Source organism: Ranitomeya imitator, chromosome 4, assembly GCF_032444005.1.
Source record: "Ranitomeya imitator isolate aRanImi1 chromosome 4, aRanImi1.pri, whole genome shotgun sequence".
Classification (NCBI taxonomy): Eukaryota; Metazoa; Chordata; class Amphibia; order Anura; family Dendrobatidae; genus Ranitomeya; species Ranitomeya imitator.
Window position 1 is genome coordinate 273911650 of NC_091285.1, and position 138230 is coordinate 274049879.

General features: G+C 46.2%; 2 protein-coding genes across 2 annotated transcripts; one reads left to right on the top strand and one right to left on the bottom strand.

The window, feature by feature from the left end:
• Positions 1-29988: 29988 nt before the first annotated feature.
• On the top strand, positions 29989-31712 carry LRRC10 (leucine rich repeat containing 10). The gene has a single exon (XM_069762021.1). It carries the CDS (start codon positions 30166-30168, stop codon positions 31036-31038), a length of 873 nt encoding a protein of 290 aa, XP_069618122.1. The 5' UTR covers positions 29989-30165; the 3' UTR covers positions 31039-31712.
• An 18982-nt stretch (positions 31713-50694) lies between these two features.
• Positions 50695-120839, bottom strand: CCT2 (chaperonin containing TCP1 subunit 2). Its single transcript, XM_069764621.1, has 16 exons — positions 120707-120839; positions 119631-119705; positions 118233-118298; positions 115472-115583; positions 111594-111670; positions 99162-99274; positions 83283-83485; positions 82926-83026; positions 82720-82847; positions 81941-82044; positions 81411-81530; positions 80986-81114; positions 80784-80887; positions 78108-78207; positions 76655-76796; positions 50695-50966 (listed from the first exon to the last, which is right to left on the bottom strand). The coding sequence occupies exons 1-16, from the start codon at positions 120707-120709 to the stop codon at positions 50936-50938; spliced, it is 1608 nt and encodes a 535-aa protein (XP_069620722.1). The 5' UTR covers positions 120710-120839; the 3' UTR covers positions 50695-50935.
• Between the last annotated feature and the right edge of the window lie 17391 nt (positions 120840-138230).

Sequence of the window (138230 nt, forward strand, 5' to 3'; positions counted from 1 at the left end):
GCAGGATCGGGGCCCTCGAAGTCACTCGGACCCGGCCCACCCGGCCACCTGGGACCGCACTTTTCAGCAAGTCGCAACTCAGCACTAGACGGTGTAGAATTCTCTGTGTGGGTCGGTGTCTTGTCGCACGGGCCCAGTATCGGGGTCCTTCACTGGCATACATCTGGTGATTCAAATCTCGCAGCACGTTCATTCCGAGCGTCACTTCCATCCCTCTTCTAGGGGGGTGATCCACCAGTACTACCCCTTTCTGCCCCAGCTCTTGACCAAACATTTTTAGTTGCATCCACACGATCCCTTTGACTGACAATTGACCATTATTTGCAGCGGTCAGTCGTATCACTCGGCCATCCTCTGGAATCACTAGTCGACTGAAGTATCTCTCATATACTTCTAGAGGCATTATAGTACATTCGGATCCCGTGTCAACTAAGCACCTCATCTTCCGCCCTTCAAACTCTGCTTCTATCACTGGACTACATGCAAACAAATCTTGTTCATTCCGTCGAGGGCTTTGTGTGGGTGGGGCCGCTGCTGCTTGCCCTCTCATGGCAGCGGCCGGAAGTTTAAAGCCGGCGACGGGGTTTCTGGGGCTGTAAGCACCCGGCAGTAACGCGAGATGTGTCCCTGGCGGCCACACTTCCAGCAGGTGATTGTTCCTCGTGGGCGAGGGCTTGACTCATTCTGATAGGACGACCTGGCCATTTGCGGGGTCACCGTTCCAGGGGGTGGGGCAGGAGGTTCCCGTGAGGGGGTAGAGGCGGGATCAACTGTCAGTTGAGACAATTTCAGCTTCAACTCCTTCACCTCAGCACGCAAAGCTTGTACCACGCTTACCAGCCCCTCTCCCCCCGACCCTGATGACACACCTTCCTCCAGCTGGGCACTGTTCACTGACCCCTCGGGAACATAGGCTGATTTCTCTTCCCTTTCCACTGCAGCTCGGTAAATCTGCCAGAAAGATAACTCTGGTGCAACCCGGGCCATTTCCAACAGCTTGTCCCGGAGAAGTCTATGGGCTAAACCGGTGATGAATTGGTCCCGGAGCAAGCGGTCTACCTCCCGGAACGCCCCCATGGCCCCCGGGTCTAGTCGCTGCATCTCATTCAACATCTCTTGTAAAATATTAGAGTACTGCATCAGGGACTCACACTCTCTCTGGGGACGATTAAAGAATAGGGACCGAAGCTGGGCCACACGCGCTCGGCCCCCCAAACTCCCCTCTAACAGTTCCAAAATCTTTTCTAATGTATCCCTCTCTGATTCTGGGCGCACCATCACCATACGCCTAATATCACCCTCCAGTGCATTTAATGCCAGCTCAGCGCGTAACGCGGGGGTCAAATTACACATGCGCAGAATACTCCGGATTCTCTCAGCCCAATCTTGCAACGCCATATTGCGCCCATCATATTTCGGCATGTGCTGAAGTAAAGCTCCTACAGGCACATACCCTCCCGGAGTCGCAGCGGCTGCCAGGGGAACCCCAACCCCCGAGGAGGATGCGGATACAGCGGGGTCATTTCCACCCTCGCCTCCGTCCATGACAAACACTGGATCCTGCCGACTACGCCAAAAATGTAATGACCAGAGGTCCGAATAAGATCCAGTGAGTCACAAACCAAGACCAAGGCAGAAATCTCCAACGGTATTTACTCAAAGGCAAATTAATCAAGGTAATATGGAGAATATTAAGGCAGATGCACCCCAAAGATACACTAGCTCAGCAGCAGCTGAAATCACTGTGCCACTCCAAGGTCTCCTGAGAACTGTATACTACAACAGACTAGTAAGAAATTTACCTAACAGGCAACTAAAAACAGGAACAAGTGTAAATTGAATGTAGTGTTATTAAGGGAGCCCCTGGAATGGCACATTGAGTATAACTTACACAACTCTAATATAAGATACACCTCTAAAGTAACAATTTTACACTCTGAGCAGAGATACCCGGGTATCTATAACTATGGTACCGTATCCTGAAATGGATTTCCTCTCAGGCAGGAATCCGCACAGGCTGCAGCCAATCCTTATCTTCAGCGCCAATAAGTTACAGCAAGCTCCTCTTGTCTTGTCGGCCGATGCCGAGCCCAAACGCCGGGGACTTAGTTAGTGGTCTCACGATGTAGTCTCTGCTTCTGTAGCTCCTAGGAATGCTTCCACGACAATCCGTCCGTCTCTGTATCAGCAGTCTGCCCAGACTTGTTTCTCCACTCAATGCACAGGGAATCCACAGACTTCCAAATTCGTACTGGGTTCTTAGCAAAGTCTCCGTCTTTACTTAGATAAAGGGTTAGCTCCTCTCCAGGAAACGTTAGCAACACAAGTCTCTCACAGAGTTAAACAAAAGGTTAGCTCTTCTCCAGGGGAACGTTAGCAAAAAAAAGTCTCTCAAAAGCTTCTTTTCCTCCAAAAACACTTGCAGTAAATCCACACAGTCTCTTTTTAAGATCTCACAGCAGCTTCTCCTTTTCTTCCCGCCTTTTCTCTCTCAGCTCTCACTTCTCACTTTCACTTTACACTCGAGACACTAGACCCCACCCCGCAGCACACATTGTCTCTGGGAGGTCTGTCCTCTGCTGCAACAGGCAAAAACCACAGGGTCCTAGTGCCCTCTCAGTGGGACTACAGTTCACCCTCTTACAAATGGACAATGTTCTTATGTGGCAAATAATAGAGAAATATACCCAATGTGGCAAAGAAGAGGTTAATAAACGGCAGTCTCTCAGTATAACAGTCAGTGAATAATAGGCAGTATATGGAGAAAACACCAAACAAAAGTTCAAAATTGGTGTGAAAATGTCACTGAACCACTTCACAACTAAATATATATAGTTTTGGTAAATGGTATTATCATTTTTTTGACGAAATTCGGCAGGAGCTTGAAGAGCAACGTCACTGGGCCCGCCTCCACGCAGTAGAAACTTGCTGTGAGGTAAAAATTCAAAAATCACACCAAAATGGCGGGCGGAGTGTGTCACAGTACGGCACGTTTCTGATTGGTCGCTCGCAGCAGGTGGCAACCAATCAGACACTGGACACTGTTGATGTCACTTATCTCCGGACATTAGCTCCGGACATTATCTCCGGACATTAGCTCCGGACAGGAAGTTGGCACAAATTGCAGGAAGTAGTATTCTAGGCAATTATATATTAGATGATGTTTTATCATCACATCAACACCTATTTTCACATGTTCCTGTATAGCGTTGGGATGTGCGCATGATACCGGCTCTAAGGCTGGACTCTCTCACTTCTGGTCCAGGTGGGTGCCCCCCACCTCACCCCATTATTGGGCTGGGATGTGGGTCCCGCCGCCTCCGGAGGTGCGTGGATCCTTACAGCTGAGGCTCCGGGTATGCATGCGCCACTACTCCCACGCTGACCTATACACAATCACTTGTTTAAATGTGCTTGTATTTATGCCTGTCTATACGAGTATTGAGATGATTGTCCATCCCTACGGGGGTGGTGATATTTATGTCACATGATGCCTTAGTATTTTGTTTTATGTATTCTATTTTCTTTATTTTTTTATTTTCACTACCCTTGTTTAATTTGGTTTGGGGGCTAATATATCATGGTCATCCCCTTTGCGGTGAAATGTGATAATTATGTTATTTTTCCAAGTTCGTAGGATCCTAGTTGTGGGTGGTAATATACAGAATTTTTTACCTTATAGTAACGTAGTTATATGGCGTAGCATACATAAATTGTGCATGCATTGTATTGGCAATAGATGATTTAACTTACTTATGGCGATTCTGTTTGCCCTCTATGTAGAGCCTTGGATGATAGGCTATTGAACTTACGGCTGTTGGTTCGTTCTTTTGCAGCTGCGCATTAGCAGATGGGCGGCGTTAAGATCATTGTACCCTTTGAGTCAGGAAAACATCTTGGCCATTAAGAAAAATATAAGTATACCATCATTGATCTGGCGCTCCTGACAAAGCGCAAAGTATATGGAATATCTTTTATTATTACGATTGCTTGGTGGACTGAATCAGCTATCGCTCTTATGCCCATACAGAGTTTTGGGCGATGGGTAACTATGATAGGCTGCTTGCTTTCAGTTGCGCATTATGCTTATGGGCGTGTTAGGGTAGCGCCATGATTACTAGGCAACATAGCGGTGTGTCATTACTGATCCAGCGAGGGTAACTATGATTGGCCGTTTGCTAGTGGTTGCGCATTAGGTTTATGGGCATGCTAGGGAATCGTCATGGTTACTAGGCAATGTAGCGGTGCGTCATCATTGATTCGGCGCTCCGGATATAACGCTGACATAGGAGAGCGTCATGGTTACTAGGCAACGCAGCGGAGCGTCATCACTGATCCGGCGCTCCGGATGTAACGCTGACATTGTAATTTACACGTGGTATTGCCGGAGAATAGATGATTGGTTAATGGTATCTTAAATAGCCCTCCTTCCCCTCCTTACTACACGCCCCCAGAGGAAGAACATATCGAAACGCGCGTAGGGGTATAAGCTGGTCTCGTGTGCGTGCATAGAGGTAATTATGGTCTTCTATTTTACATCTTAGCTAGCTGAATATATGGTAGCATGGCCTGCATCTTTAGTCATTAGTGGCTCATAGAGGTTTTACTATGGCAGTAAATCTTGACGTATTATCAAGTCCATATAAGTCTTATGGGCTGGCGCTCAAGCAATTATGCCAATACATTGATACACTAATTGACTGAATGTTTTGCTTCAGGCTGACCTAGAGATTTGCCTCGAAGTAACAATAACCAGGAATAAAGTTAATTATATTTACCATACAGTATTTAAGAAGGGTTGTTGTTTAGCTTTTATGCACCGCACTTTAAACCAGACATTGGTTCGGAGGAATTTTTTCCACATTTATGAGATTGCATTATATGGATGTTTTTATTCCTTTTTGTATAAATAAAATATATATCTTTTGAACTATATATTGTCTGTGGTCTGATAATATCATCTGGCAGGCCCTGTGTGTTTATCAGCGGGTTCTTTAATGTAAGAGCAGTGAGACTATGGTACTCTCTGCCGTATGATGTTGTAATGAGTGATTCATTACTTAAATTTAAGAGGGGACTGGATACCTTTCTGGAAAAGTATAATGTAACAGGGTATATATACTAGATTCCTTGATAGGGCGTTGATCCAGGGAACTAGTCTGATTGCCGTATGTGGAGTCGAGAAGGAATTTTTTCCCCAAAGTGGAGCTTACTATTTGCCACATGGGTTTTTTTTGCCTTCCTCTGGATCAACATGTTAGGGCATGTTAGGTTAGGCTATGGGTTGAACTAGATGGACTTAAAGTCTTCCTTCAACCTTAATAACTATGTTACTATGTAAGGTGGGACATGAAGAAGCCAACTTTGGCCTGATCAGAAGCAAACCTATGCCCCAGCAGTTTGAAGTGCAGTGTGCACTGATTTATGAACCCTCGACACAAAACGGGGTCACCTTGGAAGCGGGTGGGAGCCACCAAGCGAGAATCCTTACTTGCTGTGCAGTTAGATACCTGAACACTGGTGGCAGGAGCAGGTGCAGTCTGAGAAGCCACACTTTCCATGCGAGCAGAAACGTTGTGCAGGAAAGACATGATTTTGTCCTGTTGCTCCCTCAGCTGGGAGACCTCTTGACATAACTCCATGGCTGGTTATTTCTGGGACACAGCGGGTTCCATGGCCGCAGCAATCTGTAACGAACAGAAATGGAGGCACAGATGTAGAAGTTCACATTCATATTTATTGAGGTTTAATGTGGAACCACTAGACCATGGTCCGGGGGGCTCCGAAGGGGGCATTACTGCGTGAACACAGACACCCGTAGTAAGTCCCCTCGAACAGGGACAGAATGGAATGCCTGGAGGACACGGGTGCTACCTTCAGTTAGACTCCGTACTCATGGGGGCTGTCCCAGCGGAACAGTCGGACCAGCAGGGTTAGCGGAGCTGAGCTGACCGGAAGATACCGGGTGTTCGAGTAGAAGCTGGAACCAGGAGTACTGGCGTATTCCGGAAGAGTGGCAGGCAGACTGGTGGGACTAGATGGGTCCAGTGTAGATAGTGCGGATGCAGTACAGAATATCCAGGTAACAGGTAGCAGAGGATCTGTGGAGACAGACAGTGTAAGGGAGTACTTGGCAGATACTTCGGAAACAGAAGCGCATGTAAACAGGAACCAGAAGTTAGCAACAGTGGATACTTGTTGCTCCGACGCCCTCCCTATGGTGGAGGGGCTAGAAATAGTAGCCAACCACACGCTATTGGTTAGAGACAACTTTTGGAAAATGCACACTGTCTCTTTAAGAGACTGGGAGTGAGTGCGCGTGCGACCTAAGAACTCTGCCTGGGAACCTGGTGGCCGCACACCAGAAAGCAGGAGAGGAAGGAGGGGCAGAGGCTGCATCCAGACAGCGTGGAGCTGGCACAGAGCGGGAGTCCCGACGGAGACCCCTTGGAGGTACACGAAACGGACTGGTGTAACAGTTTAGAAGCTTTGTGGTGCATTACATTTCTCCATGTGTAGCTTATTCCCACTGGTAGACTCAACTTCAGATGTTCAATGAACAATCTGTAATAAATAATTTAAGTGTGAAATATTCTCGCCAGCACATGTCCTATTTACACAGGATGACGTGTTACCAAGAACAATTATCTTTTTGTGAGGCATAAAAGACCATTTCACCTGACGAACAAGGGTTTTGCTCATTCATTGGATGAACGTCTATTTATACAGCACAATTATTGTGAACGAGGGTCCCTAAGAAGCTCTTATTCACAATAATTGTGCAGTATAAATGCACCTTTGGCAGCAGAATATCTATTGCTAATTAGATCAGCAAAGTAGTCATGGAATTAGATTGTGAACTTCTAGGAGCAGGGTGTAGATTAGTCTGTATGCTTTCATCAGCATGTATACTGTATATTATATTGTAAACTAGGAGCAGGGTGTAGATTAGTCTGTATGCTTTCATCAGCATGTATGCTGTATATTAGACTGTAAACTAGGAGCAGGGTGTAGATTAGTCAGGGGCAGCCTGTATATTGTATATTAGATTGTAAGCTCCTAGGAGCAGGTTGTATATTGTATATTAGATTGTAAGCTCCTAGGAGCAGGGTGTATATTGTATATTAGATTGTAAGCTCCTAGGAGCAGGGTGTATTTTTCTTTTCCCTTCCAAATCGACTCTCCTGGTCTTATAATACATGTAGATATACAGCAATATGCAGCAGGACAGATGTGATACAGGGAAATATCCGATCGCCACAACTGGGGTCAGGAAGAAATTCCCCCCTCTACCCCCGAGGCAGAACTCTCCGGGGGGTTTCTTCGCCTTCCTCTGGATCTTTCGGTCCAGTGGCTCTCAGCCAGTCCTCAATGCCCACACCTAGCTCTGTGATCTGTATAGAGCCTGACCTGAGAGTCATTGTGATCATAGTTTAACTTCTTAAAGGGCCGGTAATATTTTTTATTACAGTGCTGCTTATTGCTATTCCAATAAAAGAATTAAAAGAAAAAAGAAAAGTGTCATGAGAGTTTTTTGTATTCACTTCCTTGGGGCAGCATGGTGGCTCAGTGGATAGCACTGCAGCCTTGCAGCACTGGAGTCCTGGGATCTAATCCCACCTTGGACACCATCTGCAAGGGGTTTGTATGTTCTCCCCGTGTTTGCGTGGGTTTCCTCAGGGCACTCCGGTTTCCTCCCACATTCCAAAGACATACTAATAGGGAATTTAGATTGTGAGCCCCATCGGGGACAGTGATGATAATGTGTGCAAAACTGTAAAGCGCTGCGTAATATGTTAGCGCTATATAAAAATAAAGATTATTATTTATTATTATTTTTACACAGTTACAATGATGGGATAGATCAGAAACAAGAATTATAGGGGGCGCCATTTACAGAAGGCAGACCACATATATCTCCACCCATTGTGGTACCATAATGTCAACTCCTGTCCCAAGTTACACTAAAAGTGTTATAGAGGCAGTGCCCTAAAGTAGTATATGTCCTACACAACAAACTATTTGATAGAAGACTGAAGACAGGGACACAGCGCTGCAGAATACAAGAGACAAAAGTAGTGTAGGATTGGGGTGCCAAGGGCCCACCAGTAACCAACCCCAGGGCCCCACTTTTCAGCTGATAATGTGACATTATCATCAATAGCAAATTTATATAACAATAAACTGGGTAGATTGTTACATGAATAAGATGCTGCCTTTATCTGTACATAGTGATTCAAGTTTATATTACCAAGTACTGCTCATATAAGAAATCGGATGCCATGTCGCATTTGGAGAGCCCCTGATGTGCCGAAATAGTGGAATTCCCCCACAAGTGACACCATTTTGGAAAGTAGACGCCCTAAGGAACTTAAGGTACCTTCACACTAAGCGACGCTGCAGCGATACCGACAACGATGTCGATCGCTGCAGCGTCGCTGTTTGGTCGCTGGAGAGCTGTCACACAGACAGCTCTCCAGCGACCAACGATGCCGGTAACCAGGGTAAACATCGGGTTACTAAGCGCAGGGCCGCGCTTAGTAACCGGATGTTTACCATGGTTACCATCGTAAAAGTAAAAAAAACAAACACTACATACTTACCTTCAGCTGTCTGTCCCCCGGCGCTCTGCTTTCCTGCACTGACTGTGAGCACAGCGGCCGGAAAGCAGAGCGGTGACGTCACCACTGTGCTTTCCGGCTGGCCGACGCTGACACAGGATGCAGGAGGAGTGCAGAGAAGCAGAGCGCCGGGGACAGACAGCTGAAGGTAAGTATGTAGTGTTTGTTTTTTTTACTTTTACGCTGGTAACCAGGGTAAACATCGGGTTACTAAGCGCGGCCCTGCGCTTAGTAACCCGATGTTTACCCTGGTTAACAGTGAAGACATCGCTGAATCGGCGTCACACACGCCGATTCAGCGATGTCTGCAGGGAGTCCAGTGACGAAATAAAGTTCTGGACTTTCTGCAGCGACCAACGACATCACAGCAGGATCCTGATCGCTGCTGCGTGTCAAACACAACAATATCGCTAGCCAGGACGCTGCAACGTCACGGATCGCTAGCGATATCGTTGTGAAGTTGTTTAGTGTGAAGGTACCTTTATTTTACCATTTTGGAAACTAGACCCCCAAAGGAACTAATCTAGATGTGTGATGAGCACTTTGAACCTCCAAGTGCTTCACAGAAGTTTATAATGTAGAGCTGTAAAAATAAAAAATCATATTCTTTTCACAAAAATTATCTTTTTGTTCCCAATTTTTTATTTTACCAAGGGTAACAGGAGAAATTGGACCCTAAACGTTGTTGTGCAATTTGTCCTCAGTACGCTGAAACCCCATATGTGGGGAGGAACCACCGTTTGGGCACATGGCAGAGCTCGGAAGGGAAGGAGCGCCGTTTTTGAATGCAGTCTTTGATGGAATGGTCTGCAGGCGTCACATTGCATTTGCAGAGCCCCTGATGTACCTAAACAGTAGAAACCTCCCACAAGTGACCCCATACTGAAAACTAGACCCCTCAAATAACTTATCTAGATATGTTGTGAGAACTTTGAACCCCCAAGTGGTTCACTAAAGTTTATGACGCAGAGCCATGAAAATATAAAGTCATTTTTTTCCTCACAAAAATGTTTTTTTAGCCCCAAAATTTTTATTTTTACAAGGGTAACAGGAGAAATTGGACCGTAAAAGTTGTTGTTCAAATTGTACTGAGTATGCTTATACCTCATATGTAAGGGTAAACCACTGTTTGGGCACACAGCAGAGCTCGGAAGGGAAGGAGCACCGTTTTACTTTTTCAACGCAGAATTGGCTGGAATTGAGATCGGATGCCATGTCGCATTTGCAGAGCCCCTGATGTGTCTAAACAGTGGAACCCCCCCAATTCTAATTCCATCCATAACCCCAGCACACTCCTAACCCTAATCCCAACCCTAACACTAACCACACCACTAACACGAACACAACCCTAACCCCAACACATCCCTAACCCTAATCCCAACCCTAACCACACCCCTAACACTGACACATGCTGTTAAGTGATGAGTTCCTGCCTCTGCAGGGTCAGTACGATGACAGCGATACCTCATTTATATTTTTTTTATGTTTTGGTGCTTTTATACAATAAAAACTATTTTATATAAAAAATAATTATTTTTGCATCGCTTTATAGTGAGCGCTATAACTTTTTTATTTTTCTGGTGATGGAGCTATATGGTGGTTTGTTTTTTTGTGGGACAAGATGACATTTTCAGTGGACCACATTTACTTATATCCGTGTTTTTGATCGCGTTATTCCACTTTTTGTTCGGCAGTATGATAAAGCATTGTTTTTTGCCTTTTTTTTAATGGTGTTCACTGAAAGGGTTAACTAGTGGGACAGTTTTATAGGTCGGGTCGATACGGACGCGGCGATACCAAATATGTGTACTTTTATTGTTTAGACTTTTTTTTATTCAAATATTCATTTAATGATAGATTAAATATTGATTTTCTTATTATTTTTTAAAATATTTTTACAATTATTTTAAAAAAAAATTTAAATTCATTCTTAGTTTTACACTTTGTCCCACTATGGGACACTCATTTTCTGCTACAGAAGTTGTCAGCGCTGCAGCTTCTGTACACTGACACTGAGAGACTTCCTGACATGCACTGCGCATGACAGGAAGTCTCTCAGCTCTGGAGATCCGGATGTCGTCATGACAACATCGGGTCTCCATGGCAACGATCGGGACCCTGCGGTGTGCCGCGAGGTCTCCGATCCAAAGGCAGAGGGGCTGTCAGAGCTGTGTTTGATCGCAGTGTACCGGGGGTTAAAGTGCCGAGAGCGGTCCATGACCACTTCTGGCACTTAATGCCTGGTGTCAGCTGTAACAGTCAGCTGACACCCAGCCCCAATTGGCCGCACACCACCCGTGTGTGCGGCCGATCAGCTATGATGTACTAATCTCATCCATGGTCAGACAGGCCCAGCCCACATGGACGGGATAGTACGTCTGATGTCAGAAAGGGGTTAAAGACTTGCAATAATTGGGGGCCCCATTAGAGCTTTTACTTTGGAGTTCATGCTGTTCAAGTTACCACACTGCACATGATTTCTAACTCCCAGTGCCAGTGAGTTGCCCACAAGGGCAATGGGGATACTCGGTACTGGGTCCGGTCGCACTTAAAGGGGATGTCACGGTGGCTGTGACCTGGTCCGTGGCCCTGGGCACTCAATTAAAAGGGGAAAGTCTTTTAAGGGGCTTTGCAATAAAGTTTGTATTCGTGACGCCACCTGTGGTTCTCGGTCTGAGGGGGCCGACGCTGCTTAAAGGGGTCCTCTGGGGTGATGTTACTGCAGCATAGATGGTGACGCTTCCCACAGGTGGAGCGGGGCCCCCAGGGCTCCCAGTGGAGTGGGCAAGGATGGTGGGTTGCCGGTAAATAAACGGAGGACACAGGGTTGCAGTCTTTACCTGCTTTACTGATGGTAGCAGGCCACAGTCCACGGTACCGGCAACAGGTGTAGATGGAGTCCAGACAGCCTGAAGACAGGTGGAAACCCCCTTGGCAGGTCAGGTTGGGAGCCTTCCACTTTGCGCTATTAGTTCCTTGCTGCCTGTAGTGTCCTAACAAGGTCTTCGGTCTCTCCTGTCCTGGGACAGTACCTCTATTGTGGGCAGCTTGAGCAGTTTCTTTGGGGTCTCTGTATACGGTGACTCCAGGCTCTGGAGTCCTGCTGTATCTCAGGTTGCTGGGACTTGCAGTTGCCCACAACCTCAGGCTCCCGGTGCCCGGCCTGCGCTTAGAGGGGCCCAGTCACAGCCCTCCTCTAGCTCCTATCACTCCTCTGCTCTTTCCCTGTCTCTTGTCTGCACCAGACTACTTAACTCCTCCTCCAGACCAGGATGCATATCAGGGAAGTTCTCCTAAAACTGGGTTTTGAGCTCCACCTTCTGGCCTGGAGTCAGAATGTGTTGAATGTGAGATTACCTGCCAAAGGGATCCCTCCTTTCTCCAGGCATGGCATTACCCTCCCCGAGGGGAAGGCAGCACCACTGTGGTACCCGAACCCCTGGGGTGCTACACCAGCACCAGAGAATTCTCACAGAGAGTGAGCTCTGTGAGGATTCAGAAGCCAGCAGTCACATAGAGTCACTGCAGACTTTAGTTTCAAGCTTGGGCAATGGAGTGCCCCCAGACACAGGGCCACGAGTTCTCAGTACCGGGCCTCTCTGGTTCGGTTCTAAGGCTGTCACGGTGGCTAGACCCGGTCTGCGACCCTGCTAAGGGGCGTCCAATAAAGGTGGTGCAATCTGTCAGGGGTTCGTGACGCCACCTGTGATGTTCAGTCAGGGTGACCGACGCTGTTGTGGGGTCCGCTGGGGTGATGGAATGGCAGCTAGATGGTATACCTTCCCACAGGTGAAGTATGTCCCCAGGGCTTCCCAGTAAGGTGAATGGTGATGGTGTGAGGTGCAGTCAATAACGAGGACACAAGGTTGCAGTCTCTTTACCTCTTTACTGTAGACTTCAGGATCCTCAATCCAGAGCACGCTTAACAGGGCTATCTGAGACCGGCCGGTCCGATGGGGACATCCAGAGTTTCCTTCGCAGATGGAAATCGTTGCCTACCACTAGCGCCTGTGTGTTGTAGTCCTACCCTGCTGAGCATTCAGAATAGGCCTCACAACTGCTGTTCTCGTTCGTTCGTTCTCTACAGCTCTCTCTCTTTGGTTCCAGATGTTTCTAGTTCAACGTCCCCCAGGTATGTTATGGCTAGGATGCACCCGTATGACGGGAAGGCCTGGAGGTCTTCCGGGACCCTAGCGACGCCCCTCTCCCACTGTTGCCCCCTATGTCTTCGTAGGTGTAGTAAGGTAGACAGCCAACCTATAATTAACTGTCCTGCGGAGTTCGAAGTAAGGCCTAGAGTCAGTTACTCCCGCGGTGTTCCGGCCACCGGCTACGCGCCTCAGTAGGATGTTGCCTCGGTCTCACGGCACGACTCCTACTGGTACTCCTTTGTGCTTGATCTCGTTTACACTGTTCCACAATATCCTTCCCTTCGTGTCTCTCTCTTGGATACCGCCGCGGGGTGTGCAGGCGCGGTTCCGTTACGTTCTGCTCTGTTCGCTAGGCACCTGCCAGGTTCCCACGCCTGACAGGGACCCCCCTGTGTCTTCTCCCTGCAACACCCCCTGCCACGGGATGTTGCCTGAATCCAACCCTGTCAGCTTCTGACTAACTTCCTCCCCAACCCCTAGTTTTACCAGTGTGAGGAGTGGCCCAATAAATAAAGCCTTTTTCTCCCCCTAGTGGCTGGAGTGTGAAGTGTAATGTGTTCTGGTGATACCTGGTCAGGAGAATTCCTTCAGTGCCATCAGACGTACCATCACTCCCCTTAGTGGCAGAGTGTCATACTGCAACGGCCAGATCTCTGGGGCGCTGCACTCCCCCCTGTTAAATCCAGTACTCCTGGACTGGGAAGAACAACAATACATTGCAGCAAAAGACATACAAAATTTTGAAATGCTTAAAACAGGTAATTAGAATAATGCTTCCCTTTATGGGAGGTAAGAACACTTGAACGTTACAAACAAAAACAAGGTTAAATATTTTTAAATAATATTCTGACTATAAATAACTCTCAGTACCCAGCCGGGTATTCTACCAAGTGCAAACTCTGAACAATAATTTAACTTTTCCTTTAAGGGCGTATAAGCTGAACCCACTAAAGGCCTACTATAAAATACTATATAAATAACTCAACTTTTCTTTCCGTTCTAGCTTCACCAATGCAGGACCGCCTAGCTCCTTGGCTGGGCCTACTGTCATTGTACCGACCATCATTCTACGGTTCTCAGGAGGACTCTCTCTCTAACCCCTACAGGTTCACTTCAAGCTTTCCTGTCCTCTATCTTTATTAACATTATCAAACTTTACTAACTTTCAACATTATTAACGTTTCGATCTTTTCCAAAGCAACATGTCAACATTCCCTTTAAGAGGGAACCAAGTCTCTAGGAAGTAGTGCAGATTCTCTCTGTCTGCAAGTCCACTGAAAGCAAGACCTTCTGCGCCATGTCCAGAAGCATTATCTTCGCAAAGTCTTCTTTCGCTTGTAAAACCAGTAGGGAGCACCTTTAAGAAGGTGCAAACTATATACAAAACAGTTTTGAATCATTCACTGTTCATGATCCAGCAGTCTTTTAAACAATGATGAACTTGTGCAAAAATAGAAAAAGAACTATAAACAAGAGGGATCCCGGGTAAACAAAGGGACCCCTAGGAGTTAACCCTGGACGGGTTTAAAGCAGCAAACAGGAAACAGTTAAATAACTATGTACATTTGTCGGGGTTTCGAGGTTTATTTCTGCTCTGGTGGCCTCTGCCAGGGCCTAACCGGGCATGCAGTCCTCGGGGGTCTGGGAAGCCTCAAATCACGGCCTATTTCTGGCAGTGCGGGAGTCCAGTGAGCGATCCGAGGAACAGCAGCAGCGGCTGCCGCTGCTTCAGCCAGTTCTTCCTCCAAGGACTTGGCAGCAACCAGGACGGAGGTACAGCGCTGCATATCCCGAGCCCACCAGCTGTGGCCCTTCTGGTATCTGCGGTAGCTTACCGCATCTCCCGGCAGCAGGACGGGACCCTTACTGTCGCCCCGCAGGCCAGCCTCCACCACCTCCCAGGTGATATGGACCCTTATTGTCGATCCTATTTCCTGGACAAAGCCTCTTCCGCCCTGGGGCTGGTAAACGATCACCACTCCCCATTTCAGCAATGACCCATCCAGCAGCTCACCGCGGGCCTCCCGTTCCACGTCCCTGGCATACTCAGCTATGAGGTGCTTCCAATAATCCCCCCAGGGAAAGGAGCCCATGTCCCACTCGCGCGTTTCCAGGTCGAATGATGCGGACTCCGGAACTCCACCAACCGCGTCGGTAGTCGGGTCATGCGTCGGCGGAACACCGATCCCCGATCAGCCAGGGTACCGAGCTCGCTCATAGGTGGGGGCTCTGGCAGCTCCACGCCGTTCCTCAGGGGCGGCCACCTGGTCTGGTGCAGGCAGCGGGGGCTCCGCGGACAGCTCCCAGGACTCGATCTTCTCCAGCGGTGGCATGCCGGTATAATCCTCCGGTGATGGGGATCTGGACTGGGCCATCTTTCTCCGCAAGCCTCCCCGGCTTTCCAGCTCCACTCCGTCTGAGTCATAGTTTCGTTTCTTTGGTCTCCGCCCGCCATAGGAGATGAGAAGGCGGACCTCAGCCGCTGACGGGCCCGCCCTCAGGATACAACAATACTTTGACTGGTCGGCCATTATTTTTCGCGCTCTTAAGTTCTTTCACGCCCACTTCCACGCCCTTCTTCTTCTCCTGCGCTCCTCGTGGCGCTGCAATGGCGGCAGTTTTGGCGGGAATCTTGCGGCAGATAGCAATACACAGTCTTTGCAATCACAGTCCAACACGTTTCAATCACAATTCCAAGGCACACATGACCCGCTTCTCAGGCTTAAGTAGGATCCTGTTTGTGACGACAAGTTGGAGCGCCCCCAGACACAGGGCCACGAGTTCTCGGTACCTGGCCTCTCTGGTTCGGTTCTAAGGCTGTCACGGTGGCTAGACACGGTCCGCGACCCTGCTAAGGGGCGTCCAATAAAGGTGGTGCAGTCTGTCAGGGGTTCGTGACGCCACCTGTGGTGTTCAGTCAGGGTGACCGACGCTGCTGTGGGGTCCGCTGGGGTGATGGAATGGCAGCTAGATGGTATACCTTCCCACAGGTGAAGTATGTCCCCAGGGCTTCCCAGTAAGGTGGATGGTGATGGTGTGAGGTGCAGTCAATAATGAGGACACAAGGTTGCAGTCTCTTTACCTCTTTACTGTAGACTTTAGGATCCTCAATCCGGAGCACGCTTAACAGGGCTATCTGAGACCGGCCGGTCCGATGGGCACATCCAGAGTTTCCTTCGCAGATGGAAATCGTTGCCTACCACTAGCACCTGTGTGTTGTAGTCCTACCCTGCTGAGCATTCGGAATAGTCCTCACAACTGCTGTTCTCGTTCGTTCGTTCTCTACAGCTCTCTCTCTCTTTGGTTCCAGATGTTTCTAGTTCAACGTCCCCCAGGTATGTTATGGCTAGGATGCACCCGTATGACGGGAAGGCCTGGAGGTCTTCCGGGACCCTAGCGACGCCCCTCTCCCACTGTTGCCCCCTATGTCTTCGTAGGTGTAGTAAGGTAGACAGCCAACCTATAATTAACTGTCCTGTGGAGTTCGAAGTAAGGCCTAGAGTCAGTTACTCCCGCGGTGTTCCGGCCATCGGCTACGCGCCTCAGTAGGATGTTGCCTCGGTCTCACGGCACGACTCCTACTGGTACTCCTTTGTGCTTGATCTCGTTTACACTGTTCCACAATATCCTTCCCTTCATGTCTCTCTCTTGGATACCGCCGCGGGGTGTGCAGGCGCGGTTCCGTTACGTTCTGCTCTGTTCGCTAGGCACCTGCCAGGTTCCCATGCCTGACAGGGACCCCCCTGTGTCTTCTCCCTGCAACACCCCCTGCCACGGGATGTTGCCTGAATCCAACCCAGTCAGCTTCTGACTAACTTCCTCCCCAACCCCTAGTTTTACCAGTGTGAGGAGTGGCCCAATAAATAAATCCTTTTTCTCCCCCTAGTGGCCGGAGTGTGAAGTGTAACGTGTTCTGGTGATACCTTGTCAGTAGAATTCCTTCAGTGCCATCAGACGTACCATCACTCCCCTTAGTGGCAGAGTGTGATACTGCAACGACCAGATCTCTGGGGCGCTGCAGCAACAACTCTAACCAAAAACACTGTACTAAGACTGATATTACCGCTATACAGTGACCATATAATGGTAATTACACCAGTGCTCTGCAGAGCATATATGTGTATATTGTACAGGTTCTCGCTCTTTGTTGTCAATCATTTTCCTTTTTCATTTGCATTCGGTTCAGACCACAGTGACCTCTTATTTCATCTATAATTTGTCCCTGCAAAAGGTAAAACACAAACATCTTGACTTCACTTATTTTACAGGACCCTCCTTCTACCTCCTCTACACAATCCACAACTTATGAGACTGTATAATAATTCCTCTATACCTCTGTAATAATGTCCCCTTGACCTCTTATAATAACGACACTGTACCTCCCTTTAATAATAAAAATATCTCCAGTGCTTTCTTGTATTAATAACAATTACTCCTTGCTTCCCCATAATGATAACGATTCCCTCATTGTGCCTCCTTGTAAGGGAAGAGACACACTGCCGAATTTCTCGTGCGAGAATCGCATCGTAAAACATGTACTGGCTGTCGGCTCTCCTGACCTGAGCTTGACAGCTGCATAGTAATCCATAATGCTGTCTAAAAATGAACCATACGGCGCTGCTTAGTTGCTCCAGGTGAATAAGCAGCAAATATATGGACGAAATCACTCCCAATCGTCCCAGAAGTGGTTAATCAAAGAAAACTATATGTGATATTTGCGCTAAGTTCACCTATATGAAGCCATAAATAGTTTTCTTTGATAATCCATAATGCTGTCATGCTCGGGTCTGGAGAGGTGTCGGCCAGACCATGCAGTGGGATGCGATTATCGCAGGAGAAATACAGCAGTGTGTCTCTGCCCTAATAATGACCCTCAGTGCCTCTATATTGTTATAATGCTCCCGAGCAGGGGCGTACATAAATAACAGGCGCCCCATATAAAAAGTCCTATCATGTCACAGTAAAAGAAGAGCATATCTCCCAACATTTTAAGAAACAAAGAAGGAAGTGTATTGCAGCAGTTAAGGCTTCTTTTACATACAGTTACATCCATATATATTTGGACAGAGACATTTTTCTAATTTTGGTTATAGACATTACCACAATGAAGTTCAGACTTTCAGCTTTCATTTGAGGGTATCCACATTAAAATTGGATGAAGGGTTAAGGAGTTTCAGCTCCTTAACATGTGCCACCCTATTTTTAAAGGGACCAAAAGTAATTGGACAATTGACTCCAAGACTATTTCATGGACAGATGTGGGCAATCTCTTCGTTATGTCATTCTCAATTAAGTAGATAAAAGGCCTGGAGTTGATTTGAGGTGTGGTGCTTGCATTTGGAAGGTTTGCTGTGAAGTAAACACGCGGTCAAAGGAGCTCTCCATGCAGGTGAAACAAGCCATCCTTAAGCTGCGAAAACAGAAAAAACCCATCGGAGAAATTGCTACAATATTAGGAGTAGCAAAATCTACAGTTTGGTACATCCTGAGAAAGAAACAAAGCACTGGTGAACTCATCAATGCAAAAAGACCTTGTTGCCCACGGAAGACAACAGTGGTGGATGATCGCAGAATAATCTCCATGGTGAAATGAAACCCCTTCACAATAGCCAACCAAGTGAACAACACTCTCCAGGAGGTAGGTGTATCAATATCCAATTCTACCATAAAGAAAAGGCCGGAGCGAGCCATACCCCTCCCCCCATGGCGTAGGTGAAGGCCTGCATGACAATGGGTGGGAGAGGGGTAGTAACTATGCTAATTGAGAGGGGGGAAGGATTCTAGCTTGAGGGTATATGGGGGATTTGGGGGAGGGATCTGGCACTTCCCGCGGCCCCCCGAGTGCCTGTCACCGGGCTCTGGTCCTCGAGCCCCCCGCAGGCACAGGAGCCCCTCCCGGGACCCTCCAAGCCGGGCGCCGGTAAGATCAGCGGCTGGGCGGCCCTGGCCTGGGAGGAATCCAACTGCCAGATGGGGCTCAGCGGCGGTCGCGAGGCCTACACCTCGCAGTGCAGTGGGGGCAGAGCCTCGGCGCGCCGGGCAGTGCCTGGGACCTGTTGGAGCGGGAGGCCACAGCGGTGAGGCTCCTGCCGCGCGGCCTGCCTTGGCCGCATCTGTGAGCGCGGGGACTACGGCGGGCAATGTTGGGGCGGGCGGCCCGAGGCTGGACAGAGCCGGGCTGGCCCTACCTTCAGCGGCAGGGAGCTCTCCTGCATCAGGTCATCAGGACAGTGCGATGGCAGCGGCGGCTGGCACTGGGGCAGATGTGAGTTGGTGCGCTGCAGGCCCATCCACGCAGGCACCGTTCTCCTCGGGGATACAGAGTCCGGGCCCCCTACCTTCCGTGCCTGTAATGGTACAGGGCACGCAGGCCGACTTCCTGGGGCTTCGTCATTGGTTGGATTCGGGCAGGTCTGTCGAGGACGCTGCGAGTCAGGGACGTCTGGATGCCAGCACTTCGGCTGGGGGGACCACAGATCCCATGCAGCCCGGTGAGTATATGTCCGTGTCAGGTCTTTGCACACCAAATTTGTCAACCAGGGGGTTGGTAGTGTTGAGAGGGTAGCGGGTGATACGGGTTCAGCCGGGGTCCGTGAGCTTTTAGGTAATGTGCAGGATTTGTTATCCAGGCTGGAGCAGGGTATGTCCACTCAGAGACATTTAGGGGCTTGGTTGAGCCCGCAGCTGGGGCCTATTGGGTCAGTGTTGGCGCCTGCACCCGTATCGGTCTCAGTGCAGACGGAGAAAGAGAAAGAGTGTAGAGTGCATTTGGATGATAGGGCTCACGGCGAGGTTTATGTGTGTTTTGAGGGCCCTTTAGGGGCGCATCTTAAAAAGGAAGTTAAGGAAAAGATTGCGAAGGACAAATATGTTGAAATTTTTTCGTTACTCCCATTGGAGAAATTTAATCTGGATAAGAAGAAGGAGGAGAGTAAAAAGGAGGATGAGGAAAAGCGGCGGTGGCGCTTGATTCCTCAGACGTTTTGCCATTTTGGCCAGTGTGATTTGAGAAAAGGCGCCCGAGAATTGCTCGGGTTTGTTTTGCTACATGGATTCCATTAGTGAGGCTCACAGGGTTTATGGTGGTCAGGCGTGGCTCAGGTATGACGAGCAGTTCAGGCAGAGGAAAGCGATTCGGCCGGCCATTAGATGGGATCAGAAAGACATTGGGCTATGGTTGCGGGTGATGGCGCAGTACATGTTCGGCCATCCCTTTCACGGAGGGGCCGGGGGTTTCGGCCAGGGTTTTCAGTCCGGTACCGCAGGGTCCTCTAGTTCCACTGGTCAAGCAGGGGGACAAAAATTGGGTGTCTGTTGGCAGTTTAACGAAGGTCAGTGTAGATTTGGTGTCAACTGCAAGTTTAAGCACTTGTGTTCCCATTGTAGCGGCTCCACACATGGGGCGGCAAAATGCTTTAAAAAGGGTAGAGCGAAGTCGGGAAGTGGTAATACCCATGGGGGTGACACAAGTGAAGTGGGAAAAGATGGTCCCTTATCTAAGTAGATATCTAGATAGGGATAAAGTGGCGTTGCTGTTGTCAGGTTTTCAGGAGGGTTTTGTACTCCTGGCCCCTTCGTTTGCTGTTTCTTGTGTGAGGAAGAATTTGCGGTCGGCTTTGTTACACGCCGACGTGGTTTCCGAAAAGTTTCGGAAGGAGGTTGCGTTGGGTCGGATGGCGGGCCCGTTTGAGTCACCGCCTTTTGAGGATTTGGTGGTTTCCCCTTTGGGGGTTGTGCCTAAGAAGGAGGAAGGGAAATTTCGTTTGATTCAGCATGTCTTATCCTAGAGGTATGTCGGTTAACGACAGGATTGACCCTGGGCTTTGCTCGGTGGTTTATGCGTCTTTTGACACGGCGGTGGAATGGGTTCAAAAATCCGGAAAAGGGGCTCTACTAGCTAAGACAGATATAGAATCGGCTTTTCGTTTGTTGCCAGTTCATCCAGATAGCGTTCGGCTGCTGGGTTGTTTTTGGGAGGATCGTTTCTTTGTTGATAGGTGTTTGCCCATGGGGTGTTCGCTATCTTGTGGGTTGTTTGAGGCTTTTAGTTCCTTTTTGGAGTGGGTGGTTCGAGATGTTTCGGGGTGCGATTCTGTCATTCATTATCTGGATGACTTTTTGTGCGTCAGCCCGGCTGGGTCTGACCGTTGTAAAACAATTCTGAGAGCAATTGAATTGGTGGCGCATCGTTTTGGAGTTCCTTTGGCTCCGGGCAAAACGGAGGGCCCGAGCACGTGTTTATGTTTCCTCGGTATCATAATTGATACCATTCAGTGGGAGTTTAGGTTGCCCATCGAGAAAGTGGTTAGTTTGCGTGAGGAGGTGCTGCGGGCTTGTCGTTTGAGGAAGTTGTCATTAAGGGAGTTGCAATCGCTCCGTGGAAAACTAAATTTTGCTTGTCGAGTTATGCCTGTTACAGAACCCCGTTCTGTAACAATGCCCATGGGCAGAGTTTTTTCTAGGAGATTGGCCATGGCTACGGCAGGAGTTCGTGCTCCTCATCACTTTGTACGGTTGTCAGCGGACCATAAAGAGGATTTGGCGGTGTGGAGTAGGTTCTTACAGAGCTATAATGGCCGGTCGTTGTTCCTTGAGGGAGTGGTTGATAACGAGTCGTTGGATTTGTTTACGGATGCAGCCAGGGGGTGAGGTTTCGGTGCGTATTTTCGAGGACAATGGTGCGCAGCAACGTGGCCGCCATCTTGGATTTCTGCTGGCCTGGTTCGGAATATCGCACTCTTGGAAATTTTTCCTATTTTGGTGGCGGTGCATTTGTGGCAGCAGGTTTTTCGGAACAGGCGGGTTCGGTTTTACTGTGACAACATGGGGGTGGTTTGTGCAATAAACAATCTGTCGGCTTCGTCACCCCCGGTTGTGTGGGTGCTGAGATAGCTGGTCTTATTGTGTTTGAAATTGAAAGCGCAAGTAACTGTGACGCATGTTCCTAGTGCTCATAATTCCATTGCCGACTCTCTCATTCACAGTTCGATCGTTTTCGGTTACTGGCTCCGGATGCGGAGGTCGTTGGGTTGGAATGCCCTGCAGAACTTTGGCTTGTGGTGTCCGAGACGCAGAGGCGTTGATCAAGTCGTTGTTGGCTTCCAGAACGTGGGAGGCTTACCAGGCTACTTGGCTGGATTGAGTGGAATTGTTGCGGGCCGCTGGGTGTGGGTCGAGCGAGCAGGAGCAGGCTGGGGTGTCGTTGTCTTGGTTGAGTCGGGGAGCTTCAGCAGGTTGGTCTCCCGCCAAAGTGTCACGTGTCATGTCAGCTTTGGCTTTCGGCTTTAAATTGCGTGGTCAAATGGATTTAACTAAGATCTTTCTGTTGAAGCAAGCGGTAAAGGGTTTTCGGCAGCGGCAGCGGCGCATGGATACTAGACGTCCTGTGTCTTTCAGCTTGTTGGAAAGGTTGGGCGGGGTTTTGCCTTCGGTGTGTGTGTCGGTATTTGAATTGTGTTTATTTCATTTAGCCTTTTTCTTTAGCCTTTTTTGGGGCATTGCGGGTTGGTGAGTTGGTTTCACCTAGCAAAAAAGTTATGGGGGGTTTGTTGGCTCGCGACGTGTTTTTATCGGCGGGCAGGGTTGAGTTGTGGTTGCAGCGTTCAAAGTCTGATCAAGAAGGTAGGGGTAGCAGGATCGTGTTAGGTTCGGTTCCGGGGTCGGTTATGTGTCCGGTTACCTGTTTGGCAAATTTTTGGGATTTTCGGCCTAGTCGGGACCGCTCGTTACTATGCCATATGGATGGTTCCTTGTTGTCCCGGTATCAATTTACGGTGATTTTCAAAAAGGCAATTGGGCTGCTAGGTCTGGATGAGGTTTGTTTCGCTCCTCACTCTTTTAGGATTGGGGCAGCGACAGAAGAAGTGTTGGGGGGACTGGGGGTTCCGGCAATTCAGCGCATTGGTAGGTGGTGGTCAGATAGATATCGGAGCTACGTGTGCCCGTAAAATGGGGGGGGGGCTGGTGGTGTTGTTTTGGCAGGTAGGGTCTGTAAGGCTGCTGCTTCGGTTGTGTGGATTTTGAGTTTCTGTTTTGTGTTTTTTTAGGTCCCCTGCCTTTGTTGGTGTGGATTTTTGGCCATTCGTACGTCCATTGGGGAGCGCAGCGTGCCGACGTGCGGAACGAGGGGAGACAATTGGGTTTTGATCGCGAGGTGGCGGTAATTCGTTGGTTGGGTTTTAGGGTGATGGTATGGCATAGAGTTTTAAAAGAGATTAATAACAGTGTCCAGTTGGATAGGGTTCCTAATATTTTAGTTTTGCACGTCGGGGGTAATGACTTGGGGGCCCAACCCTTTAGGGACTTGATAAAAGACATCAAGCAGGATTGTCTGCGTTTATGGGTCCTGTACCCCGGTTTGACCATTGTTTGGTCAGAAATCATGCCACGATAACGATGGAGGAACATGAGGTCATTGGATAAGTTGAATAAAGCACGGATAAAGGTTAATCGGGCGGTGTCCGGTTTTGTGGCCAGGAATGGAGGTGTTGCAGTGCGACATTTTGAGCTGGAAAAAGGGGAAGGGGCCTTTTGGTTGGCCGATGGAGTCCATTTGACCGTGGTGGGAATGGATTTTGGGCCCTTGGTATTCAGGAGGGCATTGAGCGGGCCATATTTTTTCGGTGTGGTGGGGTCTCGGACCTTTGATGGGTTCAAAGGGCCTCTCATTGTGGCAGCTGGGGGGAGTCCTGGGAGTTGGTGAAAATTGGTTTTGGGGATCCATTTTGGCATATGGCTCCTCTGTTATTGGTGTTAATATCTTTTGAATCTGGTGAATGGTGGTTGGGGAGTTCCGGCAGGGGTGGTCGGATCTCCTGGGATTTTTACCGTGAACAGTGAACCCTCTTTTGGATTTTTGGTGCTCCCGAGCCAGGGTTTTGAACGGCTGGGAGTAAAGTTGGTGTTATGTACGTTCACGGTATGGGTTGTCAATCACCAGATTCTTGGGGCTCCAAGGACTCCTTCTAGCCTTTAAAATGTTATTATTGTTTTGTTATCAATGTATTTATTGTTATATGTTTAATAAAAAGGCTACTGCGGCCTATATCATTCCAAAGAATTAAATCTGGTCGTGTTTTTATTGGGTATAGGGGTGATAGTTGGTGGGCTACGGGTATAGAAAAAGGAAGGGGTGGGGGTGTTTTACCGTCAGAAAAACTACACCTTTGACAATACCAGGGTCAAGAGAAGAGTGCATGAAAGTAAATACAGAGGGTTCACTGCACGGTGCAAGCCACTCATAAGCATCAAGAATAAAAAGGCTAGACTGGACTTTGCTAAAAAAAATCTAAAAAAGCCAGCAGTTCTGGAAGAACATTCTTTGGACAGATGAAACCAAGATCAACCTCTACCAGAATGATGGAAAGAGAAAAGTATGGCGAAGGCATGGTACAGCTCATGATCCAAAGCAATACCACATAATCTGTAAAACACGGCGGAGGCAGTGTGATGGCTTGGGCATGGCACTGGGTCACTAGTGTTTATTGATGATGTCACACAGGACAGAAGCAGCCGAATGAATTCTGAGATATTCAGAAACATACTGTGTGCTCAGATCCAGCCAAATGCAGCCAAACTGATTAGTCGTCGTTTCATACTACAGATGGACAATGACCCAAAACACAAAGCCAAAGCAACCCAGGAGTTTATTAAAGCAAAGAAGTGGAATATTCTTGAATGGCCAAGTCAGTCACCTGATCTCAACCCAATTAAGCATGCATTTCACTTGTTAAAGGGACACTGTCACCTGAATTTGGAGGGAACAATCTTCAGCCATGGAGGCGGGGTTTTTGGGTGTTTGATTCACCCTTTCCTTACCCGCTGGCTGCATGCTGGCTGCAATATTGGATTGAAGTGCATTCTCTGTCCTCCATAGTACACGCCTGCACAAGGCAAGATTGCCTTGTGCAGGCGTGTACTACGGAGGACAGAGAATGAACTTCAATCCAATATTGGAGCCAGCATGCAGCCAGCGGGTAAGTAAAGGGTGAATCAAACACCCAAAAACCCCACCTCCATGGCTGAAGATTGTTCCCTCCAAATTCAGGTGACAGTGTCCCTTTAAAGACTAAACTTCAGACAGAAAGGCCCACAAACAAACAACAGATTAATCTTTATTGCTTTAAAATCTTCACGACTCAGGGGTGCACATGACAACGGAGTGTACAAGCTCAAACGAAGGCCATTTCACACTTCTCAGGCGCTCCAATGGGTTTGTGAATTCACAAACCCGTTGAAGCGCCTGAGAAGCGCGAAATGGCCGTTCTTTGAGCTTGTACACTCCATTGTCATGTGCACCCCTGAGCCGTGAAGATTTTAAAGCAATAAAGATTAACTGGCTTTGAAGATCGGTGAGTGCTGCCACTTTCTTCATTTAATGATTTAGGAGAGATGTAGAATCTCATCTCTGGGAAGGACATCCAGAAAGAGACCTGTATCCAGGAGACAGTGTCACCTACACCAGGCACTTTGGTGAAAAGGGATGGTTTGCTCTGAACGTATACAAGCAAGGAGGCCCTATGACACACCATGCTAAAACCTCTGCTATGTCGTCTCCTACAACAACAGCACCGCCATGTGTCAAGACAACTGCCACTACAACCACCACTACAGTCACTCCTACCTGCACTTTTACAAGGACCACCGTATGCACTGTCACTACCACAGAAACTGTCGTGGCCGCAGAGCCAACTCCAACAGTAACCTGTGCTAAGGTTACCCCTGAACAGAACTCAGTGGGCACTCAGACCCCCATCTGGAGTGAGGGAGCCCCATACAGTATGTAGCACCTGGCCGCCGCCAGTAGCCAAAAGGACTATCTCCACCAGTGCTACCTCCAGAATTGCAATAAAAGAACACTGACAAGAATGTATATAGTTACTAAACGTTCCTTTTTCTACTTAAAACCCGTCCAGGTTTATTCTTTAAAGGGGTCCGATATTTAAAGGGACCTCAGTTGCACAAGTTAATTGAAAAGACCTGTGAATCATGAACTGCGCATGATTAGAAACTGTCCATTGTAAATAGTTGGCACTTTCTTAAGGGTGCTTCATACTGGTTTTACAAAGGGAGCTTTTACACAGACTGCCTATAACAGAAACTGCTGTTAATCTTGTACTGCTACATACTTAGGCAGTTAACTGGTTTATGCAGCTTTACATGAACACCTGAGCCTTACACTATGTCTTTTCCGAATAACTAAAGCAATTGTTACCATCCACCTCTCGTGTCTCCCCTTTTCATCATAGTTTGTAAGCTTGCGAGCAGGGCCCTCATTCCTCTTGGTATCTATTTTGAACTGTGATTTCTGTTATGCTGTAATGTCTATTGTCTGTATAAGTTCCCTCTATAATTTGTAAAGTGCTGCAGAATATGTTGGCGCTATATAAATAAAATGATTATTATTATTATTATTATTATTATCTTGTTGTAAAAACTGCTTTGCTCTTCAGACCTGAAGAAAAACCCATTGGTGTGGCAGAATTCCGGGTCAGGATACACGTCTTGTAGCCCACCCAAGACCAACGTTGGGGGTTCGTCACGGGTCCCTCGCTTCACGTCACCTTTGTTGCTGAGCTGACTTGAATATTGATGATGTGAATAATACTTTGCACTAACTCAGAAAAGACTTGACTTTGCCCGTAAAGGGAACATTTACTTGTTGAACTTTGCCTAAAATGTGATAATGTTTGAAAGTATTGAATAGTTAGATAGAAATGTGTTTACATAGTCAATAGAATGTTGTCAACAGTATACAGTTAAGAGTTAGATAGTCTACTATGATGTACTTTGAATAAATTGAGAGAAAATGCAGTGAGCCCATTGGGGTTGATAGCCTGTGGGGGTTAGTGTTTTAGTTAGCTAGTTAGTTGGTCACAACTTTGCACTTAGAAAAGAATAATTATTTGCACTTGAATAAAAATAAAATGTTTGCTTTTGCACTTGTATACCCGTATGGGTAGTTACATTTCATAGTTAGTTGATATATTGTCTTTGCTCAGATGTTTTATTTCTAAAAGTATGCTGGCACTGTAAATATGTTTTTGTTGTAACGTTCAAGCGTCCTCACCTCCCATAAAAAGAAGCTTAGTTAAATTAATTTGTTTTATATCATTTCAAAAATTTGCATGGCTTTTTGCTAATGTATTGTTGTTTCCTTTTCCCATTCCCGGAATACTGGATTTAACGGGGGGGAAATGCAGCACCCTAGGGTCCTGGTCATTGCAGTAATGTCATTCTCCTCTAGGGGGAGTGATGTTACATTTGAAGGCAATATAGGAGATCTCTTTACCAGGTAACACAAACATGCAACACATTTCATACTCCAGTCCACCAGAGGGAGCTATGCTCCTATTAGGGCACTCTTCACAATTAGGTAAAACTGGTGGTTTGGATAGAAGTTAGGCAGAAGCTGGCTGGGCTTCACCCAGTTAGCTGCGATCTGAGCTCCGCTCAGGTAGTTGGTCCCTGACAAGGGTGGGATCCTGTCAGAGGCCTAGACAGAAGGCCACGGAGCTGCGCCTGCCCAACGTGCGGCAGCATCCTAAAAAAGAGACACTGAAGGAGAATTGTATTGTAGAGAGTGACAAAAAGTCATAGCAAAAAGGAGAGGAAACCAGAAGGAGTTCTGCCCTGTACAGGCTGCCTCCTTCTGAGGCGCAGGATCCGGTAGCCGGAACACCGAGGGAGCAACAGTCCTTTATGCCTTGCTCCAGAGACCGTCAGGACAGCTATTTCCACGTTACCTGCCCGCCCTATACCCAGGAGGCACGGTGGCAACTTGTGGGGGCTGGGGCATGCTAGAATCCCTGTAAAAAGCCTCAGGCCACCAGTCATACGGGTTTGTCCTATCCTATCCAGGGGACAGAGAGAGACACAACATCTACAACAGTTGTGAGGACCTTATGAGAAGCTCAGCAGTAAGGTACTACAACACCCAGAGGCTAGAGGAAGGCTACTGATTTCCACCTAAGGGGACTCTGGATTTGCCTCCAAACCGGCTGGACTCTGCCTGCCCTGTGATCTGTGCTCTGGACTGTGGATGCCGAAGCCTTCAGTTAAAAGGTAAATAGACTGCAACCTTGTGTCCTCGTTCTTCACTGCACCTCACACCATCCACCATCTGCACACAGGGAAGCCCTGGGGACATACTTCACCTGTGGGAAGGTATACCATCTAGCTGCCATGACATCACCCCAGCGGACCCCTAAGCAGCGTCGGTCACCCTGACCGAATACCAGAGGTGGCGTCACGAACATTTCCCCTTTAAAGACCTTTCCCCCATTTACAACGGATGTCCCTAGGGCCACAGACCGGGGCAGCCACCGTGACATCCCCCTTGAGAACCGAAGGACCCACCGGTACTGAGTACCCTATAGCCCTCGGGGGTGCTCCACACCAATCAAATGGGAAGCTATATAAACAATATGTCCATCTGAAAGAAAGGGAGGTCATACCCTTTAACTGCCTCAAGTTAAGGGCCCACTGAGAGGTTCATTGTGACGTGGCAGTTAGGTTTCATACAGTCTGATGAGAATGTAAGGCTGTGTGCACACGATGCAGATTTGGTGCAGAAAAATCTGCTGCAGTTCTGCACTAAATCTGCATCTCCTGGCAGAATCTGCAGGTGCGTTTTTTATGCGTTTTTTATGCATTTTTGATGCGTTTTTGATGCGTTTTTGATGCGTTTTTGATGCGTTTTTTGAGCACAAATCTGCACAAAAAACGCATCAAAAACGCATCAAAAACGCATAAAAAACGCACCTGCAGATTTCTATTATGGAGGGGTGCAGAAACGCTGCAGAACTGCACAAAAGAAGTGACAGGCACTTCTTTGAAATCTGCAGCGTTTCTGCGCAGATTTTTCTGCACCATGTGCACCGCTTTTTTTTTTTCACATTGATTTACATTGTACTGTGATCACAGTGCAGTTCTGCAGCGTTTCTGCTGCAGAAAAATCTGCTGCAGTTCTGCACTAAATCTGCATCGTGTGCACATAGCCTTAAACTTAGAATCTCATGTTCAGTTTTGTAAATTTTGGCCTAGCAGCATTAGACCAACGTTTGATTTTTGGATGTGCACTCCATGACTTATTCTACAGCTATGGTAGTTTGTGGCACATGTGCTTTACCATAAATAAAAACACATGAAGCCTGGTTACTAACAAATCTGTTCAAAAGAAAGATTCCCTAGTCTTCCAACTGCTTTTTGGCAAACAACTTTAAGAGGACCTCAGATATACGTACATGATGCTGGGAAAGAATACAGGTTACTTTTTATTATAACATTAAAGGGGTTGTCCGGCCTTAGATTGACTGCAGACTTGTACATGTATGTGATTCTCTGGTGAAGACGCTGGGGGTGGCGGGTGTGTGATTTGTATACATGTGGTCATGTGCCAACTAGACGTGCGTGGCCTCGCTCAGTGCAAGTGAATTGAGCGAGGCCCAACACGTCTAGTTGTAATGTGACAATCACATACTTGCGGTCACATGACCGTCTGTTCCCGGCGCCAGCATTAGAGAATCCTTGTAGCGTGCAGTAAAGTGACTGCAGAATTGCACACTAAGACTTGACAATCTCTTTAGGATACTTTTTTTTGGCTCTGATTCACAGTTGAAAATTGATGTATTTACATTATGGAAGCAAGTAGTTCTTTTGGATCAGAAGAAACATTTTTGTAAACTACAAAGCTGGCATCTCTGAAGTAAAATAAATCATAGATGGAAAATATAAGACTTGCGGGGTCTTTTGAAGTTGGTAATGTCTTCATCTGCTAATACCTACACAACTTTTACCTTAGTGAGCACTTGATATGTGAAGGAGCCTGTGTGTATTAGCAAATGTGGTTCTATAGAGACATTTGAAATTATTCAGCCATTAGCCATGGACATTATTCTTAATCCTTGACAGGTATTCTAAACACCATCAGATTACATCTGGACTTCTGCTGGTGTTTTAAAACTTGGAATGTTTATTGGAGATTTCTCCAAGTTTAAAAATCCAGCCTTTTAAACATCCACTATCAGGATGTAGATACCTCCATAAATAACAATGTGTATAGCACATCATGTTTTATTTCCTCTCTGCTTTTTCATGAGCGTTTGCCAAAAACAGTCCATTCACATCGTTTGCGATGGTAACTTAACTTTTTTTTTTTTTTGTATAGTTGTTCAGACTTTGGAGACAGGAGAAAATGTCTTCTTAACCACTTCTGTCCTTCTCATCACCAGGCACTTCTCTAGTTATCAGTAGCTCTTGAGATTAATCGCAGTTACCATGTAAACAATGTATTGTAATGGAACAACAGAAATGCCACTCTCAGCAGACTCCATAAAATATTGTCCAAGAGGGAACAGAAGACTCAGTGCAGGAAACTTGTCATTACACAGAAGATGGGTAATACAATCAGAGGAATTATTGCTTTCTTCCCATCTAACACCTGCCAAAAATACCTTCTAGGAGACTTGGAAGAAATGCCTATTGATAAGATGGTTGATTTGAGCAGTATGCAGCTGAGGAGGTTTCCATTGAGGGTATGTGCATTTACGGAACTTATCAAGTTATACTTAAGCGACAACAATTTAAGCTCCCTTCCTCCAGAGCTTGAGCTCCTTCAGAACCTTCAGATCCTTGCCTTGGACTTTAACAACTTTAGGGTTCTTCCACCTGTTGTCTGCAGCCTGAAGCAGTTATCAATATTATATCTTGGTAATAATCGGATTAGAGACCTTCCCCAGGAGTTAAATTACCTAAAGAACTTACACACTCTGTGGATTGAATCAAATTATTTAACATATTTGCCAGTTGTTGTTTGTGACCTGCCTCTTCTAAAGACACTTCACATTGGCTGCAATCCAATACGTAATATTCCCAGGGAGCTGAAAAATCTTACAGAATTGCGCAGCATTTGGATATCAGGAAGCCTGCTGACAGAATTCCCACCTATTTTACTAGAAATGATTTTTCTGGAAGTCATTGATGTTGACCGCAATGGTATTAGATTTTTCCCAAGTCTGGTGCACTTGACAGGATTGAAGCTTGTCATCTATGACCATAATCCATGTCGAAATGCTCCTAAAGTAGCAAAAGGAGTTCGAAGAGTGGGAAGATGGTCTGAAGAGACCCCAGAACCCAAGAAGAGGTTTGAAGTTGAAGCAGAGCTTGAAAAAGCAGCAGAGAGTAAAGAATTACAACCTACAGCACCTAATGAGCCTCCAGTTCTGACTGGTGATAACCCAGAAGAGACCACGTCAACGCAAATTTAAGTGTGTACCTCAAAATATAACGGTGTGGACTCAATATAATCCAAAACTCTGGATTCTTGGAATGAATGTGAACTAATTTTAACAATCCTCCTTACATTATATATTAACTATGAACTTAGTTGAGTGAAGTCAACTTCATTTTCTGTAAGTAATACTGTTATTAAGAAATACATTTGTGCTTCTGACCTTTATATTTTGGGTAACTTTATTTTTATAATTGTTCACTGAATACATGTCTGGGTAAAGCACGAAGATTGATATTATTATGCAAGAAATATTGTAAAGTATTTAGTATTTGAAAATATTGTAATTTTTAAAAAAATATGATGTATGTCATGTCAGAATCTTTCACTTCATCTTCTCTTTGCATAGAAATAAATCAGATCCTTCTTATTCCTCTAAACTTTTACATGTCTTACCTGTTACTAATAAGAGCAAGAAAGACATTTTAATTGTCTAGACAGAATTGAAGTTTTAGCTTTTAACGCTCCTGAATTAATCCACTCACCATGTCAATTCAATATTTTTTCTATAAAAAGATTTTTTTTCTTATGATTCTACATTGTGCCATTCCTATTTCATTACTCCTGATAATTAAGTTTTCATAGTTTCCTTGTCAAAATTTGTCGCTATACAGTCAGCAGTGGTCAAATTCTTCAGATTTAACCATTAACTTGTACCACCTAATGTGTTTGGAATAATAAAGCATATATGCCTGTCTGCAAGACAGAAAAATTTGTATTATTTGCACCAAAACTGGGACGCGATCAGCTTTGTGACTTCTAAAGTGTGAAGGTTACACTTTAATGACCTCCTGAAGGACATATTCTTAGGATGAATTTGAGGTATGTTTTCAGCATTATCTATTTGTACCATTAAGCACAATCCTATAAATTACCCCTTAACAAGCAGGATTTTTTTCCTCCCCTTCTTCCAAGAGCCATAACCTTTTTTTCAGTTGACAAAGCCATATGAGGGGCTTGAGGAGGAGTTATAGTATTGAATGACACCATTAATTTTACCATATAATTGACTGGAAAAAAACAAATTACTGACAAGTAGTGCAATTCTGTCATTGTTTTTTTTTTGGGGGGGGGGGGCTTTGTTTTTACACCTTTCATTGTACGGTAAAAATTACCTAGCAACGTGTCGGTAGATTTACGGTGATGGAAAAATTGTAAAGCTTCCTTATTCCTTTAACCCCTTCCCGACCTTTGACGCCACGTAGGCGTCATGAAAGTCGGTGCCAATCCGACCCATGACGCCTATGTGGCGTCATGGAAAGATCGCGTCCCTGCAGATCGGGTGAAAGGGTTAACTCCCATTTCACCCAATCTGCAGGGACAGGGGGAGTGGTAGTTTAGCCCAGGGGGGGTGGCTTCACCCCCCCCCCCCCCCCGTGGCTACGATCGCTCTGATTGGCTGTTGAAAGTGAAACTGCCAATCAGAGCGATTTGTAATATTTCACCTATTATAACGGGTGAAATATTACAATCCAGCCATGGCCGATGCTGAAATATCATCGGCCATGGCTGGAAATACTAATGTGCCCCCACCCCACCGATCGCCCCCCCAGCCCTCCGATCTGCCCGGTACACTCCCCCGGCTCCCCTCCGTCCTGTGCTCCGCTCCCCCCGTGCTCTTGTCCGCTCACCCCCGTGCTCCAATCACCCCCCCGTGCTCCATTCCACTCCCCCGTGCTCCGTTCCACCCTCCCCGTGCTCCGTTCCACCCCCCCGTGCTCCATTCCACTCCCCCCGTGCTCCGTTCCACCCTCCCCGTGCTCCGTTCCACCCCTCCCGCGCTCCGATTCACCCCCCCATGCTCCGATCCCCCCCATGTCTCCCCCCCACCCCATCATACTTACCGATCCTGCCGGGGTCCGTCCGTTTTCTCCCCGGGTGCCGCCATCTTCCAAAATGGCGGGCGCATGCGCAGTGCGCCCGCCGAATCTGCCGGCCGGCAGATTCGTTCCAAAGTGCATTTTGATCACTGAGATATAATCTATCTCAGTGATCAAAATAAAAAAATAATAAATGACCCCCCCCTTTGTCACCCCCATAGGTAGGGACAATAAAAAAATAAAGATTTTTTTTTTTTCCACTAATGTTAGAATAGGGTTAGGGGTAGGGTTAGGGCTAGGGTTAGGGTTAGGGTTAGGGTTAGGGTTAGGGGTAGGGTTAGGGCTAGGGTAAGGGCTAGGGTTAGGGCTAGGGTTAGGGCTAGGGTTAGGGGTAGGGTTAGGGCTAGGGCTAGGGTTAGGGGTAGGGTTAGGGCTAGGGTTAGGGGTAGGGGTAGGGTTAGGGGTAGGGTTAGGGGTAGGGTTAGGGGTAGGGTTAGGGGTAGGGCTAGGGGTAGGGGTAGGGTTAGGGCTAGGGTTAGGGCTAGGGTTAGGGCTAGGGTTAGGGTTTCGGTATGTGCACACATATTCTGGTCCTCTGCGGATTTTTCCGCTGCGGATTTGATAAATCCGCAGTGCTAAACCGCTGCGGATTTATGGCAGATTTACCGCGTTTTTTCTGCGCATTTCACTGCAGTTTTACAACTGCGATTTTCTATTGGAGCAGTTGTAAAACTGCTGCGGAATCCGCACAAAGAAGTGACATGCTGCGGAATGTAAACCGCTGCGTTTCCGTGCAGTTTTTCCGCAGCATGTGTACAGCGATTTTTGTTTCCCCTGGGTTTGCATTGAACTGTAAACTCATGGGAAACTGCTGCGGATCCGCAGTGTTTTCCGCAGCGTGTGCACATACCTTTAGAATTAGGCTATGTGCCCACAATGCGGATTGGCCGCTGCGGATTCGCAGCAGTGTTCCATCAGGTTTACAGTACCATGTAAACCTATGGAAAACCAAATCCGCTGTGCCCATGGTGCGGAAAATACCGCGCTGAAACGCTGCGTTGTATTTTCCGCAGCATGTCAATTCTTTGTGCGGATTCCGCAGCATTTTACACCTGTTCCTCAATAGGAATCCGCAGGTGAAATCCGCACAAAAAACACTGGAAATCCGCGGAAAATCCGCCGGTAAAACGCAGTGCCTTTTACCAGCGGATTTTTCAAAAATGATGCTGAAAAATCTCACACGAATCCGCAACGTGGGCACATAGCCTTAGGGTTAGGGTTGGAATTAGGGTTGTGATTAGGGTTATGGCTACAGTTGGGATAAGGTTTAGGGGTGTGTTGGAGTTAGAATTGAGGGGTTTCTACTGTTTAGGCACATCAGGGGTCTCCAAACGCAACATGGCGCCACCATTGATTCCAGCCAATCTCGTATTCAAAAAGTCAAATGGTGCTCCCTCACTTCCGAGCCCCGACGTGTGCCCAAACAGTGGTTTACCCCCACATATGGGGTACCAGCATACTCAGGATAAACTGCGCAACAATTACTGGGGTCCAATTTATCCTGTTACCCTTGTGAAAATAAAAAAATGCTTGCTAAAACATCATTTTTGAGGAAAGAAAAATGATTTTTTATTTTCACGGCTCTGCGCTGTAAACGTCTGTGAAGCACTTGGGGGTTTAAAGTGCTCACCACACATCTAGATAAGTTCCTTGGGGGGTCTAGTTTCTAAAATGGGGTCACTTGTGGGGGGTTTCTACTGTTTAGGAACACCAGGGGCTCTGCAAACGCAACGTGACGCCCGCAGACCATTCCATCAAATTCTGCATTTCAAAAGTCACTACTTCCCTTCTGAGCCCCGACGTGTGCCCAAACAGTGGTTTACCTCCACACATGGGGTATCAGCGTACTCAGGAGAAACTGGACAACAACATTTGGGGTCCAATTTCTCCTATTACCCTTGGCAAAATAGGAAATTCCAGGCTAAAAAATCATTTTTGAGGAAAGAAAAATTATTTTTTATTTTCATGGCTCTGCATTATAAACTTCTGTGAAGCACCTGGGGGTTTAAAGTGCTCAATATGCATCTAGATAAGTTCCTTGGGGGGTCTAGTTTCCAAAATGGGGTCACTTGTGGGGGATCTCCAATGTTTAGGCACACAGGGGCTCTCCAAACGCGACATGGTGTCCGCTAACAATTGGAGCTAATTTTCCATTCAAAAAGTCAAATGGCACGCCTTCCCTTCCGAGCCCTGCCGTGTGCCCAAACAGTGGTTTAGCCCCACATATGAGGTATCGGCGTACTCGGGAGAAATTGCCCAACAAATTTTATGATCCATTTTATCCTATTGCCCATGTGAAAATGAAAAAATTGAGGCGAAAAGAATTTTTTGTGTGAAAAAAAAGTACTTTTTCATTTTTACAGATCAATTTGTGAAGCACCTGAGGGTTTAAAGTGCTCACTAGGCATCTAGATAAGTTCCTTGGGGGGTCTAGTTTCCAAAATGGGGTCACTTGTGGGGGAGCGCCAATGTTTAGGCACACAGGGTCTCTCCAAACGCGACATGGTGTCCGCTAACGATGGAGATAATTTTTCATTCAAAAAGTCAAATGGCGCTCCTTCCCTTCCGAGCCTTACCATGTGCCCAAACAGTGGTTTACCCCTACATATGAGGTATCAGCGTACTCAGGAGAAATTGCCCAACAAATTTTAGGATCCATTTTATCCTGTTACCCATGTGAAAATGAAAAAATTGAGGCTAAAAGAATTTTTTTGTGAAAAAAAAGTACTTTTTCATTTTTACGGATCAATTTGTGAAGCACCTGGGGGTTCAAAGTGCTCACTATGCATCTAGATAAGTTCCTTGGGGCGTCTAGTTTCCAAAATGGGGTCACTTGTGGGGGAGCTCCAATTTTTAGGCACACGGGGGCTCTCCAAACGTGACATGGTGTCCGCTAAAGAGTGGAGCCAATTTTTTATTCAAAAAATCAAATTGCGCTTCTTCCATTCCAAGCCCTGCCGTGCACCCAAACAGTGGTTTACCCCCACATATGAGGTATCAGCGTACTCAGGACAAATTGGACAACAACTTTCGTGGTTCAGTTTCTCCTTTTACCATTGGGAAAATAAAAAAATTGTTGCTAAAAGATAATTTTTGTGACTAAAAAGTTAAATGTTCATTTTTTCCTTCCATGTTGCTTCTGCTGCTGTGAAGCACCTGAAGGGTTAATAAACTTCTTGAATGTGGTTTTGAGTACCTTGAGGGGTGCAGTTTTTAGAATGATGTCACTTTTGGGTATTTTCAGCCATATAGACCCCTCAAACTGACTTCAAATGTGAGGTGGTCCCTAAAAAAATGGTTTTGTAAATTTCGTTGTAAAAATGAGAAATCACTGGTCAAATTTTAACCCTTATAACTTCCTAGCAAAAAAAAATTTTGTTTCCAAAATTGTGCTGATGTAAAGTATACATGTGGGAAATGTTATTTATTAACTATTTTGTGTCACATAACTCTCTAGTTTAACAGAATAAAAATTCAAAATGTGAAAATTGCGAAATTTTCAAAATTTTCGCCAAATTTCCGTTTTTATCACAAATAAACGTAGAATTTATTGACCTAAATTTACCACTAACATGAAGCCCAATATGTCACGAAAAAACAATCTCAGAACCGCTAGGATCCGTTGAAGCGTTCCTGAGTTATTACCGTATATACTCGAGTATAAGCCGACCCGAGTATAAGCCGACCCCCCTAATTTTGCCACAAAAAACTGGGAAAACTTATTGACTCGAGTATAAGCCTAGGGTGGAAATGCAGCAGCTACCGGTGAATTTCAAAAATAAAAATAGATCATTATTTCCCCATAGCTGTGCCATACAGTGCTCTGCACCGTTCATATTTCCCCATAGCTGTGCCCCATATACAGTGCTCTGCACCGTTCATTGTGCCCCATAGCTGTGCCATATACGGTGCTCTGCACCGTTCATTGTGTCCCATAGCTGTGCCCCATATACGGTGCTCTGCACCGTTCACTGTGCCCCATAGATGTGCCATATACGGTGCTCTGCACCGTTCATTGTGCCCCATAGATGTGCCATATACGGTGCTCTGCACCGTTCACTGTGCCCCATAGATGCGCCATATACGGTGCCCTGCACCGTTCACTGTGCCCCATAGATGTGCCATATACGGTGCCCTGCACCGTTCACTGTGCCCCATAGATGTGCCATATACGGTGCTCTGCACCGTTCACTGTGCCCCATAGATGTGCCATATACGGTGCTCTGCACCGTTCACTGAGCCCCATAGATGTGCCATATACGGTGCCCTGCACCGTTCACTGTGCCCCATAGATGTGCCATATACGGTGCCCAGCACCGTTCACTGTGCCCCATAGATGTGCCATATACGGTGCTCTGCACCGTTCACTGTGCCCCATAGATGTGCCATATACGGTGCTCTGCACCGTTCACTGTGCCCCATAGATGCTCCACATAAATCTCTGCCGCCGCTGCTGCTGCTGCTGCTCCCGGCATCTCGTTCCGGCGCCTCCATCTTCCCGGCGTCTCTGTTCTGACTGATCAGGCAGAGGGCGCCGCGCACACTATATGCGTCATCGCGCCCTCTGCCTGAACAGTCAGAGCGCAGACGCCGGGAAGATGGAGGCGCCGGCCGGGAAGATGGAGCGACGCTCGGCGGCTGGAACGAGGACAGGTGAATATGCTATACTTACCTAGTCCTGGCGATCCTCGCGCTGTCCCTCTGCCTGGTCTTCGGTGCCGCAGCTTCTTTCTCTATCAGCGGTCACCGGCACCGCTGATTAGAGGAATGAATAGGCGGCTCCGCCCCTATGGGAGGTGGAGCCGCTTATTCATTTCTGTAATGAGCGGTCCCACGTGACTGCTGAAGAGGGGAAGAAGCTGCAGCACAGAAGACCGTGGGACGGCAGGGACAGCGCGAGGATCGCTGGGACTATCTAAGTATACCTCAGCGCCCTCACCCCCTCACCCGCCGACCCTGCCACCCACCTTGACTCGAGTATAAGCCGAGAGGGGCACTTTCAGCCCAAAATTTTGGGCTGAAAATCTCGGCTTATACTCGAGTATATACGGTACCTCATAAAGGGACACTGGTCAGAATTGCAAAAAACGGCAAGGTCTTTAAGGTCAAAATAGGCTGGGTCATGAAGGGGTTAAAGGTGAAAAAAAATCTGAACTTTGTAAAAAAAAATTATTATTTCTGTCATCAATTTTGAGAACAGCAACTTTTTTTTTCTTTTTTCACCCATAGTGCTATGTGATGATTTGTATTTTGTACACTAAGCTTATGTTTTTATTGATATTTTGGGTACAAATTATTTTTTATTGTGTTTAGGAGAGGAAAAAGTGTCGACTATAAAAAATGCCACTCTGGCATTTTTTTTTCTTTGTGGCATTAAATGTATAGTTTAAATTATGTTATATTTTGATAGATTGGACTGTTTGGCAAACGATGATACCAAATAATAAGGTTTTTTTTTTCAATTTCTTTATCTTTAAAGGGGAAAAGGGAAGGTGATCTTAATTTATGTTATTGTTTTAAACTTTTTTTTATTTTTAGTCTTCCTAGGGCAGGGGTGGGGAATCTTTTCTGTCAAGGGCCATTTGGATATTTATACCATCCTTCAATGGGCCGTAAAAACTCCGCCCACAAAGTACATCCTGATTCTGGCACTGGTGTCAGGACATAATCTTTCATTGCATGACCTTCAATGTTCAGTAGTGAACACTGCGTGTGTGTGCTAACTGAGCAAGAAGAAATTAATGAGCTGCTTGTAATCAAAGTACAGCTCTCTGCCCAAGAATGCGGTCCCTGAGAATCTGCTCAGGGGGGCCTGATAAAAGGTCATCAAGGGCCATAAATGGCAATGGGGCCTGAAGTTCCCCACCCCTGCCCTAGGGGATTTGAACCTGTGATTCTTCAATTAATTATACTATAGTATAACTATTCAAAACCTACAAGAAACAAAATGAGCAAAAATCCTGCTGTAACTAAATAAGTAAAAAGCAAGAGTGCATTTAAATAACTTAGGGTTCGTAGTAATACTGTTTTTGATCAAAAATAGCATAAAAGCCATCCCACCATCGACAAGGTTACCCCAATCGAGACGGTCCTACGCTAATATTAAAAACCTTACCACGTGTCAGAGTTGAACTCAGTGGGTGAATAAGGGCAGACATAAGAACCAGGTCCCGACCGGTGGACATAAAAATAAAAAACATTATTGCTCTTGGAAAGAGGAAAAAATTAAAACTGAAGAATGGAAATTACACATGTCAGGAAAGCATCAAGGTCAGTATGTTAATGATGTAAGTAACTATTTACTACAATATCGATGGTCGTTTACATGGTTATATAAAATAGATGGAGGCCCGATGCTATCACATCGGGAGGGCGGTAATGTCATAATGGGGGCAGGCATGTGGCGCTGTTGTTGCCTAATGGCATCCTGTGATAATCTAATGACTTTTGCATCAGGAGACTCATGTGCTTGATGCCTACGCTTATATGCATAGTTTTTGTCCCAGCGATGCTGTTGCTCTTCAAGAGTCTCAAGAGGGGAGGAAGCAAAAAAACAACCAGACATTACAGCAGGAGATCGCAGAGGATACATTTTGTGAGGTATATTTTTTAAAAACAGTCAGTGAAATATTTTACCTCACAAAATGAATCCACTGTGATTGATCCCCTTCTGTAATGTCAGTAATATCTATTGCTTCCTCCCCTGCCGAGGAGATGTGGTACATGGTCAGACACAGTCAATTTTTAAAATGAACTTTCGTTTATGGGAAAACCCCTTTAATGTGACTGGCTTCCTCTGCCTGTAGAGACGTCACGCATCTGCCGCTGGGATCAGCCGAATAATTCATTGCACCTGCGCGTAATTCGCGCAGGCGCAGTAAATCAGACCACAGCCATCTTTGTGCAGATAGCGGCGGTCACATTAAGGCTATGTGCACATGTAGTATGGGTCCACTGCGGATTTTTCCGCAGCGGATTCCAGCAGATTTGATAATTCCGCAGTGGAAAACCGCTGCGGATTTACTGTGGTTTCCACTGCGGTTTTCCAACTGCGGTTTTCCATAAGGGCAGTTGTAAATCCGCTGCGGAAAACGCACAAAAGAAGTGACATGCTGCGGATTGTAAACCGCTGCGTTTCCGCGCGTTTTTTTGCGCAGTATGTGCACAGCGGGTTTTTTTCCCCATATGTTTACAGTGAACTGTAAACGCAGGGGAAACTGCTGCGGATCCGCAGTAAAATCCGCATCGTGTGCACATAGCCTTAAACAGCGCATGCACTCCTCCTGTACAAAGATGGCAGCAGTCAGTGAATCATTCGGCTGATCCCGGCGGCGATGTGTTCGCGACGGTGTTCCGCTGGTGTACAGCGCAAGAGGCTGCGTGTGTGATTGTGAAAGTGTGTGAGTGTGAATGTGTGTGGTGCGTACGGCTAGTGATGAGCGAGTGTACTCGTTGCTCGGGTGACCTCCGAGTATTTGTGACTGCTCAGAGATTTAGGCTATGTGCACACGTTGCGGATTTTGCTGCGGGTCCGCAGCAGCTTTCCATGCGTTTACAGTAAAATGTAAACCTATGGAAAAGGCAATCCGCAGTGCCCATGCTGCGGAAACGCTGCAGGTTACATTCCACAGCATGTCAACTCTTTGTGCGGATTCCGCTGCGGTTTACACCTGCTCCTCTATAGGAATCCGCAGGTGGAATCCGAACAAATTCAGCATAAAAACCATGGTAAATCCGCAAGTAAAACGCAGTGCCTTTTACCTGCGGATTTCTGAAATCTGCTGCGGAAAAATCCGCAGCCCTAAAAAATACGTGTGCACATAGCCTGTTTTCATCGTGGCAGCTGAATGATTTACAGCTACTAGCCAGGCTGAGTACATGTGGGGGTTGCCTGGTTGCTAGGGAATCCCCACATGTAATCAAGCAGGCTAGTAGCTGTAAATCATTCAGCTGCCGCGAAGAAAACGCAATCTCCGAGCAGTCATAAATACTCGGAGGTCACCCAAGCATGCTCAGGAAAACCAGAGCAACGAGTACACTCGCTCATCACTACGTACAAGTGTGGGTGTGGTGCGACGGTGTTCCGCTGGTGGTACCGCGCAATAAGTTGGTACCAGCAGCAGTTTCCATATTGTGACACCCATCACTTGGGTGTCCCAATATGGCGGTCGGTAAGCTTCCTCCGCTTGGAATTCTGGGATAAGGTGACTTCTTGACAGAACAGGAATTGAAAACGTTACAAGGCAATTATATAGAGATGTACTGAGCATATACTGCCCCAAAAAAGTGTTAGCTATTATCAGGTTTTACTAGAGGCCTGGTTGTTTTTTCTTTAATCAGCTTCTTCATTGAGAGTCTGCCTGGTGCCGATTCAAAAGGAACATCAGTCTTTCCATCATATTGACTGGGCCATATTGGGATTTCTCTTGTATTAATCTTATAATTGAATTTAAGACTAGAAGAATGACAATGGAGACTGCAAGATAGAGAAGCAATAAAACCTGCACTTCACTAGACTTAGGGTACCGTCACACAGTGGCATTTTGATCGCTACGACGGCACGATTTGTGACGTTCCAGCGATCTCGCTGTGTCTGACACGCTCCTGCGATCAGGGACTCCGCTGAGAATCGTACATCGTAGCAGATCGTTTGAAACTTTCTTTCGTCGTCTAGTGTCCCGCTGTGGCGGCATGATCGCATGGTGTAACAAAGGTGTGCACGATATTGTATACGATGTGCGCATAGTAACCAACGGCTTCTACATCGCACATACGTCATGAAATTATCGCTCCAGCGTCGTACATTGCAAAGTGTGACAGCAGTCTACGACGCTGGAGCGATACTGTTACGATGCTGGAGCGTCACGGATCGTGCCGTCGTAGCGATCAAAATGCCACTGTGTGACGGTACCCAGGGCCGGCTCCAAGTTTTCGAGGGCCCCGGGCGAAAGAGTCTCAGTGGGCCCCCCCCTTTAACACATACCCCGATTTATGATGCACAGATACGGCAGAGAAATGTATAGTACAATGCCAGATTTCACTTCTTACATGAGTGACAGCTATTGTAAATTCTGCAGTGTATATATACAGGAGGAAAGGTGCTGTGCAGTGTATATATACAGGAGAGGTGCTGTGCAGTGTATATATACAGTGGGGCAAAAAAGTATTTAGTCAGTCAGCAATAGTGCAAGTTCCACCACTTAAAAAGATGAGAGGCGTCTGTAATTTACATCATAGGTAGACCTCAACTATGGGAGACAAACTGAGAAAAAAAAATCCAGAAAATCACATTGTCTGTTTTTTTAACATTTTATTTGCATATTATGGTGGAAAATAAGTATTTGGTCAGAAACAAACAATCAAGATTTCTGGCTCTCACAGACCTGTAACTTCTTCTTTAAGAGTCTCCTCTTTCCTCATTACCTGTAGTAATGGCACCTGTTTAAACTTGTTATCAGTATAAAAAGACACCTGTGCACACCCTCAAACAGTCTGACTCCAAATTCCACTATGGTGAAGACCAAAGAGCTGTCAAAGGACACCAGAAACAAAATTGTAGCCCTGCACCAGGCTGGGAAGACTGAATCTGCAATAGCCAACCAGCTTGGAGTGAAGAAATCAACAGTGGGAGCAATAATTACAAAATGGAAGACATACAAGACCACTGATAATCTCCCTCGATCTGGGGCTCCACGCAAAATCCCACCCCGTGGGGTCAGAATGATCACAAGAACGGTGAGCAAAAATCCCAGAACCACGCGGGGGGACCTAGTGAATGAACTGCAGAGAGCTGGGACCAATGTAACAAGGCCTACCATAAGTAACACACTACGCCACCATGGACTCAGATCCTGCAGTGCCAGACGTGTCCCACTGCTTAAGCCAGTACATGTCCGGGCCCGTCTGAAGTTTGCTAGAGAGCATTTGGATGATCCAAAGGAGTTTTGGGAGAATGTCCTATGGTCTGATGAAACCAAACTGGAACTGTTTGGTAGAAACACAACTTGTCGTGTTTGGAGGAAAAAGAATACTGAGTTGCATCCATCAAACACCATACCTACTGTAAAGCATGGTGGTGGAAACATCATGCTTTGGGGCTGTTTCTCTGCAAAGGGGCCAGGACGACTGATCCGGGTACATGAAAGAATGAATGGGGCCATGTATCGTGAGATTTTGAGTGCAAACCTCCTTCCATCAGCAAGGGCATTGAAGATGAAACGTGGCTGGGTCTTTCAACATGACAAGGATCCAAAGCACACCGCCAGGGCAACGAAGGAGTGGCTTCGCAAGAAGCATTTCAAGGTCCTGGAGTGGCCTAGCCAGTCTCCAGAGCTCAACCCTATAGAAAACCTTTGGAGGGAGTTGAAAGTCCGTGTTGCCAAGCAAAAACCCAAAAACATCACTGCTCTAGAGGAGATCTGCATGGAGGAATGGGCCAACATACCAACAACCTTGTGAAGACTTACAGAAAACGTTTGACCTCTGTCATTGCCAACAAAGGATATATTACAAAGTATTGAGATGAAATTTTGTTTCTGACCAAATACTTATTTTCCACCATAATATGCAAATAAAATGTTAAAAAAAAACAGACAATGTGATTTTCTGGATTTTTTTTTCTCAGTTTGTCTCCCATAGTTGAGGTCTACCTATGATGTAAATTACAGACGCCTCTCATCTTTTTAAGTGGTGGAACTTGCACTATTGCTGACTGACTAAATACTTTTTTGCCCCACTGTACAGGAGGAAAGGTGCTGTGCAGTGTATATATACAGGAGAGGTGCTTTTCTGTTTTGAGTTTTTCTATGAAACAAAGACTTTTCTACATAAACAACGTTGTTTGGTTTTGCGGCCCCAACAGATCTGTGCTACAAAGTAACAGGTGGCTCGGGCATTAATGAGGGACCTGATGCTGAATCCTTTCCACAAACCCTAATGACCCAATTAGTGCCCTGTCATTAGAAGCTCATTAAACGCCTCTGTCCCAAGCAGTCATGTACAGTATGGGGGGATCCTGCAGCCCACCCCCTGACTGCTCCATACCATACACTGCCCTCTGTCGCTCTCACTATTATCCTGTGCATTTCTCTGTCATCGTTACCCCATGTTACACTTGTCACCCCCCACTACAGAGTAGCAGGGCACCCAATGTCACCCCCTCCCGGACCCTAATGGCAGCAGGAAATGTCTGCTCCTCTATTGGGTTGGAACCTGATTTAATCAAGGAATAATGTGGATTTGTTGCCGGTGGCTGCAGGGGAAGGGTTAAGTGATGCCATGTCCTTGGTGGGAGCAGTGGCAGCTGCTGGGACCTGGACAGAGACAACCAATGTTGCTGTGACTGCACAGTGTGATGTGGAGGAGAGAAGCTGAGACTCCGGAGCAGAAATCACCCACATGCCAGCACTGGGCAGAGTCCCTCCAGTCACCAGCCTGGGGCCACGGGGCCCCAATGTACAGCCCACAGCTCAGTTTTATCCATTGCAGCAGCTCCCCTTCCTCCTGGCATCTGGTTAACCCCATTTATGCAGGTCGGATTGTTATCTTTAAGGTTCAGCAATAACCTTCATACAGATGGGAAGGGGTTAAGCTTCTTCCTACCCCACTGGTGCAGGTTTGGTGCAGCATGCATGTATTCTGGGTGAGCTGGGCGGCTACAGGCTGCACCCCACCAGCTGCTCCTCCAGACATCACCCACATTTTTAGGCAGCGGAGACAGCAGCAGACTGAGCCACAACTACAACCACTGCTGGATACCTTTGCACTCAGGCACTAGTAGGACGGAGCTCCTCCGGAATCTGCCTGATAAACTTCAGCTCAGCACTGCAGCCACCCAGGGGGGAGAGCAGAGAAAGTGCTCTCTCCGCCCACAATGTCACACTGGCTGCCTTCTGTTAACCCCTATGTGTGCCTGCCTGGCTGCACTGACTGAGTGAGAAGATGCTTGTGTCAGAGCTGGCACATAGGGGTTAAGAGAACGCAGCCAGCAGTGACTTTGTGGGGGGAGAGAGCATGTTATCTCCTGCTCTGCTCTCCCAGCTGTATCTATGACAGCATGAGTGGGCCCCCCCCTCTCCCCGGGCCCCGGCATTTGCCCGCTGTGCCGGGTGCTGACGCCGGCCCTGACGGTACCCTTAGGTATTTTGAATGGGAGACTGGATTTGTTTTAGTAACATGTCTAAAGCGCGAAACCGCGCAAATCGGTCATTGCATGTCTTGATCTCTGCATCTCTCCAGTTTGTTTTAAGGTGGTTATGAAGAAAATAAAAGCTGTTGTACTGCACTGCTTGAGTGCCATCCCATTGCTTGTCATCGTCAGTGGGGATTTGAGCACCATCCTGTAAACTTTATTGTAATGCTCCTGTATTGAGTCAGCTGGTGTGCCATTGTATCAAATAGCGTTGTAGAGCCAACCTATAGTCTCAGTTTTCATACCTTTATGTTAACTTTTACCAAGAATAAGACTAATGACTATTTAAAAAAATCTTTAGGATGAAAATTAGTAACGTTAACACTAAATAACCTCCAATGTACAAGTGCAGTATTTTTCTGCTGAAGAAAAGTTCACTTCAGATATATTTTGGACCTTTTTGTGGGCAATAAAAAGTGTCCTACTTCGGTGTTGGGGAATCCCATATGCTATCTACACACTACCTTTACACAGTTAATCCATTGCCAACCATGACACTACAGTATCTAAGATGTTGTTTTATGAGGTTTTGTTCCAGTCATAGCACCTATTCACTTTAGGTAATTGGTATAATATACCTCTCTTCTGGCAGTATAAATTATATTTAAAACCCTAAAAAAAAATTGAATGACTGAGCATACTGTACAGACAAATAAGGATATGCATGAGTTGTATTATACACTGCTCAAAAAAGTAAATGGAACACTTCAACAATGTGAAGCAGCACTGATTGTGAATCCATTTATCCTGCTGTTGTGCAAATGGAACAGACAACAGGTAGAAATGATCAGCAATTAACAAGACAACCCCTATAAAAGAGTGGTTCTCCAGGGAACGACCACAGACCATTTCTCTGTTCTCATCCTTTCTGGCTGTTTTGGTCACTTTTGCATTTTGTCATTGCTCTCACCCCTTAGAACAGTAGCTTAGTATCTACAACCCACAGAAGGTTGCCCAGCTCATCTAGGATTGCTCATCAATGTGAGCTGTGGCAAGAAAGGTGGCTGTGTCAGCACAGTGTCCACAGCATGGAGCAGATGCCAAAAAAATGTGGAGGTGGCTGTAGGAGGGCAACAAAAGAGCAGCAGGACCACTACCTCCTCCTTTATGCAAGGAGGGACAGGAGGAGCAGGGCCAGAGCCCTGCAAAATGACCTCCAGCAGGACACTAACATCCATGTGTCTGCTCAAACCATCAGAAACAGACTCCATGAGGATGGCGATCTGGATGTACATGGGGCTAGAAGCATATATAAATGTATGTGTTAACAGGAATCTGTCAGAAGGCTTTAAATACTTAACATGGCCAGTCCCGTTCCTCCATTACTGAGAAATCAGCGTTTGAATTGATATGGAAATGAGGTTGTAAATCTGAAGCATTTGTCACTCCAGCTCTATTCTCTACCCAGTGCATGCGATTTCTCCCCTCCCTCCCATATACTGCCAATCACAGCTCTGTAGCTTATCTACAAGTCTTTGTTGCTGCAGTAATATGATTGGCAGCGTCTGGGAGGGGGTGAAACAAACACTGATAAGACTCGGAAGTTGGACTGCAAACAGAAATTTCACATTCTGTGCTCCAAAATATCTCTGCTGGAAATACAACTTTAAAGGGAACCTGTCACCCCGTTTTTTCAGATTGAGCTATAAATACTGTTAAATAGGGCCTGCGCTGTGCGTTACTATAGTGTATGTAGTGTACCCTGATTCCCCATGTATGCTGAGAAATACATTACCAAAGTCGCCGTTTTCGCCTGTCAATCAGGCTGGTCTGGTCAGGTGGGCGTGTTCACAGCGCTCTTTTCTTCTCCAGCTTTCCGTTGGTGGCGTAGTGGTGTGCGCATGTCCAAGGTCCGAATTCCCTGCGCCCACGTGAAGACACAGCGCGCGATCTGCGCTGTAATCCCTTGCATCGGTGGGGGCGGCCATCTTCCTGGGGCCGCGCGTGCGCAGATGGAGTGCTCTGCTGCACGGGGCTTCAGGAAAATGGCCGAGTTTGCATCTCGGCTTTGGGAAAATGGCCGCCGCGATCTCTAATGCGCACGCGCGGCATCCCGCGGCCATTTTCCTGAAGCCCCGTGCAGCAGAGCACTCCATCTGCGCACGCGCGGCCCCAGGAAGATGGCCGCCCCCACCGATGCAAGGGATTACAGCGCAGATCGCGCGCTGTGTCTTCACGTGGGCGCAGGGAATTCGGACCTTGGACATGCGCACACCACTACGCCACCAACGGAAAGCTGGAGAAGAAAAGAGCGCTGTGAACACGCCCACCTGACCAGACCAGCCTGATTGACAGGCGAAAACGGCGACTTTGGTAATGTATTTCTCAGCATACATGGGGAATCAGGGTACACTACATACACTATAGTAACGCACAGCGCAGGCCCTATTTAACAGTATTTATAGCTCAATCTGAAAAAACGGGGTGACAGGTTCCCTTTAAGTCTCTTCATGTGCAATGGGAGCGTGCTGTAATTTACAGAAAGGTTCCTAGTAAAGTTACTGGACTCCACAAAACCAATTCTGTCCATTTAAGCACTTTGATGTCACAGACAACAGAGACATCTAAGTAACTAAACAGGGTGGGAGCTCCCCGTCACCACCTGCAACAATTATGGTAGAACAGTGTCTTGTGATAGAAGCTGGAGCCTAAAGAAAGCTCCTAGTAAATCTCATTAGAAGCAGTTCTTGACAATGATCAAAAATAAAACTTATTTGGTGGGCTGCCACCGATATCAGGACACAAATGCCATTGTCAAACTAGAATGATGGCTGTTCATGCATACCTACCACTCTATTCTACAACCCCAAACAGTTATTCAAAACCTTTAACTCCCTCCTCCAACCTCCCTCATCTCTGCTGAGGACTTTGCCACACTTTAAAAAGAAGATCGACCAAACAAGGCAAGTCTTTATTGTTCAACCACCACAACCCCTTTGTATACCAGACCAATGCCCAAACCCCATAACCTCCCTCTCCAAATCGCACATCACCAGCTGTGCGCCTGACACCATCCCATCCCACCTCCTCCCAAACCTCACCACCACACTTATCCCATCCCTAACCCATCTCTTCAACCCATCACTAACTTCTGACACCTTCCCTTCTGCTTTCAAACATGCCACAATCACGTCTATCCTTAAAAAGCCAACCCTCGACCCAACAGCTATGTCCAGCTATCGCCCAATATCGCTGCTTCCAAAATCCTGGAGCAGCACGTCCATGCTGAACTTTCCTCCCACCTCTCGTCTAACTTGCTCTTTGACAATCTACAATCTGGTTTCTGCCCCCATCACTCAACTGAGACGGCCCTGACCAAAATCACTAATGACCTACTTACAGCCAAAGCTAACGGACAATACTCTGTACTCCTTCTAGACCTGTCCTCTGCTTTTGACACAGGTGACCACTGCCTCCTACTACAGATCCTCTCCTTCTTTGGCATCAAAGACCTTGCCCTATCCTGGATCTCCTCATACCTTTCCAACCGCACATTGAGCGTCTCCCACACTACCTCCTCATCCCACCCTCTCTCTGTTGGGAGTCTCCCAAGGCTCTGTTCTAGGACCCCTACTCTTCTCAATCTATTCACTTGGCCTGGGACAACTCAAAGTCCCATGGATTCCAGTACCACCTTTATGCTGATGACACTCAGATCTACCTTTCTGGCCGAGACAACAAATCTGAACTCATCATCTTTCTTCCATCTCATAGATCTTCCATACCTGACCTATCTATCGCAATAAACATCATCACGTTATCCCCCGTACCTGAAGTACGCTGCCTCGGAGTAACCCTTGACTCTGCCCTGTCCTTCAAACCGCACATCCAAAGCTCTTTCCACCTCCTGTCGCCTCAAGCTCAAAAATGTTTCCAAAATCCGTCCTTTCCTCAACTGTCAATCTACTAAAATGCTTGTTCATGCCCTCATCATCTCCCGCCTTGACTACTGCAACATTCTTTTCTGTGGCCTCCCTGCTAACACCCTTGCACCTCTCCAGTCCATCCTTAGGCTGGGTTCACATTGCGTTATAGGCGTCCGTTAGACGGACTACGTTACACCGCGGCATAACAGTCCGTTAACGCCGCCATTAAGTCCTATGTCGGACGCATCGCTAGCGCACGCCCACAACGAGCTTGCGCTAGCGATGTGCCGTCATTGAGTGACGGACCCTGGGACGCGGGCTGCAGCGTTTCCGGGTCCGTCACTGCTAGCTCAGAGTTAGCAGATGCTCCATCTGCGCTAGCACGATGACATATCGGCACCTGCGTTAACTGCAGACCGTTAACAAATGTGTTGAACGGGCTGCTGTTAACACAATGTGAACCCAGCCTTAACTCTGCTGCCCGACTAATTCATCACTCTCCTCGCTACTCCTCCGCTTCCCCTTCTTCAAATCTCTTCACTGGCTCCCATTCCCTCAGCGTATCCAGTTCAAATTAGTAATACTGATCTACAAAGCCATCCATAACCTCTCTCCTCCATATAGCTCTGAACTAATCTCCCGTTATCTTCCCTAACGTAATCTCCGGTCCTCCCAAGACCTCCTTCTCTCCTCCACACTTATCCGCTCCTCACGCAACCGACTTCTCCAGAATATCCCCCATCCTCTGGAATTCTTTGCCCCAACACATCCGAGTATCAACCACATTCGGATCCTTCAGACGGAACGCGAAAACCCACCTCTTCAGGAAAGCCTACAGCCTGCACTGACCCCACTGCCTCCTCAGCACTACCGAAGCTACCGCCTCACCAACACCGGTGCTCCTACAACCCTCAACCTATTGTCTCCATCCCCACCATCCTGTAGAATGTAAGTGTGCAAGGGCAGGGTCCTCGCCCCTCTGTATCAGTCTGTAATTGTTAGTTTGCTTACTGTAAATGATATCTGTAATTTGTATGTAACCCCTTCTCATGTACAGTACCATGGAATCAATGGTGCTATATAAATAAATAATATTCTAAAGGGGCATTTCCGGGCCAGTTTTTGGAATGGGTGAGGTCTCAGTGGTAAGATCTTCCAAGACGGGCACATTCTTCACAAGATAAGTGATATGTTGCAATGTTGGCAATAACCATTTAAAATGTAAAAGTTAACAGAATCGAGTGTTGAAAACCAACTCTAAGGCTATGTGCATACGTTCAGGATTTAAAAACGCTTAAAAAACGCATACATAAGCATCCCATCATTTGTAATGCATTCTGCAATTTTTGTGCACATGATGCTTTTTTTGTTTCCGCGAAAAAAATGCATTGCGGTAAAAAACGCAGCATGTTCATTAATTTTGCGGATTTTTCGTGTTTTTGTCGCTATTTAATGCATTGGGAAGCTCCGGAAAAAAACGCACAAAAAAAAAAAAAAAAAAAACGCGAAAAAAAACGCGTTCGGATTTCTTGCAGAAAATGTCGGGTTTTGTTCAGGAAATTTCTGCAAGAAATCCTGACATGTGCACATAGCCTAAAAGTGATCTTCAGTGCTTAAAAAAAAAAAAAAAAAATTAATGATGAATACATAGACACAAACTGAAAAAAAAAAAACACAAGGTGTAATTCAACCAGATGTTTCATCATGAAAGCAATAATCTCACAATTTTATTTTTCAGTGCTCTTTACTGAGTGATTACATACAGGTTAGCAAATTTTATGTAAGAAAAAGAAACGTTTAGTTATACAATAAATAAACCACTAGAGTGGTTGTAATCCTCAAGTGCCAAGATGACAATTGTACAGGTTTCTTCCGTTTGGTTCAACAAAAAAACACCCAACTGCAGTCTGCTTCAGGACCTTCTGTCAGATGGTAAGTTTAGCAGGGATGATGATCAGGAACACGTTTCCTACATGAAGAGAGAAAAAAAAAATACAAATCAAGATATGAAGAGAAAAATTTTGGCAGACGTCGGCAGGATTTCAGTTACTTAGTTGATTTTAGAATTTATTTGGAAATGTGATGTTCAACAAGCAGGGCTGCCTCCAGGTTTTCATGGGCCCTGGGCGAAAGAGTCCCGGTGGGCCCCTTTAACACATACCACAATTCATAATGCACGGATACGGCAGAGAAATATAGGTATAGTACAATGCCAAAGATTTCACTTCTTACATTACATGAGTGAAATCTATTGTGAATTCTACATTAGCTCAGAAACCGGATAGTATAGTCCTCTATACAGAATAATGAGCCCCATATATTGCTCCAAACAGAATAATGAGCCCAATATTATGCTCCATACAGAATAATGAGCCTCATATAATGCTCCAAACGGAATTGACCCCATATAATGCTCCATACCTATAGTGAGCCACATATAATTCTCCATATATGGTAGTATATGATGGGCCCCATCTATTGCTCCATATACAATGTGCCTCATATAATGCTACATACAGTATATGATCGGCCCCATACAGTATACTGAGTCCCATATATTGGTCCATACAAAATGGGCCCCATATGATGCTCCTTACAAAACGGGTCCCATATAATGCTCTAAAAATAATTGGCCCCATAAGATGCTCCATGTATAATGGGCCCCATATAATGCTCCATATACAGTATAATTGGCCATATAAAATGCTCCATATATAATTAGTCCCATAAGATGCTTCATATATTATTGGCCCCATATACGGCGCTATATAAATAAAAAATATTATTATTATTATACTGCTCCATATTGAATTGGCCCCATAAGATTCTCCATATTAAAATGGCCCCATATAATGCTCCCTATAGAATTGGCTTCATAAGATGCTCCCTATACTATTGGCCCCATAAGATACTCCATATAGAATTAGCCCCATATATTGCTCCAAACATTAAAAAATATAAAATGAAATACTCACCTCTCGTTGCTTGACGCTGCTCTGCTCTGGACTCCTCAGCGTCTTCCTGGTCTCTGTGCTGTGACTGCTCAGGCAGAGGGCGCACACTAGTGATGTCATCGCACCTTCTGACCTGAACGTCACAGTCAGAGGATGGAAGACGCTGCAGTGCTGGAACCGGGGGAGAGGTAAGTATCGCAAGTGCCGGGGCCTGGAGCAGGTGGGGGGTCCACTCGCGGGGGCCAGCACTATAGTGCGCCAGTGTCCCCGACGGTGAGTGGGCCCCCTGCCTGCTCAGGGTCCCAGCACTTGCCCGTGTGCCGATGCCGGCCCTGTCAATAAGCCAGCACAAGTGCAACTAGCTTGTGTTAGTATTTACAACACTTGCGATTTTGGTAGGAGACATGGACAGCATTGAGTCTCATGATGTACGGTTGTTGTAATACGTATATACTGTAAATAAGGCACAGCTTCCTGGCAGAATGAGGCAGCTTTCTGCCAATTAGCTCCCATGGTTATTTTTTGGTTTTGGAAAACACCTGGCCCCAGGCTACCGGTTGTTTAATCCCTTGGTGACAGCGTTAATTTGGACCCTAATGACCAGACAAAATTGTTTAACTCTGACCACTGTCACTTTATGGGGTAATAACTCTGGAATGCTTCACAGGATCCAACTGATTCAGAGACTGTTTTTTCGTGACATATTGTACTTCATGGTAGACGTAAATTTTGATCGATATGACTTGCGTATATTTATGAAAATATGCTAAAGATTTTACAAGAAATTTCACAATTTTCAAACTCAATTTTTATGACCTCAAATCAGAAAGCTATGCCACACAAAATAGATCATAAACAACATTTGCCTCATGTCTACTTTACATCTGCATTACTTAAAAAAATTGTTTTGTTAGGATGTTAGAATGGTTCAAAGCTGGTCAGCAATTTATTATTTTTTTCAATAAAAAATTTATTAAAACATTTTTTTACGCACCATATGCACCCCTCAAAGTCATCAAAACCACATTCAAGAAGTTTATTAACTCTCCATAGGAATTAAAGGAATGTGGAAGGAAAAAAAAAATGAACAATTTACGTTTTTTCGCAAAAATTTTACAATATCCCCCAAATGTTTAACTTTCACAAGGGTAACCAGAGAAAATGAACCCTAAAATTTTGTTATGCAATTTCTCCCGGGTACGCCGCTGCCACATATGTGGTGGAAAACTACTATTTGAGTGCACGGCAAGGCTCAGAAGGGAAGGAACACCTTTTAACTTTTTGAACACAAAAATTGCTGGAATCCTTAGCGGACACAATGTCTTGTTTGGAGAACTCTTGGTGTGACTAGACAGTGTAAACCCCCACATGTAACCCCATTTTGGAAACTAGACCCCTCAAGGAATTTATTGATTAGTTAAACACACTAGTTGTACCGAGGTATCATATAAAAATAAATATATAAAATCCTATATTAAAATCAAGATACCCAGGATCACCAAAATGTGTCAATAATGTAGTATAACACTACAGAAGAGCTGAAAAAAGTCGTGCTTATAGCATGGTAAGGCCAAGAAACCATTCACAGCAAAGGATGCGAGTTTCGGACGCACAGCTCCTTCGTCAAGGGTGCTGACGAAGGAGCTGTGCGTCCGAAACGCGCGTCGGGGTGCACCATACACTATTTGGCGATCTGTCTATTCAGCCTATATACCCTAAAGTAAGTGGCTTCATATGTGAATCTATAGCACCTTAATTATATAATCTCTTGCACTTTATGCAGTTGCACTTTCTTCACGGATTGCACTCTTATTTGCTCTTGTTCTTGGTATGCACATTGTTGCACTTTATTATAGAAAGAGCTTTTATACACATTATTGAAATTTTTTTTTCTCGGTTTTTCACTATTAATTGTTTTACCATAGTAAGTCCTTACGGGTATGGACATACATATATGATATATATTATGGTAGCCAAATAGGTATGGGCACTATTTTGATGTTACATACATGTATATTAAATGATAGAATTTTTTGGTTTTTAAATATTAAAATAATCTTTTTAATTGATGTATACCATGCAATAAATAAAATCTTTAATTACTTACATCCTTTGCTGTGAATGGTTTCTTGGCCTTACCATGCTATAAGCACGACCTTTTCCCTCAAGGAATTTATGTAGATGTGTGGTGCACACCTTGAAACCCTGAAGTTTATAACGTTGAACTGTGAAAATTAAAAAAATATTCCTGCAAAAATGTTGGTGTTGCCCCAAATTTTTATTTTCACAATGGTAACGGAGAATACAATTTGTTGTGCAATTTCTTTTGAGTACAGATACTCTATATGTGGTAGAAAACTACTTTTGAGGCACAGTGCAAAGCTCAGAAGAAAAGAAGTGCCATTTTGGAGTTCAGATTTTGCTATAATGGTTTGAGGGTGCCATGTCCCATTGGCAGAGCCCCTGAGGTGTCAGAACAGCAGAAACCCTGCATAAATAATTTTACAAACAACACCTTTCAATGAATTCATCTAGGGGTGCAATAAGCATGTTGACACCACATGTGCCTCACAGAAATTTATATAATTGGGTAATGAAGAAAGATTTAGATTTTTACCACTAAAAAGGAGATTTTTGTGTACTCACCGTAAAATCTTTTTCTCCGAGCCTATCATTGGGGGACACAGGACCATGGATGTTATGCTGCTTGCCGCTAGGAGGACACTAAGTCAACACAAAGAGTAAACTCCTCCTCTGCAGTATACACCCCTTGCCTGGCCAGTCACGACTCAGTTCGGTAGTAAAGCAGTAGGAGTAAAACCAAGACAAGTAAACTACCGTATATACTCGAGTATAAGCCGAGATTTTCAGCCCAAATTTTTTACTCGAGTCATGATCGGCGGTGGGGTTGGCGGGTGAGGGGGAGAGAGGACTGTCTCACACTCACCTAGTCCCGGCGCTCCACCTGCCCGTCCCACGGTCTTCGGGTGCTGCAGCTCTTCCCCTGTTCAGCGGTCATGTGGGACCGCTCATTAAACTTATGAATATGGACTCCACTCCCATAGGGGTGGAGCCGCATATTCATTCCTCCAATGAGCGGTAACGGTGACCGCTGACAGAGGAAGAGGCTGCGGCACCCGGAGACCAGCTGTCCGGGATAAGGAGCCAGGGACGCCGGGAGCAGGTAAGTATGTCATATTTACCTGTCCGCGTTCCACCCCACGGGCGCCGCTCCGTCTTCCGCGTCCTCTTGCTCTGACTGTTCAGGTCGGAGGGCGCGATGACGTACTAGTGTGCGCCGCCCTCTGCCTGAACAGTCAGTGCGGAGAGACGCCGAGACGGGACGCTGAGGAGCTGCAAGCAAGAGAGGTGAGTATGTCATTTTTTTTTTTATTGCAGCAGCATTCTATATTGCAGATTTATATGAAGCATCTATGGGGCCATAATGAACGGTGCAGAGCATTTTATATGGGGCAGCTTTATGTGGAGCATCTATGGGGCCATACTGAATGGTGCAGAGCATTCTATATGGCACAGCTTTATGTGGTGCATCTATGGGGCAATAATCAACGGTGCAGACATTCTATATGGCACAGCTTTCTATGGAGCATCTATGGGGCCATAATGAACAGTATTGGAGCATCTATTTTTATTTTTGAAATTCACCGGTAGCAGCTGAATTTTCCACCCTAGGCTTATACTCGAGTCAATAAGTTTTCCCAGTTTTTTGTGGCAAAATTAGGGGGGTCGGCTTATACTCGAGTATATACGGTATGTCCAAAACTGAGGAACAAAACACAACAAACAGCCAATAGGCTAACAGGGTGGGTCCTGTGTCCCCCAATGATTGGCTCGGAGAAAAAGATTTTACGGTGAGTACACAAAAATCTCCTTTTCTCCTACGCCTCATTGGGGGACACAGGACCATGGGACGTCCTAAAGCAGTCCCTGGGTGGGGAGCAATAGCACTGCTAAAACCCCATGTACCACTGGCTCACTGAGGTACCGCTGTCTGCAGAATGCGCCTGCCAAGGGCAGCGCCTGCCGAAGCCTGGGTATGAATGTGATAGTGCTTCGTGAAGGTATGCAGACTGGACCAAGTCGCAGCTTTACAAAGCTGTTGTGCGGAAGCCTGGTGCCGAATGGCCCAAGAAGCAACCGACCGAGTCGAATGCACCTTAATCCCTGCTGGGACAGGGGTGTTCCTGATGCGGTAGGATTCCTGAATAGTGGAGCGAATCCACTTGGCTAGAGTAGCCTTTGAGGCAGGTAGACTTTCCTATGTGCCTCTGGAAGCACGAACAGGACATCAGACTTACGGAAGGGAGCCGTGCGAGATATGTACCGCCGAAGAGCTCTAACCACATCCAGAGTATGGAGAGCTTTCTCGATACGATGGGTTGGTGCCGGACAGAATGACGGCAAGACAATGTCCTCATTTAGATGAAGGGAGGAGACGACTTTAGATAGGAAAGAGGGAGAGGTTCTCAAAACAAGAGAGCTGCCTACTCAGAAACTCTCCTGATTGATGAAACCGCCACGAGAAAGACCACCTTTCATGAAAAGAGGGTGAGAGAGATGTCCTGCAATGGTTCAAAAGGGGCCTCCTGAAGAACTCAGAGAACCAAGTTAAGATCCCATGACGCCAAAGGCATTCTATAGGGAGGGACCACCCGGGAGACTCCTTGGATGAACGTCTTAACCGGCAGTCTGGAAGCGATCTTTCGTTGGAATAGAACAGAATGCGGACACTTGTCCCTTGAGCGAGCTTAGGGCAAGGCCTGACTCTAAACCTGATTGGAGAAACTCCATAATGGACGGAATGGAAAAAAACAAAAGGAGAACATCCATAGGTATTGCACCATGAAAAGAAGATGCGCCACGTGCGATGATAAATGCGCATGGATACGGGTTTCCTAGCATGAATCATGGTAGAAGAAACCCCTGGAGAGAATCCGGCTTGGGCTAAAATCCAGGGTTCAACAGCCACGCTGTCAAAGACAGGGCCCCGGAGTTCTGGTGGCAAATCTGTCCCTGTGAGAGAAGATCCGTTCGATCTGGAAGGAATCAGGGGATGTCGGCGACCATTTGGACGAGTTCCGCGTACCATGCTCGGCGCGGCCAGTCTGGCGCGACGAGAATCACCGGTCTCCCCTCTGCTCTGATCTTCTTTATGACTCTCGGGAGCAGAGGAAGAGGCGGAAATATGTATGGCAGCTGGAACCAATGCCACGACAGGACCAGAGCAATGAACTGGGGAACCTGGTTGTTGAATCTCGAGGCCATGAGATCCACATCCAGCATCCCCCAGCGACGGCAAATCTGCTGGAAGACTTCCGTGTGGAGGGACCACTCGCCCGAGGCAAGACTTTGGCGACTGAGGAAGTCCGCTTTTCAATTCTCCACGCCCGGTATGTGGATCGCCGAGATGAGCGAGTGATTGGTCTCGGCCCAGCGCAGGATATGGGAGACTTCGAGCATGGCTGCCCTGCCGCGGGTTCCCCCTTGTCGGTTGATATACGCCACGGCTGAGGCGTTGTTGGATTGGATTCTGAAGGGATTGGTCTGCGAGAAGGTGGTGAAAGTTGCGTAAGGCAAGAGTGATCGCTCGAATATCCAAGATATTGATTGGGAAGCACGACTCTTGTGGACCAATGACCCTGTGCCATGTGGTGATTGAAAACTGCGCCCCAGCCCAAAAGGCTGGCATCGGTGGTCACCACTAGAAGAAAGGACTTCCCTTGGTTCAGGGAGGACTGTAGCGTCCACCACCTGAGATTCTGCCTGACCTGTGGGGGTAGGCGAAAACGACGGTCGAGGGAAACCGGGCTCCTGTTCCAGGCTAACAGAAGCGCCTGTTGCAAGGGACAGAGATGGAACTGCGCAAACGGAACGGCTTCCATCGACGCCACCATTTTCCCGAGGATGCGCATTGCAAAGCAAATGGAGTGAGAGACTGGGCAGAAGAGCTTGTGTGCTCCCTGTTGTAAGGACAAGACCTGCTCTGGAGGGAGAATGACTAGCCCGCGGGAAGAGTCCAAAATCATGCCCAGGAAGCAGATTTGCTGAGCCGGCAATGGAGATGATTTCTCGAAGTTGATCTTCCAACCCAGGTGAGAAAGAGTCCATGGTGATACTTACAGATTCCTTGCAGGCAGACTGGGACGGACCCTTGATTAATAGGTTGTCCAGATAGTTCTGCCCCATCACTCCCCGGGTGTGAAAAATGGCCATGACATCCGCCATGACCTTCGTGAAGACTCTGGGGGCGGTGGCAAGTCTCAAAGGCAAGGCCACAAACTGGAAGTGTTCTTCGTGGACTGCAAAGCGCAGGAACTGCTGGTGAGAGGGAAAAATTGGAATATGTAGATAAGCATCCTTGATGTCTATGGATGCAAGAAACTCCTTTTTCCAGGGACGTGACAACGGAATGGAGCGAGTCCATCCTGAAGTGTCGGACCCGTACGAACTTGTTCAGCAGTTTGAGGTCCAGTATGGGCCGTAGAGTCCCGTCCTTCTTTGGGACCACGAAGAGGTTGGAGTAAAACCCCTTCAACCTTTGGTGTCGAGGGACCGGAGCGATGACACCGTCCCTTTGAAGCACCTTTATGGCCTGAAGATGTGACGCCCTTGATTTGGGGAGAGAAGACTGGAAGAAGCGCGGAGGGGGGATGGAAGAAAACTCGATTTTGTATCCGGAAGACACGAGCTCTCTGACCCACTCGTCGTAAACGACCGAGAGCCAATTTTGACGGAACGAAAGGCGGCGTCCGCTGGACACGTCGATGAGTCATTGTGAAGGTTTAAGGGTTGCGGATGGTTTAGGGGCAGAAGGTCTCGGTCTGGGTTTCCAGGAACGGTTTGGTCTGTATGAGACCTGGGGATTTCTGTTTACCCGTCGTCTCGAACCAGGGGAAGAGGAGGACCAACTTGGACCGGAATAGAAACTGCTGTTGATTCCGAAAAATCCGGGCAGGTTTTTGCTGGGGAAGAAATTTACTCTTCCCTCCGGTAGCATCAGAAATGATTTGGTCTACTTTCTCCCCAAATAAACGGCCCGCTTGGTAAGGCAGATAAGTCATCGACTTTTTGGAAGCAGAATCTGCTCGTCAATCGCGGAGCCATAAGGCCCTCCTGATGGAAATTGCGTTTGCAGCCGCTTGCGCTGCGCAATTCGCCGCATCTATGGAAGCGTTGACTACGAAATCTCCAGTCTGAGCTATCTGGTTAGATAGTCTGGCCGCCTCTGGGTGAAGATTACTGCCAAGGACGGTAGAGGTTAATACCTCTGCCCAGGCCACCATTGCCTTAGCCACCCAGGTAGCTGCAAAAGATGGAAGGAGAGCTGCTCCTGAGGCCTCAAAGACTGAGCGAGCTAGATAATCAATTTGACGGTCAGAAGGATTTTTGACTGATGAACCGTCGGACAGGGATAAGACTGTTTTGGATGCGAGTCGCGATACGGCAGGATCCACCGAAGGAGAGAGAAGCCACTCCTTCACCAGATCCTTGGAGAAAGGATATTTAACTTCCATGGCTTTTTGAGCCGTAAAGCGCTTCTCCGGGTGTTCCCTGTGTTTTTGGATAACGTCCTATAACTCAGGGTGATTAGCAAATATCTTGTGGACGGGTTTAGACTTTTTAAAATAGGGATTTTTGTGTGTACTCACCGTAAAATCCTTTTCTCCGAGCCACTCATTGGGGGACACAGGACCATGGGTTATGCTGCTGTCACTAGGAGGCTGACACTAAGCTGAGACAAAAAAGGGTTAGCTCCTCCCCTGCAGTATACACCCTCATGCTGGCATGCAGAGACCCAGTTAAGTGCAAAAGCAGTAGGATAATGAGAACAATATATCAAAAAACATTGGAACATAACATGTCAAACAACAGTCAAAGACTAAAAAAGACAACTAGCCGTAAGGCTACCAGGGTGGGTGCTGTGTCCCCCAATGAGTGGCTCGGAGAAAAGGATTTTACGGTGAGTACACACAAAAAACAGGATTTTTGGTTGCTTACCGTAAAATCTGTTTCTTGGAGCCTCCATTGGGGGACACAGGAACCATGGGGTGTATGCTGCTGCCACTAGGAGGCTGACACTATGCAAATAAAAAAGTTAGCTCCTCCTCTGCAGTGTACACCCCACCGACTGGCATTATACTCTTCAGTTAGTGAGAAAGCAGTAGGAGAAAAGTAACAGGGTTGAAAAACCATAACCACAAACTTGAGAACTGTAAACGTGAGAACAGTCATAGAACATATAACAAAAACATTGGGAGGGAGCTGTGTCCCCCAATGGAGGCTCCAAGAAACAGATTTTACGGTAAGCAACCAAAAATCCTGTTTTCTTTATCGCCTCTCATTGGGGGACACAGGAACCATGGGACGTCCCAAAGCAGTCCCAAGGGCGGGAAAAACAGACTTCCATCAGGTCAGAGGACTCACCACTGCCGGCTGCAAGATCCTTCTGCCTAGGCTGGCGTCCGCCGAAGCGTAGGTATGGACCTTGTAAAATTTGGCGAACGTGTGGATGGAAGACCAGGTTGCCGCTTTGCAAAGTTGTAGGGCGGAAGCCCTGTGGTGCACCGCCCAGGAGGCGCCGACTGCCCGGGCGGAGCGAGCCTTGATCCCAGAGGGAGGCACTCTGTTCTTGACCAGGTGAGCCTCCAGAATAGCCGTTCTGATCCAGCGAGCGATAGTCGCCTTAGAAGCCGGCTGGTCTCTGCGCGAGCCATCAAGAATGACGAAAAGAGAATCCGTCTTCCGGAAAGTGGACGTTCTATCCAGATAGATCTTCACTGCCCTGACAAGGTCCAGCTTGTTCAACGATCGCTCCAGAAGATGAGTCGGAGCTGGACAAAAGGAAGGTAGAACGATGTCCTCGTTGAGGTGGAATGTGGAAACCACCTTAGGAAGAAAGGAAGGCGGAGGCCTGAGGACCACCTTGTCCTGGTGGATAACCAAGAAAGGAGGACGGCAAGAGAGAGCCGCCAACACGGAGACGCGGCGGATAGAAGTGATGGCCACAAGAAAGGCCACCTTCCAAGACAGAACTGATAGGGAAACCTCCCTGAGAAGTTCAAAGGGGGGAACCCTCAGAACGTCCAGTACCAGGTTTAAATCCCATGAATCCACAGGGGCCCTGTACGGAGGGACCGCGTGGGCTACTCCTTGAAGGAAGGTCTTAACCTGTGGTCTGGAAGCTAAAGTCTTTTGAAAAAGGATGGAAAGCACAGAAACCTGGCCCTTTAGGGAACTAAGAGCATGGTCCGAATCCAGTCCTGCCTGAAGGAAAACCAAGATGGAAGGCAGGGAAAAGGACATAGGTGAAACGCGGTTGGACTCGCACCAACGGAAGTAAGCCTTCCAGGCACAATAGTAGATCCTGGAAGACGAAGGCTTCCGAGCCTGAATCATGGTGAAAATCACCCGGGCCGAAAGGCCGGACGCTCTTAGAACTGCGGTCTCAACAGCCACGCCGATAAACTGAGCGACTGAGAATTCGGGTGGGAGATCGGACCCTGAGACAGCAGATCGGGCCAGACTGGAAGGCGCCAGGGAGCGTCCGCGAGAAGATTGACGAGCTCCGCGAACCAAGCTGTCCAAGGCCAATCCGGGGCGATTAGAATGACCGGCATCCCTTCTGCTTTGATCTTTTTCAGCAGTTTGGGAAGCAAGGGAAGGGGTGGGAACAGGTAGGGCAGCCCGAACTGTGACCAAGGAATGGCCAGAGCGTCGACGTCCACTGCGAGAGGATCGCGAGACCTGGAGACGAACCGCGGAATCTTCCTGTTCGTTCGAGACGCCGTGAGGTCCACGTCCGGAGTCCCCCATCGAAGACAAATCTGATGGAAGACCTCCGGACGTAAGGACCATTCCCCTGCCGCGAGACCCTCGCGGCTGAGGAAGTCGGCGGCCCAATTGTCCACGCCGGGGATATGCACCGCGGATATCACCGGAACCGTTGCCTCTGCCCAAAGGAGAATCCTGGATACCTCGGCCAAGGCGCTCCGAGTTCCCCCCTGATGGTTGACATATGCCACCGCCGTGGCATTGTCCATCTGGATTCGGATAGGAAGGCCCCTGCGAATCCTTTCCCAGTGACGAAGGGACAGAAAAATGGCCCGGATCTCGAGGACATTGATCGGTAAGGTTGACTCTTGCGCTGACCAGCGGCCCTGTACAGTCAGGTGGCGAAACACTGCACCTCAGCCAAGCAGGCTGGCATCCGTCGTCACCACTTGCCAGTGAACTGGAAGGAAGGACCTGCCCTGGGACATGAGAGACCGTTTGACTCGGGGGGAGAGTCGGATCGGGCGGTCCATGGGGAAGACAGACCTGTTCCACTGAGACAGGATGGCTTGCTGAAGAGGTCGAGAATGAAATTGGGCGAAGGGAATCGCTTCCAATGTTGCTACCATCCTCCCCAAAACCTTCATGGCCGATCGGAGGGAGGGAGGCCGAGGGCCCTGGAGCACGCGTACGTCCTGACGAAGAATGGATCTCTTGACTTCGGGGAGAAAGACCCTGGTCCGACGGGTGTCGAAGAGCATGCCCAGAAAGATGATGCGCTGAGAAGGAATAAGACAGGACTTCTTCCGGTTGACCAACCACCTGAAAACGGGCTAGGGTATCAACGATGGACAGGCTTTCGTGGGCCTGAGAAAAGGACGGAGCCTTGATGAGGATGTCGTCGAGGTATGGAAAAAGACCCAGACCTCTGACCCTCAAGATGGCCATCAGTGCCGCCATGATCTTCGTGAAGACTCTTGGGGCGGTATGCAAGACCGAACGGCAGGGCGACGAACTGAAAGTGTTCCTGGAGCACCGTAAAGCGCAGGAATCGGTGATGTCCTGGAAATATCGAAACATGGAGGTAGACATCCTGAACATCTATGGAACACAGAAATTCGTGAGCCTCCATGGAAGCGATTACCGAACGAAGGGATTCCATCCTGAAGTGCTTTAGACGGACTCTCCTGTTCAGTAATTTGAGATCCAGAATGGGACGCACTCTGCCGTCTTTTTTCGGTACTACAAAAAGGTTTGAGTAGAAATCTGTGAACCGTTCTTTTTCTTGGACGGGAACGATTACCCCGGCTTTGAGGAGAGACGCGATGGCTGCGAAGAAACCCGGAACTAGAGCGGAATCTCTTGGAGGTCGGGATTCGAAGAAACGATCCCGGGGTCGAGAAAGGAACTCTATCTTGTATCCCGAGGATACAACTTCCCTGACCCAAGCGTCCTCTACCGAGGAGATCCAGACGTCCCTGAAGAAGAGAGGTGGCCTGGCTACTAGTCGAGTCATGCCGAGGAGGTCCTTCCAGTCCTGGACCTGGAGGATCTACCCTGGGAGTAGCGAGGAAGGAGTGGGCCTCAAGGATACCGTCTTCTCCTCTTGACGGCCTGTGGCCTCTGTTGCTGCTGGGAGAAGGAATTTGATGCCGCGAAGCGCCAAAAGGACCGAAAAGACCAAAATTGACGTCTAGGAGGAGGGCGTCGAGGCTAGGCCTGGGGAAGAAGGGAACTCGTACCCCCTGTAGCGTCCTTAATGAGTTGGTCTAGCTTAGAACCAAAGAGACGAGACCCCTGAAAAGGAAGGCTGGTAAGGGACTTTTTAGAAGACAAATCCGCCTGCCAGGCCTTAAGCCAAACGGTTCGGCGGATGGCAACCGCGTTGCTGGACGCCTGAGCCGCACAAGACGCGGCGTCCAGGGAGGCGGAGACCAGATATTCACCCGCGTGAGAAATCAGGTAGGCAAGTTCCGCCAGCTGTCCGGATTGAACCCCGTCCAGGATGCCCTGACGGAGCTGTTTGGCCCATTTGGAAATGGATTTTGAAACCCAAGTGAAAGCGAAGGCCGGGCAAAGACTAGCTGAGGCCGCCTCAAAGGCTGACTTCGCGAAAGATTCTATGACCCTATCGTTAGAATCTTTCAGCGATGCTCCGCTGGACAGTGGGAGAACCGTGTTGGTGGACAGTCTGGAAACTGGAGGGTCCACTGAAGGAGAAGCAGTTCAATTAGCGGTGAGCTCCGAAGAGAAGGGATATAACACGCCAAGTCGCTTTCCTCTCTGAAAAGCGTCTGGTCGGGTTCTCTCTTTCTCTAGCCATAATCTCCTCGAATTCTGGGTGAGGAGCGAAAAACTTGGAAGGTGGTTTAGCCCGTCTAAACGAAACCGCCTGATCTGTGGGTTCCGTAGAGGACTCTTTGATGCCACAGGTTTGATTTATCACTCCAATAAGATTCAGAACCATATCCCTCATGGTAGCGATTTGGTTCGAATCCAGCTCCGAAACATCCTCCGAGGGGACATCAGAGAACGCCTCGCCTGACTCAGGGGAGGAGGATCGGGAGGACGCCGACCGCAGAGGAGGACCGAGTGGCGAGATGGAACAAGAAGAGGACTCAGACCGGCGTTCCTGTCTGGACCTTTTGCGGCTAGCCGTGGATGGCTCGGACGGAATTTCCTGCGTCCCGCTGGCTACTGCGGGGGTCTGCAGGGGTATCCGATCCAGCACGGACACCAGGGTTTGAGACACCCGTGTTAAATCGGCCACCGATTGGGACAGAGAGGAGGCCCAGCCTGGGATGGGGGGGATCACTCTCGGGTGGATCGGCCGGGGGATCCTGGGCAGTGGGAACAAACGGGTTGCTGCAGGACTGACATATGCAAAGTACTTGACTAAGACAGATGAGGAAGAAGCAGGAGGACGAGAGCGGCCCCCTTTAAGAGGTAGACATTTTGAGAAGGTCCCTGAAGAAAATGCCGGCGGGTTAGGGGACAGTGGGGCAGAGGGGATGTCAGTCTGCAGTGCAGCTACTCACGGACCCGGTCCTGGAAGATGTTCCGCTTGCGGTGGGTCTCCGATGAAAGAAGGTGGAACTCCTGCCCTGAGGTGCTGTAGTCCTAGTGCGGTGGCGATGTGAGGGTCGCGCTGCGTGAGCACCTGCTCCTGAGGAGCGGTGAGGGCCCACAGACGTTGTACCTGGAAGAAGGGGGCGGAGTCAGCCATAGAAGCGCCGGTGGGCAGGGCACGGAATGTCGGGCGGGAAAAAGCCCGCCCGCAGAAGCGGTAGTAGAGGAGCGCGGGACCGGAAGTAGGCCCCGGCCTAAGCCGGGACCTAAAGTAGAGGCCGGCGCCGCCGGAGAAGGGAACCGCGGCGCCGGAGCAGTGCACCGCAGGCACTGAGTAGAGCGGCAGCCTGCCAAGGCCGCCCGGGAAAGCGGAAGTGGCGGGGTCGCGGCGCCAGAAGTAGGCCCCGGCAGAAGCCGGGACCTAAAGTAGAGGCCGGCGCCGCCGGAGAAGGGAACCGCGGCGCCGGAGCAGTGCACCGCAGGCACTGAGTAGAGCGGCAGCCTGCCAAGGCCGCCCGGGAAAGCGGAAGTGGCGGGGTCGCGGCGCCAGAAGTAGGCCCCGGCAGAAGCCGGGACCTAAATTAGAGGCTGGCGCCGCCGGAGAATCGTGGCGCCGGAGCGCCGCCGGAGAATCGCGGCGTCGGAGCGCCGCAGAAAGTAAGTGGCACGGCATCCTGCCAAGGATGCCGTGCAGACACAGGACACATTGTGGCCGCCGAGAAGTGAGACCGCAGGGGGGAGCGGCGCGGCAGCCTGCTAGGCTGAGACTCTATAAGGGAGACATTGTGGCTGTGCGGCCGCCAATGAAGGAGAGCTTAGAAAATGAGTTACAGCCCTTGTGGCTGTCCCTGGGATCCCTCTAAAATAAACGCCATGAGGGAGGACCGGGGGACATCTGGAGAAAAGATCCCGGGGGAATGGAGGGGAAATACTCACCTAAACATCCCACGCCGTTACTAACCTGAGGGGAATGAGACGTCCACGGAGCTGTGATGGACGTCCTCGTCTCCTCCGACCGACAGGCTCTGGTAGGCGAGTGGGTGGGGGACGGGGCCAGGACCGGACTTCTGAGCACGCTTGTGTGCTAGGATCTTGGTCCTGGAGAGGGATCTATGAGGATACGGGGTGGCAGTACACGCCGTACTCATAGTCCGCTTTGTGGGACTACAGGTGTGACTGCTCACCCTGTATCCCTTCCGAAAAAAACCTGAAAGAAAACGACGCACATTGAGGTAGATAAGGGTCTAATAAAAGACCCGTGTCCACCTCCTACTGACACTAAGCTAAACTGGAGAGTATAATGCCAGTCGGTGGGGTGTACACTGCAGAGGAGGAGCTAACTTTTTTATTTGCATAGTGTCAGCCTCCTAGTGGCAGCAGCATACACCCCATGGTTCCTGTGTCCCCCAATGAGAGGCGATAAAGAAATCCCTATTTCTCCTTCGCCTCATTGGGGGACACAGGACCATGGGACGTCCCAAAGCAGTCCCTGGGAGGGAAACAATACAACCACGTAACTTCATGTACCATCTGACTACCAATGCGCAACGGCCGCCTGCAGGATACGCCTGCCAAGGGCCGCGTCCGCAGAGGATTGGATATGCACATTGTAATGCTTTGTGAAGGTATGCAGGCTGGACCACGTTGCGGCCTTGCAAACCTGCTCCGCTGATGCCTGGTGCCGGATGGCCCAGGAAGCACCCATCGACCGAGTGGAGTGAGCTCTAATCCCCGCCGGGATAGGACTGCCCCTGACCCGATAGGATTCCTGGATAGCAGATCGGATCCATCTAGCTATCGTGGATTTAGACGCCGCCAAACCCTTTCTGTGACCCTCCGGGAGCACGAAAAGGGCGTCCGATTTTCTGAAGTGTGCCGTTCTGGAAATGTACCTCCTGAGAGCCCGTACCACGTCCAGAGTATGGAGAGCCTTCTCGACCCTATGTTTAGGCTGCGGACAAAAGGAGGGAAGGATGATGTCCTCGTTAAGGTGGAAAGATGAGACCACCTTTGGAAGAAACGCGGGAGAAGGACGTAGGACTACCTTGTCCTGATGAAAGGCAAGGAAAGGTGCCCGACAGGATAGAGCGGCGAGCTCTGAAACCCTTCTGATGGACGTCACCGCTACCAGGAAGGCAACCTTCCAAGAGAGAACAGAGAGCGGAACGTCTTGAAGGGGTTCGAACGGCGGTTCCTGGAGAGCCCCCAGGACCAAATTGAGATCCCAGGTCTCCAAAGGCATCCTGTAAGGAGGAACAACGTGGGAGACTCCCTGAATGAAAGTCTTGACCTGAAGGTTGGTGGCGATCCTACGCTGGAACAGCACGGATAAGGCTGAGATCTGACCTTTAAGAGAGCTCAGGGCCAAACCGGAATCCAGACCGGACTGAAGGAAATTCAGGATACAAGGGATGGAGAAGCTGAGCGGAGGGAGCCCTCGGAGCCTGCACCAAGAAAAGAAGGTCTTCCAGACGCGGTGGTAGATAGAGGCAGAGGACGCCTTGCGAGCACTTAGCATGGTAGGAATGACCTGCTGAGAGAAACCAGCACGAGCTAGAATCCAGGTTTCAACAGCCACGCCGTCAAACGTAGGGCCCCTGAGCTCTGATGGTAGATCGGTCCTTGGCGAAGTAGGTCTGGGCGGTCTGGCAACCGCAAGGGGACGTCGGCTACGAGCTGAACGAGCTCCGCGTACCAAGCGCGACGAGGCCAGTCTGGGGCGACCAGAATGACCGGGCCTCCCTCCGTCCTGATCTTTCGGATGACCTTCGGCAGTAAGGGAAGAGGAGGAAACACGTATGGGAGTTGAAAATGATGCCACGGAGAAATTAGCGCGTCCACTCCTATGGCCTGGGGATCCCGAGATCGAGCGATGAAGTTGTGGACCTTGGCGTTCCATCTGGATGCCATCAGATCCACGTCAGGGGTCCCCCAGCGAAGACAGATCTGGTGAAAAACTTCTGGGTGAAGTTCCCATTCCCCCGAGGCAAGGCCCTGGCGGCTCAGGAAGTCCGCTGCCCAGTTCTCAACTCCCGGAATGTGCACCGCCGAGATGATGGAGTGGTTGGTCTCGGCCCAACGAAGGATGAGAGAGACTTCCCTCATCGCCGCCCTGCTGCGGGTACCCCCCTGGTGGTTGATGTAAGCCACCGCCGTGACGTTGTCCGATTGGACTCTTATTGGGTGACCCGCAAGCAGAGCGTGGAAGTGAATCAGAGCAAGTCTGATAGCACGAATCTCCAGAATGTTGATGGGGAGGCTGGATTCCCGAGCAGTCCAACGACCCTGGGCCGAGTGGTGAAGAAACACCGCCCCCCAGCCAAGAAGACTGGCGTCGGTGGTTACCACTAACCAGCGGAACGGGAGGAAGGACTTCCCCTGGAGAAGAGATGGTCCCAGGGTCCACCAAATGAGAGAATGTCTGACCCGAGGAGACAGGGGACAAGGGAGGTCGAGAGAAAAGAGACTCCTGTCCCAGTTGTCCAGCAGAGCCTGTTGTAAGGGGCGGAGATGGAGTTGAGCGAAGGGAACAGCTTCGATTGCCGCAACCATCTTTCCCAGGATCTTCATGGCGAACCGAATGGTTCGCGGGCGAGGATGGCAGAGTGTACGGACTCCCTGCTGGAGCGCTTGGACCTTGGACCGAGGAAGCAAAACCAGCCCCCTTGAAGTGTCCAGGATCATTCCCAGAAAGGAGATCCGACGGGAAGGAACGGGAGATGACTTGTCTAAGTTGATCAGCCAGCCCAGGCGAGAAAGCGAATCCAGGGTAATGTGGACGCTTGACTCGCAGGCCTGAAACGACGGGCCCTTTATGAGGAGATCGTCTAGGTAAGGTAATACGACGACTCCTCGAGAGTGAAGAATGGCCATGACAGCCGCCATGACCTTGGTGAACACCCTGGGCGCCGTGGCGAGACCGAAGGGCAAGGCTGTGAACTGAAAATGGTCCTCTCGAATGGCAAAGCGAAGGAACCTCTGATGAGGCGGGAAGATCGGGATGTGAAGATAGGCATCCTTGATGTCTATCGAGGCCAGAAATTCCCCTCTTTCCATGGAGGAGATGACCGATCTGAGCGATTCCATCCTGAAGTGCCGGACTCTCACGCACCTGTTCAGAAGCTTCAGATCCAAGATGGGACGAACGGTCCCGTCCTTCTTTGGCACGACGAAGAGGTTTGAGTAGAAGCCTCTGAACCTCTCGTGTTCCGGGACCGGCACGATGACCCCGCTCTGGCGGAGGGAGTGGATGGCGCAAAGAAGGGCGCGAGACTGAGCTCCCGAACTGGGAAGACGAGAGGGGAAGAACCGAGTGGGAGGGGGAGAGGAGAACTCTATCTTGTAGCCAGACGATACCAGATCTCTGACCCATTCGTCGTGAACGACGGAGAGCCAGGCTTGTTGAAAAAGGAGTAGACGACCGCCTACTCTTCTGGGATCGACTGGCGCTGTTCCCGAGTCATTGAGAAGGGAATCTGGGAGGTCTGGAACCTCTGGTTCGGGGCTGCCTCGGTTTCCCGCGCCAGGAGGGATTAGGTCTGAAGGATGGACGAACGTCTCTGTCTGCGCGGGCGGAGCGGTCCGATCTGGGAAGGCCAGAGGGATTGGACCAGGCAGAGTTGGTACGAAAAGGCCGAAAACGAAAGTAAGGCTGGCGCTGGAAAGCCACCTTGGGCCTCTGTTGGGGAAGAAACTTGCTCTTTCCCCCTGTGGCGTCGGAAATAAGCTGGTCAAGCTTTTCGCCGAAAAGACGCCCGCTTTGAAAAGGGAGAGAAATCAGGGATTTTTTAGAGGAAGAGTCTGCGCGCCAATCTCTGAGCCAAAGGGCCCTTCTAATAGCGATGGCGTTGGAAGCCGCCGAAGCAGCGCAATTTGCCGCGTCGAGGGATGCGAACATAACATAATCGCTGGCCATGGCTAGCTGCTTAGCCAGGTCCGCCATCTCCGAGGGGAGGTCCTGCTCATTAATGGATTTCGCTAGGGCATCCGCCCAGGAAACCATAGCCTTGGACACCCAGGCCGCGGCGAAGGAGGGAGACAGGGACGAGCCAGAGGCTTCGTACACCGAGCGAGCTAGAGAGTCTATCTGGCGTTCGGTGGGACTCTTAATTGAAGCGCCCTCCGGGACTGAGAGAAGAGTCTTAGAAGCCAGGCGCGAGACCGGCGGATCTACCGTGGGGGGATCCGTCCAGTCTTTCACGAGATCAGCTGAGAAGGGATACTTGGAAACCAAGACCTTCTTACCCGTGAAGCGCTTGTCTGGGTGTTCCCTGTGACGCCTGACTATGTCCAGGAAGGCTGGATGAGAGGCAAAAGCTTTGTGAGAACGCTTGGTTCTGGAAAAGGAGACCGCATGTTCCGGAGCGGAATTAGAATCGTCATCCACCTTTAGTGCGTGATTGACTGCTACGATGAGGGAGTCAACCGTGGCTCTGAACTCCGGAGCCTCCGGATCCAAAGAAATTTCAGACTCATGTTCAGAGTCCTGAACGCTTCGAGCCCCCAAAGAGGGTGAGCGAGAGGTGGAGCTGCCAGAGTCTGAGTGACGAGGAGAACGCTCCGGAGAGGTAGTACGGGTCCGTTTTCTGGACGACCGTGCCTCTTTAAGAGGCGAGCGGCCCCTGCTGGCCGACGATTCCCCTGCTATGGAGGGATCCCTTAGCACCTGTAGCGGATTGCCCCGTTCCCCGGGAGGATTTTGAATGGACTTGATGGCGTTAGCTAAAAAATCCACGGACTGAGAAAGCGAGGCGACCCACGGGGGGGGGGCTAGGTACTCCAGGGTCGGCGGCGGTGGAGGGCTCCTGGGCACATGGGGCATCGCAGGCAGAGCAGAGGGGAGAGCTTTGAGGCCTGGGAAGAGGGGCCTGGCAGGTGGTACACGCAGAAAAGAAGGTTGTATGCACCTTAGAAGATTTTTTAGACCTTGACTGCGACATGATGCTAATGCAGACAAAATTACAGGGTCTATATAGAGGTGACCAGTGACTGAGAGGGCGCTGCAGAGGGGAGCTAACGATGTCTCCTTACCCCGGTCCTGTGTCCCGCTATCCAGGAGAGACGAACTGCTGGGGTGTTCACTCTGAGAGGAGGAAGCCGGCTGCACGTGGACCACTGACGCACCAGAGATGCGACAGGCAGGAGCTGCGGCGCTGAGGAGAGGGACCAAGATGGCCGCCGAGATCAGGAAGAGAAATCTCGGCGGCTGTGAGAAGCGCCAGGAGCGGGGGGCGGCGCCACAGACACTGGCTGGAGTGGGCGGAGCTTAGCGGCGGCGACCAGCGGCTAGGCCGAAGCCGGGGACTAAATTTGCGGCCTCGGCCCGGCGCGCGGTCGCGAGCGCCGGAAAGGGACAGGGACCGCCCAAAAAGCCTGCAGATGGAGCCCAGGGATGAGGAGCCCTCCTGACCGCCGGCGACACACCCCCCCAGTCCCCCCACCGGGCACTTACCCTGAAATGGAGGTGAGAGGGAACCATGGTGCCATATATAGGAACGGTGCAGGGGTTGGGAAGCCTTCTATCCACCTACCCCACATGGGGGGTGGAGAGGAACCGTCCACCACCTGAGTCACAAGTCACATTGGTGATGCAGTGTGGTCTGCACGGACGCCACTGGGATAAAGCCACTGTACAGCCGAGGGTAGAACCTGGTGGACAGGGCATATGTCCGGCAATAAAAAGGCCTGTCTGCAGAGGAGGATACTGGAGGTAGGAACACCAGTGCTCGTCTGTATAAGGGGAGATCGGGGCCCATTAGGGGAGAAACCGTCGCCCAAAAAAAGGACAGCTCAGGCAGTGGCTCCCACGTCGCAGGAGAGGATACGGTGAGGTGAAACTCCCGTGCTCGCCTGTTGTTGGTTCGGGGGAGATCGGACCTTAGAAGAATCCGTCGCCCCCTTCGTCCGGAATAGATGAAAAAAGAGAGAAAAAATCAGTGTGCCTCCTACGGACACTAAGCTTAAACTGGGTCTCTGCATGCCAGCATGAGGGTGTATACTGCAGGGGAGGAGCTAACCCTTTTTTGTCTCAGCTTAGTGTCAGCCTCCTAGTGACAGCAGCATAACCCATGGTCCTGTGTCCCCAATGAGGCGAAGGAGAAAGATACGACGTGTTCCTGAGAGGAAACGGATTCGTCGTCCCCCATTAGTGTTTTGTTGACTGCCTCAATAAGGGAGTCAAGTGTCTCCTGACCGATAGAGGAGTCTTGGGTTAAAGATTCCTCCGACTCGTATACCGAATCATGTACGCTGCGACCCTCAGGGGAGGGGGAGCGAGAAGATGAGCTGACAGATGCGGAAGCTCAAGCATAGACAGGAGATGAGGGAAGGGTTCTTTTTCTGGCACCCCGAGGGTCCCGTAGAATGGTACGCCCCCTGTGGTCAGACGGCCCTGCACTGTCGCCAGATTCCGTCGCAGCCGATGGAAGTGAGTTCTGGCTTAAGGAGGACCCTCGGAAAGAGTCCAATGCCTTGACCAAGGACTCCATTGAGCATGACAAGGACGCGGCCCACTCAGGAGGGTTAGGCTCGGCGGGATCGGTGGAGACATTGGAGGTGGCGGCAGAAGGCGGCTGCACACAGGCCGGGTCACAGTTCTGGCACAAAGGGGTATTGTGGGAACGTGGCAACGCAGAATTGCAAGTGGCACAAGAAGTAAAAAACAGTGTGCTTTTTATTGCCCCTTTTTGCATCCTTAGATTGAGACATAGTGTATGTCTATACTCCAATTAGACTGTGACAGGTGGGCTATGGGAGCAGAGAAGGGGTTAAGCTTTTCCCTAAGGAGTGGAGCAGCTTACCCACGGTCCTGTGCTGGTGTCCCAGGGGAGGCAGAGAGGGAAGGCAGCGTTTTCGGCTGGATGTTCCCTGCAGAAGTTGAGTCCCAAGATGGCGCCCGAGATTTGCAGGGCACTTCTCTTTCAGAGTGAGAAGCGCCTGAGTAGGGGGCGGAGCTTCGACGGTGGGCGGGAATTTTAAGTAGCAGCCTAGTCCGGCAGTAGAAGCCGGGGACTAAATTTGGGGAGCCGGCCGGCGGGCACGGTGTAGCGCCGAACGATCGCCGCTGTCACCAATCAGCGGCACCTCTCACCAGGGACTCGGACTGCATCCTCCCACGCTGCAGCGTGAGGAGGGGACTACTCACCGAGCCTTGGTGCGGCCTCCAGCTCAATCGGTCCTCCCTGCGCCGGAGGATGGAGAGCGTCATATGTGTGCCTGCCGCAGGGGACTTATGGCTGGGCCGCCGTGCTGATGTGCCTGCAGCAGGGAATTTACGGCTACCGTGGGGACTACAAGACGCTGAGGTGAGGGCTTGAGTGCGGTGGAGCCCGGGAGATGCACATGAGAGGTATACTCTATGTGCTCGCCCACCTATATGGGGGAGATCGGGACCGAGTAAAAACCGTCGCCCTGGGTTTAGGTTAGGCATGCCCCATTTGTTGCAGGAGAGGTACGGGAGGGGAGGGGGGGGGGGGTATACTCGCCGTGCTCGCCTGTTGATGGTTCAGGGGAGAGAGGACCCTAATCATAATTTTTATTTACATAGCGCCAACATATTCCGCAGCACTTAATTAAGCGGGGACATGTTTAAACAATAAATTCAGTACGAGTTCACAATTTAAACAGTGACATTAGGAGTGAGGTCCCTGCTCGCAAGCTTACAATCTACAAGGAAATGGGGGGACACAATAGGTGAAAAGTGCTTGTTTCAGCATTATATATGGCACAACTTTATATGGAGCATCTTATGAGGCAATAATGAACAGTATGGAGCATTATATGTGGCACAGCTTTATATGGAGCATCTTATGGGGCAATAATGAACGGTATGGAGCATCTATTTTTATTTTTGAAATTCACCGGTAGCTGCTGCATTTCCTACCCTAGGCTTATACTTGAGTCAATAAGTTTTCCCAGTTTTTTGTGGCAAAATTAGGGGGGTCGGCTTATACTCGAGTATATACGGTACTCTGAGGTCACCAGACCGTGCTCGGGAAAACCCGAGCAACGAGTATACATGCTCATCACTAATCAAAACCCTAAGCCCATCCCCAACCCTAAGCCCATCCCCAAAGAATGAAAAATAAAAATTATAAAATGAAAAAATGAATCTGACTAAGGGAGCTGAAACCCGTAAGAGGCTTTTTCCTGATAGGAGTTTTAAAATGGCAATGGGAGAATAAGGCCCCTTAGCGGCCACTGTGTTAATGCGTATCAGTAGTCGTTAAGGGGTTAAACAAAATAACAAAACCAAACTGTCCTTTACTTAAGGTACCGTCACACTGAACGATATCGCTAGCGATCAGTGACGTTGCAGCGTCCTGGCTAGCGGTATCGTTGAGTTTGACAGGCAGCAGCGATCAGGATCCTGCTGTGCCATTGTTGGTCGGAGCAGAAAGTCCAGAACTTAATTTCGTCGCTGGACTCCCGCAGACATCGCTGAATCGGCATGTGTGACGCCGATTTAGCGATGTCTTCACTGGTAACCAGGGTAAACATCGGGTTACTAAGCGCAGGGCCGCGCTTAGTAACCCGATGTTTACCCTGGTTACCAGGGTAAACGTAAAAAAAACAAAACCAAACACTACATACTTACATTCCGGTGTCTGTCCCCCGGCACTGTGCTTCTCTGCACTGTGTAAGCGCCAGCCGGAAAGCAGAGCACAGTGGTGACGTCACCGCTCTGCTTTCCGGCTGGCGCTCACAGTCAGTGCAGAGAAGCACAGCGCCGGGGGACAGACACCGGAATGTAAGTATTTAGTGTTTTGTTTTTTTTTTACGTTTACGCTGGTAACCAGGGTAAACATCGGGTTACTAAGCGCGGCCCTGCGCTTAGTAACCCGATGTTTACCCTGGTTACCAGGGGACTTCGCATAGTTGGTCGCTGGAGAGCGGTCTGTGTGACAGCTCTCCAGCGACCACACAGCGACGCTGCAGCGATCGGGATCGTTGTTTAGATCGCTGCAGGGTCGCTAAATGTGACGGTACCTTTACCCTTCCTACAGCAATGCCATGCACATGGAGTATGCAACATAGCACATCAGAAGAACTATACTACATTTCTAATTGGAGGTGAATTCCAATATCATAAACCTGCCACACATTGGGATAGGATCTTGGACATGGGAAGACCCCTTTAAGTCAGCACTGCAGACAATATCAGACACAGGGAACAGCAATGGACACAGCGCCAGACCAGTGGAGGGTGACTAAAGTACTTTTTTTGTAACTACAGTTTGGGGAAGAGGGGGGTTTCTGAAAATGGAAAACTCCTTGATCATTGAGAAAAATGGCAGGCTGCATAGCTGTAAAGAACTTAGATGGCACAGCTCATGGTGCAAGAAGTGCAATAGACAGAAGTGGAAAAATAATAATTATAAATCTAATTTGACTGTCACTAGTCAGGCAGGACCACTGAATTAGACTGTAGTATCTGCAGCTTACTCCAGTCATGTCCATTGTAACCAGACTAGCTCCACTTTGATAGCACTGAAGAGGAGGCCGTTCTATTAGAACCCGATAGGAAATGGCAGGCTTCAGAGAGATCGCCAAGGAGCCACGTGATCAAAATGATGTCACATGCACCCTCTAGTGGCTGGGTAAATTCAGACAGAACTGCTGACATACTGGAAAAATATGGACATTTATCATCTACATACTGGTACACTATTTTGGCAGACTATAGATCATGTCAATCTATTAAACGTAAATGCCCACATTCATTAAGGAAAACAAGTAAAGCTGGAACACGCCTCTCGATACCAGGTCTCCTAGCACTTATATAAAATTGTTTTTCTACATGAGCACTGCAGTCAATCAGTATCGGTCAACCAGCTGCAGCCTTTACTATTTCATCAGAGCAAACATCTGAGGTAATGGAATATTGATTGGCTGCAGCGGTCATTTGACAAGTGTCAAGTCACTTACTGGGAACAGAAGTGCCCTTCGCTGGAGTGGTGCAGCTGCAGGAGGGGAGTGCGCATGGTTATTACTTACAGTGGGGCACAGAATTGTACGATAGGGCACAACCACTTGTTCGCCACGTAAATTATGAAAGAGGCAGCATTTTGCATCACAATTTGCAAGCGTAAAGTAGGAATCTTACAAATACGGAGGCAAAATCCTGACCAATACATGGCAGAGTGAAAATGGTCTTCAAAGAAAATAAAGAAAAAGACCAAACTGGTGGTCTAGCTGCACTAAGATTTAAGACTAAAGCAATATAATGCAACTATGACGTAATAAAGGTGACGCACAGGCAGAAAGCCTGCAGATCTGATGATGAATTGGATGCGTAAGAGTGCCGTGACCCCTGATGACGACGCGTCATCCCAGCATGCATTGGGGTTCTCAAAAGAAGCATTAAAGAGAAAGCAGTAAAAATAATAAATAAAGCAGTCCGAGTAGAGTGGACACGGTAGGGATTTTTCTAATTAAAAGTATAGTAGAAAAAAAAGATTGGATTAGGACAATTAATAGGTAGGCATTTAGGATTAAAATAAATGTTACTTTCGGACAACCCCTTAGGAACGAACTTGGAGCCTCTAGTGAGGGACTGGAGTAGAAAACGTTGGCAGATTTGATGAAATCGAGGAGGGACATAGAAGCACCCCTCCCCAGTTCCGCGCATTTCAGCAGAACCAATCTAAAGTGGTGTGAAAACGCCAAAACACTCCAGGTTTTTGAGAAATTCCACGTAGTGCAAACATTTTGCGACTTTAAACACTTGAAGGCCATTTTTGTTGCATCAAAGCTGAGATGAATCGGCCCCATTGTTCTGAGGGAAGGTTCTCGAATTCTCAGTTAGTAAAGCATACACGTCAGAAGAGCAGATGTAAGTTACCGTGGCGCAGCTTTAATAATGTTGTCCACACGCAGGATGACTTCGGCGGCTTCTGCTGCGCTCAGCAACACTTGCCTCTTCACCTGGAAGCTTTCAGTGACACCCACTTCTTCCATATCTCCAATAATACCGTTTCTCATATCTGTTAAAAACAGGGTATACATTATTTTTTGACAAAATTGCATAAACCCAATCTATCACTTATTTAAAAGGAACCTGAATGATTGCAGCCACGTACATGATTTATGCAGCCAACGGGTTTGGCAGCATGTGACAGGTTCCCTTTAAATGAAAGCTAAGAAAGTAAAAATTACTATACAAATTTAATCCCAGATTACTATCTCTAGTCAATCTTACAAAGCTTTGTCTGACTTCCATCAATGCCAAATAAGCAAAGGTAAGAATTACTGACAATATATAAGGCTAATTAAAGGGCTTTTCCATTTTCAGGGAAGTCAACCCCAAAAGCTATAAAAACCTAAAACAGAGCAGGCTGGACCTCATGCAGTCCAGCCCAGCTCCCCGGCAGCACTTGGGTCTCGGGGTTTTGGCTGCAGTGATGATGTGACTGACAGTGTCCATCACCGCTGTGCCGCGATGCACAAGCACTGTTGCAATAAACTGCTATCATTCTTTATATATTAAATGGGGTATCTGATCTCCAAGATTCTATCCCAATAAGTAGTAGGTGTACTTATAATATTAGCAAATACCTCCAATTAGAAATGTAACATAGTTCTTCTGACTTGCCATGTCAATTTCCCCATGTAAGCCATTGCAGTACCTTAGGTATCTATGGTTACGAGTTAGTTGTTAGCGGCCGTGGCCATGGATACCTAAGCTATTGCAATAGCCTACATGGGGCAAGTCACAAAGGATATCAGAAGAACTATACTACATTTCCAATTAGAAGGATTTGCTATAATTTTTTTTTTTTTTTTTTTTAACTCAAATAAATTTTTATTTAGGATCACATGACAATTAACTTGTTACATTCTTATATTTCAATACAGAATTTTCACCCCAAAACAGACGCCCCCATTAAGTATTTGCTATAATTACACCTACTACATATTTAGATAGGCTCTTGGAGATGGGACTACCCCTTTAAACATTTCTTTTGTTTTCATTTGTTGCCTAAGAGAGTCTGGCCAGAATTAGGACATAACAGTACCTGCAGCAATCCTGACCAGCTTCAAAACAGTGCCTACAACTTCAATAGCAAAGAGCTTGTAAGCACGGGCATATTCTGCTGCCTAGCAGTGGTGGTCTATCAAGTCATTGAGGTGTAAATAAAAGAGAAAAAGTGTTACCAACTAAACAATTGATAAAAATATTAATAAGCTATGAATTGCTTGTAAATACAAGCACCATCTGACAATACCCATTTATGAAGATGGAAATAACCTTTTAAATATCAAATTTAACCATGATCCATTAGGTCAGTACATACCAAGCCCATAAGTTGTTTTTCCCTCGCTGTGAGCCGCTCTAAGCTGTGACACTAGGTCAGCACTGTCATAGCCAGCGTTGTCTGCTATAATGGTTGGAAGCTAAAAATAATAGTTAAAAAAATAAATAAATAAAAATCAAAAAACACTACATTCATAACCAAAGCAGAAAATCTTCAAGGAATCCTCATATAAAACTACACTGCTGTTTGGATGCAACTCGTGATCTAGAGCCATGTTTATCTACTGTAGCACGTTTTACCAAATTTACGACCGCTAAAAATGCTTCAGAAAGCAGGGTCAATTTCATAAGCATGTCTCCCATTTTTTTTTTTTTGGGGGGGGGGGGGGGGGCGGAAGGTGAAAGCCCTAGGGTGCTTTCACAGATCGTTTTGGCACTCATTCGTTGGTCTCGTCGGGGCTTGCATCTGAACCCCCCCGCAAAACAGGATTCGGGCATATGCACCGAAGGGGCCATGGACACTAATGTGGAGTGTCTGTTTCCAGTAGGTGTACACCCGTAAAAATGATGCAGGAAAGAGGTCGAGTTAACTCTGCTTCATAGTTTGTGGCCCTGTTGGCGTCTACGCCCAAATCCCATTCTCGGGGGTTTCGGATGTATGTCCTGACATGACCCAAGAAAGAGTGCCAGAACGCAAGGTGAAGGCATTAAGTATGCAGGGATTTGTCCTACAGGAGACAGGGCAGAAGGGGGGAAAGGCTCCAACTGCAGACAGTTATCTCACAGCCAGACAACTAAAGTATGGTAATGAGGAGGTCATGGCACTTGGATGATCTCCTGGGACACACATTTCTTTTGAAGTCTTTCTGGTGCAATATGAGACAAAATTATAAGTTTAGAAATTAGTAGATTGCATTTTTTTACTGTTCCATGTTGATTCACTATCAAATTGATCAGCGAGAGAAAGAAAATAATCTTGTAGTTATGATACCTTTTAATGCCTAACAAAAATAAGTGATGTCACAAAGCAAGCTTTCAAGATTTCTTAGGTCTCTTCATCAAGCATGGTATAACATGGTGTCTGAAGAAACACAAGTACACATACAAAAAGAGCAGAGACATGACGTAACAAATGGACACTGTTATACCATGCCTGATGGAGACCCAAGTAGTTTCAAAAGCTTGCCTTGTAACATCACTTATTTTATTTTTGTTAGCCATTAAAAAACATCATAACTACTAGATAATTTTGCTTCTTCCATTGAGATCAAACTTTTTTCAACTGGTTAACAACCAAAACCAGGGCTGTGGAGTCGTGGAGGTGGAGTCAGTATAAAATGGGTCAACTCCAACTCCTAAAATACCGTATTTTTCTGACCATAAGACACACTTTTTTTGCCTCCAAATTTGGGAGGAAAGTGTGGGTGTGTCTTATGGTAGGGATGTAGCATGTGGGGAGGGGGGCAGCAGTGAGTGGGATCGCACTGTTATCCCACTTCAGGATGTCCCGGCTGCCTGGAATCAGTGCTGGGGAAACCATGTGGTCCTGATGATTAAGTGCAGTGAATATTTATTAGCTACTCCCCACCCACCTATCAGCTGAGCAGTGAGCTGGGAGAGGCAAATGAATACTGCACTTAAGCAGGGACACACATGGCTTCCCAAGCGCTGATTCCTGCAGCAGCTGGGGAGATCCGTGTGTCCGGGGCAGGAGGAGGCAGCAGCAGCAGGGTCCGGGGGAGAGGAGATCGCTGTACCTTCCTGGGCTGGAGCTGAGTGCTGTGCAGTGTGCACAAGGAGGACCTGTGATAATGTCAGAAGTGGGCGGGCTGGAGCATCACATGGCAGCACAGAGCCCTCCCTCTTCTTGACATCACAGGTCCTTCAGACTCCAACACTAGAATCTGCTGGCTTCCATTACCCGTGCTGTGGAAAGGCAACAAGAGGGAGGGCTCTGTGTGCAGTCATGGGATGCTTTTACCTCACCACAGTGTGGCTGGCTGCCACAATTAAGAGGTTAGTCTTTCCAAAACACAATAAAGCACTCTGCCAATTCTTTAGTGAACTATAACTCCCAGCATGTCATAGGATCTGCAGGACATGCTGGGAGTTATAGTTCTCCCATTAGATTATAAAGCAGCACTCCAGTGCTATTTTGCAGTGCTGGAGTGGTGCTTTAAATATAAGCCCCGTGCCCCCACTCTTATACTCACCCTCCAGCATCTTCATATAGTACTGTACAGACACCACACTGGTCCTGCAGCTTCCAACATAATAACATACTATTATATGTGGTGTTATTATATATAATAGTATGTTAAATATTTTACCACTTTTTTTGCTTCAAATATTTTTTTCCCTATTTTCCACCTCTAAAACCTGGGTGCGCCTTATAGTCCGGTGCGTCTTATAGCCCGAAAAATACGGTATATAATTGGGTTCAGTAGTTCAGTGCAGGATGTGCTGTAAATGTTTTGATAATAATTTGGGAAAGTTATGAAATGTCCTATAAATAGTGGACATGAATCTGTGCTGCACTTTATGTACATGCTCAGTAGTGACCAGTGCTGTAGTGTCTGAGTCAGGGAAATTGAGGAGTCGGAGGTCTGGCTTACCGACTCCACAGCCAAAAACCTTTTTTTTCACAATCAAATCAAATGTTTTTGGGCACACCAATGAATAGAAAAATGCTTCTCCAAATAGGTAGTGTTGTTACCATTTGCAGTGCTTTGGCAAAAGATTCCATTGCCACAGACTCTTTCCCTGGTGTTCTGTTAGCCAGATCTGCTACAGCGTGAGCCATCAACATCTCAGAGCAACCTAAATTAAGATTCACAACAGTTAGCATTATATATATGAAAAAAAAAGTCATTGAAAATCTGCAAAAGGGAGAAGATAGAAAAAATTAATTCAAGTACCTCCTCCAAAAACCGTCCTGGTATCTTTCACAGTCTGAGATAGTACACAGAGTGCATCATGAAGGGACCTCTCTGCTTCATCCAAAATCTGCTGTGTTGCACCCCGAAGCACAATTGTGCAAGCTTCTCCTGGAATGCCAAAGAAAACCAATCCATATTATGAATAAAAGAAGCTGAAGTGACTAGATTAGGGAAGAAATGCAAAAAATAGCAGGAAGCCATCAATTGCCTTCATCATCTCCAAAAGAGCAACCCCTTAATAGATATAATGTAACCCAAAGGCAGTAGAACATTCCTGAATTCAACTCACACTGTAATTCTAATTTGAGGTTGAAAATAAAATAGGTTGAAAATGCTTAAAAAAATAAAATAAGTAAAATGAAATAACCACACCTTGAGAGGGAAAAGAAATGGATATTACTTACCCATGGCAACACCTGAGAAGTGGATCAGCTTGTCTTCCCCAATCATTACTTCTTCAATAAGTTTACAAGTTCCAAGTTTTACTAACTCAGGATGATCAAAAGTAGATGCGATCTCTCCACCTGAAGCAAAGGAAAAAGAAGAGCATATATATGTGTATATATATATATATTTTTAAGACCTGGAAAGCGGTGTTCTGCTACACTGAATGACTTACATATATTCTGTTGCAACGCACAAAAAAAAAATCCAATCCCTACATTTGAGTAGGATTTTAGGTGTCACACCTTTACCCACAACTATAACTCAGGAGATATGCCGGAAGAGGAGTTAAGTATAAGGACCAAATAAAAAATACTTCCCTCTGACATGCTTTTAAACTGTTCATGTGCAATAGCCAACGAGGGAAATACATACTTCTACTAAATGATAATGACTTAGGTTGGTTAAAATCCATTACTACTAACACACTATTCAATGTCTCTTCATGTCTACTGCAAGAAATATACAAACTGTAAAAAGGAAACAATACCTGTAACAAGAGCCAGACGCTCAACCCCCACAAAATCTGCATGTTCTATTGCCATGACTCCAGCAGAAGCAAAGAGCTGCTCAGGGTAGTTATAGATCAGTTGTCTAAGGAAAGAAGGGGAAGAATGCAAAAACATTATTGTCTGAAATAAATAATGGAAGAAATTTTACTATAAAAAGTAGGGTCCTCTGGCTGCTGCAACTTCCCCAGATAAAGCTGGTCTGGGCAAAAGGCGCATTTAGATGAGTTGTCAATTAAGATTCCCTGCGTCTTACAGTTCTATAGAAGATGTTAAAGTGGTTGTCCACTGCAGTTCAGCTCCTGTTGAAATGGATAGGAGCAAAGCTGCAATACCCAAGAAGGAAAACTACAGATGTGTGCAGAGCTGTGCTGTTCCAGCCCCGTACACTGCGAGCACCACTGGCGCTGATGACAGGTACTGGGTGGCAAGCCCTAAAATCTGATATTGGTAAACTATTTTAAAGAATGGTCAGTAATAATAACTGAATGTAGCATTCCTTTAAGAAATTGCTTAGAAGGATTTAAATTCACAAACATTTTGGCTTTGTTGGGGAAGACCATTGTCTGAGGCAAGGAATCAGCCTAGTGACTAATGATCCAAGCTGCGTCTCCTAAATTGAATAGACTAGCTATTAGAAAGTAAAGTCCTTTTACTCAAAAATATTGCCAGATTTGACATCCCACACCAGATCCCCTTCAGTTTGCACATCTTTCACATGTAACACTGCTACCCTCTCACATGCCATGCTTAAGACCACCTGTTGATAAAACAGTTGATCCCGTGTTTCAGAATTCGCTCTACTTTCTCCTTCATCTTCTCTTTCTCTGCTAACTCGATTTCAGCCACTTTTGCAGTAGAGTCCACACGTACCCTTGAGCCAAAAACCTGCACGACATAGTATTTGTTAGAGGGCAAGGACAGCAATTGAGGTAAGGGGTTAATACAGAATAGGAAACCACCGACCTTTATTTTGTCAGTGTCCATTCCCGTATTTGCAATTAGTATTTTGGCGTTTTCAATACGTTTTGGTTGGTTTACTCCAATTTTCTTGTCCAATAAGAAACCTAGAAGACGACAGCGAATATTATACACATTCATGAAATAAGAGACAGGGAAAAGCAGGGCAAGGAGACAAATCACTGAGGAAACATGATCATAAATCTGACTCCACATCTTAGTGAGAAAAAAGAAGGCGAATGTCCTGTTTGCTTGCTAAGGCCATCCACAAATTGGAGAAAGTAATTGTGTGGAGGTTACTTAGGTAAAGATGGTCAGTGAGAAGAGCCCCATAATGTACCGTTGCAGGCTTAGACAGAATACCTTCATCCAAGTACGAATCTGTTAAACTTCCTCCTAACTTCTTAATGATATGGATAGCTTCCAGATTTCCAGAACCCTTCAGTCTCAGAACAGCTTCCACGGCGAGCTTTGAAAAGTGATCTTTATGGTGAGTCAGGAGCTTCGAAGACAACGTTGTCCTGGCAATATTCAACAGATCAGCCTCAAACTTCTCTTTATCATTCCTGTGGAAATAAATGGCGTGGACAACTTACCATTTGCTATACATTATTCAGTGAACCTTTACTACATTACATATTCTGTTGCTTCAAATCATCTGAATTAAAGGGAAGGTGCCACCAGTTTTCTTGCATTTTGTTTTTTTGTGAAATTAAGCTTAAAATAGTAATTAAAATGTATTAATGCAATGTTTGCACTGTTTGCAAACATTTCTATATGAAAAATATTATATATTTTTCTACAAATATACATATTTACCACTAGGGGGAGCATTTTCCGTTTTAGACCTCAAGCAGCTATAGTAAGATTTAGCAGCTCTGCCCCAGTGATATTAGACCACCCAAAAGGGGAGGGAAATGGTGATGTCAGCAGTTACTGCCCCAACAGTAAGAATGAAGAGCAGCATCACAGGGCAGCACCATTTTGTGTGTGACTGCCCTGTGACCTGCTATCACCAGCAGTTACTGCATCAGAGGCACAGCTTGTTTACAGAGGAGCAGAACACAGTGGACCCAGCAGCATTTTTTGTGAATAACATTCTTGCCATCCCCCTTCCCCCACCTTAATCACTGTCCTGTCAGCTGCCGTGCTCTCTCTCTCCAGGTGTCACCTCCCTCTCTGCAGGCTGTGAGTGCAGCTTACTGGAGATCACAGGGACTGTGTGTGAGGGGGAGACACAGCAGGAGAAGCGTGTGAGGAACAGAGGATGTCTGCCCAGGATGTGCCTGCCTGGAGTACAGAGGAGCAGTGAGGGCTTCTTCTGTCCTGTGATAGAGAGCACAGGGCTATAATAAAATGGCAGCTAGTCACACCTACAGCAGTGAGTTGTGCAGCCCACAGAGGCGTGCCCAGCTCACTGCTAATGCTGCTGCAATGTTACAGATAGGAGATAATAGACCAGCACGGACCCTATGTCCATGGGGTGCCGTAATCTGACACTGATAGGGCCCTGCTACTGCTGCAAAACCAAGATGTCAGCCCCCAGTGCATTCTTTAAACTCATATAACACATGAAATCTGTTTCACATGCATTTCAAACTTGCTTATAGCAGCATGTTATGCTACATTACAGTGATTTATTAATGACCTACAAACGCGGTACCTTCCCTTTAAAGGGTCTCTCTCACCCCATTTCAGCATTTGTAGCTAATATTATGGGCATACAAGTTGTACAAAGCTGAAACTAGTCAGACCTGTGTGCCTCCTAGATGATGCACTGTTCATCTTTTTTGTTTTGAATTTCCAAGCTATGGGGCATATGCTGCCCAGAAGAGAAAACTGCCCCCGCTCTTCATTATACCAACTTCTATCCCCCTCTTCCCTTTGACTTCAGGTGCACGCCTGCGCATTCTGCCTGTGTTTGGGTTGCAAATCAAGTGTGCAACTTTTCAGAGCGCCAGACTATGGTGCCTGCCCACAAAACAATTTAAGTCACTGCACTGAGAAGGGAGGAACAGTTACCGTATATACTCGTGTATAAGCCAAGTTATTCAGCACATTTTTTTTGTGCTGAAAAGGCCCCCCTCGACTTAAACACAAGCCATAGGCATGGAGAGAGGTGAATATTCATTACCTTAGTGAGTGGGGACACGTGATCGCACGGCCGCAGGAGTTGCTGGCACCGTAACGAGATGCTGCAAGGGCGCACAGGGAAGGCAAGTAGGATTTTTTTTTATTATTCTTTTCTCATGGGGGCCCATTCATACAATGATGGGGATAAGGAGCCATACAAACAAGGGTGGGGATGAGGAGCCATGCATTCAAGGATGGGAATAAGGAGCCATGCATACAAGGATGGGGATAAGGAGCCATGCATACAAGGATGGGGATAAGGAGCCACACAAACAAGGGTGGGGATGAGGAGCCATGCATACAAGGATGGGGATAAGGAGCCATGCAGACAAGGATGGGAATAAAGAGCCATGCATACAAGGATGGGAATAAGGAGCCATGCATTCAAGGATGGGAATAAGGAGCCATGCATTCAAGGATGGGAATAAGGAGCCATGCATTCAAGGATGGGAATAAAGAGCCATGCATACAAGGATGGGAATAAAGAGCCATGCATACAAGGATGGGAATAAAGAGCCATGCATACAAGGATGGGAATAAAGAGCCATGCATACAAGGATGGGAATAAAGAGCCATGCATACAAGGATGGGAATAAGGAGCCATGCATACAAGGATGGGGATAAGGAGCCATGCATACAAGGATGGGAATAAAGAGCCATGCATACAAGGATGGGAATAAAGAGCCATGCATACAAGGATGGGAATAAGGAGCCATGCATTCAAGGATGGGGATAAGGAGCCATGCATACAAGGATAGGAGATAAGGAGCTATGCAGACAAGGATGGGGATGAAGAGCCATGCAGACAAGGATGGGGATAAGAAGCCATGCAGACAAGGGTGGGGATGAGGAGCCATGGAGACAAGGATGGGGATAAGGAGCCTTGGAGACAAGGATGGGGATAAGGAGCCATGGAGACAAGGATGGGGATGAAGAGCCATGCATATAAGTATGGGAATAAGGAGCCATGCAAAAATGGAGACACCATGGGCCTCAGAAAACGGTGCTTTTTTTAACCTTCGTCAGGCTGCATAATTTTACATAGTTAACAGGCTGCAGAGGTACAATTGTACCTTCATATATATTTTATTGAAATTTGGCCAATATATTCTGGACCAAAACTGCAGAGATGTCACGAAATATCAGCCCTATACGACTTTGAAAAAAAAAAAAGTTATTGCAATTTTAAAACGGAATAGTTACAACTGTACCTACTCAGCCGGCCGAAGGTTAATTGACAAAACATTTTACTTTTTTCACCACTTACTCTATATACTCGAGTATAAGCCGAGATTTTCAGCCCATTTTTTGGGGCTGAAAGTCCCCCTCTCGGGCTTATACTCGAGTCATACCCAGGGGTCGGCAGGGGAGGGGGAGCAGCAGCGGTCTAATAATACTCACCTGCTCTCGGTGCGGTCCCTGCTTCTCCCAGTACGGCAGCTTCTTCCTGCAGTGAGCGGTCACAGTTACCGCTCATTACAGTAATGAATATGGACCCGACTCCACTCCCATAGGGGTGGAGCCGCATATTCATTACTGTAATGAGCGGTAACTGTGACCGCTCAGTAGAGGAAGAAGCTGCAGTGCCGGAGAACCAGGGACCGCGCCAGGAGCAGGTGAGTATAATGGGGAGGGGGAGCGCTGCGTGATATTCACCTCTCCTCGTTCCAGGCGCCGCTCCATCTTCAGTGTTTTCTCCAGTGACGCTCAGGTCAGAGGGTGCGATGATGTGGTTAGTGCGCGCCCTCTGCCTGAACGTCAGTGCAGAAGACGCTGAAGACGGAGCGGCGCCTGGAACGAGGAGAGGTGAATATTGAAAGTGCCGGGGGCCTGAGCGACGAGTATGAGATTTTTTTTTTTTATTGCAGCAACAGCATCTTATGGGGCCATATTTTACGTTTGTGCAGCACTATATGGGGCAAATGTTTCTGTATGGAGCATCTTATGGGGCCATAATTAACGTTTGTGCAGCACTATATGGGGTAAATATCTCTATGGAGCATCTTATGGGGCCATTATTAACCTTTATGCGGGATTATATGGGGCATATTTTAAAGGGAAGGTACCGCGTTTGTAGGTCATTAATAAATCACTGTAATGTAGCATAACATGCTGCTATAAGCAAGTTTGAAATGCATGTGAAACAGATTTCATGTGTTATATGAGTTTAAAGAATGCACTGGGGGCTGACATCTTGGTTTTGCAGCAGTAGCAGGGCACTATCAGTGTCAGATTACGGCACCCCATGGACATAGGAGATAATAGACCAGCAAGGACCCTATCTGTAACATTGCAGCAGCATTAGCAGTGAGCTGGGCACGCCTCTGTGGGCTGCACAACTCACTGCTGTAGTGTGACTAGCTGCCATTTTATTATAGACTTGTGCTCTCTATCACAGGACAGAAGAAGCCCTCACTGCTCCTCTGTACTCCAGGCAGGCACGTCCTCTGCTTTCACACGCTGCCCTGTGTTGTTCTCCTGCCGTGTCTCCCCCTCCCCCTCACACACAGTCCCTGTGATCTCCTGTAAGCTGCACTCACAGCCTGCAGAGAGGGAGGTGACACCTGGAGGGAGAGAGCAGGGCAGCTGACAGGACAGGGATTAAGGTGGGGGAAGGGGGATGGCAAGAATGTTATTCACAAAAAATGCTGCTGGGTCCACTGTGTTCTGCTCCTCTGTAAACAAGCTGTGCCTCTGATGCAGTAACTGCTGGTGATAGCAGGTCACAGGGCAGTCACACACAAAATGGTGCTGCCCTGTGATGCTGCTCTTCATTCTTACTGTTAGAAGCAAAATTGGGGCAGTAACTGCTGACATCACCATTTCCCTCCCCTTTTGGGTGGTCTAATATCCCTGGGGCAGAGCTGCTAAATCTCACTATAGCTGCTTGAGGTCTAAAACGGAAAATGCTCCCCCTAGTGGTAAATATGTATATTTGTAGAAAAATATATAATATTTTTCATAAAGAAATGCTTGCAAACAGTGCAAACATTGCATTAATACATTTTAATTACTATTTTAAGCTTAATTTCACAAAAAAACAATATACAAGAAAACTGGTGGCACCTTCCCTTTAATATGGAGCATCTTATGGGACCCATCAAACTTGATGGAGCATTATATGGGGTGTATTTTGCATGGAGAATCTTATGGGGCGATCATGAACTGTATGGAACATTATATGGGGCTCCTGTTTCAATATGGATATACAAAAACTCAACCTACTGATGTCTCAATTAATTTTACTTTTATTGGTATCTATTTTTACTTTTGAAATTTACCAGTAGCTGCTGCATTTCCCACCCAAGGCTTATACTCGAGTCATTAAGTTTCCCCAGATTTTTGTGGCAAAATTACGGGTCTCGGATTATACTCTGGTCGGCTTATACTCGAGTATATACGGTAATAAAAATGAACCTATATATGTCTGGCAACAAATTTGTAATGACCTGGAGAATCATAATAGCAGAACAGTTTCAGCATTTATTGAACATTGTAAAAAAAAAAAAAAATCTAAACATTTGTAGAATTGCACTTTTTTTTGCAATTTCACCACACTTGGATTTTTTCCCCTATTTTTCAGTACATGATATGGTAAAAAACAATGGTGTCGATCAAATGTACAACTTATCCCGCAAAAAAACAAGCCCTCACATGGCCGTATTGACAGAAAAATAAAAAAGTTGTGGCTCTGGGAAGGAGGGGAGTGAAAAACAAAAGCGGAAAATCCCAAGGTGGTGAAGGAATTCTCCCAGAAAGAAAAAAAAAAATATTCAACAGATCTTGGAATAATAATAATTTCCACACTTGGATGTGATTAAATAAAATATTGCTTTGCTGAGATAATCTTATAGATGTCCCCTGCTGTGTACTGTGTAGTGGCCGTGTCTGACCGTAAAGGAACATGGTCTGATCATACCACAGCTCCTGGACAGGGGAGGAAAGAAAAGTATACAGACAGGACAGTATGGGATCACAAATGATTCTTTAAGGCAAAATATTGTTTAAAAGTATAATCTGTGATCCCCTGCTGTCCTGTCTGTATACTCTCTTTTCCTTTCCTGCATGGTCAGACACGGCCATTACACAGTACATAGCAGGGGACATTTATAAGATTACTAGATGGTGGCCCGATTCTAACGCATCGGGTATTCTAGAATATGCATGTCCACGTAGTATATTGCCCAGCCACACAGAATATTGCCCAGCCACACAGAATATTGCCCAGCCACGTACTATATATTGCCCAGCCACGTACTATATTGCCCAGCCACACAGAATATTGCCCAGCCACACAGAATATTGCCCAGCCACGTACTATATATTGCCCAGCCACGTACTATATATTGCCCAGCCACGTACTATATATTGCCCAGCCACGTACTATATATTGCCCAGCCACGTACTATATATTGCCCAGCCACGCACTATTATTGCCCAGCCACGCAGTATTATTGCCCAGCCACGCAGTATTATTGCCCAGCCACGCAGTATTATTGCCCAGCCACGCAGTATTATTGCCCAGCCACGCAGTATTATTGCCCAGCCACGCAGTATTATTGCCCAGCCACGCAGTATTATTGCCCAGCCACGCAGTATTATTGCCCAGCCACGCAGTATTATTGCCCAGCCACGCAGTATTATTGCCCAGCCACGCAGTATTATTGCCCAGCCACGCAGTATTATTGCCCAGCCACGCAGTATTATTGCCCAGCGACGCAGTATTATTGCCCAGCGACGCAGTATAGTGCCCAGCGACGCAGTATAGTGCCCAGCGACGCAGTATAGTGCCCAGCGACGCAGTATAGTGCCCAGCGACGCAGTATAGTGCCCAGCGACGCAGTATAGTGCCCAGCGACGCAGTATAGTGCCCAGCGACGCAGTATAGTGCCCAGCGACGTAGTATAGTGCCCAGCGACGTAGTATAGTGCCCAGCGACGTAGTATAGTGCCCAGCGACGTAGTATAGTGCCCAGCGACGTAGTATAGTGCCCAGCGACGTAGTATAGTGCCCAGCGACGTAGTATAGTGCCCACCGACGTAGTATAGTGCCCAGCGACGTAGTATAGCGCCCAGCGACGTAGTATAGCGCCCAGCGACGTAGTATAGCGCCCAGCGACGTAGTATAGTGCCCAGCGACGTAGTATAGTGCCCAGCGACGTAGTATAGTGCCCAGCGACGTAGTATAGTGCCCAGCGACGTAGTATAGTGCCCAGCGACGTAGTATAGTGCCCAGCGACGTAGTATAGTGCCCAGCGACGTAGTAGTGCCCAGCGACGTAGTATAGTGCCCAGCGACGTAGTATAGTGCCCAGCGACGTAGTATAGTGCCCAGCGACGTAGTATATTGCACAGCGATGTAGTATACAGCACAGAGCCACGAAGTATATTGCCCAGTCACGTAGTATACAGCACAGACAGGAAGCATATTGCCCAGCTACGTAGTATATTGCCCAGCCATGTATGTAACAGGTTAAAAAATAAACATATACTCACCTTCCGAAGAGCCCGTTGTAGTTCCGGCGCACCCGGCAGCTTCCGGTCCCAGGGTTGGTATGAGCGCAGGACCTGTGATGACGTCGCGGTCACATGACCATGACGTCATGGAAGGTCCTTCTCCCATAGCATCTTTGGAAGCGGAACCTGCCGCTTGCACTGCCGAGGACAGGAAGCGACGGCGGAGGGTGAGTATAACGTTTTATTTTTTTAATTATTTTTAACATTAGATCGATTTACTATTGATGCTGCATACGCAGCATCAATAGTAAAAAGTTGGTCACACAAGGTTAATAGCTGCGTAACCGGAGTGCGTTACACCGCGCTCCGGTAACGCTGGCATTAACCCTGTGAGGGCTGACTGGAGGGGAGTATGGAGCAGACACTGACTGACTGACTGCGGGGAGGAAACCGGTTTTTACGTACCGGTAATAGGATTTTACAGAGTCCACGACAGCACCCACAACGAGAGAGAGGGGATCCGCCCACCTTCCGGACAGGAACCTACAGGTTAAAAAGGGGCAGTCCCCCTCGCCCTCCAGTTTGTGTTCCAGAGTACAAGGGATACCGCCAATGAATCAGTACATGACAATATTATCTTAAACACTACTAAATACCACCACCTCTATAGAGTGATCTCTAAGGCACACCTTCCAACAGAGTGCAAGAATAAATAATTAAATACGGGGGGGGAATGTATGGGTGCTGTCGTGGACTCTGTAAAATCCTATTACCGGTACGTAAAAACCGGTTTTCCTATCGCCACGACAGCACCCACAACGAGAGACTTTCAAAGACTATTTAACTGGGAGGGACCACAGCACCAAGTTCTGAACGGCCAAACTGTAAGCTGGAATTAGCAGATAGATCAAGGAGATAGTGCTTATAAAAGGTGGAAGGTGATGACCAAGTTGCCGCCTTACATATCATTTCAATGGGGACATCTGCCTTCTCCGCCCAGGATGATGCCATAGCCCGAGTGGAGTGCGCCCTGATGCCTTCTGGTGGTGTTACTCCCCTGGCAGAGTAGGCAAGACATATCGCTTCTCTAATCCATCTAGCGATGGAGTTCTTCGTGACACCAGAACCCTTTTTCTGATTCTGGAAAGAAACAAACAGAGCCCTACTCTGCCTCCAGCTTTGTGTCCTATCCAAGTATTCTAATATCGCCCTCTTTACAACTAGGGTATGATATTTTTTCTCCTCTTCTGAACCTGGATTTTCATAGAAAGATGGTAAATAAATCTCCTGACTTCTATGAAATTTAGTTGCTACTTTTGGCAAGTATGCGGGATCAGGTTTTAAGACAATCTTATCCTGGAGAATTATTAGATAGGGAGGATCTACTGATAACGCATGTATATCACTGACCCTCCTGGCAGATATTAATGCTAAGAGTAGAGCTGTTTTCAAGGTTAAATTTTTCATCGAAATAGAGTCTAATGGCTCGAAAGGAGGTTCAGTCAATGCCTCAAGCACCAAATTTAAATCCCAAGGGGGTATTCTTACAATATGGATTGGGTTAGAACGCTGACATGCCTTAATAAATCTAGCAACCCATCTATTACCAGCTATATCACTGTTATACAGAGCCCCCAAGGCTGAAACATGAACTCTTAAAGTGTTGACTGCTAAACCCAATTCCCAGCCCTTCTGAAGGAATTCTAAAATAGCTGAAATCGGAGCCTTATCTCCTAATGGTTGCTGATAAAACATAAGGATTTTTTTCCAAATTTTTGTGTAGATCTTTGTAGTGACCTCCTTCCTACTTTTCAATAAGGTGGTTATCAAAGCATTAGAGAACCCCCTCTCCTTCAGAAGCTCCCTCTCAAGTTCCAAGCCGTTAAGTGAAGTGTCTCCAAATTTGGATGATGAAATGGACCTTGAGAGAGGAGTTCCGGAACCACTGGCAACACCCAGGGATCGGTCACAGACATTGTCCTGAGGAGAGAGAACCAAGCCTCCTGGGCCAGAAGGGGGCGATTCAGATCACTCTGGCTCTTTCCTCCCTGATCTTCCTGAGAACTATCGGAATCAGACACATTGGGGGAAAGGCATATGCCAGCTGGAAGTCCCAACGGACACGAAGGGAATCCACTATAAATGGTTGGTCTGCTATGTGTAAAGATGCGAACCTTCTGACCTTCCTGTTCTTCCTCGTAGCAAATAGATCTATTATCGGCAACCCCCACAGATTGACTATATGATCGAATATCTGTTGGTTTAGGGACCACTCTCCCTGACGAAGGGAATGGCGACTGAGGTAGTCCGCCTCTATATTGAGTTCCCCTTTTATATGAACTGCCGACAGGGATTGTAAGTGTTTCTCGGCCAGAGACAATATCTGTGCTGTAGTGGTCATCAGGGTTCGAGACCTTGTCCCCCCTGATGATTGATGTAGGCTACCACAGTCATATTGTCTGTTTGTATCCATACATGCATATTCCTCAGGGATGGTAGTAAGGAAAGAAGAGCCTGATTGACTGCAGCAAGCTCTCAGATTTGAGGAATTCTGGGACTCTTGAATCGACCATCGCCCTTGGGTTAGAATGTCTCCCATATGGGCTCCCCAACCGAACGGACTGGCATCTGTTGTAACTATATTGTCCGGAGTGATGGTCCAGAGAACTCCTTTTGACAAATGTGCTAGATTGAGCCACCATCTCAGATCGTGAAGAGTGGCGGGTGATAATTTGAACTTTCTGCTCAGAGCACCGTGAAGATCTTTTTCTGCTTGAAGAACTTCGTATTGAAGCATTCGGGTATGAGCCTGAGCCCATCTCACCGCCGATATACACGCAGTCAAAGATCCTAGTAGAGACATTGCGTCTCTTAAACTTAAGTTTGTAACTCTCCTTACTGCCGTGATCCTTTGAATGATCTTCTGCTTCTTCTCTTCTGGTAGGAAGGATGACTGATCTTCTGAGTCTAATAGAACTCCTAGGAACATTTGACGTCTTGTGGGTTCCAGTTTTGACTTTTCCCAGTTGATTATCCATCCGAGTTCCTGTAGGGATGATATTATGGCATTTACCCTAGACGTACACTGAGCAATTGAATTTCCAACTATCAAAAAATCGTCTAGATAGGGCACCACAAGGGTTTCCTTTTCCCTGATATGGGCCATTACTTCCGAAACAACCTTAGTAAAAACTCTAGGTGCCATGGACAGGCCAAAGGGCATTGCCAAAAATTGGAAATGTTTAATCTGATGGTTTACCCATACTGCCATCCTGAGGAATTGCTGGTGATTTCTGTAAACTGGAAGATGGTAGTACGCATCTTTTAGATCCAAGACCGACATGTAGCACCTAGGAAACAAAAGCTTAGTTGTTGATTTAATGGATTCCATCTTAAAAGCGTGGTACTGAAGATATTTATTCAAGTTACGTAAATTTATGATAGTCCTAAAGGACCCATCAGGTTTAGAGATTAAGAATAGCGGAGAATAAAAGCCCGTCTTCTCCTGATGTTTTGGTACTTCTTCAATAACTCGCTTTGTAAGCAATTGTTGAATCTCTAATTCTAAGGCCTGTTGTTGGGCCGGAGTGTCCAGTGATGTTATCACAAAATGATCTGGGGGAGTTCTCAAAAATTCTAATTTTAATCCTGACTCAACCACCCCCATTATCCAGGCACTAGAAGTAATCTTTTTCCATTTATCTGAGAAGAACTTTAGTCTTCCCCCTACTGGTAGATCTGTTTTATCTGTAATTACGCCTACGTCTTGAGAAAGATGAAGGGTTCTTATAGTATCCACCTTTCTTCTTTTGATCCGATGTTTCCCAGTCGCGATTATATCCCTGCTGGTCTGACTGGAATCTTCTGAAGGGCATGCGTCTTCGGAAGGCGTTCCTAAAAGTGGGATTAAACGTTTTAGGAAATCCCTTCTTCCTATCTTCTGCCTTTGCAAGGATGTCATCCAGCACCGGGCCGAATAGGTACTCACCCCTACATGGAATGGAGCACAGTTTAGCTTTAGCCTGAGCATCCCCCTTCCAGGTCTTTAGCCATAGTGCCCGTCTGGCTGCATTCGAAAGACCTGCCGATCTTGCGGCCAATTTCAGAGAATCAATCGAGGCATCCGCTAGATAAGCTGCTCCTTCTCTGACCTGAGACAGGGAATTCAACAATTTATCCCTGGGTACCTTTGCTTTGAGCTGTTCCTCCAGCTGAGTCACCCAGACCATGATTGATCTAGCCGTACAGGTGCCTGCGATAGCGGGCTTAAAGGCTCCAGATGATGACTCCCATAGTTTTTTAAGGAGCATGTCAGCCTTTCTGTCTGAAGGATCCTTGAGGAGCCCTACATCTTCTAACGGAAGTGAGGCTGTTTTCGAAGTAGAGGCTACTGCCGCATCTATTTTCGGAACCTTCATCCACTGGGATAAAGTGTCATCCTCAAAGGGGTACCTTCTTTTTGCGGCTGAAGGTAAAAACCCCTTATCCAGCTTGTCCCACTCCCGTCTGACCAGATCTTTAACTGAATCCACCACTGGGAAAGCTTTCCGACTTCTCTGGTTCAGCCCTGCGAACATGATCTCCTGGGTTGTTTTCAGTTCTTTACTCTCTGCAACCCCCATAGTTGCACGGACTGCCTTAATTAAGGTCTCCATACCATCCGTGGAAAAGCAAGGCCTTCCCTCCTCATCTGAAGAGGATGCCGAAGAACTTTCCGAGCATTCGCCCTCTTGTACCGAAGGGCTGGAATCGGACACCAACTCCACACTGCTTTTTTCATGCCGTCTGGTTTTAAGGGATGATTTTATTTCTTCCCTAATTACCTCCCTCAAATCCGATACCCGGAGAGGGGCCTCTTCTTCTAACGTACGGCATATGCATGTTTGGCATAATTTCTTTACATAGGTGTCAGGTAGAGGCTCTGTGCATAAAGCACACTGCTTATGCTTAGATTTGGAGACCTTTTTCCCCTACAACAAAGCATAGTATAGAAAAAACAGCTGTATCAGGCAATGGCTTACATATTACACTCACCACTGCTGACAAATATAGAGTACCGGTTTTTGAGGGGGTGAGGTGCGACGTGACGTCGGGATGCTAGGGTTCTGCTGCCCACGTTCACCGCTATGAGACCTGTGCTCTCCTATCTGTCGGTGTTCGGCGTCTCCTGCCGAAGACATGTTGCCGCACACACACTCACCTGAGCGCTGCTTCCTTTCAAAAGTCCCGCGCTCCTCCTCCCGGTCTCCTCCGGAAGTTGTTACCTCTACTTCCGGGTCATAAGCGCCGACCTGCTCCTGCAGCGTCGCGCGCGTGTGAACGACCCAGGGCGGCGTGCCTTCCCCCGGGAACGTCACCGCTCCTTGCCAGACGAGGGGGGAAGCTGCTTCCGGGCCCCCGACTCTGCCGTTCTCCCCGGACACCGCACAGAGGCTTGGCGGACCCGGGTAAGACGAACGAAACCTGTAGGCTCCCGCCGTCCGGACAGGAACCCAAACTGGAGGGCGAGGGGGACCTCCCCTTTTTAACCTGTAGGTTCCTGTCCGGAAGGTGGGCGGATCCCCTCTCTCTCGTTGTGGGTGCTGTCGTGGCGATAGGAAAAGAGCGGCCATATTGCCGCCGGACTGCGGGCGTCGCTGATTGCTTGTGGCAATAGTCGTGGGCGTTTTGCCACGACCAATCAGCGACTTGGATTCCATGACAGACAGGGCCGAGACCAATGAATATCTGTGACAGAAAGACAGACAGACAGATATAGTAGATCTCAGCACAGGGACATTTTATTTTTAAACATCCAATTGTGGAAACTATTATTATTACAAAATCTATTACCGTATATACTCGAGTATAAGCCGACACGAGTATAAGCCGATCCCCCTAATTTTGCCACAAAAAACTGGGAAAACTTAATGACTCGAGTATAAGCCTAGGGTGGAAAATGCAGCAGCTACCGGTAAATTTCAAAAGTAAAAACAGATACCAATAAAAGTAAAATTAATTGAGACATCAGTAGGTTAGGTGTTTTTGAATATCCATATTGAATCAGGAGCCCCATATAATGATCCATACAGTTTATGATGGCCCCATTAGATGCTCCATATTAAAATATGCCCCATATAATCCTGCATAAAGGGTAATAAGGGCCCCATAAGATGCTCCATAGAGATATTTGCCCAATATAGTGCTGCACAAGCGTTATGGCCCCATAAGATGCTCCGTACAGTCACTTGCCCCATATAGTGCTGCACAAGTGTTATGGCCCCATAAGATGCTCCATACAGTCACTTGCCCCATATAGTGCTGCACAAGTGTTATGGCCCCATAAGATGCTCCGTACAGTCACTTGCCCCATATAGTGCTGCACAAGCGTTATGGCCCCATAAGATTCTCCGTACTGTCACTTGCCCCATATAGTGCTGCACAAGTGTTATGGGCCCATAAGATGCTCCGCACAGCCACTTGCCCCTTATAGTGCTGCACAAGTTTTATGGCCCCATACAGATGCTCCGCACAGCCACTTGCCCCTTAGGGTATGTGCACACGATGCAGATTTGGTGCAGAATTTTCTGCATAAAATCTGCATCTCCTGGCAGAATCCGCAGGTGCGTTTTTTATGCGTTTTTTTTTTTTCAACAATAGATTTTTATTGAAATTTTACGTTTACCTATGGTGCATTAGTAAGTAACATTACAAAGCTGTGAACAGAACATATGCACAAATGCTTGTAAATGAGTAATATGTGTTCCTATATACTAACAACAATAGGGCGGAGGAGGGAGTAAGGAAGGCATGGGGAAAAGAGAAAAGTAGGTGAGGGGGTTGGGGGAGTAAGGGGGAAAAGGGGGACCCGGGGGTAAAATCACTATATACGCGATAATTGCGGAAAGTCATTCTGAGTCCGAAGGTTCAACGTTAGTTAAATAAAATGCAGGTACGGCAAAGGGAGTGTGGCTAGTATATTCCACCCAGGGGAGCCATACTTTCTCCAACTTGCCCACTTTGTCCATTAGAATAGCAGACAGGTTTTCATTAACCTTTTTATGCTTTTTTTATGCGTTTTTTACCAATGGATTTCTATTATGGAGGGTGCAGAAACGCTGCAGAACTGCACAAAAGAAGTGACATGCACTTCTTTGAAATCTGCAGCGTTTCTGCGCAGATTTTTCTGTACCATGTGCACAGCTTTTTTTTTTTCACATTGATTTATATTGTACTGTAAATCACAGTGCAGTTCTGCAGCGTTTCTGCTGCAGAAAAATCTGCTGCAGTTCTGCACTAAATCTGCATCGTGTGCACATACCCTTATAGTGCTGCACAAGTGTTATGGCCCCATACAGATGCTCCGCACAGCCACTTGCCCCATATAGTGCTGCACAAGTGTTATGGCCCCATACAGATGCTCCGCACAGCCACTTGCCCCATTTGCTTTTGCTGCCATAAAAAAAAAAAAAATCACACTCACCTTTCCGTCGCTCAGGACCCCGGCACTTTTACCTGCTCCTTGTGCGGCTCCGTCTTCGGCACTGACGTTCAGCAGAGGGCGCGCACTGACTACGTCACCGCGCCCTCTTGACATGAGCGTCACTGCCAGAGGACGATGAAGACGGAGCCGCACTGGAACGAGGAGCGGTAAATATCGCGCAGTGCTGCGCTCCCCCTCCCCGTATACTTACCTGCTCCTGGCGCTGTGTCCCTGCTTCTTCCACCGCTGCATCTAATTCCTGTATTGAGCGGTCACCGTTACCGCTCATACAGTTATGAATATGCGGCTCCACCTCTATGGGAGGTGGAGCCGCATATTCATTTCTGTAATGAGCGGTACCATGTGACCGCTCAGTAAAGGAAGAAGCTGCAGTGCTGGAAGAAGCAGGGACATCCAGGGACCGCGCCGGGAGCAGGTAAGTATAATTACACAGCCCCCACTCCCCCTCCCCTGCCGACCTGGGGTATGACTCGAGTATAAGCCGAGAGGGGGACTTTCAGCCCCCCAAAATGGGCTGAAAATCTCGGCTTATACTCGAGTATATACGGTAGTTCAAATTAACTTTGTGGGAACCCCCTTTAATGATCATTATGTCTATTGCCTGCTTAAGGGTATGTGCACATGTGCATTTCCTGAAGATCTCTCATGGAAAAGTTAAGACATTTTATTTCAAGCAAATACCGTAAACCTACCAGTAAGTGTGACTCTGAACTACGGCATTCGTCTCACTTCACTTTGTTAGTGATATATTCAGTTAGTAATACATGTACAGTGTGTGCACCCAATACATGGCATTGCCATCTGCTGCCGGTTTCAGCGCTGCTCTGGTCTTCTCCTGCACCATGTGACCAGCTTGCTCACAAAGCATCTTCTTTACGGATCAGAAGTGAGGTTCTCTGTAAGCCTCTGAGACGCAGGATGGGACTCTCACAGGCTTACGGTTAAGAGGAATTATCGTTCCATGGTGTGAGCGGCAAGAAAGAGCTGCAGTCACACGATGCAGGAGACGAGCGGTGCTGGAAGCGGCAGAAGAAGGTGACCGATGAGTATTTTAACACACACATTACTAATGACTAATTGAGGATGCATGAAAAACACCAGTGGAATGGTATTTAAAGTTCAATAAGCACACAAGATTAAATGTTGACGATGAGTTACAGTAATAACTCACCCATGATCCAGTGCTGCATTTAAAAGAGCTTCTCTGGCAACCTGGGTGGCCAATCTCCAACCAGAAATAATAGTTTGTGGATGAATCTTCTTGGCAATCAAGAGTTCAGCTTCCTAAAAAAAGGTAGTAAAATTAACCACTATGGCATTAAAATGGTGCAAGTGTAACTAACGCTTCAACTTCTGACAGGAGCATTTCTTTCCTTATCATTTACCACCTATCCACAGATAGTACTTCTTATTGCATGAGAGATTCAGATAAATAGGGATTTTTGTGTACTCACTGTAAAATCCTTTTCTCCGAGCCAATCATTGGGGGACACAGGACCATGGGTGTTATATGCTGCTGCCACTAGGAGGACACTAAGTAATACAGAAAGAATAGCTCCTCCCTTGCAGTGTACACCCTCCTGCTGGCTCCAAGTGAACAAGTTCGGTAACAAAGCAGTAGGAGCTTAACATTTACCCAGGATGAACTTTGCCAAAACCAAGGCAACACAGAAAACCAAAGCCGCTAGGCTAACAGGGTGGGTGCAGTGTCCCCCAACGATTGGCTCGGAGAAAAGGATTTTACAAAAATCCCTATTTCTCCTACGCCTCATTGGGGGACACAGGACCATGGCATGTCCTAAAGCAGTCCCTAGGTGGGGAACAATCAACTGTAATTGCTTCTTGTACTAACAGGGTACAGATGCGGCACCGCCGCCTGCAACATTCGTCTGCCGACGGTAGCATCTGCCGAGGCCTGAGAATGAATATGGCAATGTTTTGTAAACGTAAGCAGACTGGACCAGGCCGCAGCTCTGTAAACTTGTGCGGCCGAAGCTTGGTGCCGAATGGCCCAAGACGCACCGAGTGGAATGAACCTTAACCCCTTACCGGCATCGGACGTACTATACCGTCCGATGCCGGCTCCCCTGCTTTGATGCAGGGCTCCGCGGTGAGCCCGCACCAAAGCCGGGACATGTCAGCTGTTTTGAACAGCTGACATGTGCCCGTAATAGGCGCGGGCAGAATCGCGATCTGCCCGCACCTATTAACTAGTTAAATGCCGCTGTCAAACGCAGACAGCGGCATTTAACTACCGCTTCCGGCCGGGCGGCCGGAAATGACGTCATCGCCGACCCCCGTCACATGATCGGGGGTCGGCGATGCTTGTGAATGGTAACCATAGAGGTCCTTGAGACCTCTATGGTTACTGATTGCCCGTCGCTGTGAGCGCCACCCTGTGGTCGGCGCTCACAGCACACGTGCAATTCTGCTACATAGCAGCGATCAGCAGATCGCTGCTATGTAGCAGAGCCGATCGTGCTGTGCCTGCTTCTAGCCTCTCATGGAGGCTATTGAAGCATGGCAAAAGTTAAAAAAAAAAGTTTAAAAAAATGTGAAAAAAATAAAAAAAACATAAAAGTTTAAATCACCCCCCTTTCGCCCCAATCAAAATAAATCAATAAAAAAAAAATATCAAATCTACGCATATTTGGTATCGCCGCGCTCAGAATCGCCCGATCTATCAATTAAAAAAAAGTATTAACCTGATCGCTAAACAGCGTAGCGGGAAAAAAATTCGAAACGCCAGAATTACGTTTTTTTGGTCGCCGCGACATTGCATTAAAATGCAATAACGGGCGATCAAAAGAACGTATCTGCACCGAAATGCTATCATTAAAAACGTCATCTCGGCACGCAAAAAATAAGCCCTCAACCGACCCCAGATGATGAAAAATGGAGACGCTACGAGTATCGGAAAATGGCGCAATTTTTTTTTTTTTTTTTTAGCAAAGTTTGGAATTTTTTTTCACCATTTAGATAAAAAATAACCTAGTCATGTTTGGTGTCTATGAACTCGTAATGACCTGGAGAATCATAATGGCAGGTTATTTTTAGCATTTAGTGAACCTAGCAAAAAAGCCAAACAAAAAACCAATGTGGGATTGCACTTTTTTTGCAATTTCACCGCACTTGGAATTTTTTCCCCGTTTTCTAGTACACGACATGCTAAAACCAATGATGTCGTTCAAAAGTACAACTCGTCCCGCAAAAAATAAGCCCTCACATGGCCAAATTGACGGAAAAATAAAAAAGTTATGGCTCTGGAAAGGAGGGGAGCGAAAAACGAACACGGAAAAACGAAAAATCCCCCGGTCATGAAGGGGTTAATCCATGCTGGGCCAGAATGACCACTGACTCGGTAGGACTCCTGAATAGCTGAACTAATCCATTTTGCTATTGTTGCCTTGGAAGCGGGAAACCCCTTCCTTGGCCCTTCCGGGAGCACAAACAGGGCATCCGACCTGTGGATGGACGCCATCCGCGAGATGTATCTCTTGAGAGCTCTCACTGAATCCAGTGTGTGGATGGCCTTCTCGATGTGACGGTAAGACAATCTCCTGACTGAGAAAAAAGGATGAGACAACTTTTGGCAAAAAAAGACGGGGATGTTCTCAAAACCACCTTATCCTGATGAAAATTCAGGAACAGAACTTGACAGACAGCCGCCAGCTCTGAGACTTGTCTAATGGATGTGACCGCAACCAGGAAGGCAACCTTCCATGAAAGAAAGGACAGGGAAATCCCCTGTAGAGGTTCAAAAGGAGCTCCTTGCGAGACTCCAAGGACCAGATTAAGCTCCCATGGTTCCAATGGCATCTTATAGGGCGGCACCCTATGGGAGACTCCCTGAATGAACATCTTCACTAGTAATCTGTTGGCAATCCTGCGTTGGAACAGAACGGACAGGGCTGAAATCTGCCCCTTGAGAGAACTAAGGGCGAGACCTAAGTCCAAACCCGTTTGTAAAAATTTGAGGATTGAAGGAATGGAAAATTCAAGAGGAGAACATCCCTGGTCGTTGCACCAGGAAAAGAAGGTTTTCCAAATGCGATGGGAACGTCCCTGGTCGTTGCACCAGGAAAAGAAAGTTTTCCAAGTGCGATGATAAATGCGCATAGGCGTAGGCTTTCTAGCGCCGATCATGGTAGAGATGACTTCCGGAAAAACCTGCCTGGGTTAGAACCCAGGACTCAACAGCCATGCCGTCAACCACAGGGCCTCGGGGTTCTGGTGGTAAATGGGGCCCTGTGAAAAGAGGTCTGAGCGATTTGGTAATCGCCAGGGAACATCGGCGACTAGTTGAACCAGTTCCGCGTACCACGCCCGGCGCGGCCTATATGGCACAATAAGGACTACCGGTACTTCCTCCGCTCTATTCTTCTTGATGACTCTCGGCAGAAAGGGGAGCGGAGGAAATATGTATGGAAGCCGAAAATGATGCCACGGGAGTGCGAATGCATCTGCCCCGATTGCTGCTGGATCGTGGGACCGAGCTATGAAGTCGGGAACCTTGGAATTTAGCCGTGAGACCATCATACCCATGTCCGGGGAGCCCGAACGACAATGGATCTGGTGGAAGATCTCCGGATGGGGAGATCACTCCCCGGAGTCGAAGCCTTGACGACTGAGGGAATCTGCCCCCTAATTGTCCACTCCCGGACGTGAACCGCAGAAATCATTGAGCGGTTTTCCTCGGCCCAATGGAGAAAGTAACCTACCTCGTTCAAGGCTGCCATGCTGCGGGTTCCCCCTTGTCGGTTGATGTATGCAACGGCAATGGCATTGTCGGACGGAAACTTGATGGGACGACCCGCCAGGAAGGGATGGAATTGGAGAAGAGCTAACCTGATTGCCCGAATTTTTAAGATGGTGATCGAAAGGCGTGATTCCTGAAGTGAGCAGCGGCCCTGAGCAGTGTGATGTAAGAACACCGCTCACCAGCCTAGAAGACTGGAATCTGTTGTCACAACTAGCCAATGTACTGGAAGAAAAGACTTCCCTTGGTTCAGGGAAGATTTTAATATCCACCACCTGAGAAACTGTGTGACTCGCTGGGGAAGGAATAAACGATGGTCGAGGGAGAATGGGTTCCTGTCCCAAACAGCCAGGAGGGCATGCTGTAAGGAACGGAGGTGTAATTGGGCAAATGGAAATGCCTCCAAGGGTGCTACCATCCTGCCGAGGACTCTGATACTGAAGCGCAGAGAGTGAGTGCGGGGCTGAGAATGCTTCCGAGCTTCGCGCTGTAAGGCTGAGATCTTTACCGGGGGAAGAAGCATCAACCCCTGGGACGAGTCCAGTATCATTCCAAGAAAAGAAATTCACTGAGCCGGTACTGGGGAAGATTCTTTGAAGTTTGTCTTCCAACCCAGGCGAGAAAAAGAATCTATTGTGATGTTCACAGCCTCCTTGCAGGCGCGGAAAGAGGAGCCTTTGATGAGGATATAATCTAAATACGGTAGCACCACCACTCCTCGGTGTGGAACATGGCCACGGCAGCCGCCGTGACCTTTGTGAATACCATGGGGGCGATGGCGAGGCCGAAGGGCAGAGCAACGAATTGGAAGTGTTGTTCCTGAACTGCGAAGCGAAGAAACCTTTAGTGAGAAGGTAAAAATAGGAATGTGGAGGTACGCGTCCTGGATGTCTATAGACGCCAGGAACACGCCTTTTCCCATGGAGGCGAAGATAGAACGTAGCGATTCCATCCGAACCGTCACACACTGACGAACGTGATCAGCAGTTTTAGGTCCAGTATGGGCCGTACTGTACCGTCCTTCTTTGGAACCATGAGGAGGTTTGAATAAAAACCTTGAAACCGTTCGCTTTGAGGGACCGGAATAACTCCATCTTTTCTCAGAGAGTTTATAGCTTCCAAGAACTCTGATGCTTTTGCCCTGGGAGGACGAGACAAGAAGTCTATCTTGTATCCGGAGAACACCAAGTCGAGAACAACCGAGAGCCACGCGGCACTGAAGGAAAGCAGGCGGCCGCCTACTTTGAGGGTGTCCCCCGGATACCACAGGGAGTCATTGTGTGGAAGATCTGCCCATTCTGGAGCCTCTGGATCCCGACTGCCTAGGCCTGCCTCTCCATTAAGGCATTAAGGGGAAGGTTAATAAGAGGCCTGGGAACCTCTGTCTCCACGTTGTGCCCGATCCGGAACCGGGAGATGTGGAAGTAGAGGACCAGTTTGAGTTGTAACGAAAACAATCGGGACCAAGCCTGTGATTGTGGAAAAAATTTACTCTTCCCTCCAGTAGCGTCGGAAATCAATTGGTCGAGCTCTTCGTCAAAAAAGGCGACTGCTCTGGTATAGTAGAGAAGTCAGTGACTTTTTGGAAGCAGAATCCACACGCCAAACCCTGAGCCATAAGGACCTCCGGATGGTGATGGCGTTTGCTGCTTCTTGAGAAGCGCAGTTAGCGGCATCCAGGGACGCGGTCACTACAAAAACTCCAACTCTGGCTATCTGAGTAGTGAGGTCTGCTATCTCGAGGATAAGATTGGTATCCAGCACCGCTGAAGCCAAGACCTCAGCCCAGTGGGCCATAGCCTTAGCCACCCACGTAGCGGCAAAAGATGGGAAGAGTGCGGCTGCCGAGGCTTCAAAGGCTGAACGCGCCATATTGTCGATCTGACGATCAGTTGGGTTTTTAATAGAGGCGCCCTCTGAGGAGGATAAAATAGATTTAGTAGCCAGGTGATCGGGAGAGACTGCAACCAATCTATTCTTGGATCCTGGGCAAAGGAATATTTTGACTCCATGGGCTTCTGCCCTATGAATCGTTTATCTGGACGGATCTTGTGAGATTCAACGATTTCCTTAAATTCGGAATGAGTGGCGAACACTCTGTGAGCTCGCTTGGTCCTCTTAAAGGACACGCCATGATCCGTTTTAGATAAAGGTTCCTCCTCAAGCTTCAAAGCCTTATTCACTGACTCAAATCATGAGAGTCGAGAGTCTCCTGATCGTGATGGAAATCCTGATCTAGGGACGTATCAGAATCGTCAGGTTCTCTACTATCTCCAATGGAAGGGGAGCGAGAAATGGAGCTCTCAGAACCCGAATCCCGGTGATCGTCTGAGGATACGACATGAGCCCTGTTGTTGTGGAAGAGCGAGAGCTCCTTGATAAGGTCGACCGAAATAGTGCCCCGGGTTAGAGGAAGGGTCTCTGAACGAGTCTAACGCTTTGCCAGGGATGCCATAGACCGGGTAAGGGAGGTAGCCCACTCAGGGGGACTAGGCTCACTGGGTTCGGTATCAGTAACAGGTGGTTCCTGATAAGTCACCGGTTCACAAGCTGTGCATAATGCGGTATTGTGACCCCGGGGTAATGACACCTTACGAGCGGTAAATGCCGCAAAACATAGTGTGGGTTTTCCCAGACTTTATGTGAGGCTTTGATTGAGGCATAGCATAGCCTTGAGGAGAGCGCTTACTAACAGGGGAAGGGTTAAGCCATGTTTCTGCAGTTTACCCAGGTCCTGTGTCTTGAGTCCTCAGGGGAGATCGCGCGGTATGTGCACAGTGAACGCTACTCCTGAAGGCTGTGATTCAAAAGGCTGGAGCAGAGCATCTGCCCTGTGGGTGTACCAAGATGGCCACCGAGATCAGGAAGTAGGAGCGCTTCTCAGGGAACAAGAAACGCCAGAAAGAGTGGGCGGCGGTAACTGCCGGTGGGCGTGGCCAAAACTCTGGCCTGTATGAAGGGGAAAAGCCGGGGGCTAAATTTTAAACCTGCAGTTGCCACCTGCAGCGCCGCAACCGCTATTAGCGCCATTCTTAAGCCACACTCCTTTATTGAATTGCAGCACTGCAGACCGCCCACGGACCGGGTTTTAAGGTGCGGACCTTCCATACCCCGGGGACCAGGTCCCCCCAGCGCCTCGGCCCCCGCAGTGTACTCACGGTAGATGCGGTGGGCCGGTGCTCAATCCACCGTCACCATAGTCAGGTAGGGGGTGGAGAGCTTCTGCCGCCTTCCATCATCCGCTATAACAGTGGTGATGCAGAGGGGGGCTGCACGGATGCCATACATATTTATGTCCGGCCATGCACCTGGCTGCAGGAGAGGTAGATGGAGGGCTAATCCCTCCATGTGGTCGCCTGCTATGGATGGGGGAGATCGGAATGCGAAGGAACCGTTGCCCGTAAGGTGAGCTCAGGGCTGGCATCCAAGGTTGCAAGAAAGGATACGGTAGGGACGCTCCACGTACTTGCCTGTTGAGGATTCGGGAGAGATCGGAACCTAGAAAGGAACCGTCGCCCCCATTCGCTCCGTTAAGGAAAAATATAGAATAAAAAGTAAAAAACTAAAATAAAAACGGTGAGGTCTGAAAGCAGACTCAAGTGCCTCCTACAGACACTAAGCAAGAACTGGTTCACTTGGAGCCAGCAGGAGGGTGTATACTGCAGGGAAGGAGCTATTCTTTCTGTATTACTTAGTGTCCTCCTAGTGGCAGCAGAATAACACCCATGGTCCTGTGTCCCCCAATGAGGCGTAGGAGAAAACTCTACAAACGTCAAGCCACTGGAATACCCCTTTAAGTGTAAACCGAAAGCATTGACCACTACTTTCATATTGAGAACTTAACCTAGTCATTATCAGGCTGGTTGGGATCTGACAACCGACACCTTCACTGATCTTCTGCCGTGAACTACAGCAACAAAACACTTAAAGGGAACCTGTCACCCCAAAAATCGCGGGTGAGGTAAGCCCACCGGCATCAGGGGCTTATCTACAGCATTCTGTAATGCTGTAGATAAGCCCCCGATGTTACCTGAAAGAGGAGAAAAAGACGTTATATTATACTCACCCAGGGGCGGTCCCGCTGCTGGTCCGGTCAAACGGGTGTCTCTGGTCCGCTCCGGCGCCTCCCATCTTCATTACAAGACGTCCTCTTCTGATCTTCAGCCACGGCTCCGGCGCAGGCGTACTTTGCTCTGCCCTGTTGAGGGCAGAGGATAGTACTGCAGTGCGCAGGCGCCGGAAAAGTCAGAGAGACCCGGCGCCTGCGCACTACAGTACTTTACTCTGCCCTCAACAGGGCAGAGCAAAGTACGCCTGTGCCGGAGCCGTGGCTAAAGATCAAAAGAGGACGTCTTGTAATGAAGATGGGAGGCGCCGGAGCGGACCAGAGACACCCGTTTGACCGGACCAGCAGCGGGACCGCGCCTGGGTGAGTATAATATAACGTCTTTTTCTCCTCTTTCAGGTAACATCGGGGGCTTATCTACAGCATTACAGAATGCTGCAGATAAGCCCCTGATGCCGTTGGGCTTACCTCACCCGCGATTTTCGGGGTGACAGGTTCCCTTTAACAGTATATGGATGAAAACAGTGTAGTGGCCATTCCTGTAGCTCATATTCACTTCAAAGGCAACTAGACAGCACACAAAGCAGATTTTTGGGGTTGACAGGTGTCAGACCCCCAGCGATCTTCTATTAAGTGGATCATTCATCAGTTTCAAAGTCCTGAATAACCCCTTCACTAGACTTTCCTTGATCAAAAATAGAAGCAGTGCGCCCTATGAGGAGATGAGCACACAATTAGTTTTGATCGAATAGCTTCGGATAAACACTTATCGGAATAGCTATAGAAGTTACCGAATAGCTGCCTCGGGAACCCGGATACTGGAGCGCCCCGATAATCAGGTATCCGGCTCCTCAGCTGCAAGTGTGGCGGCTGTGTGACAATCACAACACACACAGGCTCTCCATGCATATGTTGTGACTGTCACACAGCCGCGACACAAGCAGCTGCGGCTCCGAACAGTTGATCATCGGGAGAGCTCCAGGTATCTGGGTTCAAAACTTGCTCAGGCTTTTGAACATCTCATAACCGCTTCAGATTTCTAAAAATGCCAAGTGGTTAACCACTTCAATCCTGTTTTCACCTCCTGACCAGTCCAAATTTTACAATTCTGATGACTGTCACTTTGTGGTTATAAAGCTGGAAAGCTTCAACGGATCCCACGGATTCTGAGAATGTTTTGTAATGACATATTGTACTTAATGACAGTGGTAAAATTTCCTTGATAAGACTTGCATTTGTGAAAATATCGCAAATTTGGGAAAAATTTTGAAAATTTCTCAAGCTTCAAACTTTGCATTTTTATGCCCTTAAAATCATGTCACACAAAATAGTAGTAACATTTCACATGTATACTTTACTTCAGCACAATTTGTGAAACTTTTTTGTTCTGTTCGGAAATAAGGGTTGAAAGTTGACCAGTGATTTCTCATAAAAAAAAAAAAAAGTGTTAGGGATCACATCATATTTGAAGTGACTTTGAGGGGCCTATATCACAGAAAATACCCAAAGTGACACTATACTAAAAACTGCACCTCTCACGTTTATTAACCTTTCAGGTGCTTCACAAGAATTAATGGAAGGAAGAACAAAAATAACATTTAAACTTTTTTTTCACAAAAATTTTACTTTAGACTTAAATTTGTTTATTTTCATGAGGGTAACAGGAGAAATTCCACCATACAATTTGCTGTGCAAATTCTCCTGAGTGTGCCAATACACTTTATGAGGGAGAAAACTACTGTTTGGGCACACGACAGGGCTCGGAAGAGAAGGAGCCATTTGACTTTTTGAAAGCAAAATTTGCTGGAAAATTAGCAGAAGTCATGTCGTGTTTGGAGAGCCCCTGATGTGCCTAAACAGTGGAAACCCCCAAAAGTAACTCCCATTTTGATAACTAGACCACTCAAGGAACTTATCTAGATGTGATGCGAGTACCTTGAATCCCCAGGTGCTTCAGAGAAGTTTATAACGTTGAGTACCATCCTACCCAAGCCTGCATCAGCTGAGGCGTGGGTATCAACCTGTAAAACCTTGCAAATGTGTGTAGGGATGACCAGGTGCAGCCTTGCAGATCTGCAAAGATGATGCCTGGTGACGAACAGCCCAGGAAGCCCCCACGGCCAGGGTGGAGTGAGCCCTCACTCATGGAGAAGGCTGTTTGTCCTGAACGCAATACACCTCCAATATTACCGAACGAATTCAACAGGCAAAAGTGGACTTAGAAGCTGGGAGCCCCTTACGACGACCTTCAGTGATGACAAACAGGGAATCGGACTGACGAAAAGTGGTCCTACAAAGATAGACTCGAATAGCTCTGACCAAATCCAGCTTGTGAAGGGACTTTTCCAGGGGAGGAATTTGAGAAGGACAAAGGAGGAAGGACAATGTCTTCATTGATGTGAAAAGCAGAAACTACTTAGGGAAGAAAGGAAGGGACGGGTCAGAGAACTCCCTTGTCCTGATGCAGGACCAGGAACGGAAAACGACAAGACAATGTTGCTAGCTCGGAAACCCCTCCTGATAGACGTAATGGCAATTAGGAAGGCCACTTTCGATGACAGGAGAGAAAACGAGATATCCTGGATGGGCTCAAAGGGCGTGCGCTGAAGAGCGGCGAGAACAAGGTTTAGATCCCATGGTTCTATCGGAGGATGGTAGGGGGGGTGCAAGGTGGGCAACACCCTGAAAAAAGTCTTCACCTGGGAACAGGAAGCCAGATCTCTCCGGAAGAGAATTGACAGAGCGGACAAGTGACCTGAGTCGAGCCCCGCTTGATGAAAACCAAGGACGGAAGGAAGGGAAAAAGACATTCGAAACAAACTGTTCTCCTCACACCACCGGAAGAAGGCCTTCCAACACCTGTGGTAGATATGCGAGGATGCTGGTTTTCTCGCCTTAATCATGGTCTGGATGACTGAGAAAAGCAGCTTCCTTCAGGACTGCAGCCTCAACAGCCATGCCGTTAAACTCAGACTGAGAACTCGGGTGGAATAGGGGGCCTTGTGAGTGAGACGATCTGGACGGTCTGGAAGCCTCCAGAGAGTGTCCATAAGCATGTTCACCAGCTCCGCATACAAGACCCATATTGGCCAGTCTGGAGCTATTAGGATTACGGGAATCCCTTCTGCATTTATCTTTTTTATGACCCTTGGAATCAAGGGGAGAGGCGGAAAAAGATAAGGCTACTTTCACACTAGCGTCGTTTTCAATACGTCGCAATGCATCGTTTAGGGGAAAAAACGCATCCTGCAAAGTTGTCTGCAGGATGCGTTTTTTCCCCATAGACTAACATTAGCAACGCATTGACACACGTTGCAACCGTCGTGCGATGGTAGCGCAGTGTTGTGGCGGACCGCCGGCAGCAAAAAACGTTACATGTAACGTTTTTTGCTGCGCTGTGTCTGCCATTTCCGACCGCGCATGCGCGTCTGGAACTCCGCCCCAGCGCACCTCACAATGGGGCAGCGGATGCGCTGGAAAAATGCATCCGCTGCCCCCATTGTGCGGCGCTTTCACTGCTTTTGTCGGTGCGCCGCAACGTCGCATAGCGACGTGCAGTGCACGACGCAAGTGTGAAACTAGCCTAAGGCAGCTGAAACTGGGACCATGGGCTCACTAGAGCATCGCAACCGATGGCCAGCGGATCCCAGGACCTGTTTACGAACCGACGAACCTTGTTTTTCATCCGAAAAGCCATCAGGTCGACCTCCGGAGTGCCCCATCTCTGGCATATTTGGTTGAAGACGGCAAAATTGAGAAACCACTTGCCTGATGTGAGACCCCAACGACTCAGAAAATCGGCTGCCTAGTTTTCCACCCCCGGAATGTGAGCGGCTGATATGGCAGGGACATGACGTGACGTTCCGCCCATCGCAGAATCTGTGTCGCCTCTGTCATCATCTGTTTCCTGCAAGTCCCGCCTTGGTGGTTTATGTAAGCCATGGTCGTGGCATTATCTGACTGAATGATGATTGGCTTGCCTGCGAGGAGAGACTGCCAGCGGAGAAGAGCAAGAAAGATTGCCCTGAACTCCAAAAGATTGAAGAGGAGAAGGGCTTCCTGAGCGTTCCAGCAACCTTGCGCTGTGTGAAGGAAGACCGCTCCCCAACTGAGGAGACTGGCGTCGGTGGTGATGACCTGCCACCGGAGGGGGAGAAAGGACCTCCCGAGCAGGACCATGCGGACAGCGTCCACCAAGTCAGAGATGGTCTCATCTTGAGAGGCAGAAGTTCTGGTCGGTCCAAGGAGACTGTTCTCTTGTCCCATACAGACAGGAGGGCCAGCTGAAGAGGACAGGTGAGCAACTGGGCAAAAGGCACAGCTTCCATGGAGGCAATCATCTTTCCCAGAACCATCATGCAAGACCGTAGAGGAAGATGGGCTGGTCGCCTTAGAGAGCAGATTCCCTGGCAGAGAGATGCAAACTTCTCCTGTGGGAGGAAGACACGGGTCTGGGCCGTGTTGAACCTCATACCCAGGAACACCAGGCGCTGAGCTGGGATCAGGGACTTCTCCCTGCTGACTAACTAGCCGAGATGAATCAGAGTGTCCAAAGTGCTCTGAAGACTCTGGTCGCAGTCTCGTCAGGACGGCCCCTTCATCAGAAGTTCATCCAGGTGAGGGATTAGGAGATCCCCTTGGAGCGAAGGATGGCCGTGACAGTACAAAATGTTATTTCCCCAGAGAATCTCTTTATTAGTGTATGTAAGCACGTGTATATATTTACATGTTCATACATTTTTCTGAAAACTCAATTAAAAGAAAAAAAATGATCTTACTCTAAGCAACTCAGCAGCCAGCACAGTAACTGATGTGGTCCCGTCACCTACTTCATCATCTTGGACCTTAGACATATCTAGACGAAGAGAAAAACAACTTAGCACCAGCAGTTTGATAATCTGAATGTAAGAGTATGTTCACACTGGGCATTTTAGCTTTTTTTCTGCAGAAAAACCCAATTTCTTGGCAGGAAAGAATCTGAGGCAAAAACGCATGTTTTGGTGCATTTTTTATTCCCTTTTTTCATGTATTTTTGGGGCTAACTTGTGTGTCTTTGTGCATGCTAATAAAGTTGAGTCCCCCAGAGGGAAAAAAAAGCTACTTCCTGCAGAACCCTACCTCTAGATCCTTTGAAAAGCCAGCAATTCAGCAGCAACGTACAGTAAAATCACAGCGTGACAGGTTAGAATAGAATTGATAGAATACATACATATACATACATACATATACATATTAGATAGAATAAAAGCCGGCAATTCAGCAGCCGTGTACATTGAAATCACAGCAGGACCCAACAGGATAGAAAGATGGATTACATACAGTATATACAGATAGAATATGTTCGTGTGCAGCTTTCTGTATATGCGTTAAAATATTTTTCTGAAAAAAATTGCGTGGGCTCCGGCGTAATTTTCTTAACCAGCAGAGGGAAAGCCGACAGCTGGGGGCCAAGGTTTACAGCCTGGAAGGGGGTAATACCATTATATTAATATCAGCTCACAGCTGTAAACATAGCCTTTACTGGCTATTAAAATAGGGGGACCCCCCCACAAAAAAAAATAAAAAAAAAAATTCTGGCACTTAGTCTTGGGGGAGGGGGGTGGAGTTGTTTGATGTCACCTTTGTATTGTCAGTTGACATCAAGCCCATATGTTAGTAATGGAGAGGCGTCTATAAGACACCCCCATTACTAACCCCATAGTCATATTGTATGAAAACACACACACCAGGGGTAAAGTCCTTTAATTGAAAGAAGGATACAGACTCCTTTGATAAACCATAATTATTCCATACTTACATCGTCCATTCCACAGACGCCATAGTCTTCTGCAAAAGAGTTCAAGTAAAAAAACAAAAATATCCCTCACCTCTCTGTTCTGTCCCACTACATAAAGCCAGGTCTATTGTATAATCAGCTTTCAAACTGGACAGTGCCAAGATGCGACTGTCCAGGCTGAAAATCACTGGAAGAATGAGCTGTTGCGAGTTCAGCGTCAGTGACTAGCTGTGACGTCACTGAAGCGCGTTCCCAGCAGGGCTTAACTGCGGTGACCTTGGGTGAGATCCCCGCTAGCAGAAGAGAGTTCACTGGAAGAATTTCATTGCAGTGAATTTGAACTGCGGTAAACTCGCTTCTGCACCGTGAGACTTTCTCATGGTGCTAGCGGGGATCTCACCAAGGTCATCGCAGTTCAGCCTTGCTGGGAACGGAGCCTCAGTGACTGGAGGTAACCTTGATGACGTCACCGCTAGTCACTGAGGCTGCACTCCCAGGAGCTCAGTCACCAGTGGTTCTCAGCCGGGACGGTCGCATCTTGGCACCGTCCAGGTTGAAAACTATTAATCCCTAGACATGGATTATGGCATGGAACAGAACGATGGAAAGGTGAGGGAAATTGTTGTTTTTTTATTTTTGTTTTATTACAGAAGACGAGGGATTCAGTGGAATTAGGCGTTTGGTGAGAATAAGGCTGAGTGCCCACATTCAGGATTTTTCGCGTTTTTTTTTTTGGCGTTTTCCGCTATAAAAATGCTTACATTAAGCATCCCATCATTTTAATACAATCCGCAATTTTTGTGCCCATGCTGCGCTTTTTTTTCACCGAAAAAAAACGAAGCATGTTCATTAATTTTGCGGAAAATCTGCAGATTTGCAGCTATGTTATTGCATTGGGAAGCTCTGGAAAAAAAAAGCGAAAAATCTGCACAAAAAACATGTGCAGGTTTCCTGCGGAAGGAGTCCGGTTTTGATGAGGAAAATTCTGCAAACAATCCTGAAAGTGGGCACATAGTCTGTGTTTATTATTTTTAAATAAAGTAAGTGTATTGTTTTATTTCAAATAAAGGACTTTATTCTGGCTGTGTTTATTTATCATGTAACTATAGGATTAGTAATGGATAGGTGTCTTATAGGCGCTTCTCCATTACTAAGCCGTTGCCTTGATGTCACCAGACAAGAGAAAGGAGACATCAACCCCACAAATATGAACCCCACTTGCCACCACTACAGGGCAACAGAGAAAAGCCGTGCAAAGCACCAGAATTTGCGCATCTAATAGATGCGCCATTTCTTGGCGGCTGAGGACTGCTATTTTTAGGCTGGTAGGGGGGCCAATACCCATGGCCCCTTACCAGTGTGAGAATACCAGCCCCCAGCTGTCTGCAATGGCAAGGCTGGTTATAAAAAATGGGGGGAGGAGGCCCCACGCAGATTTTTAAAAATTATTTAAATAACTTAAAAAAATATATGACGTGGGGATGCCTCTATTCTTGATAGCCAGCCTTGCTAACGCTGACAGCGGAGGGTTGCAGCCCCCAGCTGTGAGTTGTGCCTGGCTGGCTATCAAAAATACGGGGGGGAACTCACGCAGATTTTTTTTTGTGTATTTACAGCGCAGGAGTCAGCTGATGAATACTCCCATCATAGTTCATGCTCTCACTATTATCAGCGGCAGCAGACGTCGGCTGATAGGAACAGTAGACCCATCAGCTGACTACAGTGAGCGGAGGTAAACTTTATACCTCCGATCACAGCTGAGTGCTCAGGCTGCCTTTTAACAGTGTGGAAAACGCGGCTGTGTGGCCGGCGGGGATGATTTTACCGTTGATCAGAAGCAGTGTTTGCCGAGCTGTCATGAACATAGCAGAATGGCAACCACTGTATTGTCGGGTCCCCCATTCAAGTGAATGGGGTTCAGGTCCGCTGCTCAGTGTCTGCTGGATGACAGGCTGTGTGGTCGAATCATGCAACCTGCCATCTAGATGTAGCGGAGCTAAGTGTGAGGTCACATCATGCTGTCCTTGACTTTTCTGCAACAAATACGCTGCAAAAAAATGTCAACCTGCACATTTGCAGTGTTTTTCACCATCCATTATAATAATAATTTTATTTATATAGCGCCAACATATTCCGCAGCACTTTACAAATTATAGAGGGGACTTGTACAGACAATAGACATTACAGCATAACAGAAATCACAGTTCAAAATAGATACCAGGAGGAATGAGGGCCCTGCTCGCAAGCTTACAAACTATGGGGAAAAGGGGAGACACAAGAGGTGGATGGTAAGAATTGCTTTCGTTGTTCGGACCAGCCATAGTGTAAGGCTCGGGTGTTCATGTAAAGCTGCATGAACCAGTTCATTGCCTAAGTATGTAACAATACAGACACAGAGGGCTAATAACTGCATAAAGTGTATGAGAACATGATGCGAGGAACCCGATTATGCTTTTTTTTTTTTTTTTTGAATGGGCCACACAGGGATAGTTAGGTTAATGCATTGAGGCGGTAGGCCAGTCTGAACAAATGAGTTTTTAGGGCACGCTTGAAACTGTGGGGATTGGGGATTAATCGTATTAACCATTCAAGTTAATGGGTGAAAAACGCTGCATAAACGCTTAAAGAAGTGACATCATCTATGTAAGAAAAAGAAAAGCAGCAAAGCACAAAATCCTGACAAAAAAACAATGTGTATGCATGAGATTTCTGAAATCTCATGGTTTTGCTGGTACTGTTAAAAGCAGCTGAAAATTAGCATATAAAAAAAAAGCAGCGAAAAAACGCCCAGTGTGAACATACCCTAAAGTAGGTTTCTAGGTGTTGAATCGATATCACAGGCAACCGCTGTGTACTGTAGACTGTCAGTTTCTCACTTACCTACTAACACTTGGGCAGCAGGATTATCAATGCCTATAGACTTTAGGATGGTTGCTCCATCGTTGGTTACAGTAACATTGCTGTCTCTGCCACTGCTTAGAAGGATCTTGTCCTGTTCACGGAAGCAACCAGACAATCAGAATATGAAATCCTATCACCATGCATGTAAGGGTACCGTCACACTATACCATTTCGATCGCTACGACGGTACGATTCGTGACGTTCCAGCGATATCGTTACGATATCGCTGTGTCTGACACGCAGCAGCGATCAGGGATCCTGCTGAGAATCGTACGTCGTAGCAGATCGTTTAGAACTTTCTTTCATCGCTGGATCTCCCGCTGTCATCGCTAGATCGGTGTGTGTGACACCGATCTAGCGATGCGATCCAGCGATGCGTTCGCTTGTAACCAGGGTAAACATCGGGTAACTAAGCGCAGGACCGCGCTTAGTAACCCGATGTTTACCCTGGTTACAAGCGTAAAACTAAAAAAAAAAAAACAGCACATACTTACATTCTGGTGTCCGTCAGGTCCCTTGCCGTCTGCTTCCCGCACTGTGACTGCCGGCCGTAAAGTGAAAGCAGAGCACAGCGGCTGTGCTTTCACTTTCACTTTACGGCCGGCAGTCACAGTGCGGGAAGCAGAGACGGCAAGGGACCTGACGGACACCAGAATGTAAGTATGTGCGGTTTGTTTTTTTTCAGTTTTACGCTTGTAACCAGGGTAAACATCGGGTTACTAAGCGCGGTCCTGCGCTTAGTAACCCGATGTTTACCCTGGTTACCCAGGGACCTCGGCATCGTTGGTCGCTGGAGAGCTGTCTGTGTGACAGCTCCCCAGCGACCACACTACGATTTACCTACGATCACGGCCAGGTCATATCGCTGGTCGTGATCGTAGGTAAATCGTATAGTGTGACGGTACCCTAAGAGTTTAAATCTTTATATTGGAAAACTAGCATGAAGAAGTTATTCTAAGGCTAAGTTCACATTTAGTTAGTGCAGTCCGTTCAACGCATACGTTAAACGGACTGCGCTAATGCAAGTGCCGACGTTGGAACAGCGCTAGCGCAGATGGAGCATCTGCTAGCTCCATCTGCACTAGCAGTGACGGACCCGGAAACGCTGCAGCCCTCGTCTCGGGTCCGTCACTCAATGACGGCACATCGCTAACGCACGCCCATTGTGGGCTTGCGCTAGCGATGTGTCCGCCATAGAAAGTAATGGTGGCGTTAACGGACTACGTTACACCGCGTTAAGCCGCGGTGTAACGTAGTCCGTTTAATGGGTCACACTAACGCAGTGTGAACCTAGCCTAATACGTTTAGTTATACTGGCTATTGCAGTTTGTTCCTCCAAGGCCACATTCACACTAGCAGTATTTGGTCAGTATTTTACATCAGTATTTGTTAGCCAAAACCAGGAGTGGGTAAAAAAAATAAATACAAAAGTGGTGACGTGTTTCTACTTTTCCTGATTGGCCCATCCTTTTTTGACTTACAAATACTGAGGTAAAATACTCAAATAGTCAAAGCTCAGATTTAAAGATAATAGAACATTTCTTCAATTACAATACTTGTCTGAATCGTTGGCTTTACAAGCAGACTAAAAGGGCCTGTAGAGCAGAATGACTTCAAACTAAGCCCTGCCATCTGGTGCTCCATGGTGGGGCCAATCATTTACATACACCTTCCATACCTGCCTGGTTTCCCCTCAATATCCACCCCCTCTGACAGCAGTGGATTCATAGGGCCAGAGAAGGGTGGACATAGATGGAAACCAAGCAGGTGGGAAGGTGTATATAAATGATTGGCAGCCATGAGGCACCGAGAGCCTGTACTTGGCTGACGAGTCCCTTTAAGATTTCCAGGGATTTTGAGATTACAATATAACCTCAGCAACAGATATGAGCAGACAGACTGTACACTGACGGCGCTGTTACCACATTTCACAATACAAACTGTGCACATACTGTAACTAAATACATGTCTTGGACCGGATGATATTGGCTTAGTGACTTTGAAAATCTATGTTAAAATGGCTGAATACTCCTGATATTAAAGTGAGCATTTTATGAGTCCAGTTATTGTATGTGCACACGTTGCAGATTACTCTGCTGATTTTTCCAGACTGATTTTGGTAAATCCGCAGGTAAACCGCACTGCGGATTTCCTGTGGATTTACAGCGATTTTTTTGCGGATTTTGTGCGGATTCCTATTATGGAGCAGGGGTAAACCGCTGCGGAATCCGCACAAAGAATTGACATGCCGAGGAATAAACAACGCTACATTTCCACACGTTTTTTTCCGCAGCATGCGCTCTGCGGATTTTGTTTTCCATAGGTTTACATGGTACTGTAAACTCAGGGAAAACAGCTGCGAAATCCACAACGTGTGCACATACCCTCATAAGACTGAATAACCTTGGACGCTATTTCATCTCCACCCATCCACTGTGAAAAGTTTTGGGCAGGAGGGGTGGCACTGTAGAAATGGTAATCAGACTTATGCAACCTTCCGTAAAGGATTTTGAAATCATTCTTACCTGAATTGTCAAAGTAAGTACACCAACTTTATCTGGTCCAAGAACTATTTAGTAATGTATTCAGTTTATATTGTGAAATCTGGCGTTGTACATAAGGCAGCGCAGACATGCTGTGTGACTCGTCTTCTCTAAATATCCCCTACACTCTGCAGTCCTACTAACTGCAGAAGAACACTTCACAATTTAATGAGCATTTTTCAGAGGTAAACACTTACCATGCCTTTTGGTCCCAGGGTGCTTTTCACCAAATCTCCAATTGCAATGGCCCCAATAAAGGAGGACTAGAACAACAAACATTTCATTGTAAACCCCACATGGTTCATCATTCACAAATATAAGCGCGATTCTGATCTACAACTTCCTGTACTCGGCTTACTCCAACAGTCCCATAGACAATGAACAGAACAGAGGCCGAGCATGTGCACCTGTGCTACGTTCTCGGGATTTCTGAGGGTTCCAGGGTGCATGCCATCCCCCATACAATGCATAGGGGACTATGTTTTATTTTCTTGGGTGGGTGGTGGGGAATAACCCTCTAATACAACATTTGCATTTCTAAACTAAGTGTTTATTAGGTGCTACAGATACAACCGCAAGACAGCCGGCAGAGTCCAACCTTTCTAAAATGACATCAGTCTACCCCCATGGCTATGTTCACAAATAGTATGGCACAGAAGACCGCTAGTGGAGAATGTAAACTCCAGCCAAGGTAAGGCTTCACATTTTCACATTACAACTTGCTGTACAGCTCAAACCAGAGATGACAATGCTCATTACTACACATAAGCAAATTTGCCCGGGTCTGGGGTCCGGCGAGTCCTCCATGGCAGCCGGCATTTTGGGCAGATCTGGGGATTACCGGGTCCCACAAAGTGATGTCGCAGGGCCGTGTAATCGCCAGAGGTGCCCAGAATGCCGGCTTCCACTGACGGACCGATCTGGACATGGGACTGGAGCATTGTTCTTGCGGCAGGCACCCTCTACTTGCTATATGCCACTCTTTCATTACACAACTACTTTTATGCCATCAGCAGTCAGGAAATAACAAGATTCTGGGGGCATTTATCATTGTATTTGCATATGAATATTTGTGCACATTGCACCGTCATTGTCATAAAGCCCTAAGCCATATTTAGTAATTAATCAAACACCATTATTAGTGCCTATGCCAAAACATTAGGAGAGAAGGGGATGCAATTACTTATTGGCCTGAAGAACAACACTGTACTTCTACAGAAACGTCGCATATTCTAGACCGGTTATAGTTGTCGTACACAAAGCCATTTATGCTGCTGAAATGGTAACAAATGTATCCCAATCCATACATAGTTCTACATCTGACACACTGGTCTCCTCTAATATTGGGAAGAATCGATTAGAGTGAACAAAAAAGTGACAATTTACATTACAAAACAACACTAAAGTATCAATGACACACTGCAATGCCTCAGGCTCATAGCTAGTATCTGGAGTTGTGCCATCCATGCTTGAGAACTTGCACCAACGTTCCTACGGCCTGTGATGTATGAAGATTCCGGGAGCGCCATGATGCCCTATTGTTACTAGGAGGAGTAAAGCATAGCGCAGCCAATATGCTGCACAGCAGGCCGTACCAGGCGGGCAGTCTCCGCTCTTTCTTCATCAGCTCCTGCTCTGAAGATGTTCACCGGTGCTAGCGAAAGGGAAGCCTAGAAGTGACGGAAAACTCAGATTAATACTACATGTACATTACTCGCAGACTGTGGTGGAGAATGCAGGGAGTCGAGAAATGCCCGTTTATGGTGTCAAACGCCAGCTTTCTGCAAATACCCGTGTACTGGACGAGCCAACAGATCGCGTTTAATGAACAGAAACATAGTGTCATCCTAATGGAGCTGGCAGGAGAACTTTTTCTCTCTTTTTTTTTTTTAAAGGGAATCTGTCAACAGGTTTTTGCTTTGCAATTTGCCAGCACCATGAGACGGGGCAGAGACCCTGATTCCAGCGACGTCTCACTCAGTACACTGGGTGCAGCAGTAACGATGGCTTTCTGTGCTGCAGACTGAGCAGTGTATAGCCCCCGGTCACACATAGCAGTCTGGACATTGTAGTGACAAGTGATAATCAGTGCGAGGAGGCCAGTCGTCCTGGCACGATGATCTCCTGCGGATAAAACGCAGCCTAGTAAGTGACATCACTGGATTATGGGGCTGCCTCTAGTTTAGGCTGCTCTCAGATTCCCTTTAGGTACAAATTTCCATGTAAATAGTGTGCGATGCATCCTTCAGAGTCTATTACCGCCAGTAATGCTGATTTAGATGAAGGATTGCACTTTATTAAAGGGATCCTTTCACTAGCGGAAATGTGTTTAAATCGGGGAGAACTAATGCCGACACCACTGGAGAGGAGTATAGGTATTATTTTACAAAGGGAAACCATAGGCGTTGTCAAAGTAGTGGACAACCCCTTTAAGTAAAGATCCAGTGAGTTATTGCTCCCTGTTATCAGCCACTGCAGACTGCATGTGCACACAGCCCCATCCCCTGTGTGCCGCCCGTCAGGATGTGCTGTCACCCTGTGAGCACCAGGCCCAGAGGCTGCACCGCCATGTGCTTGGCCTCTGGAGGGGGCTGGTCCCGGCCTCACACCCGCCTTGTGCCTGCTGCACGCCCACCCGGCCCGGCAGCGGCTCCCGGGCGGCCATACTCACCATACTGAGGGTGACAATGGAGAACACGCTGCGGCGCCACACACCGGCAGGACACAGGAAGTGACGCAGCTAACGACCAGGAGGCGGGCGCAGAAACCGCTAGAGTGTGGGCGGCTCCTCACGCCGGGGGCTGGCGGCGTCGGCGGCGGCCATCTTTGATATGGGAAAGATAGAAAGAAGTCATCCGGAATCAAGTAGTTCTACATATTACACGTGTAAATCGCATGCGTCTTACTGGGAATGTGGCAAAATATTATAATGCAGCTGAATGATTAACGTATATGTATCTCCAGTTTCAAAGATGGCTGCCGACCCGCGTTGCCATTACAGGTCCGCTAGGCGCCGTGTATTGCCTTGTAGGGGCACGAGGGTGTCATAGAGAGGAAGGTACAGAGCGTTCACTGTATTCTCAGGAAGGCCACTGCAGCCGACAGCTCCATTATTTATGTCACAATACTGTCGTTGCATCGTTATGTAGTGGGCAAAAGTAACAGTAACATAGTTAGTAAGGCCGAAAAAAGACATTTGTCCATCCAGTTCAGCCTATATTCCATCATAATAAATCCCCAGATCTACGTCCTTCTACAGAACCTAATTGTATGATACAATATTGTTCTGCTCCAGGAAGACATCCAGGCCTCTCTTGAATCCCTCGACTGAGTTCGCCATCACCACCTCCTCAGGCAAGGTTCCTATTAATCTTTATTAATCCAATAGTTGTATGTCCCCGGGTACCATCCATCCAAATAGCTGTACAGCCTGTAATAGAGGGCACATTTCTCCTTTATATCAGGATATAGGATTTGTTACCATCCACCTCTCGTGTCTCCCCTTTTCCTCATAGTTTGTAAGCTTACGAGCAGGGCCCTCACTCCTCTTGGTATCTGTTTTGAACTGTATTTCTGTTATGCTGTAATGTCTATTGTATGTACAAGTCCCCTCTATAATTTGTAAAGCGCTGCGGAATATGTTGGCGCTATATAAATAAAAAATTATTATTATTATTATTATTATAGGATATGTCTTTTGCTTATGAAGCTCTATCTTATTCTTCAGCATTTTACAGACATTATCATCGCTGTCCCCATTGGGGCGGTGCATACTAAAACCCTATGTGGCACATTTACCTATGCCTATGGTAGATATTTTAGTCGTATTCATCTATACTTATGCCTATTTTAGATTTTTTTTTACCGTTTCATTTTCTTAATTTAGTTTTCCTTTCCACTTCACTCCATTTGAAGCAGAGTAACCAATTTATTTACATATGTATTTATTTGACATAAAGTTGCAATACATGAATGTAGGGGTCAAATTTTTTGGAAACGGAATAACGGTTTTGAGCTCCGTTTTTTTTATTGGAATATGTTCATATTAGTACAACAACGTTATCTTCCAAGTTTCATTAGGATCTTTTTAGGGATTCAGTCGTTATGCGCCATATTCTGCCATACCTATACCTAGTGTGTTATCATGGTTGGAAACGGAAAAACGGTTTTGAGCTCCGTTTTTTTTATAGGAATATGTTCATATTAGTACAACAACGTTATATTCCAAGTTTCATTAGGATCTTTTTAGGGATTCAGTCATTATGCGCCATTTTCTGCCATACCTATGCCTAGTGTGTTATCATGGTTGGAAACGGAAAAACGGTTTTGAGCTCCGTTTTTTTTATAGGAATATGTTCATATTAGTACAACAACGTTATATTCCAAGTTTCATTAGGATCTTTTTAGGGATTCAGTCATTATGCGCCATTTTCTGCCATACCTATGCCTAGTGTGTTATCACGGTTGGAAACGGAAAAACGGTTTTGAGCTCCGTTTTTTTTATTGGAATTAGTTCATATTAGTACAACAACGTTATCTTCCAAGTTTCATTAAGATCTTTTTAGGGATTCAGTCTTTATGCGCCATTTTCTGCCATACCTATACCTAGTGTGTTATCATGGTTGGAAACGGAAAAACGGTTTTGAGCTCCGTTTTTTTTATTGGAATATGTTCATATTAGTACAACAATGTTATCTTCCAAGTTTCATTAAGATCTTTTTAGGGATTCAGTCGTTATGCGCCATTTTCTGCCATACCAATGCCTAGTGTGTTATCATGGTTGGAAACGGAAAAAACGGTTTTGAGCTCCGTTTTTTTATTGGAATATGTTCATATTAGTACAACAACGTTATCTTCCAAGTTTCATTAGGATCTTTTTAGGCATTCAGTCGTTATGCGCCATTTTCTGCCATACCTATGCCTAGTGTGTTATCACGGTTGGAAACGGAAAAACGGTTTTGAGCTCCGTTTTTTTATTGGAATTAGTTCATATTAGTACAACAACGTTATCTTCCAAGTTTCATTAGGATCTTTTTAGGGATTCAGTCGTTATGCGCCATATTCTGCCATACCTATACCTAGTGTGTTATCATGGTTGGAAACGGAAAAACGGTTTTGAGCTCCGTTTTTTTTATAGGAATATGTTCATATTAGTACAACAACGTTATATTCCAAGTTTCATTAGGATCTTTTTAGGGATTCAGTCATTATGCGCCATTTTCTGCCATACCTATGCCTAGTGTGTTATCACGGTTGGAAACGGAAAAACGGTTTTGAGCTCCGTTTTTTTTATTGGAATTAGTTCATATTAGTACAACAACGTTATCTTCCAAGTTTCATTAAGATCTTTTTAGGGATTCAGTCTTTATGCGCCATTTTCTGCCATACCTATACCTAGTGTGTTATCATGGTTGGAAACGGAAAAACGGTTTTGAGCTCCGTTTTTTTTATTGGAATATGTTCATATTAGTACAACAATGTTATCTTCCAAGTTTCATTAAGATCTTTTTAGGGATTCAGTCGTTATGCGCCATTTTCTGCCATACCAATGCCTAGTGTGTTATCATGGTTGGAAACGGAAAAACGGTTTTGAGCTCCGTTTTTTTATTGGAATATGTTCATATTAGTACAACAACGTTATCTTCCAAGTTTCATTAGGATCTTTTTAGGCATTCAGTCGTTATGCGCCATTTTCTGCCATACCTATGCCTAGTGTGTTATCACGGTTGGAAACGGAAAAACGGTTTTGAGCTCCGTTTTTTTTATTGGAATATGTTCATATTAGTACAACAACGTTATCTTCCAAGTTTCATTAGGATCTTTTTAGGGATTCAGTCTTTATGCGCCATATTCTGCCATACCTATGCCTAGTGTGTTATCATGGTTGGAAACGGAAAAACGGTTTTGAGCTCCGTTTTTTTTATAGGAATATGTTCATATTAGTACAACAACGTTATATTCCAAGTTTCATTAGGATCTTTTTAGGGATTCAGTCGTTATGCGCCATTTTCTGCCATACCTATGCCTAGTGTGTTATCACGGTTGGAAACGGAAAAACGGTTTTGAGCTCCGTTTTTTTTATTGGAATTAGTTCATATTAGTACAACAACGTTATCTTCCAAGTTTCATTAAGATCTTTTTAGGGATTCAGTCTTTATGCGCCATTTTCTGCCATACCTATGCCTACCGTGTTATCATGGTTGGAAACGGAAAAACGGTTTTGAGCTCCGTTTTTTTTATTGGAATATGTTCATATTAGTACAACAATGTTATCTTCCAAGTTTCATTAAGATCTTTTTAGGGATTCAGTCGTTATGCGCCATTTTCTGCCATACCAATGCCTAGTGTGTTATCATGGTTGGAAACGGAAAAACGGTTTTGAGCTCCGTTTTTTTATTGGAATATGTTCATATTAGTACAACAACGTTATCTTCCAAGTTTCATTAGGATCTTTTTAGGCATTCAGTCGTTATGCGCCATTTTCTGCCATACCTATGCCTAGTGTGTTATCACGGTTGGAAACGGAAAAAACGGTTTTGAGCTCCGTTTTTTTATTGGAATTAGTTCATATTAGTACAACAACGTTATCTTCCAAGTTTCATTAGGATCTTTTTAGGGATTCAGTCGTTATGCGCCATATTCTGCCATACCTATACCTAGTGTGTTATCATGGTTGGAAACGGAAAAACGGTTTTGAGCTCCGTTTTTTTTATAGGAATATGTTCATATTAGTACAACAACGTTATATTCCAAGTTTCATTAGGATCTTTTTAGGGATTCAGTCATTATGCGCCATTTTCTGCCATACCTATGCCTAGTGTGTTATCACGGTTGGAAACGGAAAAACGGTTTTGAGCTCCGTTTTTTTTATTGGAATTAGTTCATATTAGTACAACAACGTTATCTTCCAAGTTTCATTAAGATCTTTTTAGGGATTCAGTCTTTATGCGCCATTTTCTGCCATACCTATACCTAGTGTGTTATCATGGTTGGAAACGGAAAAACGGTTTTGAGCTCCGTTTTTTTTATTGGAATATGTTCATATTAGTACAACAATGTTATCTTCCAAGTTTCATTAAGATCTTTTTAGGGATTCAGTCGTTATGCGCCATTTTCTGCCATACCAATGCCTAGTGTGTTATCATGGTTGGAAACGGAAAAACGGTTTTGAGCTCCGTTTTTTTATTGGAATATGTTCATATTAGTACAACAACGTTATCTTCCAAGTTTCATTAGGATCTTTTTAGGCATTCAGTCGTTATGCGCCATTTTCTGCCATACCTATGCCTAGTGTGTTATCACGGTTGGAAACGGAAAAACGGTTTTGAGCTCCGTTTTTTTTATTGGAATATGTTCATATTAGTACAACAACGTTATCTTCCAAGTTTCATTAGGATCTTTTTAGGGATTCAGTCTTTATGCGCCATATTCTGCCATACCTATGCCTAGTGTGTTATCATGGTTGGAAACGGAAAAACGGTTTTGAGCTCCGTTTTTTTTATAGGAATATGTTCATATTAGTACAACAACGTTATATTCCAAGTTTCATTAGGATCTTTTTAGGGATTCAGTCGTTATGCGCCATTTTCTGCCATACCTATGCCTAGTGTGTTATCACGGTTGGAAACGGAAAAACGGTTTTGAGCTCCGTTTTTTTTATTGGAATTAGTTCATATTAGTACAACAACGTTATCTTCCAAGTTTCATTAAGATCTTTTTAGGGATTCAGTCTTTATGCGCCATTTTCTGCCATACCTATGCCTACCGTGTTATCATGGTTGGAAACGGAAAAACGGTTTTGAGCTCCGTTTTTTTTATTGGAATATGTTCATATTAGTACAACAATGTTATCTTCCAAGTTTCATTAAGATCTTTTTAGGGATTCAGTCGTTATGCGCCATTTTCTGCCATACCAATGCCTAGTGTGTTATCATGGTTGGAAACGGAAAAACGGTTTTGAGCTCCGTTTTTTTATTGGAATATGTTCATATTAGTACAACAACGTTATCTTCCAAGTTTCATTAGGATCTTTTTAGGGATTCAGTCGTTATGCGCCATTTTCTGCCATACCTATGCCTAGTGTGTTATCACGGTTGGAAACGGAAAAACGGTTTTGAGCTCCGTTTTTTTTATTGGAATATGTTCATATTAGTACAACAACGTTATCTTCCAAGTTTCATTAGGATCTTTTTAGGGATTCAGTCTTTATGCGCCATATTCTGCCATACCTATGCCTAGTGTGTTATCATGGTTGGAAACGGAAAAACGGTTTTGAGCTCCGTTTTTTTTATAGGAATATGTTCATATTAGTACAACAACGTTATATTCCAAGTTTCATTAGGATCTTTTTAGGGATTCAGTCGTTATGCGCCATTTTCTGCCATACCTATGCCTAGTGTGTTATCACGGTTGGAAACGGAAAAACGGTTTTGAGCTCCGTTTTTTTTATTGGAATTAGTTCATATTAGTACAACAACGTTATCTTCCAAGTTTCATTAAGATCTTTTTAGGGATTCAGTCTTTATGCGCCATTTTCTGCCATACCTATGCCTACCGTGTTATCATGGTTGGAAACGGAAAAACGGTTTTGAGCTCCGTTTTTTTTATTGGAATATGTTCATATTAGTACAACAATGTTATCTTCCAAGTTTCATTAAGATCTTTTTAGGGATTCAGTCGTTATGCGCCATTTTCTGCCATACCAATGCCTAGTGTGTTATCATGGTTGGAAACGGAAAAACGGTTTTGAGCTCCGTTTTTTTATTGGAATATGTTCATATTAGTACAACAACGTTATCTTCCAAGTTTCATTAGGATCTTTTTAGGGATTCAGTCGTTATGCGCCATTTTCTGCCATACCTATGCCTAGTGTGTTATCACGGTTGGAAACGGAAAAACGGTTTTGAGCTCCGTTTTTTTTATTGGAATATGTTCATATTAGTACAACAACGTTATCTTCCAAGTTTCATTAAGATCTTTTTAGGGATTCAGTCGTTATGCGCCATTTTCTGCCATACCTATGCCTAGTGTGTTATCATGGTTGGAAACGGAAAAACGGTTTTAAGCTCCGTTTTTTTTATTGGAATTAGTTCATATTAGTACAACAACGTTATCTTCCAAGTTTCATTAAGATCTTTTTAGGGATTCAGTCGTTATGCGCCATATTCTGCCATACCTATGCCTAGTGTGTTATCATGGTTGGAAACGGAAAAACGGTTTTGAGCTCCGTTTTTTTTATTGGAATATGTTCATATTAGTACAACAACGTTATCTTCCAAGTTTCATTAAGATCTTTTTAGGGATTCAGTCTTTATGCGCCATTTTCTGCCATACCTATGCCTAGTGTGTTATCACGGTTGGAAACGGAAAAACGGTTTTGAGCTCCGTTTTTTTTATTGGAATTAGTTCAAATTAGTACAACAACGTTATCTTCCAAGTTTCATTAGGATCTTTTTAGGGATTCAGTCTTTATGCGCCATTTTCTGCCATACCTATGCCTAGTGTGTTATCATGGTTGGAAACGGAAAAACGGTTTTGAGCTCCGTTTTTTTTATTGGAATATGTTCATATTAGTACAACAACGTTATCTTCCAAGTTTCATTAGGATCTTTTTAGGGATTCAGTCTTTATGCGCCATATTCTGCCATACCTATGCCTAGTGTGTTATCATGGTTGGAAACGGAAAAACGGTTTTGAGCTCCGTTTTTTTTATTGGAATATGTTCATATTAGTACAACAATGTTATCTTCCAAGTTTCATTAATATCTTTTTAGGGATTCAGTCTTTATGCGCCAGATTCTGCAATACCTATGCCTAGTGTGTTATCATGGTTGGAAACGGAAAAACGGTTTTGAGCTCCGTTTTTTTTATTGGAATATGTTCATATTAGTACAACAACGTTATCTTCCAAGTTTCATTAAGATCTTTTTAGGGATTCAGTCTTTATGCGCCATATTCTGCCATACCTATGCCTAGTGTGTTATCACGGTTGGAAACGGAAAAACGGTTTTGAGCTCCGTTTTTTTTATAGGAATATGTTCATATTAGTACAACAACGTTATATTCCAAGTTTCATTAGGATCTTTTTAGGGATTCAGTCGTTATGCGCCATTTTCTGCCATACCTATGCCTAGTGTGTTATCACGGTTGGAAACGGAAAAACGGTTTTGAGCTCCGTTTTTTTTATTGGAATTAGTTCATATTAGTACAACAACGTTATCTTCCAAGTTTCATTAAGATCTTTTTAGGGATTCAGTCTTTATGCGCCATTTTCTGCCATACCTATGCCTACAGTGTTATCATGGTTGGAAACGGAAAAATGGTTTTGAGCTCCATTTTTTTTATTGGAATTAGTTCATATTAGTACAACAACGTTATCTTCCAAGTTTCATTAGGATCTTTTTAGGGATTCAGACGTTATGCGCCATTTTCTGCCATACCTATGCCTACCGTGTTATCATGGTTGGAAACGGAAAAACGGTTTTGAGCTCCGTTTTTTTATTGGAATATGTTCATATTAGTACAACAACGTTATCTTCCAAGTTTCATTAGGATCTTTTTAGGGATTCAGTCGTTATGCGCCATTTTCTGCCATACCTATGCCTAGTGTGTTATCACGGTTGGAAACGGAAAAACGGTTTTGAGCTCCGTTTTTTTTATTGGAATATGTTCATATTAGTACAACAATGTTATCTTCCAAGTTTCATTAAGATCTTTTTAGGGATTCAGTCGTTATGCGCCATTTTCTGCCATACCAATGCCTAGTGTGTTATCATGGTTGGAAACGGAAAAACGGTTTTGAGCTCCGTTTTTTTATTGGAATATGTTCATATTAGTACAACAACATTATCTTCCAAGTTTCATTAGGATCTTTTTAGGGATTCAGTCGTTATGCGCCATTTTCTGCCATACCTATGCCTAGTGTGTTATCACGGTTGGAAACGGAAAAACGGTTTTGAGCTCCGTTTTTTTTATTGGAATATGTTCATATTAGTACAACAACGTTATCTTCCAAGTTTCATTAAGATCTTTTTAGGGATTCAGTCGTTATGCGCCATTTTCTGCCATACCTATGCCTAGTGTGTTATCATGGTTGGAAACGGAAAAACGGTTTTGAGCTCCGTTTTTTTTATTGGAATTAGTTCATATTAGTACAACAACGTTATCTTCCAAGTTTCATTAAGATCTTTTTAGGGATTCAGTCGTTATGCGCCATATTCTGCCATACCTATGCCTAGTGTGTTATCATGGTTGGAAACGGAAAAACGGTTTTGAGCTCCGTTTTTTTTATTGGAATATGTTCATATTAGTACAACAACGTTATCTTCCAAGTTTCATTAAGATCTTTTTAGGGATTCAGTCTTTATGCGCCATTTTCTGCCATACCTATGCCTACAGTGTTATCATGGTTGGAAACGGAAAAACGGTTTTGAGCTCCGTTTTTTTTATTGGAATTAGTTCATATTAGTACAACAACGTTATCTTCCAAGTTTCATTAGGATCTTTTTAGGGATTCAGACGTTATGCGCCATTTTCTGCCATACCTATGCCTACCGTGTTATCATGGTTGGAAACGGAAAAACGGTTTTGAGCTCCGTTTTTTTTATTGGAATATGTTCATATTAGTACAACAACGTTATCTTCCAAGTTTCATTAGGATCTTTTTAGGGATTCAGTCGTTATGCGCCATTTTCTGCCATACCTATGCCTAGTGTGTTATCACGGTTGGAAACGGAAAAACGGTTTTGAGCTCCGTTTTTTTTATTGGAATATGTTCATATTAGTACAACAATGTTATCTTCCAAGTTTCATTAAGATCTTTTTAGGGATTCAGTCGTTATGCGCCATTTTCTGCCATACCAATGCCTAGTGTGTTATCATGGTTGGAAACGGAAAAACGGTTTTGAGCTCCGTTTTTTTATTGGAATATGTTCATATTAGTACAACAACGTTATCTTAAAAAGTTTCATTAGGATCTTTTTAGGGATTCAGTCGTTATGCGCCATTTTCTGCCATACCTATGCCTAGTGTGTTATCACGGTTGGAAACGGAAAAACGGTTTTGAGCTCCGTTTTTTTTATTGGAATATGTTCATATTAGTACAACAACGTTATCTTCCAAGTTTCATTAAGATCTTTTTAGGGATTCAGTCTTTATGCGCCATTTTCTGCCATACCTATGCCTAGTGTGTTATCACGGTTGGAAACGGAAAAACGGTTTTGAGCTCCGTTTTTTTTATTGGAATTAGTTCAAATTAGTACAACAACGTTATCTTCCAAGTTTCATTAGGATCTTTTTAGGGATTCAGTCTTTATGCGCCATTTTCTGCCATACCTATACCTAGTGTGTTATCATGGTTGGAAACGGAAAAACGGTTTTGAGCTCCATTTTTTTTATTGGAATTAGTTCATATTAGTACAACAACGTTATCTTCCAAGTTTCATTAGGATCTTTTTAGGGATTCAGACGTTATGCGACATTTTCTGCCATACCTATGCCTACAGTGTTATCATGGTTGGAAACGGAAAAACGGTTTTGAGCTCCGTTTTTTTTATTGGAATATGTTCATATTAGTACAACAATGTTATCTTCCAAGTTTCATTAGGATCTTTTTAGGGATTCAGTCTTTATGCGCCATATTCTGCCATACCTATGCCTAGTGTGTTATCATGGTTGGAAACGGAAAAACAGTTTTGAGCTCCGTTTTTTTTATAGGAATATGTTCATATTAGTACAACAACGTTATATTCCAAGTTTCATTAGGATCTTTTTAGGGATTCAGTCGTTATGCGCCATTTTCTGCCATACCTATGCCTAGTGTGTTATCACGGTTGGAAACGGAAAAACGGTTTTGAGCTCCGTTTTTTTTATTGGAATTAGTTCATATTAGTACAACAACGTTATCTTCCAAGTTTCATTAAGATCTTTTTAGGGATTCAGTCTTTATGCGCCATTTTCTGCCATACCTATGCCTACAGTGTTATCATGGTTGGAAACGGAAAAACGGTTTTGAGCTCCGTTTTTTTTATTGGAATTAGTTCATATTAGTACAACAACGTTATCTTCCAAGTTTCATTAAGATCTTTTTAGGGATTCAGTCTTTATGCGCCATTTTCTGCCATACCTATGCCTACAGTGTTATCATGGTTGGAAACGGAAAAACGGTTTTGAGCTCCATTTTTTTTATTGGAATTAGTTCATATTAGTACAACAACGTTATCTTCCAAGTTTCATTAGGATCTTTTTAGGGATTCAGACGTTATGCGCCATTTTCTGCCATACCTATGCCTACCGTGTTATCGTGGTTGGAAACGGAAAAACGGTTTTGAGCTCCGTTTTTTTTATTGGAATATGTTCATATTAGTACAACAACGTTTTCTTCCAAGTTTCATTAGGATCTTTTTAGGGATTCAGTCGTTATGCGCCATTTTCTGCCATACCTATGCCTAGTGTGTTATCACGGTTGGAAACGGAAAAACGGTTTTGAGCTCCGTTTTTTTTATTGGAATATGTTCATATTAGTACAACAATGTTATCTTCCAAGTTTCATTAAGATCTTTTTAGGGATTCAGTCGTTATGCGCCATTTTCTGCCATACCAATGCCTAGTGTGTTATCATGGTTGGAAACGGAAAAACGGTTTTGAGCTCCGTTTTTTTATTGGAATATGTTCATATTAGTACAACAACGTTATCTTCCAAGTTTCATTAGGATCTTTTTAGGGATTCAGTCGTTATGCGCCATTTTCTGCCATACCTATGCCTAGTGTGTTATCATGATTGGAAATGGAAAAACGGTTTTGAGCTCCGTTTTTTTTATTGGAATATGTTCATATTAGTACAACAACGTTATCTTCCAAGTTTCATTAGGATCTTTTTAGGGATTCAGTCGTTATGCGCCATTTTCTGCCATACCTATGCCTAGTGTGTTATCATGGTTGGAAACGGGAAAAACGGTTTTGAGCTCCGTTTTTTTTATTGGAATATGTTCATATTAGTACAACAACGTTATCTTCCAAGTTTCATTAAGATCTTTTTAGGGATTCAGTCGTTATGCGCCATTTTCTGCCATACCTATGTCTAGTGTGTTATCACGGTTGGAAACGGAAAAACGGTTTTGAGCTCCGTTTTTTTTATTGGAATTGGTTCATATTAGTACAACGACGTTATCTTCCAAGTTTCATTAGGATCTTTTTAGGGATTCAGTCGTTATGCGCCATTTTCTGCCATACCTATGCCTAGTGAGTTTATCATGATTGGAAACGGAAAAACGGTTTTGAGCTCCGTTTTTTTTATTGGAATATGTTCATATTAGTACAACAACGTTATCTTCCAAGTTTCATTAGGATATTTTTAGGGATTCAGTCTTTATGCGCCATATTCTGCCATACCTATGCCTAGTGTGTTATCATGGTTGGAAACGGAAAAACGGTTTTGAGCTCCGTTTTTTTTTTTATTGGAATATGTTCATATTAGTACAACAACGTTATCTTCCAAGTTTCATTAGGATCTTTTTAGGGATTCAGTCGTTATGCGCCATATTCTGCCATACCTATGCCTAGTGTGTTATCATGGTTGGAAACGGAAAAAACGGTTCTGAGCTCCGTTTTTTTTATTGGAATATGTTCATATTAGTACAGCAACGTTATTTTCCAAATTTCATTAAGATATTTTTAGGGATTCAGTCGTTATGCGCCATTTTCTGCCATACCAATGCCTAGTGTGTTATCATGGTTGGAAACGGGAAAAACGGTTTTGAGCTCCGTTTTTTTTATTGGAATATGTTCATATTAGTAAAACAATGTTATCTTCCAAGTTTCATTAAGATCTTTTTAGGGATTCAGTCGTTATGCGCCATTTTCTGCCATAGCTATGCCTAGTGTGTTATCATGGTTGGAAACGGGAAAAACGGTTTTGAGCTCCGTTTTTTTTATTGGAATATGTTCATATTAGTACAATAACGTTATGTTCCAAGTTTCATTAAGATCTTTTTAGGGATTCAGTCGTTATGCGCCATTTTCTGCCATACCTATGCCTAGTGTGTTATTACGGTTGGAAACGGAAAAACGGTTTTGAGCTCCGTTTTTTTTATTGGAATATGTTCATATTAGTACAACAACGTTATCTTCCAAGTTTCATTAGGATCTTTTTAGGGATTCAGTCGTTATGCGCCATATTCTGCCATACCTATGCCTACCGTGTTATCATGGTTGGAAACGGAAAAACGGTTTTAAGCTCCGTTTTTTTAATTGGAATTAGTTCATATTAGTACAACAACGTTATCTTCCAAGCTTCATTAGGATCTTTTTAGGGATTCGGTCGTTATGCGCCATTTTCTGCCATACCTATGCCTAGTGTGTTATCATGGTTGGAAACGGGAAAAACGGTTTTGAGCTCCGTTTTTTTTATTGGAATATGTTCATATTAGTACAACAACGTTATCTTCCAAGTTTCATTAAGATCTTTTTAGGGATTCAGTCGTTATGCGCCATTTTCTGCCATACCTATGCCTAGTGTGTTATCACGGTTGGAAACGGAAAAACGGTTTTGAGCTCCGTTTTTTTTATTGGAATTAGTTCATATTAGTACAACAACGTTATCTTCCAAGTTTCATTAAGATCTTTTTAGGGATTCAGTCTTTATGCGCCATATTCTGCCATACCTATGCCTAGTGTGTTATCATGGTTGGAAACGGAAAAACGGTTTTGAGTTCCGTTTTTTTTATTGGAATATGTTCATATTAGTACAACAACGTTATCTTCCAAATTTCATTAAGATCTTTTTAGGGATTCAGTCGTTATGCGCCATTTTCTGCCATACCTATGCCTAGTGTGTTATCATGGTTGGAAACGGGAAAAACGGTTTTGAGCTCCGTTTTTTTTATTGGAATATGTTCATATTAGTAAAACAATGTTATCTTCCAAGTTTCATTAAGATTTTTTAGGGATTCAGTCGTTATGCGCCATTTTCTGCCATACCTATGCCTACAGTGTTATCACGGTTGGAAACGGAAAAACGGTTTTGAGCTCCGTTTTTTTTATTGGAATTGGTTCATATTAGTACAACGACGTTATCTTCCAAGGTTCATTAGGATCTTTTTAGGGATTCAGTCGTTATGCGCCATATTCTGCCATACCTATGCGTACAGTGTTATCATGGTTGGAAACGGGAAAAACGGTTTTGAGCTCCGTTTTTTTTATTGGAATATGTTCATATTAGTAAAACAATGTTATCTTCCAAGTTTCATTAAGATTTTTTAGGGATTCAGTCGTTATGCGCCATTTTCTGCCATACCTATGCCTAGTGTGTTATCACGGTTGGAAACGGAAAAACGGTTTTGAGCTCCGTTTTTTTTATTGGAATATGTTCATATTAGTACAACAACGTTATCTTCCAAGTTTCATTAGGATCTTTTTAGGGATTCAGACGTTATGCGCCATTTTCTGCCATACCTATGCCTAGTGTGTTATCATGGTTGGAAACGGGAAAAACGGTTTTGAGCTCCGTTTTTTTTATTGGAATATGTTCATATTAGTACAACAACGTTATCTTCCAAGTTTCATTAGGATCTTTTTAGTGATTCAGTCGTTATGCACCATTTTCTGCCATACCTATGCCTAGTGTGTTATCACGGTTGGAAACGGAAAAACGGTTTTGAGCTCCGTTTTTTTTATTGGAATTGGTTCATATTAGTACAACGACGTTATCTTCCAAGTTTCATTAGGATCTTTTTAGGGATTCAGTCGTTATGCGCCATATTCTGCCATACCTATGCGTACAGTGTTATCATGGTTGGAAACGGAAAAACGGTTTTAAGCTCCGTTTTTTTTATTGGAATATGTTCATATTAGTACAACGACGTTATCTTCCAAGTTTCATTAGGATCTTTTTAGGGATTCGGTCGTTATGCGCCATTTTCTGCCATACCTATGCCTACAGTGTTATCATGGTTGGAAACGGAAAAACGGTTTTAAGCTCCGTTTTTTTTTATTGGAATATGTTCATATTAGTACAACAATGTTATCTTCCAAGTTTCATTAGGATGTTTTTAGGGATTCAGTCGTTATGCGCCATATTCTGCCATACCTATGCCTAGTGTGTTATCATGGTTGGAAACGGAAAAACGGTTTTGAGCTCCGTTTTTTTTATTGGAATATGTTCATATTAGTACAACAACGTTATCTTCCAAGTTTCATTAGGATCTTTTTAGGGATTCAGTCTTTATGCGCCATATTCTGCCATACCTATGCCTAGTGTGTTATCACGGTTGGAAACGGAAAAACGGTTTTGAGCTCCGTTTTTTTTATTGGAATTAGTTCATATTAGTACAACAACGTTATCTTCCAAGTTTCATTAAGCTCTTTTTAGGGATTCAGTCTTTATGCGCCATATTCTGCCATACCTATGCCTAGTGTGTTATCATGGTTGGAAACGGAAAAACGGTTTTGAGCTCCGTTTTTTTTATTGGAATATGTTCATATTAGTACAACAACGTTATCTTCCAAATTTCATTAAGATCTTTTTAGGGATTCAGTCGTTATGCGCCATTTTCTGCCATACCTATGCCTAGTGTGTTATTATGGTTGGAAACGGGAAAAACGGTTTTGAGCTCCGTTTTTTTTATTGGAATATGTTCATATTAGTAAAACAATGTTATCTTCCAAGTTTCATTAAGATCTTTTTAGGGATTCAGTCGTTATGCGCCATTTTCTGCCATACCTATGCCTAGTGTGTTATCACGGTTGGAAACGGAAAAACGGTTTTCAGCTCCGTTTTTTTTATTGGAATATGTTTATATTAGTACAACAACGTTATCTTCCAAGTTTCATTAAGATCTTTTTAGGGATTCAGTCGTTATGCGCCATTTTCTGCCATACCTATGCCTAGTGTGTTATCATGGTTGGAAACGGGAAAAACGGTTTTGAGCTCCGTTTTTTTTATTGGAATATGTTCATATTAGTACAACAACGTTATCTTCCAAGTTTCATTAGGATCTTTTTAGGGATTCAGTCTTTATGCGCCATATTCTGCCATACCTATGCCTAGTGTGTTATCACGGTTGGAAACGGAAAAACGGTTTTGAGCTCCGTTTTTTTTATTGGAATTAGTTCATATTAGTACAACAACGTTATCTTCCAAGTTTCATTAAGATCTTTTTAGGGATTCAGTCGTTATGCACCATTTTCTGCCATACCTATGCCTAGTGTGTTATCACGGTTGGAAACGGAAAAACGGTTTTGAGCTCCGTTTTTTTTATTGGAATTGGTTCATATTAGTACAACGACGTTATCTTCCAAGTTTCATTAGGATCTTTTTAGGGATTCAGTCGTTATGCGCCATATTCTGCCATACCTATGCGTACAGTGTTATCATGGTTGGAAACGGAAAAACGGTTTTGAGCTCCGTTTTTTTTATTGGAATATGTTCATATTCGTACAACAACGTTATCTTCCAAGTTTCATTAGGATCTTTTTAGGGATTCAGTCGTTATGCGCCATTTTCTGCCATACCTATGCCTACCGTGTTATCATGGTTGGAAACGGAAAAACGGTTTTGAGCTCCGTTTTTTTTATTGGAATATGTTCATATTAGTACAACAACGTTATCTTCCAAGTTTCATTAGGATCTTTTTAGGGATTCAGTCGTTATGCGCCATTTTCTGCCATACCTATGCCTAGTGTGTTATCACGGTTGGAAACGGAAAAACGGTTTTGAGCTCCGTTTTTTTTATTGGAATATGTTCATATTAGTACAACAACGTTATCTTCCAAGTTTCATTAAGATCTTTTTAGGGATTCAGTCTTTATGCGCCATATTCTTCCATACCTATGCCTACAGTTTTATCATGGTTGGAAACGGAAAAACGGTTTTGAGCTCCGTTTTTTTTATTGGAATATGTTCATATTAGTACAACAACGTTATCTTCCAAGTTTCATTAGGATCTTTTTAGGGATTCAGTCGTTATGCGCCATTTTCTGCCATACCTATGCCTTGTGTGTTATCACGGTTGGAAACGGAAAAACGGTTTTGAGCTCCGTTTTTTTTATTGGAATATGTTCATATTAGTACAACAACGTTATCTTCCAAGTTTCATTAAGATCTTTTTAGGGATTCAGTCGTTATGCGCCATTTTCTGCCATACCTATGCCTAGTGTGTTATCATGGTTGGAAACAGGAAAAACGGTTTTGAGCTCCGTTTTTTTTATTGGAATATGTTCATATTAGTACAACAACGTTATCTTCCAAGTTTCATTAGGATCTTTTTAGGGATTCAGTCGTTATGCTCCATTTTCTGCCATACCTATGCCTAGTGTGTTATCACGGTTGGAAACGGAAAAACGGTTTTGAGCTCCGCTTTTTTTATTGGAATATGTTCATATTAGTACAACAACGTTATCTTCCAAGTTTCATTAAGATCTTTTTAGGGATTCAGTCGTTATGCGCCATTTTCTGCCATACCTATGCCTAGTGTGTTATCATGGTTGGAAACGGAAAAACGGTTTTGAGATCCGTTTTTTTTATTGGAATTAGTTCATATTAGTACAACAACGTTATCTTCCAAGTTTCATTAAGATCTTTTTAGGGATTCAGTCGTTATGCACCATTTTCTGCCATACCTATACCTAGTGTGTTATCACGGTTGGAAACGGAAAAACGGTTTTGAGCTCCGTTTTTTTTATTGGAATTGGTTCATATTAGTACAACGACGTTATCTTCCAAGTTTCATTAGGATCTTTTTAGGGATTCAGTCGTTATGCGCCATATTCTGCCATACCTATGCGTACAGTGTTATCATGGTTGGAAACGGAAAAACGGTTTTAAGCTCCGTTTTTTTTATTGGAATATGTTCATATTCGTACATCAACGTTATCTTCCAAGTTTCATTAGGATCTTTTTAGGGATTCAGTCGTTATGCGCCATTTTCTGCCATACCTATGCCTACCGTGTTATCATGGTTGGAAACGGAAAAACGGTTTTGAGCTCCGTTTTTTTTATTGGAATATGTTCATATTAGTACAACAACGTTATCTTCCAAGTTTCATTAGGATCTTTTTAGGGATTCAGTCGTTATGCGCCATTTTCTGCCATACCTCACCAGGATCATATTCCTCACCAACCGTTACACCGATGCCTCTACCCTGTGCCAGTCATTACACTGGCTACCCATCCACTCCAGAATCCAGTACAAAACTACTAC

Coding starts and splice junctions, on each gene's coding strand:
- LRRC10 (XM_069762021.1), top strand. CDS start 30,166: ATGGGTAATACAATCAGAGGAATTATTGCTTTCTTCCCATCTAACACC.
- CCT2 (XM_069764621.1), bottom strand. Junction 83,027..83,282: donor AGATTCGTACTTGGATGAAG/GTATTCTGTCTA, acceptor GTCGTCTTCTAG/GTTTCTTATTGGACAAGAAA. Junction 50,967..76,654: donor ATTATTAAAGCTGCGCCACG/GTAACTTACATC, acceptor CTCTTCATGTAG/GAAACGTGTTCCTGATCATC.